The 133,920-nt window shown below is 40.1% G+C and overlaps 1 protein-coding gene across 5 annotated transcripts; it reads left to right on the top strand.

Moving 5' to 3' along the window:
• The first annotated feature begins 28,876 nt into the window (after positions 1–28,876).
• Positions 28,877–131,349, top strand: rgs19 (regulator of G protein signaling 19). 5 transcript variants are annotated; one of them, XM_087994853.1, is made up of 5 exons: positions 28,877–29,030; positions 79,570–79,703; positions 107,981–108,050; positions 115,246–115,480; positions 129,978–131,349. In XM_087994853.1, the coding sequence occupies exons 1-5, from the start codon at positions 28,981–28,983 to the stop codon at positions 130,164–130,166; spliced, it is 678 nt and encodes a 225-aa protein (XP_087850979.1). In that variant the 5' UTR covers positions 28,877–28,980; the 3' UTR covers positions 130,167–131,349. The 5 variants fall into 5 exon arrangements, with proteins under 5 accessions (XP_087850979.1, XP_043566416.1, XP_087850981.1 ...); XM_043710481.2 differs by having other exon boundaries at positions 107,976–108,050; XM_087994855.1 differs by lacking the exon at positions 28,877–29,030 and adding an exon at positions 70,890–71,021.
• The last annotated feature ends 2,571 nt before the right edge of the window (positions 131,350–133,920 follow it).

Here is a 133,920-nt window from a genome sequence, read left to right as displayed (position 1 = left end):
TTAACTTTCAGTTGGTGCTGAGCACCAATGGCTAGAGTGATGGAGTGTTGGTCTATCTGTACATTCAGGAGAAAAGGAGTGTACTGAATCTCCATGGTAGTCACCAATCTGGCCATGGAGGTAGACAAATGCTTGGATGCCAGAGACAGAAGTGGAAACAATGTTGATCCAGTCTTCCAATTTCGAGTCAGCTTGCTCAGTGCCTCCAATAAACCTGCCCACTTCTCCTGTGTCTATGCGTTTGGATGGTTGTTAATTGTCAATACCATGATGTCCTCTCCAATGAAGGCTTAGCAGCTGAGTGGTCTTCAGCAACCCTCTGAGTGCCAGCGACTTAGGGCATTTCTTCCTCAACAGCTATGGAGACATGGCAATGATGCGCTTGTCGGCATGTTCTCCTGACTCTAGCTGAGCTAAAATACCCACCGAGGTGATAGTATGTGAGCTGGTGCAGGGAGGCCTTGCTGATGGAGCTTCTGAGGAAGTTGTAGCTTCTTCCTCAGTCATGGTGGGGCAAATGTCTTGCACACTGCCCTCTTGATGACCGGGATGATGCAGATTCCAATGTTGCCCAGGAGACAAAATGGAGAGCATGAGAAATGAAATAGCATAGACATTCAGGCATATTAAGAGTATATTTATGGTGAGGGTAACAAGAGAGCAGCAGAGTTAACAGGCAATGGTTCTTCCTTGATTACTTGATTGCCAAGACATGGAGACTGTGGCATTCCAATAGAGAGCCAAAACCTTCTTTAGCTAAAGCAAAGATCTTCCCTTCAGAGGGGGCCTGTTGTAGGCCATTTTCTACTGAAATGAGAGGGATTGAATAAGTTTTAAATAGCTGACATTGCTGTTTGTGGTGCAAATGGTGAGGTATCCAAAGTGAGTGGCCAGTGCAGAATAAATGCAGGTTTGCAGTCTAAGGGACAGAGTAGGTGAGAGTGAATGAGAGAAGACTTTGCATGCAATAGTGAGAGTGGTGGAGCATCAACCTGGAGGGGAGGTGAGTAGAGATGCAGAGTTAGAGTGAGTGTGAGGTAGCAGAGAGAAGATTGTGTCACTTAATCTTGAAAAGTGGAGAAAGCCATTGACCTTCTTGTGGCATTGCTGAGCATTCTTCCAGACTGTTGATACCATATCAACCCAAGTAACAACTTGAGAGCACTCTGGCATGGTCTGATTACATGGTCGCCCCCATCAGTCAGGAAGAGAATGAATCTCCTCTGCATCAGTCCATTTACCATGATCTTGAGGTCCCTGTCAGCAAACCCTGACATCTCCCTGTCAAATCTTCAGTAGGAACTGTGCATGGGCAGGGTCTGAACTAACAGCATTTGATCTGGATAAAAACGGAGTTCTGCCTCTGGCAAGAGGGAATATATGAGAAGAGCATGGTGTATAGGCAATGAAGCAAGTTTCAGAAAACATCACGAGAAATCTCATTAGCGCTCATGGAGAGAAGCCCTCCATGAAACCCATCCAAATTGACACTTGACCAATTTCAAGTAAAACTCAGACATCTATCTCAAACGAGTTTCTGTCAATTAATAACAACCACCTAACTATTGTAATCCTAATTTCCAGTACCTGTCCCATAGCCTTGTATACCTTGGCATTGCAAGTCGACATTTAAATACTTTCTAAATGTTATGAAAGTTTCTGCTTCTACTCCCCCTACAGACAGTGAGCTCTATATTCCCACCACCCTCCGAGTGTAAAAAATATTTCCTCACATCCCTTGTAAATCTTATGTCCCTTACCTTAAATCTATGCCCCTTGGTCATTGATATCTCCACCATATATTGTGACATCACAAATTTTAGTCAGCAAGTACTATCAAAGTTCAAACATCCAAGAATGCGAAGACTCTTTCATTTCACTCCTATGTCCAAGGTTTTAAGAGAAACTTAACCCATAAAAGAAATGCAAAAACTCGTATCCTCTCTGGCAAACTGCAGAAAGGAAAGAATTAATAAGAGAGCATGGCAAAGTACATTTTCAAAAGAAATGGCATCACAGATGCCCTTTCTCCAGAAGGATAGTAAAGCCAATGAATTACATTAAAAATAAAGAAGGATTTTACGTCCAATATTATTTTTATAAGGACATGAAAGACCTATTGCTGTGATAAGCTGTTGCTTTTCAAGTGGTGAGAAGGCTCCATATCATATGTTAAATAGTAAATTACCTCTTGGTATACAGGCAAAGTCAGTATTTGAAGATCAAATACTTAAGTAAATCCATTAATCTCTTAATTAGACCTTAGGGTTTCTTTTCTTAGCCAAAGGTAAATAATTAAGCATTACTGCCAGCAGGGATTCCCATTAGAACACTGTAGCAATTTAACAATTAAACATCCACTCTTAGCCATCTTGTTGAAAGCTGAATAGCTGCAAAAACTAAGTTCATCATAGATATATTTTATTTATTTGTATGCAAGAATAAGAGTCCAATTTTTCTTCCTCAAATGGAGAGTTAATGGGTGAGTTTAGGCATCTCCCATTGATGCTCTGAATAAATTTCAAGAAGGTGCATGACAATGAATGGTACTCTCTTTAATATCTATGTCTTTCATAATAAGAATATACATAATGAAAGCAAAATTTCTAATCTTAGCTTTTGGTAAACAGACTCTCCTGACTAAATCCAAGGCAGAATTTTGACCATGACATGCCAATCCTGATAGTTAAATCAGAAGGTGTGCCAGTTACACTCTCTTGTTCATGCCCATTTCTCTCTTGATCTACTTAAAATTTAAAATGCGGGTAAAATCACATGGTGGGGGGAAGCTCTCATTAGTCACAGTCTGCAATGCAGCAAGTATAGTTAAGCTATAAAATAACATCCTATATAAACAGGAAGGTTCTGTATTATCATCGTAATTTTCCAGTTCATAAGATCAATTTCTTGCTTCAATTCCAGCCCATCTAAAAATTTTCCCTCTTCATTATCCCCTACCAGTTCCTTACTATTCTCTCCCGCTCTGGGAATTAAACCCCTACCACCAGAATTAGAATCCTGACTCTTCTCATTTCAGTTACCATCACCCCTCATTCCACCATCTGTTCACCCTTGGCCTACTGTCTTGCCCCAGTCCTACTCAAATCTACTCAAACATGTGGAAAAATTCCATGCCTATCACTTGCTGCTTCCCTGCATAAAACATTTCAGTTCAATGATCTAGTACATAGAACCAATAGAAATTGTAACTCATTTGTCCCAAGTTGTTCAATTTGTTATTTTTGGTCAGGTGAACAGTGGCCCTAATTCTATGGCCATGTCGTTTCCATATCTTTCAGCCATTTTCTTTTGTCTATCAATTTAACCCATTTTTAAAGTCATCATGGTCTCAATTTAGATTACACCAATCCAGTATTTTAATGTTTATCTAAGTCATCATTTTACTGTTATCCTTTCACACATAGATGCAGTAACATATTTGGCTGAACTAAGCATGAAGAACCGATGTTTCACATCCAATTATGGAAGGTGCCAGGCAGCAGGGGTTAGACCACTGAAAGTTTAAACATCTTGGGCAATATTTTTGCATGCCTGCCACATCTTCTAATTTGTATTTCACTTCCAATGGTCAGGATATCAGAAACTGGGGGCCAGAAATTCCATATCCCATGTAAGTTAACTGAAATAAAGTAGAAAATCTCTGCCTTTTGTCACCATCTTGAGGTTGGTCTATTATTTCAGAAGTTAAACATTGTGAAGGAATCTGATTTTGAACATTTTTTTCTGGAAAGGAGAAATTGAAAAGAAAAAGAAGAGAAATTAACAAGCCCAATTTATTTAAAAAGCTGAAACAACAATTGGGAAACAAATTTTCATCAGAGATTTAACCTTGTTGAAAATATATAAAACGATAAAGATAAATTCAAGCTCAGAGATGTTTGATGACACCAATGTTGTAGTAAAGGCAAGCTCAATGTCAAAACTTTTACAGTGGAGGAAGAAGCCATTTGGTCCATTGTGTCAGTGCTTGATTTCAAAATGTGGGTCTCACTCCATACCATTTTTCTGACCTCCCCAGAAGCAGAAGCCAGATCCAGAAGCTGAATATAAGCCAGTACACAGTTACTCCAGCTAATCTGTTACTTGATGATAACATTGCTGGACCTATGCCATTTAGATCGAGTTAAGTAAGTCCTGCAGTTGTTTGATAATCTTGGTGAGGACCATACCCATGTAATTTGTGTTTAGAACATAGAACATAGAAGAATACAGCGCAGTACAGGCCCTTCGGCCCACGATGTTGCGCCGATCCAAGCCCACCTAACCTACACTAGCCCACTATCCTCCATATGCCTATCCAATGCCCGCTTAAATGCCCATAATGAGGGGGAGAGTCCACCACTGCTACTGGCAGGGCATTCCACGAACTCACGACTCGCTGAGTAAAGAACCTACCCCTAACATCTGTCCTATACCTACCCCCACTTAATTTAAAGCTATGCCCCTTTGTAATAGCTGACTCCATACGTGGCAAAAGATTCTCACTGTTGACCCTATCTAAACCCCTAATCATCTTGTATACCTCTATCAAGTCACCCCTAAACCTTCTTTTCTCCAATGAAAACAACCCCAAGTGCCTCAGCCTTTCCTCATACGATCTTTCTACCATACCAGGCAACATCCTGGTAAACCGCCTCTGCACCCGTTCCAGTGCCTCCACATCCTTCCTATAGTATGGCGACCAAAACTGCACACAATACTCCAGATGCAGCCGCACCAGAGTCTTATACAACTGCAACATGACCTCAGTACTCCGGAACTCAATTCCTCTACCAATAAAAGCTAGTACGCCATATGCCTTCTTCACCGCACTATTTACCTGGGTGGCAACTTTCAAAGATCTGTGTACATGGACACCAAGATCCCTCTGCTTATGCTGCTCTGGTTCAGCTGGGAATCAAGTTAGCTTGTTGAAGGAGATGAGCTGAAATTCTTTGTGAGGAAGCCAATGTTTTGAAGAACTTTGTGACCGAAATTGATTATTATATATCATGAGTGAACTGCCAAGCTAATAAATAATATTGGTCATAGTGATATCCACCATCTAAGGTAGGATGAGGACGTGTTTGGCTAGGCCAACATATATTGCTCTGGCGAAGGTGGTAATGAATTTCTGGAATCTTGTCCATGGAGTGTAGATACACTCCATTGTGTGAGGAAGTAAGTGCCAGGGTTCTGATCTAGTGACAGTGAAAGATTGCTAATATAGTTCCAAATCAGCTGCTGTGATTTGGAGGAGACAGAGGTGCTGGTGTTCCCATGGATGTGCTGCTTCTATTCTTCCAGCTGGTAGAGGCTATGGGTTTAAAGGTGTTGATGAAGGAGCCTGAGTTGCTGCTGTGCATCTTATAGATGTATACACTGCTGCCACTGTGCCCGCGTAGTGAAGGTAGTGAATGTTTAAGGTGATGGAAGTAGAGCTAAATGAATGGGCTGCTCTAATTTGTGTTGTGCCTTTGAATGTTGTGGCAGCTATATCCATCTAAGCATGTGAAGAGTATGTTCTTACATTCCTTACTAATGTCTTGTAGATGGCGAACAAGCACTGAGGAGACAGGAGGTTATTGGCTGCTGAATTCTTAGATTCTGTCATGATTTAGTAACCACTATATTTACATGTGATCCAGTTTGATTTAAGTCAGTGATAACCCACAGGTAGTTGATAATAATGAGATATAGGAGTTGAAGTAGGCTACTTGGCAAATTGAGTATGCCCTACGATTTGATCATAACTGATATATTCCTCAATCTCTCTCTCCTGCCTTCTCCCTGTAACCATTGATCCCCTTATCAATCAAGAACCTATCTATCTCTGTCTTAAATACACTCAATGACTTGGCCTGTACAGCTCTCTGCAGCAATGAGTTCCACAGATTAACCAACCTCTGGCTGAAGAAATTCCTCTTCATCTCAGTTCTAAAGGGTCATTCCTTCATTTTTGAGGCTGTGCCCTCAGGTCTCCTACTTGTGGAAAAATCTTCTCCATGTCCACTCTCTCCAGGCCTTTCAGTATTCTGTAAGTTTCAATCAACTCACCCCTTATCCTTCCAAACTCCATAGATTACAGACCCAGACTCCTCACAAATTTCTCATATAACAAGCCCTTCATCCCCAGGATCATACTTATAAACTTCCTCTGGACCCCTTACAATGCCAGCACACTATTCCTCAGATATGGGGTCCAAAACTGCTCACAATATTCCAAATGTGGTTTGGCCGGGGCCATATACTGCCTCAGCAGTACATCCCTGCTTGTATTCTCAGCCTCTTGAAATGTTGGTATTCATTTTATTTACTTTCTTAACTGCCAACTATACTTGCACGTTAACCTTAAGAGAAATCTAAACAAAGAACAAAGAAAATTTGCAGCCCAGGAACAGGCCCTTCGGTCCTTCAAGGCTGAGCCGATCCAAATGTACTGTATAAACCTGTTGATCAATTCCTAAGCATTTGTATCCCTCTGTTCCCCACCTACTCATCCAACTGTCCAGACGCATCTTAAATGAATCTAACGTGCCTGCCTCTACCACCTCTGCTGGCAACGCGTTCCAAATGCCCACCACACTCTGTGTGAAGTACTTGCCGCGTGTATCCCCCTTAAACTTTCCACCTCTCACCTTGAAAGCATGACCTTTGGCTATTGAATCCTTCACCCTGGGAAAAAGCTTATCTCTATCCATCCTGTCTATACACTTCATGATTTTGTAAACCTCAATCAGGTCCCCCCACAATCTCCTTTTTTCTAGTGAAAATAAACCTAACCTACTCAACCTCTCTTCATAGCTAGCACCTTCCATACCAGGCAACATCCTCGTAAACCTTCTCTGCACCCTCTCCAAAGCGTCCACATCCTTTTGGTAATGCGGCGATTAGAACTGTACACAGTATTCTAAATGCGGCCGAACCAATATCTTGTACAATTTTAACATGACTTGCCAGCTCTTATACTCAATACCCCGTCCAATGAAGGCAAGCATACTACATGCCTTCTTGACCACTCTATCCACCTGTGCAGCAATTTTCAGGGTACAATGGACCTGCACTCCCAAATTTCCCAAGGCTCTTCCATTTATTGTATAACTCACTCTAGAATTAGACTTACCTAAATGCAACACCTCACATTTGTCTGGATTGAAAGCCATCTGCCACTTCTCCGCCCAACTCTCCAGTCTATCTATGTCCTCCTGTATTCTCTGACAGTCCCTTATGCTTTCTGCTACTCCACCAATCTGTGTGTCATCTGCAAACTTGCTGATCATACCAATAGCCCTCTTCTAGATCATTTATGTATATTATAAATAACAGTGTCCCCAACACTGACCCCTGTGGAACACCACTGGTCACCTTTCTCCATTTCGAGAAACTCCCTTCAACTACTACTCTCTGTCTCCTGTTGCTCAACCAGTTCTTTATCCACCTAGCTAGAACACTCTGCACACCATGTGACTTCACTTTCTCCATTAGTCTACAATGGGGAACCTTATTAAACGCCTTACTAAAGTTCATGTATATGACATCAACAGCCCATCCTACATCTAACAATTTGGTCACTTCCTCGAAGGACTCTATTAAGTTGGTAAAGCACGATCTCCCCCACACAAAACCATGTCACCTATCACTGATAGGATCTATTTATATTTAGAAAAGAATGAGCTTATCTCTCAGTACCTCTCCAGCAACTTCCCCACAAAGTTATTTTGTGCTTCAGAGTTACAAAGCCTTTCCTCGTTTTAAAAAAAAATTTACACTTGTATTCTTGCAACCAAAGTTGAAAACCTCACATTTTGCCACATAATATTCCATCTTCCACTTCTTTGCACACTCGCCTAGCAGGTTCAAGTCCTTCTGCAGTATCTCTGCTACCTCAATACTACCTATCCTTCCTCTTATCTTTGTGTCATCTGCAAATTTAGCAACAACGCTCTCAGTTCCTTCGTCCAGATTGTTAATGTATAACGTGAATAATCGTGGTCCTTTGGAATTCCAGAGGCTTGGAAGTCACTAGATGCTGTCCTGAAAAGGACTCCTTTATCCTTACTCTCTGCCTTCTGGGCTGTTATCTTATTTAGTAGCTTCTTGTATGACACCTTGTCAAAAAGCCTTCTGGAAATCTAAATAGATCGTGTTCACTGGTTCTCCATGGTCTGACTTGCTTGTTAACCTCTCAAAGAATTTGAACAAATTTGTCAGGCAGGGTCACCCCTTGATGAAGATCTGCCGACTCCGCCCTATTTTACTTTCACTTTTACACTTTTTTATTTTACTTTCAAGTTCTCTAATATCTTAACCTTAATATTGAACCCTAAAATCTTACCAACAATCGAGGTTCGGCTAACCTAAATATAGTTTTCTGTCTTCTGACTCGTTCCCTTCTTAAACAGAGGTGTTACATTGACAATGTTCCAGTCTTCTGAGATACTGCCTGACTCCAGTGATTCCTGAAAGTTCACTACATGCCTGTACAATGTCATCAGCTATCTCCTTCAGTCTATCTGGTCCTGGTGATTTTTCTACCTTTAGACTTCTCAGCTTCCCCAGCACTTTCTCCTTAGTGATGCCCACTACACTCACCTCTGTCCCCTGACTCTCTGGAAGTTCTGGTATGCTAATGGTATCTTCCACTGTGAAGATTGATGCCTATTAAACTGGGTAGAGTTGGTCGAGAACCTCCCTTACCCGTTCATCCAAGGTGGTTAGTATATATTCAGTTCCTTGGCTCCACATTACTACTTCCCCAGTCTCATTTTCCAGTCATCCAACGTCCACTCTTGTCTCTCCCTTACCTTTTAGAGATCTAAAAAAAAACTACTGCAATCTTATATTACTACCTATGCTTCCCAATAATCTTCAGAACATTGTAAGCATTTTCTTTTGCTTTAATGCAGTCTTCCCTGACTTCCCTTGTCACCTCCCTCACCCCACTATTTACTTTACAGCCCTATCCACAACTCTATGCATGTGATTCTCCAGGACTCTGGTCCCAGCATGATTCAAGTGAGCCCATCCACTCGGATCAGCTCCTTCCTTCCCCATTCTCATGCTAATGTTGCATGAATTTGAACGTGTCTCTCCCACACCAGCCTTTTATCTACAAGTTTACCTCTTTAATATTGTTGACCCTGTGCCAATTAGCTGGTGGCTCAGATAGTAATTCAGGGATTGTTAACTTTTTGGTTCTGCTTTTTAATTTAGCTCCTAGCTGCTCACATTCCTTCAGGAGAACCTCTTTCCTCTTCTTACTAAGATTGTTGGTACCTATGTGGACCACGACAACTGGAATTTTTCCCTCCCACTCCAAGCTCCTCTACAGCCCAGATGAATTTTCCTCAACCTGGGCCCAAGTAGGCAACATAGCCTTTAGGACGCTCAATCCTGGCCACAAAGAATAGTGTCTATTCCCCACATTATAGTATCCCTGATTACAACTAGATTTCTCTTTTCTACCCCCTCTTGAATAGCTCCATCTACCACAGTGCTATGGTCAGTTTGCATATCATAATGTGAGCCCCTGCTCTCATACACACAGGAAACAAGAACCTTAAAGCTGTTAGACAAACTCAAGGGTTGAGGCACCTTCAGCCCTACCTCCTATACTCCTCTGCCTCCCTCGCTCATAGTCACACCCTCCTATCCCTCACCACTGACTGAATTCAAGGTAGTTAATCTAAGGCCTCTTGAAACACAGAGTCCAGGTAACTATCCCCCTCCTTGATGTTCCACAGAGCTTGGAGATGAGACTCCAGCTCATCAACTCTGAGCCACAGTTCCTCAAGCAACTAGCACTTGCTACAGATGTGGTCACTATGAACCACAATGGGGTCCACCAGCTCCCACACCATGCAGATACAACACATTGTTTGGCCAAGCATCTCTATTTTAATTACTTAGTTCTTAATTTGATTTTTAAAAATTTCCTACTGGTCTTTTAGTTTATAGCTTGTAAATATTTCCTCAATTTACTTCAATCTGAAAGTAACCTATAATTAATAGTCAAATTAGTAGCTGTCACCAACCAATGAACATACAGCTTCCCAGTGATATCACTCTAAAACCCTGATCCTGGGCTTCAATTTATCCTGTTAAAAGAAACTTGCAAAATATGAGCCAGAGAAAGCAAGCAATAAGCACTTCGTTCCATCTGCACTGAATTCCCACATTGCCTCCAAATTTCTGAACTACATACTCAATCTGGATGTCGTCTCTCCTTCCTGACTGTGTGAAGCTTACTGATCCAATGGGGAATTCAGTGATGGCAATATCCTTGAAAATCAAATAAAGGTACTTAGCTTCTCTCCAGTTTGAATTGGTCATTGCCTGGCACTTAGGTGGCATGAATGTCATTTGCCACTTATCCACTGAAACCTAGATGTTGTCCAGGTCTTTCTGCACATTGATATGGGTTCCTTCAGTATCTAAGGAGTCATGAATGGTGCTAAACATTGTGCAATCATCAGCAAGCATCCAATCTCTAACCTAATGAAGGGAAGGTTACTAATGAAGCAGCTGAAGATGATTCAGCTTAGGATTCCACCCTAAGGAACTCCTGCAATGATATCCTGGGACAGAAATTAATGATCGCCCAGAGCCATGACTACTATCACTTTAAACACGAGCTGTTAATCTTTGAATTCCATTGACCGATTTAATACCTAGGAATTTCATGGTTTGAAATGGTTTTAAAAATTACACTGATTAAAGTGGCATCATCTGACCAAGGTTAGCCAAGATGTGAAGGTGCTGGTGTTGGACCAGGGTGGACAGTGGTAAAAATCACACAACACCAGGTTATACTCAACAGGTTTATTTGAGAGTACAAGCTTTCAGGGCGCTACTCCTTTGTCAGCTAGCTACCTGATGAAGGAACAATGCTCCGAAAGCTTGTACTTCCAAATAAACGTGTTGGATTATCACCGGGTGTTGTGTGATTTTTGTCAAGAGTGTGGTGCTGGAAAAACACAAAAGACGCCCACATTTTCATAACACAAGGTTAGCTAAGTTAACTACATGTCACGAAACCAACGTGAAGTAAAAGCTAAAACCAGCCAGCCCCATGGGAGATGTGAAAAAAACCTCCATTTCCTGGGTTGATTTACATGGTTATGAGTAATTTCACATGTTGGAAACTCCACCCACAATTATGAAACTTGTCATATAACTTCTGTAGACACAAAATATCCAACTAGTTTATAGTTCAAGGAACCTACCTCTCTCTTTGTCTCTCTAAAAAAGAGAAATGCTTGGTGACAACACTATATGTGAAGAAACATCAGGAAATTGAACACTTAAAAGATAACTACAGCATCTATTACTGCTGATGGTCCAAGAAAACAACTAATCAAGTTAAAGACATACAAAGGAGCCTGAGGCCATCCTCACGTTGTACTAGCGAGTGTGTGTGTGTTCTTTTCCCAGGGTTAGCAGGTATAAACTTTCTGTTTCTATATCAAAGATAATATTGTGTTAGTGTTTTGATGGTTTTCCTCCTAATTTTCTGCTATTATGTTACTGGAAGATGCAGGAAACCTCAAAACTATGCATTTCCATAAAATATACACTCATGAAAATTAAGTTAACAAATGGAAGTTCCAATTCAAGTTGGAACTCATTAATCTGACACCTGAACCAAGCAGGTTCACAGCACTCCAGGGCAATATTGATACTTAATGAGCCCATTTAACACACTAATTTGAAGTTAGAAGAGTGCACCTTTGACTGCACTGATTTATCTGAAGTTGAGTAGGATCACTTTGCAGACAAACGTAGAATAGATAAATTGGGCTTTTGTATGCCTAGTGTGCTACCTCTGAAACAGGAGGCCTGGGTTTAAGTCCCATCTACTCCAGAAATGTGTAATAACAACTGAGCAAGATGATTAGAAAGTAACCATAATGGATAAACTGATAAGTAACTAGATAAAATGTGTGGGATTTCATATACTGGTAAATGATGCAGTTTTAGATAATTGAACTTTTAACCCTTATCATCCTGCATCTAAATTCTCTGGATTGGGGTAGTTTGGGAGCATCCATATGGAAGTAAAATGCAAAAAAAATGCAAAGGGTAATTCTGTGGCTGTAGATTTCTCATTAGTTCAGCTTGAATCTCCTAAACATGATTCTAGTCACCAAAATAAAATGTTCCACTAAAATATTAATCTAATATTCAAATTTAGGCTGTCACCAAAATCCTGTTTGATTAGACAAAATTAATTCACTAACAAATCACTAGTGATATGAAGCATCAACAACATTATACATGAATGAAAACATGGAAAGGGTTTCCTGTCTTGCAGAGCACATAAAAACACAGTTGCCATAAATGTCTTGAAGTACTTGAATCAATGAGTACCTGAAAACAGGAAGTTTTGCTTATACTTGGCAAATAAAATAGTTTGAAAATAACCATGCTACTGGTTGTAACTGACAAAATAACAAAAGTTGTACAATTATTGTTTACAATTAAAGTAATGAAACAAAATTACTTGAGTAATTGCTTGAGCTCTATGCTCTGAACACTTTATCCTTAAACTTACGATAACAGCATGCAGTTAGAGATACAGATCTTACTAATCTGTTACTAACTGCAAGATGTTTCCTGTGACTTGTTCAAGAAGGGCTTTGCAATTGCAGCACTTCCAAATCAGAATATTATGCATAATCAATTCACAAATAGGGATAATTAAAACTGCAAATATTCAATACTGTGATTAAGATTTGTTACAACTGGGAGAATCATGCATCTTTTAGCATCTTAAATTTAATCTGATTGCTGATCCATCTATTTGATCTAAATATTTTATGGATCTTATGATGTTATAGCTCAATCTCTTTGCCTGTAACAAGGCTTTATCCTGGGGATGTAAGCCAATATATATAAATTATAAAATTTAAATGTCATCCATTTTACAGCCTGATTCATTGTCAAATTATCTTGTCTCAGTGCAGTCGCATTTTCTGCTTCACTCCTACTCCCACTACTCCAGATATCACTCACAGCAAATTCTCAGCAATTTAATAATTCAGTATTTTGCACATTAGTTTTTTTTTCATAATCAAGAATGTATTTGAACTGAATTGAGTATGGCTTAGAAATTTGACCATACACTGTCAATTTTTTGAATGCTTTGTGGCCTCTTCATCTTATAGTACAGTGAACAGGAATAGGACATATATTATAAGCAGCAACTGTACCACGTTTTTGGTGCAGGTAGACAAGTTAGCATCAGCAATGCCCATCCAAATTATACAAACCACAGAATATCCTTAATTTAGTTCTGCACTTTTTGCAAGATACACCTCCACAGATGCTGCCAGATCTGCTGAGTTTTGCCGGCATTTTCTATTTTTGTCTCTGAAGCAGCTGGGATCTTTTATCTCTGGCGCATAGGAGGTTGAGAGGTGACCTTATAGACATTTATAAAATCGTAATGGGTATAGATAAGTTGAATGGTAGGTTGATTTTCTCTAGAGGGGGGACTTTCAAAACCCGGAGCCTTATTTTTAAGGTGAGAGGAGAAAGATTTAAAAAGAACAAGGGGACAATATTTAATATAGAGAGTGGTTCATGTGTGGAATGAACTTCCATAGGAAGTAATGGATGCAGATACAGTTACAGCATTTAAAAGACATTTGGATAAGTACATGATTGGGAAATATTTGGAGGGACATGGGCCTAGCACAGGCAGGTGAAAATGGTTTTGTTTGGGATTACGGTCAGCATGGACTGGTTGGACCGAGAGGTCTGTTTCCGTACTGTATGATTCTATGACTCCATGTCCCTTCAGAACTATTACCAGATATAACACTATCAGCTACCACAGAAATAGTTGTAGCCTGCCTCCACACTGTAGGGATTCTATGATTCTAAGATGAAAAATCATTCCATCTTGTGCTGCCTTCGTAGCTTAAGAGGAAATGATGGTGTAGTGGTGATGTCACTTGATTAATAATGCAGAGGCGCTTGCTAATGCTTTGGAGATATGGTTTCAAACCTCACAATAGCAGTTGATGAAATTTAGCTGCAACCAGAGATCTGGGATTAAAATGACAACTATCATTAATTGTGATAAGGACCCATCTGGTTCACCAATTGCCTTTAATGAATGAAATCAATCATCCTCATCTGGCCAAAAAAATGACTTCAGGCACAGAGCAATGTGGCTGACTCTTAACAGCCCTCTAAAGTGGCCCAGCAAGTTACTCAGTTCAAGGTTAATTAGGGAGAGGCAACAAATGTTGAGCTTGCCAGTGATACCCACATCTCATGAAAGAATAAAATAAAAATAGGAGCAAACAGCAAAAATGCAAAACTGAACTGGAGGAGCTGACTGAGAAGGATGTACTATGGAGGAGATTATATCCACAGTGCGTACACATGGTATTTCCACTTTTTTAAAGAGGCTACTACTGTGCTATTTTACCTATTGAAGCCTTAGACAGCTTGAAATAATTACACAATTGTACCATTCACCCACCATTTTAGATTCCTGTATCAAATTTCAGGAATTTCCTGTTGGTGGGACATGATCTATAGCTCAAACAAAACCACACAAATTCAAAGCAGAACAGTACAGCAGCCCCCATGTTATCATTACAAAAGTAAAATATTGCAGTTGTTGAAAATTCAATATAAGAATTGAAATTGAACATGCTTAGCTGTAGGCCAGTACTGATGATAAATCACTGACTAAAAGCAATAACTTGGAATTTCTCTCTATGGGTACAATATGACCTGCTGAAGAAGGGCCTGTGCCCGAAACGTCGAATCTCCTGTTCCCTGGATGCTGCCTGACCTGCTGTGCTGTTCCAGCAATAAAGTTTCAACTTTGATCTCCAGCATCTGCAGACCTCACTTTCTCCTGCTGAAGAGAGAAACAGGTAAACTTTTCCAGTCTATAATCTTTCCTCAAATCTTCCCTACCTGCTGAGTATTCCCAACATTTTCTGATTGTTTTTTTAATCTCCTTTTCACTTTTCTCTTTCCTTTTCAATTCTTTGGTTTTCCTTTGGTGAGTTCTAAATTCCTCCCTATCCTCAGGATTACTACTATTTTTGCCAATGTTACAATCCTGTACATAAAACCATATGAAACAGGAACAGAAGTAGGCCAGTAATATAATCAAGCCTGCTCTACCAATCAATGTGATTGTGGCTGATCTGATTTTCCTCAGCACCACTTCCATGCAGATTAGGTGGATGGGCCATGCTAAATTGACCATAATATCCAGGATTGTGCAATCTAATTGGATTATCTATGGAAAATGCATAGCTACAGGGACAGAGTAGGGAGGAATGCTCTTCGGAGGGTCGGTGTGGACTTGATGGGCTGATTAGCCTGCTTCCACACTGTAGGGATTCTATAATTCTAAGATGAAAAATCAATCCATCTTGCCTTTGAATTTAATATTTAATGACTGAGCCTTGACAGACCTCTGATAAAGAATTCCACAGATTGACTATCCTCAGAAAAAGGCAATTTCTCCTCATCTTTGTCTTAAACATATGACTCAGAGATTGTGTCGTCTGGATCTGGATTCCCCCACAAGGGGAAACAACCTTTTAGCATCTACTTTGTCAAAACTCCTAAGAATCTTATATGCTCCAATAACGTCACCTCACATTCTTCTAAACTCCAATGAGTACAGACACAACCTACTCAAGCTTTACTTAAACTTAAACCCAAACCCAAACCCAAACCCGGTGTCACTGAGCAAGGTATTGCTGACCAGGCGCTGTCTGATGTCAATATTAATCACACCTTATATCACTTTACTGTTGATTGAGAGGAGACTGATGCAGTGGTAATTGGCTGGGTGGAATTTGTCCTTTCTTTTGTGTACATGACATTCCTGGGCAATTTTCCAATTGGCTGGGTAGATACCAATATTGTAACTCTACTGGAAGAATTTGGTTAGGGAAGTAGCAACTTCTGGAGCACCAGTTTTCAGTACTTTGCTGGAATGTTGTCAGGGCCCATAACCTTTGCAATATCCAGTGTCTCCAACCATTTCTGGAGCGGATAGAATTGGCTGAAGATTGGTATCCATAATTCTGGGGACCACTGGAGGAGGCTGAGATGGATCATCCACTCGATACTTCTGGCTGAAGATTTTTTTTAGATTACTTACAGTGTGGAAACAGACCCTTTGGCCCAACAAGTCCACACCGACCCACCGAAGCGCAACCCACCATTCCCCTACATTTACCCCTTCACATAACACTACGCGCAATTTAGCACGGCCAATTCACCTAACCTACACATTTTTTTTGGACTGTGGGAGGAAACCGGAGCACCCAGAGGAAACCCACGCAGACACGGTGAGAATGTGCAAACCCCACACAGTCAGTCGCCTGAGGCGGGAATTGAACCCAGGTCTCTGGCGCTGTGAGGCAACAGTGCTAACCACTGTGCCACCATGCCGCCCAGATTACTCTACATTTACCCCTGATTAATGCATCTAATGTACACATCCCTGGACACTATGGGCAATTTAGCATGCCCAATTCACCTAACCTGCATATCTTTGGACTGTGGGAAGAAATCGGAGCACCCAGAGAAAACCCACGCAGACACAGGGAAAGAATATGCAAACTCCACAAAGACAGTTGATTGAGGCTGGAATCGAACCCAGGTCCCTGGCGCTGTGAGACAGCAGTGCTAACCACTGAGCCACCACATCACCATTTGCTTTAGGCTTATCTTTTGCACTGATATGCTGGGCTTGAAGATAGGGATATTTGTGGAGCCTCCTCCTCAAGTGAGTTGTTTAATTTTTCATCACAATTTATACTTGGTAGTGTGGATGAGCAGAGGGATCTTGGTTTCCATGTACACAGATCTTTGAAAGTTGCCACCCAGGTAAATAGTGCGGTGAAGAAGGCATATGGCGTACTGGCTTTTATTGGTAGAGGAATTGAGTTCCGGAGTCCTGAGATCATGTTGCAGTTGTATAAGACTCTGGTGCGGCCACACCTGGAGTATTGTGTGCAGTTTTGGTCGCTACACTATAGGAAGGATGTGGAGGCACTGGAACGGGTGCAGAGGAGGTTTACCAGGATGTTGCCTGGTATGGTAGGAAGATCGTATGAGGAAAGGCTGAGGCACTTGGGGTTGTTTTCATTGGAGAAAAGAAGGTTTGGGGGTGACTTGATAGAGGTGTACAAGATGATTAGGGGTTTAGATAGGGTGGAAAAAGGTGAGTCAGCTATTACAAGGGGGCATAGCTTTAAATTAAGGGGTGGTAGGTATAGGACAGATGTTAGGGGTAGGTTCTTTACTCAGCGAGTTGTGAGTTCATGGAATGCCCTGCCAGTGCAGTGGTGGACTCTCCCTCTTTATGGGCATTTAAGCGGGCATTGGATAGGCATATGGAGGATAGTGGGCTAGTGTAGGTTAGGTGGGCTTGGATCGGCGCAACATCGAGGGCCAAAGGGCCTGTACTGCGCTGTATTCTTCTATGTTCTATGTTCTATGACTGGATGTGGTAGGAGAGCAGAACTTAGATCTGATCAATTATTTATGGGATCTATCTAGCGGTCTATCACTTGCTGCTTATGCTGTTTGGCATAGTAGTCCTGTTTGGCAGCTTCACCAGGTTGACACCTCATTTTCAGATGCCTGATGCTGCTCCTGGCATGCCCTCCTGCACTGAACCTAGGTGGATCCCCTGGCTTGATGGCAATGGTTAAATGGGAGGGATATGCTGGAATATAATTCTGCTGTTATTGATGGCCCACAGCACCTCATGGATGCTCAGTCATTGATGCTAGGTCTGTTCGAAGTACCATTTAACAAAGTGATAATGCCACGTAAAATGATGGAGGTTATTCTCAATGTGAAGGCGGGACTTTATGTCCACAAGGACTGTGATCACTCTTACCAGCACAGTAATTTCCTGCTAGTAGAAGGGTCAATAACCAGGGGACATAATTTAAGGTAAGAGATTGGTAGATCTAAACTATGAGATAGAAAGCTAAGGGGAAAGGTGGGGAACTTCTTTTTTCACTTAGAGTTTATAGGATTCTGTGAAAGGATGACTGAGTCAGAAACTCTCATAACATATAAACAGCCTTTGGATATTCACTTGTGTTGCCATAGCCTCCAGGGCTAGGAACCAAGACCTGGAAAATGGGATTTCTGTAGATCTTTGTTGATAGTTGTAGACATAGTCTGAATGTCCTCCATATGTAACTATCTATAAGTATTATATTGGAAGTTTTCCAATCTTCAATGACTTTTCCAGAATCTAAAGATTCTTGGCAGATTTTTTATCAAATATATCCTCTATCTCTGTAGCTTCTTTCTTTAGTATCCTCAGATGCAAGGCCCAGAGAACAAATTGGATTTAAGCTCCTCTTCATTTCTCTAATGATTCTTCTCTAGGGATAATTATCGCATTTATTTCCTCTCCCCCATTTGCCCCTTGATTATTTATTATATTTGGCATGCTAATCGTAACATCTACTGTGAAGACTAATGCAAAATATCCATTCAAATCCTGTTCTGTTTCTATTTCCTGGTCCTCCATTATTATTTCTCCAATCTAATTCCCTCATGTTCACTCTGGCCTCTGTCTTCTTTTTTATACATTTAAAGAAACTCCTACTCCCCATTTTTATATTACTTGTTACTTTTGCCTTAAAATTTATTTATTTCCTTTTTTGTGTCATCTTTTGCTGATTTGCCGAGTCCTCTGGTTTACTACTGTTCTTTGCCACATTATGTGTTTTATTTTTCAAATTGATGCTATATTTATCTTCTTTTGTTAACAATAGTTGATTTATCTTCTGCTTAGGATCCTTCTTTCTCACTGGTATATATCTTAGTTGTTTCTTTTGCCCTTATAATAGCTTTAACTCTTTTCTTGTCAGTAAAATTTCCTCTAAGCTGTATGGTTTCGATGTTCTGCACACAATGATCAGCATTGGCACTCCAATTGCAGCATTGACTTCCAACTCTGGAAGTTACTGCCATGTACAGATATTGGAGGCCACACAGTTGATAAGAAAATTTGAGGGAACACTGCTTGTAAGCTGTGGTTTATTTCACCACTTTACAGCCAGCTTCCAAAATGGATATTAACTAAGGTGAAAGGAGCTATATGGTACCAGTATTCATCACATATATTCAATTTTCCAAATAGCCAAGGTCCTGTGCTAATGCTAGAAACATTATATGTATAGTATATTCTCATCTTAGAAGGAGCATAGGAATATAGAAACAATTTTGGGGTAGAAGTAAATAATTTGGTACGTCAGACCTGCTCTGCTGTTCAATATGATTTGGTTGATCTTGTTGAGGTCTGATCTCTACTTTGCTGTCTGTCCCCCAAACTCCTGACTCCCTTGTCTACAAAAAATCTATCTAGCTCAGCCTTGAAAAGATTCCAACATCCAGTGTTTTTCAGGAAAGAGAATTCCACAGGTTAACAAATCTTGGCTGGAAATAAATTCTCCTCATTGTCCATCTTAAGAGTAAAACCTGGCTCTAATCCCTCCTCAGGGAGAAGTGTCTTCTTATAATTGACCTTGTTAGTTTCCCTCAGATCTTATATGCTTAGACCTCAATGGCTAACGGCCCAACCTGTTCAACCGTTCAATGTAAAATTAGTCCTGCATTCTAGGAATGGATTTAGTGATAAAAACTGAAAGAACTGTGGATGCTGTAAATCAGAACAAAAAAAGAGATTGCTGGAAAAACTCAGCAGGTCTGGTAGCATCCGTGGAGAGAAATCAGAGTTAATGTTTCAGGTTGAGTGACCCTTCCCCAAATCTGTTCTAAGGAAGGGTCGCTCAACCTGAAATATTAACTCTGATTTCTCTCCACAGATGCTACCAGATCTGCTGAGCTTTTCCAACAATCTCCATATGAGTTGAGTGATCCTTTTTTGAACTGTTTCCAATATATTTATGTTTTCTTAAAGTAAGGAGACCTAACATGTGCACATTACTCTAGATACAGCCTCACCAAAGCCTTTTAGAATTGCAGTAAAATTTCCCTCCTCCTATTTTCTATTTCCTTTGCAATGAATGGCACTATTCTATTTGCCTTCCTCATCACTTGCAGCACCTGCATCCTAAATTTTTGTGATAAATGTAGCAGGACCCCCTACTCCTTCTACACCTTCGAGCTCTGCGATCTCTCTCAATTTAAATAGCATGCTGCTTTTCTATTCTATCTGCTACGTTATACTCCATCTGCCAATTTTTGGCCCATTCATTTAACCTATCTATAATCACTGCCTTATCTTGGCTACTTATTTTCTTAGCAATCTTGATATATTCAGCATTTTTAGTGACCATACATTCTAAGTCATGATACCAATTCACTGCTGCATAAATAATTGATTCATGGTAATGATTTCACATACAGGGGATATTTTCAAATTAGCTTTTTTGAAAATTTTATTTATTGATTTATGGCAGCCTTAAACATAGCCACCATAGAAAATCTTCACACTTTGCTTCCAAGGTTGCTAACACAGTAAGCAGAACAAATAACCTTGGTTTCCTTTACTTTAACCAACATAATGCAGAGTTACAATTAGTGAAACACAATAGGCTAGATTTTGCTGTAAAATTAATGATGAGCCAACAGCACGCACAATTATTTATGCACAAACATGAAAACAATGCATAGAGACCGCACAATTAAATATGAAAGTCTGGAATTTGCTCTCAGATAGCCAATATCCCTGAGCAAACTGAATCAAAATTGTGTAAAATTTATTGTCTTGCTCCCCATTCAACTATATTGTTCCCAACTGACTTTGTAGATATCGACCAAACTCACCAGATAAAGTGAGGGCTTGAAAGTACTCTTTTAACAGTGCAGTAAGCCTTAATTACTGCAATAACCTCTCTGTCACTGAAGGTTAAATTTGCCAGTGTGACATTTCATTTTTAAGCTATTAATTGTTATTGAAGTTTCTTTTTAATTGGAAGTGGTACAGTGGCTTATTGGTTAGCACTGCTGCCCAATAGCACCAGGGACTGGGGTTAGATTCCAGCTTCAGGTGACTGTCTGTGTAGAATTTGCATGTTCTCCATACATCTGCTTGGGTTCCCTCTAGGTGCTCCAATTTCTTCCCACAGGCCAAAGATGTGCAGGTTAGGTGGATTGGCTATGCTGAATTACCCGTAGTGTCCAGGTGGATTAGCCATGGGAAATGCAGGGTTACAGGAAAAGGTTATGGGGAATGGATCTGGCTGGGGTGCTGTATGAAACGTCAGTGTGGGCTAGGTGGGCTGTTTCCACACTGTAGGGATTCTATATGAAGCTAGTAGACTTACTTTCTCTTTGCCTCTTTTATCACTCTCCAGTTCAACTTTCTCTCTTCCTTATTTTGCTTTCTGCAGCTAATTTGATGTTAAATTCCAACTTTTAATTTGTACTTCCTGGTTTTGTTTCTAGATTGCTCATTAATAATTTCTCAATTTGATAGGATATATAGTTCCTCCATCTTGTCCATGTAGGCCCTAGACATCCTCTCCTGAAGTATTGTGTTGTTCGGCTGACACTTTCTGCATTTATAGAATCTAGAAATGACCTAGCCTGTCACCTTGGAGCAATAAAAGTTGAGGGTAGCAAAAATTGCTGACTTTTAGTAAAAACTCGGAACTGAAAGCGTACCATAAATTTTAGGTCAGAAGCAGCAATTACCAACTGTCAGTGAAGCTGGCAACTGATTCTTGTAAGTCAGCTAATTTCCCTCCTTAAAGGCATTGGGGTTCTACCTATAGCACATGGACTGCAATGTCCAAGAAGGCAGCTCACTGCCACCCTCTCAAGGGGAATTGGGGATGGGCAATAAATGCGCATAGAAAGGCCAGTGATGCCAACATATTTCGAATGAATAAAAGGAAAAACCACAAAGCTTCTCAAAGGGAAGTAATGACAGAATTGTGATTAGAAGAGCAGCTGACACAGCATAGACACAGCAGATCTTCCAAGCTGCTTCCCCAATCATATATTCTGTCTCTCCCATGCTCACTGCTCCAGCTCTTGCAATGACAGTTCTCCTCTGACTTCTCTTTGCAGCGACAGATTATATGATGGAAGGGACAACGTGAGTGGGAGAGAAAGGACCTGAGAGTGAAGGAGCTGGAATGGTTATTCTGGCTGGTTCCACTGCTGTCACTTGGGAGACTTTCAGCTTTGTTTTTTGACATTCTCTGATAGCACAAAGAGAAGTGGGAAATGAAAGAACAGGAAGGAGTCTTTGCCAATAACAAGACTGGATCGTTGGCACTCAGGTTTAGCTTATGGTTCTTAATTTACAATATGTAGTGGAATCAGTGAGAAGACTGTTCAGGGCCTCAGTCACTCAGCCTTGTGCCAGGCTGAACTTGATTTGGCCTACTCAGGATCCGGGTGCTATCCAAGTGCATGGAAATAAAAGACGCTGCACTCTCTAACTCGTCTCAATGTGGGTCCCCCGCCAGCCATGACCAAACTGGCTGTGTGGATCCCCTGCACTGTCAAATTAATAGCACAAGCAAATCTGCAGATTAAAATGGAATATGAAGGCAGTCATGAGTCTAACATTACAAGGTATTAGAGACTATATCCTTTCAACTTACACAAAAAGCTTTTTCATCAGGCCTGAGGCCAACATTTATTTTTAACTTTGATTTTTCATGGTAAAATGAGCCATGTCACAGAAACATTTAGTAAGCTCACGAGGTCATTCAATTGTAGATGCTGATCAAAAGCTCCCATCCTTTGTAAATCTTTACAGAAAGTGTAGGTATTGGAGGTATCTTTACTTTAATGCTTACTGTAGTCAACCAGTTTATTCTGCAATCTCTTAGGACTTGTTTTCATTTATGTCTTCTTTTTAAAATCATTCCTTCTGTGTAGTCACTATCAGTTTTGTCTGTTGCCATATCCACTGTCCAAACTCTTCCACACACTCAATTGCTCCCCATTTATCACACACTAACATGCATTATTCTGTTCACACAATTCCATGCAGCTATTTACTCCCCATCCAGACACATACACAGAGACAATATCCAACCTGCACAGACATACAATGCATTTCCCATACACACGATACTCATACCTTCCAACAAACACACAAACCTCACAAAAACAGTAATTAATTATAACCAATATCCATCCTATACTCATTCACAAAAAAACACTCACCCCATACTCTAACACATGCATAACGCTCACCACATATCCAGACGTGCACCCATCATAAAAAAACCATGGGCACGCGCGCAGACACAGAAAAACCCACCTGCAAGACAGATATAATACACACTCTCTACTGATACACCTACTGTATATCCACCCCACACAGCAACACATGCACAGTACCCATCCCACACACAAATTATGCAGCACATACACATAAGCACACACAATAGACATACAACACATGTGCACACAATATGCAAAGTATGCGTATGTGCACAACTTATATGGGTGATCACTCGGGTTGAGTATGATTGTCCTCCATAAGGGCATCTATTTGTGGGTCTTCAGATGGCTGAAGAGGCCAACCCTGAATCCGCAGATTCTATTGCACTGTGGGCATTGGTGGGTGTTAATAGTGGTTGAGGTGGTGGTCGGTGGGCCTTCCTGGTGTTCTGTCTCTCCTTGCGCGGGAGCCAAAGAGCACAACAGAGATCATTTTTGCAACATATACTTCTCGCTGGATGACGTTTCTCCAGTGATTATAGTTTGTTGCCATGTCTTCCTAGTGGTTGATGTTGATGTAGAATTTCTTGAGGTTGGTCTAAATGTTACCTTTGAAATGTTTCTTTCGGCCACCCGGGCCACACTGACCTTCCTTCAGCTGGAAGTACAAGACCTGTTTTGGGAGGTGTGAGTTGGGCATTCAAATGACATGGCTGGTCCCTTGGAGTTGCTGTTTAATTGTGGTGATAGTGATGCTGTCTATGTTGGCCTCCTCCAAGATGCTAGGGTTAGTGAGCTTGTCTTCACAACCACACAATACACCTACACAATACACATGTGCACACAATATACACACAATACATATCCTACCAAACATGCATCTTGTCCTCTAGCCCTCTCAGGGAACTATAGATTGATGAACCTTATGTCAGTATTGGGTAAGTTGTTAAAGGAGATTCTGAGGCATCAGATTTACCTGCATTTGGAAAGGCAAGGACTGATTAGGGATAGTCAGCATGGCTTTGTGTGTGGGAAATCATGTCTCATTCAACTTGATTGAGTGTTTTGAACAGGTGACAAAGAAGATTGATAAAGGCAGAGTGGTAAATGTATATATGGACTTCACCAAAGCACCTGACAAGATTTTGTATGGTGGACTGGTTAGTAAGGTTAGATCACATTGGATCCGGGGGAGCTAGCCAATTGGATACAAAGTTGGCTTGAAGGTAGGAGAAAGAAGGTGGAGGGTTCTTTTTCGGTCTAGGAAGCTGTAGCCAGTGGTGTGTCACAAGAATCGGTGCTGAATCCACTGCTTTTCATTATTTATATAAATGATTTAGATGTGAATTTGGGAAGCATGGTTAATAAGTTAACAGATTACACCAAAATAGGTGTATTGGACAGTGAAGGGTACAATGGGACCTTGATCGGATGGGCTAATTTGACGAGGAATGATAGATGGAGTTTAATTTAGAGAAATGTGAGGTGTTGCATTTTGGTAAGTCTAAACCAGAGCAGGACTTTTACACTTATGGACCCTGGGGAGTGTTGGCAAACAAAGAAACCTAGGGGTGGAGATTCATAGTTCCTTGAAAGTTGGGTCACAGATCAACAGGGTGGTGAAGAAGGCATTTGGCACACTTGCCTTCATTGGTCATAACATTGAGAACAGGAGTTGGGATGTTATATTATGCCTGTACAGAACATTGGTGAGGCTACTTTTGGAACATTACATACAATTTTGGTTGTCCTTCAATAGGAAGAATGTTGTTAAACTTGAGAGGGTACAGAAAAGATTTTCAAGGGTGTCGCTAGGTCTGGAGAGTTTAGTTATGGGGAGAGGCTGAATAGGCTGGGGCTTTTTTCCCTGGAGTGTTGGAAACTGAGTTGTGATCTTAAAGAGGTTTATAAATCATGAGGGGCAAAAAAGGGTGAATAGCCAGGGCTTCTTTTCCTGGGGCAGGGAGTCCAAAACTAGAGGACATAGGTATAAGATGAGAGGGGAAAGATTTAAAAGGGATTTGAGGGGTAATTTTTTCATGCAGATGGTGATGCATGTATAAAACGAGTTGCCAGAGGAATTGGTGAAGGCAGGTATAATTACAATATTTAAAAGGTACCTGGATGGGTAGAAGAATAGGAAGTGTTTAGAGAAACACGGGCCAAATGCTGGCAAATAGAACTGGGTCAGATTGGGATGCCTGTTTGGTGCAGATAAATTGGACCAAAGTGTCTATATCCATCTTGTATGACTCTATGACTGTATGTCTCAAGTTGATTTACAACCAATGAAGTGCTTCTGAAATGGAGTCACTGTTCTAATGTAGGAAACATTGTGCACAACAACTGTTTCATGGATTTTCAGAAGGCTTAGCTAAAGTTGAAGCCCAGGAACTGAAGGCAAGATTATTGACTTGTTTAGGAAATTGACTGCTTGGCAGGAGACAGAGAGTAGGGATAATTGAACAACTAACCTAATTAACAGGATGCAAACTAGTCATGTCCTGCAAGGATCCATATTGTTCTCTTGACTACTCACTATTTATTAACAGTTTAGATGAGGGGATAGAATGTCACATAATCAAGTTTAACAATGACAAAATGATAGGCAGTTAGGTAGAATATAATTATAGAACTTTTTTGTTTAATTATAGACATGTTGATAGATTAAGGGAATGGAAAAATCTGTGGCAAATGAATTTCAATATAAACAAACATGTTGTCATCTACTTTGCACTGAATGTGAATAGGATATTTTCTAAATAAGGAAAAACTAAAACTGTGGAGTTCAAAGACACTTGGGTGTCCAGGTACATAGATCACTGAAACATTAGAAAAAGCTACAGAAATGATCAGTTTTAGTTAACAAAATGATAGTCTTTATATTGAGAAGACTACAAACACGTGAGGTAGAATCGATACAAATATACAAAGTCCTGGTTAGACCACATCTGGAGTACTGTAAGAAGTTTCAGATAATACATTCCCTAAAAAGGATATATTGACCATGGTGGGAGTGCAGTATATGTTTACCGGAATGGTGACTGGCCTCCAAGAATTATGGGAAGAGATTACACAAACCAGGTTGCAAGTTTGAGCATTTAGAAGATTAAGCTCTAAGGTGATTAGATCAAAGCTGTCACAATATTAAGAGAACAAATGAGTTAGGCACAGAAAATCTACCTGTGCAGTGTGGGCAGTCCAGGACTTGAGTGTGGTGTAAAGATTCGAATTAGTGCATTCAGGAGTAAAAGTAGGAAATACTTCTATACAAACGGTGGAAGTATATGGAAATATTCTTCCATTAACTGTCATTAATTCTATATCAGTTTTTAACTTTAATCTGATGTTGATATTTTCTTTTATCCAAAGATATGACAGAATATAATAACATGGATATGGATCAGAGAGTTAGGTCACAGATCAGCTGTGATCTCGTGAATGACAGAACTGGCATAGGGGCTAATCTTGTTTTTATGTTCTAATATCTTCCCCCACGCAGAAAGAGAAAGCTACTATCCATGCTAGCATTACTCCCTCTCCTCCAAACACACACTCTATCACTCTGTACACCAATTTCTCCACACTCATATATACATTCCCCACCCCAAGCCGCATACACTCCCTCAGGACCCACCCGCACCATGTCACCTCCCCTAGCAACACACACCCTCACACTCCCAAATACGTACCACACACACAGATACATATGCCCCGACCCACCCCCTTGCATGCACACTCACTCAACTGGTTAATTCCCGCTGAATTTACTAGCGGTGTCTGGCGCCACCTTTTGAGATCAAAAAAAAAGCGGCGAGTCTAAAAGTAGAAAAGCGATTTCAGACCGTGCGGTCATGATAATTTGCACATTTGTTAAGTGAATTTGGAATTTACTTCAGATCTTTAGTGTCCAATGGTAAGATGTAGGAACGACTCCGATGAATTGAAATATATTAAACGTTATTTGCGAACACGGACAGTAATAAATAAGAATGCTTTCCTGAAATGTACGAACAATACACGTATAAATAGTGTGCAATCTTTCATGGGGGATCCAATTACTATGCGATTTTACACCTTAACTATACGAAGATAATACAAATTAAAATCTAAAGCTCTTGTCGATCTAAACACCAATTCATTAAAATTTAGATTTAGCGTGATGTTTTATGTCTGAACTCCAGCAGGTTTCTGGTGCTGTCAACAGTAGCTGATTGGAAGAAGTCAGATACATGATTGAAGAAGATAAACGCTAGGTAAAATGGGAGTGAGTCATCTTTCTGGAATAGTTCAAGCATGCAGAGTTAATTCAGAGATTACACTTTGTTTGTTCTCGTAACACACGAAAATTCATTGTATTTTGACCGAAGCTGAGTTTTAAAAACTTGAAAGACGATTATTCGTGGATATCGCTGACACTCTGCGCTAAATTGGTGATAATATCAGACTGTTTTACAACGCCTAGTCTTGGAATCATGTTTTCGCACAGAACAACAAGAGTACATCGTCCTGTCCTCCTGTCGATTCGTTCACATAAAATCAGCGCCACTATTATTTAAATTAAACACTTTAATTGAGTGTTGAGAAAGTGTGGCACATATACGTAAGATAACGATATTGAAATTATATTACAGAGGTATAGTTGAGTTTTCCCTGCAAGGATCTATTCCAGTCAGCACACATACGTATTGATACTCTAACGATTGGGTGGATTAGCTCAGCAGGGCGCTGTAAACATATTGTAACTCCAGTCTGAAGTCTAGACTCTGCAGGACATTCTCAGGAAGAGAAAGTCTTAATTCTCCTATTCAATCCATCCCGTCTGGATATTAACATTCACTTCACACACCACGTTCTGACTTGCTGGGAACCCTCTACAATAAACTTGCAGACTGTAAGTGCATCGTTAATTATATCGCTAGCTGACAGGTTTATAAATCGTTGAATGGACTGTTTAGTCCTTTATCGATCCAGTTGTAATAGCTCTGACATTTTTAGAATTGTTAATATTTCTGTTCAAATGAAACGGGACGCCTGAGGTAAATAAATACCGAGGCGCAGAGAAGGGAAATCTATACTTGTCGATTTGTGTATTTTCAAACATGTCAACATGGTATTTAAAACATCGGCTTTACTTCTGGCGAGCTTTTTGATCTTTTAAGTCGTACATACTAAAGTTTTTAGATACTGAAGGCATCGAGGGGAGTGGAGACAGTGGAAATTTGGCGTTGAGATAGTGAATCAGCCACGGTCGTATAGAATGACAAAGCAGGTTCGATAGGCCGAATAGCCTGCTCCTAGTTTCTATGTTTCTTCCGGTGTATCTCTGGATTCCCATAGCAAAGAATCTGGATGAAGCCCTTCTCTGGACTTCATTGGTCAACATCATTTACAAAACCGAACATATTTTGCCTCCAATCGGTTTCGAGATAACGCATCGTCCACCAGGGCCAGAATGTTCCCCTTGTCTGAAATGTGTAGCTCCACAAGATCCTGTTATCTCCTTTCCTTAATCTCTGAAAACACTGGAACGGAGCATTGGGCATGCCTGTCCTGTTTGGGGACTGTGTTCTAATGCACCCAGCACTGAGTGTGGAACGCCAGTTTGCTGCATGCTGTTGACAGGAGGTGTGAGACAAGCAGCTGAAGGAGGGAGACCTGGGGAAAGCTTGTTTGAGCATCAGCTTCTCTCAACTGAGGCTCCTTGACGTAGCAGTGAAACTGCGAGGAAGGCAGCCGGCTAGGACACGCATGCGCAGCCCATCTCCGCCAGCCGCCCTGGGTGTCGATCTGACTTAAAAAAAACGGATGTGCTTGAGAAAACGATACAGTAACACGCCGATTTTTAATGAAAAACTGTAAGTAATACCCTCATTGTTTGATCGCTGACTTTTGTCCTTTTCTTTTAAAAATAATACGTAGCAATCTGCACCCAGCGAGTGGGGCTGTCAATTTGAAGGCTTTAACCTGTGAAATGCATCCAACCCATACCCTACAATCTGACAAGTCTTCCTTTTGTGTAGTGCAGCTCTTTATCCACAGCGTTTCGGGCAAATCCTAAACCAGAGGTGTCTGTCTGCCTGTCTGTATGGCGGTTTTATTAAAAAAAGGAGAGAGAAATCAGAATATCCCCATGGAAACACGAGGGGACTGCTGCATTTATTACCCACTACTGCTTTGTTGATGATTTTAGCTGTCAGTGAAGATTTCTTGTGCACTGTGAAATGCAGAATGATCTCTTCCCGTCGTTGCTGCATTCCCGCTAGCAGTGGCTTTAAAGTCGTGACCCGTTCGCCAATCTTTTTTATCACACACCGGAGGAGGGGGGGGGGGGGGGGGAAATGTTGCTGAATTGGCAACTCGGATCGACTCCGTGCTCTGCCAGCGTGTATGTCTGGACAGGGTGAGGGAGAGAGGGGGGCGCGCAGGGTTGGAAGAAGTTGCCGCACTTCTGATGTGTCGACCTTTCCCCAGTTGGCTGCTGCCTCCTGCCACCTGTAGCTGCTGCAGGATTCCGGGCTCAACCGGCGCCACGCTCCGGCGTTGCTTTGCATTGCCTTGGCAGCTTCAGCGTCCCCGTCTTCACCGGGCTACCCACAACGTCAACTGATACAATCTTACTCAAAATCTCAAGTCAGATGCACCTACTCGCCCTCAAAATTGCTTGTTGCTTTAATGTTCGGATTTTACCTCCCAGACCGTTTCTTCAGCGTATCGCCTCTCTGATACACTATATACCAGTAATTCAACTAATGATGTTCGTATACATACGCTTAAAAAAAGGTGTGGGGGAGTGGGGTGCGGTTGAGGAGATTAAGGGGGAGGGGACGATAGATTTGGGTGATTTTCTTTGAGCAAAGAGTGGGGACACGATCAAAATGATGGTGCTGGGCAGGTGTGGAGATCCAAGCAGCTACATCGAGACAAGAGGGAGGAATATTGCGGGTCTCCATTCAGATTTTGTAAAGTGCCAGACACTTTCACCATCCTACAGACTGTTGTCGCTATAGATGTAAAGTCAGTTGTTTCTTGATGCATAATTCTGTTAACCGTTCAGCTGAGAATATGGAAATAAATGGAGCTTGAAAATCTACTATATTCAATTTTGCTGGTGAACAGGAGACCTGATTTATTTGTGCAATTGTGCTCGGTCTAGGAACAATATATTTTTTAAAGGGCTTTGTCACTGTTGTGTCCTGTGTGTTGTGCCAATATTAGGGATTAAGATAGCTCGAGTCGCTTCTTAAATGAACAGAAACCCTATAATAGTCAGTACCCGTGCGCAGAGGGATGAAACTGCAGGCAACACTTCCCCTCCTTAGGATGTGATGGGTGTGGAGAATTGATAGCCAGAACACAGGTACATTATTTACTCTTATCCCAGATCAGCTAAAGTCCTATGAGCATGAGTACAGTCAAGGGTGGGTAATTAAGAGTGCTATTGTATGCTTTAAATTTGTTTACTGTGGAAAGCCAATGATTGAGTCTGCAATATGTTAAAGATACAAAACATTCTCTCTAAAGTGTCTGTCACATGCATCTAAAGACACATATCAACAAAGCTGATGGGGAACCAACATCACATGATTAGATTGGTCAACTCTCAAAAACGATTTTGCAGCTTGGGGTGGAACATCATTATGATGAAAGAAAATGAAAAGTCTCTTTCCCACTGCACTTGTAATAATAGTTTTCTGAATTGAACATAAACTTGAATGTTTAAGAAGGTTTTTCTTCTTCGTACTTCTGTCCTTTTACCTTTTGTTTAATACTCATATTAAAAGGCATTTAACATTAAACATTTAGCAAATGGTCATGAAAGAATTACCAAGTTAGAAATCTGAAGAGAACTGAATTAAGATAGGAAGTTGAAAGGATTTCATCAATGTAGTGTCTTGAATTATTGACTAAGTCTACTTATAGTAGATATATTTGGGCTCTGAAACTCGTTCGAGCCAGTAGCTTCAGTAAAGTGTATTGAATCAAAAATGACTGTAGAAATCCAAGAATTACTCTTTAAAATTAATAACCATTCTTGGAAAAAAATAAGGAGTCATCTTCAGAAGTACAAGACCAATTAATTTCTTTCAAATCTGAGGTGTTCTCTGACTTGTTAAATGTTGCCAGCACTTTCTATTTTTGCTTTGGATTTACGCTAGTTGCAAATTATACTTTTTATTAACATCCATAAACCAATTTTAAGCAATGTTTTGTAAATCTGATAAACTTCAAAAACCACAAACATAATCACTACTTTAGCAAAATTCATTACTTCTTATTTGTATACAAAATTGCCCATAGTGATACTTTACACAAGCTTAAGTTGAACCATTTAAAGTGGAGAACAGAATCCAGATTTGTGCTTCACATATTTGTATCATGGGAAAATTGCATGTGAATAATGTTATTATCTATGATAATCATTTCTATAGTTTATTGAATGTGCTAATTTTATGGATGTAGGATTGTTCACTGAGCTGGAAGGTTCAGTTTCAGATTTTTTCATCACCATACTCGGTAACATCATCAATGAGCCTCAGGATGAAGCACTGGTGGTATGGTCCACTTTTTATTTATGTGTTTAGGTTCCTTGGGTTGGTGATGTCATTTCCTTAGTGAGCAAACCTAATCCAGAACCTCAAGCTGAGCTACAAATCTTCTTAAAATGTGCTAATTTTATGTTTTAATGCATAATGCATTCATTGCCCAAGTATTCTTCCTGATGAGTTTTGCAATGCATGTACAATGGTCATGAAGTCTATATTGCTAAGTTTAACTAAACAGGACTTGTTCCTCTTGTATCCAATGAATAAAGTATTTCTGAACCCACAGCATTATTAAAATTACCTGATAACACCTGACATTGCACAAATTCAGTCGTTTTTGTGGTATTATTTTATAAAACACAAATGAAAGTATGGCTTCAAATTTTGATACATCACATCCCTTTCAGATTCTAAGACACAGAATTTTTGAAGTGAACACATTTATGGCATAACATATCCTGGCCTATACTTTTCAGACGTAATTTGCAATAAATGTTAGCATCTTTCGTCCAAAGAAGGCTCCAGCAAATATTCAGTGTAACGTGAGAAACTGTTGTTGGTATTTTTTGCACATGAACATTTTATGCGATCACATAATGTTCTGCTGTTGTACAGGGGAATTAATTGGTAGGCACAATCTGGAAGCTTGGTTTTTCCATCACACCCCTATGCCAACAAATCAGCAGACTGACCCTGGTTCAATAAGGCATGCAGAACAGTGAGTCAGAGCATCAACTGATGTTCTTAAAATTGAAGTTCCAAACTGGTGAAGCAACTGCATAGATTATTTGACTTGTTCTTCAGTGGAGGCAGCATTCCGCACATGGAGCGAAGAGATTCCACAAGCAAAGGATTGGATAAAAGCTCCATAGTTCTGCTATATTCAGTCATGAATGGTGATGTAAAACTAAACAATTAATAGGAGAAGACTTCTCCATGATCTTTTGTCTTACTCAACATGTGAATGAAAATGAAAAGGCTGAAGCTTTTGCATACACTTTCGACAATAGATGTTGCATGGATGATCCATCCAGAGATGCCCATCATTACAGAAGCCAACCTTTAACCAATTTTATTAACTTTGTTTGGTATCTAACAATGGCTAAGTGTGGAAGATACAGGAAAGTTTGTGGGCCTGAATAACATCCTAATTACAACACTAGCATCAATGCAACAAAATGAAAGATCGACCACTTCTGTCCACAAAACACAGGATATATCCAATCTGACCAACTATCATCCCATCAACATACATTTTAACACCAGAAAAATAATAGAAGGGGCTATCAAGCCTTGTTGTGGCACAGTTAAAGCCTCACCTGCTCCAGGAATGTACCATAGCATCTCTGAACAGGTGGATTAGAAAATGTAAAGAAGATATCAATGACACTATTAAGTGATATTTGTATTCCCCAACCAGCAACATATGTAAGTTCAATTTGGATTCTGTCAAGACTGCTTAACTCCAGACTTTATAACAACCTTGATTTAACTAGCTAAAAAAAACCTGATTTCTAGAGGTGAGGTGAAAAAACTGCTTTTGAAATCAATGTATCATTTCACTGAGTGTGCCATCAGATATCATGAATGATAGTTGACAGGTGGGAGTAACCTTTGGTTGTCATCAAGACTACCACAATGGAGTAATTATGGTTATCAGAGGCCAATAATGTCAGTTCAGGACATCTCCGTAGGGGTTCCTCAGTGCAGTATGTCCTAGTCCCACCCATCTTCAGGTGCTTTGTCAATGACCTTCTTACAATCATTAGGTCAGAATTGAAGTTTTCAGTAATTGTCACACTGTGTTCAGTGCCATTTGCAATTCGCTCAGATAGCAGAACAGTCCATGCTAACTTATATGAAGGTCTGGATAATAATCAGAGTTGAGTTGATAAATGACAAGTAATATTTGTAATGCACAAGTGCCAGGCAACAAATTATTTCCACAAGAGAGAATCTTATAATCTCTCCTTGACATTCAGCAGCACTACAATTGTCAAATTCCCCAGCATCAACATCCTGGGATGACAATTGAGCAGATACTAAGCTGGATCAGCTACAAGCATGCTGTGGCTGCAAGAACAGATCAGAGACTGGGCATTCTGTGACAAGTTTCTCACCTACGGACTCCCTGTCTATAAGGTACAAGGTGTGAATGGATGGAAAACTTTAATTTCTGTATGATTGCAGCTCCAACAGCAATCAAAACTTCACACTATCATATCTAAGCCACCTGATATATTCCTGACTCAGTTACTACCCTAAATATTCACTCCCTCTATCACTGGCACACTGTGATAGCGGTGTGAACATTCTATGAGATGCATTGCAGGAACTTCTTATCAAAGCTTCTTTGAAAACATCTCCCAGACTATAGTCTATAGTACCTGAAAAGGCTATGACAGCAGGTATACAGGAACACCACTGCCTGCAATTTGTCCCAAATGACACACCATCCTCATTTGGAAATATGTCACCATTCCTTCATCACTGATGAATCTCCCTTCCCAAAAGTATCGTACAAGCACCGTCACTACATAGATACCACAGTTTCTATGGTAGAAAGACAGAATCATGTAATTGGAGATAGAATTTGGTAATCTTTGTGATGGAGAGGATTTGGGTTAATAACTTAGCTCAGGATTAAATAGAGTCCTGAGGTTGTGAACAACCTGATTTAAACTGAAATAGTGGAAGACCAGGAAAATGAATTGATGACCAGAGTATTACTCTTTAAGGTAACAAATGTGGTAATACCCTTACTTCAGAGTCAGAAGGTTTGGTTCAAGGACTTGAGCATGAACATCAAGTCTGCCATGCCAGTGCATTCTGAAAGGGTTCTACACTTTCAAGAGTGCTATTTTCCAGATTAGGTATTACATTAAGACTCCTATTTGCGTGGACGTATAAGATTCCATGGTACTGTTTCAAATAGCAGGGACATAAACCCTAGTGCTCTGTGCAATCTTTATCCCTCAATAAATATAACAAAATAATTGGATGTAGGTAGCTCACTGAGCTGAAACGTTCTTTTTCAGATGTTTCATCACCATACTAGGTAACATCTTCAGTGAGTCTCAGGATGAAGCACTGGTGGTATCGCCTGCTTTCGATTTCTATGTTTCGGTTTCCTTGGGTTTCATCCAGAGGTTCACTGAAGATGTTACCTAGTATGGTGACAAAATGTCTGAAAATGAACCTTCCAGTTCAGTGAGCAAACCTACATTCAAAAAGTCAACCTGAGCTACAAATCTTCTCAAAACTTGCTCGGACGGGTCCTTACCATATTATGAAAGGTGGAGAATAAACCATTTATAATGTTAACCAGCATGGGTACAAGAAGGATAATTTGGCTGGTCAACAGCTTAGTTAGAATAGCGTCAAGGGAGATGAAATGGGCCTCATGGACAAGATAAAACAGAGGATAGCATACCAACAGGGCGAGGACGGGGAAGCTTTTACTTGGTAGATGAGGGGAAGAGGTGAAGCAAGACACTTAATTCGTTGGAAATCTTGGAATAATAAATAAGGAACAGAGTAATTAACTGGACAGGATAGAAGCTGGAATAGATGGGGATTGATAACCTCTCTCTTTAGGTGTAAGCCATAAGGGGGTGTTGGATACCATGGACCTCCCTTTGATCTTTATTGGTCCATAATGATGCTTGGCCACATATCACAATGGTTTGCCATACATTTTACAAAGTGGCTGACCAAGATACTTTCCCACTTTTACCATTTGCCACCAGTTGTATCAGAAAGTTAATAATCAAACTGTTTGGCCACATTAGGAATATAGCTTCAGTGCCCATCACAGTGCTAGTTGAACCCTGAGTATCTGGCTCAGATTCCAGTACGCTGGGATTAAATAATAAACTGAAATAAAACTGTGTCCAGTTATTGAAATGCAGGTTCAACTAACTAACCAAATGCTGACGGATTATTTAAAATTGATAGACTTTAGTAGCAGAGCTGAAAATGTGTTGCTGGAAAAGTGCAGCAGGTCAGGCAGCATCCAGGGAACAGGAGAATTGACGTTTCGGGCATAAGCCCTTCTTCAGGCTTATGCCCGAAACGTCGATTCTCCTGTTCCCTGGATGCTGCCTGACCTGCTGTGCTTTTCCAGCAACACATTTTCAGCTCTGATCTCCAGCGTCTGCAGACCTCACTTTCTCCTCAAAGACTTTAGTAGCAGTCCGGAGTCATCACACTGAAGCTACAAAGTGCTCTGCTTTCAGCTATTACATAAAACTTACATTCAATTCTGATTACTGAAGCACAAAAGAAACTCAAAGCCTTGTACATGGTGAATTAGCAAACTTGAAAGCTTGTTCCAAAACTCTGAAATTAGTTTGAAGGTATTAATATAGAATGAGAAATTCAGAAGTAGGTACTGTGGAACTGTCAGAAGACTTTTAACAAGAATCACTGTTTGGCACCAACTATCAATGATGTCGGAAGGAAGTGGGATAAGGTCCTGAGGCAGATTTCAGGGAGTCAAGAGCCTTATTGAATTCCTTGAGGATGTGACAAAACACATTGATGAAGGTAGAGCAGTGGATGTGGTGTACATGGATCTTAGCGTTTGATAAGATTCCCCATGGTAGGCTCATTCAGAAAGTATGGAGGCATGGGATACAAGGAAATTTGCTGTCTGGATACAGAATTGGCTGGCCCATAAAGACAGAGAGTGGTTGTAGATGCAAAGTATTCAGCCTGGAGCTTGGTGACCAGTGGTGTTCCACAGGGATCTGTTCTGGGACCCCTTTGTGATTTTATAAATGACTTGGATAAGGTTAGTGAGTTGCTGATGACACAAAGTTTGGTTGAGTTGTGGATAGTGTGGAGGGCGGTTGTAGGTTGCAATGGGACATTGTCAGGAAGCAGAACTGGGCTGATAAGTGGCAGATAGATTTCAACCTGGAAAAGTGTGAAGTGATTCATTTTTTAAGGTCGAATTTGAATGCAGATTGCAGGGTTAAAGGCAGGAGTTTTGTCGGTGTGGAGGAACAGAAGGATCTTGGGGTCCACATCCATAGATCCCTCAAAGTTGCCACTCAGGTTGATAAGGTTGTTAAGAAGAAGTATGGTGTGTTGACTTTCACTAGCAAGGGGGTTGGGTTTAAGAGCCATGAGGTTATGCTGCAGCTTTATAAAGTTCTAGTTAGACCACACTTGTAATATTGTGTTCAGTTCTGGTTGCCTCATTATAGGAAGGATGTGAAAGCTTTAATGAGGGTGCAGAGGATATTTACCAGGATGCTGCCTGGACTGGAGGGCATGTCTTATGAAGAAAGGATGACGAAGCTCAGGCTTGTCTCATTGGAGCAAAGAAGGATGAGAGGTGACTTGATAAAGATGTATAAGATATGAGAGGCATAGGTAGAGTGGATTGCCAGAGACTGTTTCCCAGGGTGGAAATGGCTATCACAAGGGGGCATAATTTTAAGGTGACTGGAGGAAAGTTTAGGGGAGATGTCAGAGGTAGGTTCTTTACACAGAGAATGGTGGGTTCTTGGAATGCAAGCAGTGGTAGTAGAATCAGATACATTAGGGACATTTAAGTGACTCTTGGATAGGCACATGGATGATAGTAGGGTATGTTGGTTAGTTTGATCTTAGAGTAAGATAAAAGGTCAGCACAAAATCGAGGGCTGAAGGGCTAGTACTGTGCTGTACTGTTCTATGTTCTATGAAAATAAAAGGCAGTATATCAAAAATGATAATTGAATAATAATGTGCTGGTGAAAATAAGAACAGGAGGATTAATTGATTGAATATGTGGCTATAGAACTTGCATAGAAAGAAGGGCATCATATTTCTGATGAATTAGAACTGGTACTGGGGCAGGTGGGATCTGTACAGCTGAATGTTTCACATCCTAATGGGTCTGGGGCTGATATCCTCACAGAGGGCTTTACTAATGCTGTTGCTGTTGGTGCAGGTGGGGAGCACCTAGTTTATCAGGAGAATAGGGAGTTGAGCAATAACCCAATCTGGAATGAAGTAAAACTGGTAAGAGGAAGTCAAAAAGATGCTAACAAGACTAAAATACAGGAGAAACAAAGGAGAGTATTAAGTATGCTTCAAATGTGGAATTATGTCAAAAAAAAACAAAGTTAAGGGCATGCTACCTGAATGCATGCAGCATTCACAACAAAGTAGATGATATGATCCAGAGACATAGAGACATGTGGACGTGAACTAGTTGCTACCTCAGAAGCATGGCTTCATGGGTCCCTGAAATAGGGACTAAAAATTCAAGTATGTTCAAAGTTTAAGAAGGACAGACAAAAAGGAGTTCAGCTAATAGTGGGTGGGACGGTGGCACAGTGGTTAGCACTGCTGCCTCACAGCGCCAGAGACCCGGGTTCAATTCCCGCCTCAGGCGACTGACTGTGTGGAGTTTGCACATTCTCCCCGTGTCTGCGTGGGTTTCCTCTGGGTGCTCCGGTTTCCTCCCACAGTCCAAAGATGTGCAGGTCAGGTGAATTGGCCATGCTAAATTGCCTGTAGTGTTAGGTAAGGGGCAAATGTAGGGATATGGGTGGGTTGCGCTTCGGCGGGTCGGTGTGGACTTGTTGGGTCGAAGGGCCTGTTTCCACACTGTAATCTAATCTAATCAGATGAGAGAAGCCTGATGCATGGCAATACAGTAATCATGGATGACTCCAATCTACATACAGATTGGGTTAACCAACTGAGTACTAAAGCTGTGGAGAATGAGTTTCTGGAGTGGGTTAGGGATGATTTTCTAGAGCATATATTGAAGAGTCAACTAGACGACCTGCTATTTTAGATCTGGAATGATGCAATGGAACAGGACTATAAACCAATCTTGCTGTAAAAGAACTTTTTAGGGATGAGTGACCACAATATGGTAGAGTTTCACATTATGTTTGAAAGTGAGGTAGTTCAATCTGAAGCAAGGTTGTTAAATTTATATTTAAAAAAATTATGAAGTCACAAATTGGCTGAGGTGGATTGGAAAATACATTAAAAGGCATGAATGAACATAGGCAATGGACAGTCTTTAAAGAGCTGTTATATGACTTACAGCAATTAACCATTCCTTCAAGAAACAAAAATCTAAGCAGGTTAGTCAACTGTGGCTAACAAAAGAAGTTCAACATTGTATAAAATTAAAAGGAAACGTTGCCAGAAATACCTTTAAATCTGGAGGTTTTTAGAATATAGCAATGGAAAACCAAGGGAATAAGAAAAGGGAATAAAGAATGTGAATGCAATCTAGCAAGAAACATAAACATGGACTGTAAAAGCTTTTCGATCATGGCTGATCTGATCTTCTGCCCTTTCCCTGTAATCCCTGATTTCCCTACTGATCAAGAATGGTGACTAGGGAAATAGTAGAGGAGTTAAATGTCTGTTTTCACTGAGGAAGAAACATAAAGCATCCAGTATTAGAGATCCAAGTGGCTTGGGAGAATGCTGAGTTGAAGGTAATTAATATTAGTAAGAAGATTGTGCACAACAAATTAATGGAGTTGAAGGTTGATAAATTCCCAGAACCTGATAGTTTGCATCCCAGTGTGTTAAAGGAGGTAGCTATAGCGATCATTGATGTACTGGTGATTATCTTACAAAATCTACAGATCTGGAATGATTCCTATGGATTGAAAGGTGGTAGTTATCACCTCAATATTTACAAAAACAGTGAGAGAGAAAACCAGGAAATATAATCTGTTAGCCTTACATCGGTAGTAGAGAAAATTCTTACAATCTAGTATAAAGGATGGGATGAATAGACTTGTAGATGGTAATGATCTGATTGTGGCATAGTCAGCATGGTTTTGAGAATCAAAAATCATATTTGAAGAACTTGTTGAAGTTTCCTGAAGGTGTGAAAGCCTTGAGTATATTTAAGACAGAGATAGATAGGTTCTAGATTGTCAAGGGGATCAAAACGGGAGACTGGGGTTGAAAAATTTATCAGCCATGATTTAATGGCAGAGCAAGTTGGATGGGCTGAATTACCTTATTTCTGCTCCTTATGGTCTTATGGTCTTATGCTGCTAACAAAATTGAAAAGTGAGAGCTGGTTGACATTGTAAAAAGCTTTCTGGAAATTTGAGTATGCATAGGCCTCCACTGGAAGTAAATTAGAAATATTAAAGCACATGGAATTGAAGGTAATGTATTGGCATGGATTAAGGATTGGCTAACACACAATAAACAGAGAGTAGAAGTAAATTCTCATTGGTAGATTGTGACTAATCGAGTACCACAAAGATCAATACTTTGGCCTCCACAATTCACAAAATATATCAATGACTTGGACATGGGGGCGAAATATAATAATTCCAGATTTGTAAATAGCACAAATTTAAGTGGGAATTTGTGTAGTGAAGAATATGTAAACTGGCTTCAGGAGGATTAGGATGGCCTCAATGAATGGGCAAGAACATGATGGAATATTATATTGAAAAATGTGAGGTTATGCACTTTGTAGGAGAAACAGTTGTGGAGAGTATTTCTTAAATGGTAAAAGTTAGAAAATGTAAATGTACAAAGGAATCTAGTGTCCTGTTGATAAGTCACTGAAAGCTGACATGTGGGTGAGATAAACTATTAGGAAGGCTAATGAAATTTTAGTCTTTATTGCAAGAGGATTTGAGAATGGGAATAACAAAGTCTTGCGTCAACCGTATTGGATTTTGGTTAGACCACACCTTGAATACTGTGTGTAGTTTTGATCTTTTTATCTCAGGAAAGATATTATTGCCATAGATGGAGTGCAACAATGATTCATCAGATTTGCTCCCTGGATGGCAGGACTATTCTATGAAGAGAGCATGTAGTCTCTAGAGTTTCAAAAAATGAGAGATAGTCTCATTGAAACTTAGAGGGATGGATATAGTGCATGCACATAAGATGTTTTCCCTGTTTCGGAGTCTAGGACCAGAGGGCACAATTTAAAAATAAGTGGGATGCTACGCAGGTCCGAGATGAGGACAATTTTTGTTTTACTCCAAGGCTTGTGGACGTTTGGACTGCTTTACCAAGAGGGCTGTGGAAGCTTAGCCTTGGGCTGCGTAAGATGCAGTGAAGTGTTTGATCAGCCATGCTTATATTGAATGGTGTGGCAGGCTCAGTGGGCTGCATGGCCTGCTTCAGTTCCTATATTTCTATACTGCAGCATAACTTATTGAAAGTGTAAGTTGATCACAATATGGCAAGAGCAATGGGGCACCTGGGACTTCAGTTAGCAGCAGGGCCAACAATCTCAGATTTAAAGGATTTAGAAGGAAAAATGGGGAAAGAGGCTGAGTTGCAGTTAAATCAGATACAAAAGGTCTAATAGGCCAAGAAAGATCAAAATAACAGATACAGAAACAAACAATACAGAAAGAAAAGAATGCATTTAAAAATCTTTAACAATGCACTTTATGAAGGAATGAAATATTAACTGTTTCCTTTCTGGATCAGAGAGATTGATCTGCTTTATATTAACATTGAGATATTTGCATAATTAACCATGATGGGCTAAATGGCCTACTATTCTTCCTATGTTCCTAATTGCACAGCAGACATGCACGATGCAATGTCAGCAGCAGCTTTTAATGGACCAACCCAAATAAAGAACTTGTGGGATTCTGGAGTTTGAAGCAAGAGGAGAAAAAAATGTGAAAGTAGATATGGGATGTTTGAAGGCTGTGCTCTATTTGAAAGATGCCTTTCTTGATATGCTGGTGTGAGGAGTGGGACAGAATTACAAATTCCAGAGCACAGGCTGTCAGTATTGTATGGGATGTTGTAATGGTATCCAATGCCTTCAGTCGTTTCTGGATTTCATGTGAAATGAACTAAATTGCTGTTATCTGTAATGCGGGGCACCTCATGACGAGGTTGAGATGGATCATCCACTTGGCACTCCTGGCTGAAGATTAGTGTAAATGCTTCAATCTTGTCTTTTGCATTGATATTTTGGGCCATTCCATTATTGAGAATGGAGATATATACGGAGCATTGTTAACTTGTAATAATGGAAAATAACTGGATATGGCTGGATTCCACAGCTTAGATCATATCTATGGAATCATTTAGCTCTGTCTAGCACAGATAGCTTTCACTGTCTGGCATGTAATTCTAGGAGATAGTGAGGATTGCAGATGCTGGAGAGTCAGAGTTGATAAATGTGGTGCTGGAAAAAGCAAAGCAGGTCAGGCAGCATCCGAAGAGCAAGACAGTCTACGTTTCAGGCATAACAATTATCGGGCGGCACGGTGGCACAGTGGTTAGCACTGCTGCCTCACAGCGCCAGAGACCCGGGTTCAATTCCCGCCTCAGGCGACTGACTGTGTGGAGTTTGCACGTTCTCCCCATGTCTGCATGGGTTTCCTCCGGGTGCTCCGGTTTCCTCCCACAGTCCAAAGATGTGCAGGTAAGGTGAATTGGCCATGCTAAATTGCCCGTAGTGTTAGGTAAGGGGTAAATGTAGGGGTATGAGTGGGTTGCACTTCGGCGGGGTGGTGTGGACTTGTTGGGCCGAAGGGCCTGTTTCCACACTGTAAGTAATCTAATCTAATCTAATCTAATCAGGACTCCTAAACTTCACCCAGACAGTCACCCAAGGGTGGAATTGAACCCAGGGCATGTAATTGTGTTTTGTAGCCTCATTATATGTTTTATGTATACTTGGAGCTCCAGATGATGTCCTCTCCTACACTTCTAATTACTCTGGGTTGATCTCCTGGTTTGATGATAAAGGTGGAATGAGGGTGGCTGTTCCGGTTAATAGGGGCACAATTTCACAGGAAATCCCAGGAAGCCTTCTAGATGTACTTTGTGACATAACAAAGTGCCATAGAAAACATATCAATGTCCTTTCTTGCTGATGTTTGAAGTTGCATGATAAATAGGACAGAAATCTTGTGTAAAAAAATCTAAAATATTGCCACATGTGGGAAATTTCTTTTGATCAATCCTCTGATTTTTCATGAAATAGTGGAAGAATTTTGAAAAAAAATGTTCAATGTTATGACAGAAATGGAATCTGTTGCCTGCTACACTTTGAAAACTATGTGCAATGTTTCTAAAATCATAGAATCACAGAACATTCATGGCACAGAAAGGTTGTAGTTACTGAAGAAAGCCATACAATTTTCATCTTACATAGCAGTGAATAAAAGCCTCTGGATTTGAATTAGATAAAGATGCTTCTGTTACTCTATACACTTGAACTGACTCATTATAAAGCTACTGATGATTAAATCTGATCACGTATAATCCAAGTAATAGAACTTTGTACATTTTTTAGTTCAGTAAAATGTTTAATTAAATACAAGAATCCTGGACTGAATTGTCATTACTGATAAATTACAATTAAGGATATTTAAAGTTTGCAAATGTTTTTCTAATCTCAGAACAGGAAGTGTTCCCTTCGTGATTCAGGAAGTGGTGAAAATTGAAATCTTCTTAAAACTAGTGTCTTTATCAAAGTAAGAAAGTGAATTTGCCTTAACAAAATTTTGTGAATTATTAATTATGGTACCAGCCAAAGCTATAATGTCTGAGATAACTGTAAAATTGTACAATTAAGTTGTGTGAACTAGTAGCGTAGTGGGATAGTTTACACTGAGCAGTAAATTTAGCCAAAAAGGACACATGTACAATGGGCTATTCATATATACCTTTTTATTGAAAATAGTAAGACTGAGATAAACATAGTTCCCAGTAATTGAAAATGAGTTGAAACAAGATGTTCCATATGAGTTGATTGGAGAAGCTGGGATGCATCGTACTGGAGTAGAGGAGGTTGAAAGGGGATTTGATAGGGGTATTCAAGATCATGAGCTGTACACCTATAGTAGATATAAACTGTTTCTGCTGCATAGCAATCTAGGACCAGGTGCACAGATGTTTGTAAATGATTAGCAAAAGAGCCAAACGATTGGCTAAAAAGCCAAAGACAACCAGAGAAAATGAAGGTGTGGGCATTGCTGACTACCCAGCTTTTATTGCTTATGCTCAGATGCTCTTAAGAAGGTGATAGTGAACTGTCTTCTTAAATCACTGCAGTCCGTGTCCTGTAGATAGACCCACAACTCCCTTACAGAGGGAATTCCAGGATTTTGACCCAGCAACATTGAAGTAGTGGTTGTATATTTCCAAGTCAGGATGGTAAGTGGCTTGAAGAGCAACATGTATCTGTTGTCCTTATCCTTCCAGATGGTAGTGGTCATGGGTTTAGAAGGTCCTGTCGAAGGATCTTTGGTGAATTTTGCAGTGTTCCTTAAAGATAATATACACTGCTGCGATGAGCATTGATTATGTTTTGACTTAGTATTTGTGGATGTCATATCAATCAAACAGGCTGATTTGTCCTGGATGGTGTTAAGCTTCTTGAGTGTGTTGGAGCTGAACCCATCTAGGGAAACGTGGATTATTTCATCACACTTCTGACTTGTACCTTGTAGATGATGAACAAGCTTTGGAGCCTCAGGAGGTGCAGTATGCCTAGCCTCTGACGTGCTCTTGTTATTTATATTGCTAGTCCAGTTTAGTTTCTGGTCAATGGCAACCCCCACTGTGGTATTCAGTAATGGCACTGCCAAGGGGCAGATGATTCGATTTCCACTTGTTAAATGGTCATTTCTTGCCATTTGTGTGGGGCAAATGTTACTTGCCACTTGTCAGTCAAGCCTGAATATTGCTCAGATCTTGCTGGATTTGGACATGGACTGCTTCAGTATTTGAGAAGTCATGAATGGTGCTGAACATAGAACAGTATAGGACAGGTGTGGGCAATTTGGCCCACTATGTGCTGACCTTGATGCCATTATAAACTAATCCCATCTGTCTGTACATGGTCCATTTCCCTCTAAACTCTGAACATTGCACAATAATTGGTGAATGTCCTGACTTCTGATCTTTTGATGGAGGGAAGACCATTGATGAAGCAGCTGAAGATGGTTGGCCTTTGACACTACAATGAGGAAGTCCTGGAGCTGAGATGACTGACCTCCACCAACAACAACCATCTTCCGATGTGCCAGGTATGACTCCAACCAGTGGAGAAAAGCTGTTTGTCGAGCAACTGGGTATGATCTGCAATGCACTGTTTGAAAGAGTGGTGGAGGCAAATTCATTCATAGATTTCAAGAGGAAATTAGAAAAATACTTGAAGGAGAAAAAAATCCAAGTAAAAGACAATGATTTGGACTAGCTGTGATGCTCTTGCAGAAAGCCAGCACAGAATTGATGGATTAAATGGTCTCCTTCTGTACTGTAATCTTGCTGTGATTCTAAGAATTGAAACCTGTACATTTGATTTATGAGATCACTTTTGGAATATTAAGGAAAATCTATGATACAATATTATCATTTAAGTATTTACAGAACCATAGAAATTTATTATGCACAAGGAGGCTATTATATTCATTGCGAATATGCCAACTACTATTGCTAATAGCAATTTTCAGAAAACTATAAAATGCAAGTTTTAATAGAGGTTCCTTTGATATGGTTTTAGAGGTTATGAAAAACCGTCAGAGAATTTTCAATGAGCCCAAGATAGTACAGATTCCATGTGGTCAATCAGAGGAAGAGACTTAATACATCAAATGAGACCTCATATTTCTTATATTTTTGTGAATGCCATTAGTACTGATTAGAAAATATGGGTGTCTTTGAAACAATTTGACTGCTCTGGGGTGATACATGAAGAACCAATCCAGAAGATGTTAACACATCCCATGTGCCAGTGAAGGGAAATGTCATATCTGCATTGGGATATAACTAACTGAGGGGGAAATGGAAAGGCAGAAAGATATACTTTATCTTCATTTTTCTGGCACAAAAACGTTGCATACATAGATTTATGTTTTAATTCCCATTCCATAATCAAAGATTTCACGTTACGAAAAGCACTAGAATATCTGAGACATAGTTATACAGCACAGTAACAGACCCTTTGTTCCAATAAGTCTATGGTGACCATAATCCCAAACTAAACTAGTCCTACCTGCCTGCAAATGGCCCACACCCCTCTAAACCTTTTTTATTCATGTAGTTATTCACATGTCCTTTAAATGTCCAACTGTACCCACATCCATCATTTTCTCTGGAAGATCATTCCGCACATGAACCACTCTCTGTGTAAAAGTTTTGCCACTCATGTCCGTTTCAAAACCTTCTCCTCTAACTTAAGTAATATGCCCCCAGTCTTGAAATCCTCCACTAGGGGAAAAAGGTACCTGCCATTCACCTTATCTATACCCATCATAATTTTAAAAACCCCTAAAATATCACCCTTCAACCTCCTATACTCGAGTGAAGGAAGTCCCAGCAGCCTATCCAGCCTCCACTTCTAGTTCAAAATTGCATTTCCGGCAACATCCTGGTAAATCTTTCTGAACTCTCTCCAGTTTGATAATATACTTCCTATAATATCTTATCAGTGCACCCAGAATTGGACACATTACTCTCGAAGGGGCCTCACCAATGTCCTGTACAACCTCAATGTAACTTCACAACTCCTATACTCAAAGATCTGAGCAATGAACATAAGCTTGCTAACTGCCTTCATAGCCACCCTGTCTAATGTGATGCAAATTTCAAAGAATTATGTACCTGAACCCCAAGGTACAACACTACCCAAGACTGTACTTGTAACTGTATAAGACATGTCCTTTTTTGTTTTACCAAAATGCAATGCCTTGCGTTTATCCAAATTAAACTCCACAATCCGATAACCTAGTTTTTCAAGATCTCTCTGTAACTGCAGATAATCTTCTTCACTGTCCACTATACCATCCATATTGATATCATTTGCAAAATTCCTAACCATGCCTTCTGTATGTTCATCTAAATCATTTATATAAATGACAAACATTGCATTTTCTGAGTGTGTGATCATTTGCCAATTGCATTCTAAAGTCTCTCAAGCCACATAAGAAAAGAAATGAAAAAATGATCTGTTCCCAAGTTTCATAAAATCAACTATGACCTACTGGCTAGACAGGAGACAACAGAGATAATTCCTGTTGGAGAGAGGTAGTTAACATTTCAGGTCAATATGAATTTGATAAATGCACTAAACAGTCAGGAATAATATTTGCATGGTCGTGCTGGAGCAAAGGATATATAATTATTATTTGTTTGAATTCTGTTGACAACAATGTTTTTGGAGGCAGAATAATACAGAAGGTCAAACTAAAATCTATTGTACTGTAGCATCTTGCAATGTTGAATGAATAATCTAAACTATTAATTTTTGTATGCTTGCTTCTAGCATGATTAGTTAAAATGCCTTCATTAACGAGTGAATAAATGAATACAACTTAAAATATACATTTTTGAGAGCAGAAGCTTGCAATTAAATAATGTTCAGATAATTTCTAAACTCAGTAGATGTGTATGTATAATATAGCCACCAAACCCTGATACAGCAATTTTAAATGACAGTGAGTTTACAAATAGTCATTTAGTTTCCTAAAAACGCCCCAATAGCAAAAGGGACATGGAGGAGCAGATTGGGGGAACCTTCTTAATTCAAATAGTTTGGATGAAGCAGTTTTTGTCAAGTGTGTCCAGGAAGGATTCCTGACCCAATACGTATATAGGCTGACTAGAGGGAAGGCCATGTTGGATTTGGTGCTTGGTAACATACCAGGCCAGGTGTCAGATCTCTCGGTGGGAAAGCATTTCAGTGATAGTGATCACAACTCCCTGACTTTACTTTAGTCATGGAGAAGGATAGGAGTAGACGGTATGGGAAAGTATTTAATTGGGGGGGGGGCGAGAATTACAATGCGATTAGGCAGGAACTGGGGTGCCTAAATTGGGTTTAGATATTCTGAAGGAAATGCATGACAGAAATGTGGAGGTTGTGTAAGGAGCACTTGCTGCGAGTGCTGGATAGGTTTGTCCCACTGAGGCAAGGAAGGGATCGTAGTGTGAACCAACCTTGGGTGACAACGGATGTGGAACATCTAGTCTAGAGGAAGATTGAGGAGGCAAGGATCAGACAGGGCCCTAGAGGGTTGCAAGGTAGCCAGGAAGGAACTGAAGAATGAACTTAGGAGAACTAGAAGGGGGCATGATAAAGCTTTAGCGAGTAGGATTAAGGAAAACCCTAAGGAATTCTACACATGTGAGGAACAAGAGGATGACCAGAGTGAGGGTAGGGGCAATCAGGGATAGTGGAGGGAACTTGCGCCTGGAGTTGGAGGATGTTGGGGAGGTTCTTAATGAATACTTTGCTTCAGTAGTCACTACTGAGAAGGACCTTGTTGTTCATGAGGACAGTATGAAACAGGATGATATGCAGGTTGATGTTAAGAAGATGGATGTGCTGAAAATTTTGAAAAACTTAAGGATAGATAAGTCCCTTGGGATGATGAGATATACCCAAAGTTACTACAGGAAGCAAGGGAAGGGATTGCTGGACCTTTGGCAATGATCTTTGTATCCTCACTGTCCAGTGGAGTAGTGCCAAATGATTGGAAGTTGGCACATGTTATTCCCTTGTTCAAGAAAGGGAATAGAATATTCCTGGGAATTACAGACCAGTGGGCAAGTTATTAGAGAGAATTCTGAGAGACAGGATTTATGAGTACTTGGAAAACCATAAATTGATTAGAGATAGTCAACACGGCTTTGTGAGGGGCAGATTGATGCTGCACAAGCCTTATTGAAGTCTTTGAGGATGTGACAAAAGACATTGATGAAGGTAGAGCAGTGGATGTGGTGTAAATGGATTTTAGCAAGGTATTTGATAAGATTCCCCATGGTAGGCTCATTCAGAAAGTACGGAGGCATGGGATACAGAGTTGGCTGGATACAGAGTTGGCTGGCCCATGGAAGACAGAGGGTTGTAGTAAATGGAAAGTATTCAGCCTGGAGCTCAGTGACCATTGGTGTTCTGCAGGGATTTTTTCTTGGACCTCAGCTCTTTGTGACTTTTATAAATGACTTGGATGAGGAAGTGAAAGGTGGGTTAGGAAGCTTGGCGATGACATGAAGTTTGGTGGAGTTGTGGATAGTGTGGAGGGATGTTGTTTGTTGCAACAGAACATTGACAGGATGCAGAACCGGGCTGAAAGTGACAGATAGAGTTCAACCTGGAAAAGTGTGAAATGATTCATTTTGGAAGGTTGAATTTGAATGCAGATTACAGGGTTAAAGGCAGAATTTTTGGCAGTGTGGAGGAACAGAGGGGGATCTTGGGGTCCATGTCCATAGATCCCTCAAAGTTGCCACCCAACTTTGATAGGGTCGTTAAGAAGGCATATAGTATGTTGGCTTTCATTAGCAGGGGGATTGAGTTTAAGAGCCGCGAGGTTATGCTGCAGCTTTATGGAACCCTGTTTAGTCCACACCTGTAATATTATGTTCAGGTCTGGTCAACCCATTATAAGAAGGATGTGGAAGCTTTAGAGAGGTTGCAAAAGAGATTTACCAGGAAGCTGCCTGGACTGGAGGGCATATCTTATGAAGAAAAGTTGATGGAGCTAAGGCCTTTCTCATTGGAGCAAAGAAGGGTAAGAGGCGAAAGAGAAAATGCTGGAAACTCTCAGCAGGTCTGGCAGCATCTGTAAGGAGAGAAAAAAGTTGGCGTTTCGAGTCTAACTGACCCTTTATCAAAGCTTTGACAAAGGGTCAGTTAGACTCGAAACGTCAGCTCTTTTCTCTCCTTACAGATGCTGCCAGACCTGCTGAGATTTTCCAGCATTTTCTCTTTTGGTTTCAGATTCCAGCATCCGCAGTAATTTGCTTTTATTAAGGGTAAGAGGCAACTCAGTAGAGGTGGACAAGATGATGAGAGGCATGGATAGAGTCAGTAGTCATCAGAGATATTTTCTCAGGCAGAAATGGCTATCACAAGGGGGCATAATTTTCAGGTAATTGGAGGAAGGTTTAGGGGAGATGTCTGAGGTCAGTTCTTTATACAAAGTCGTGCCAGCAGTGATAGTAGAGTCAGATACATTAGAAACATTTAAGCGACTCTTAGATAGGCACATGGATGATAATAAAATGAAGGGTATGTAGGTTCGCTTTATCTTAGAGTAGGATAAAAGGTCGGCACAACATCGAGGGCCAAATGACCTGTACTGTGCTGTATTATTTTATGGTCTATGTTGTTGTACAGAGCTTGAGAATATTTGAAAAAATACGCATTTTGTGAAAGCTTTTGTGTTGCTCTCATAAGGACAATTCACAGAAAATACAGTATGAATATTGTTTTTCCTTGATTTTAGTATTTCTTGTGAATTTTGCTTATGAGTGCAAGATGAAAAATTTCCAAAATGTATCTTTTTTTCAGTAATACACAATTATGAATTTATTGATTATTGCTAATTCTGTTCTTGAGTTTACTTGTGCAGAGACTTCCTATTATCCACTTTTTTCAGAAACAATATAAAATGGTGTGCATATTATAGAAAATCCTAAGAAAGCAACTCGTCACAACTCAAAAATTTCTAAACAGATTCATAATGAATTGTTTAAGGTGCAGTCATCATTAGAAAAATGAACAGAAATGACATTTCCAAAGAGCAAATTGCTATAGATAACAATGGGATTAATAATTGGATGAAGTTAAAAATCACACACACTAGGTTATAGTCCAACGGGTTTATTTGAAGGCGCTAGCTTTCGAAGCAGCACTATAACTTGCTGTTGTGTGATTTTTGTCCACCCCAGTCCAACACTGGCTCCTCCAAATCATTAATAATTGGATAACCATAGTTTTAAAACAGTTTTGGTTGATTGTTTGAGACATTACTATTAGTGTAGAACCATAAGAACTTTTCTACTCAAGTTTGAATATACATATTCTCCTGTAATTTCCTCAGGGATCATCTAATCGCCTGATATAGATTTATAAGATAATTCTGCAGAAACTATACAGGTAACCATTGATGTTGATTTCTGTTGATTCTTTGTTGAATTTGCAGTGGTATATCAAGAAATCACTGCAATAGTTCCATCTTAGGACTTATGTAATTCAATTTGAACCACTGATGCAGCAACTGTGGCCATAAGGGACACTACCTTTGTTATGAATATGAGATTTCATAGGTGCTTACATTTTAAACAATATCTTTTATAATGAAATAGAATGCCTGAATAGGTAGATAATATAGGCTTGGATCCATAACATAATATATTGAAAATCAAACAAGAGATTTTGAATCTTGACACACAAGAGGGCCACCTGGCTTTCTAGGCAAAGATGCACCACCATATAAACATGGAGAAGGAGACAGAAATGATAGCTCCTATGAAAACTAGAGGAAGAGACTGTTTTCTGTTAGCAATGATGCAGAATCTTGGGAGGATTGATTCTCATTCGGAGAGATGGGACTTGGGAGAGATGAAAGGAGTTGCTGAATTAGGCTGGACAATGGTTCAAGATATTCAGAAACTGAGTGGAGCAATTTGCAAAGGACACTGGAAGATTCAAATAGGCAGGGGAAGGAGAAAGAAGCTAGCTGAAATGCTAGGAAGTGTTTGAAGTATTATCTTTAAAACTGTTCTTTCTGGAAGCATATGTAAAGTAAGAAGATGTCATAAAGAATATATTACTCATGTTTCTTGTTGAATTTTCATTGATTTAAAGTCATGAACAGAACAAGAAATGAGAGGGCATAGATTTAAAGTGACATGTAGACAGACAACTGGTGGTGGTTTAACCTGAAGGTCACTGTACCTTAGGAAAGGGAGCAGGGGAAATCAGTCAGCATGAGAATTGAACCCATGCTGTTGTTGTCACTGCATTGCAAACTATCCAGCTAACTAAGCTAACTGACCAAGCTGTCTTTATTGTAGGAACCCAGTGAAAGATTATTTCCATTGTGTTCCAGGAATGGTATGCTGTAATTTTGCATCTCAAAGTTTAATGTAACTAGATCCCTGAGACAGGAAGTCAGAAGCACCTGGAAGTGGAGGCAAAATGAGGACGTCTTGACAGGCAGTAAGCAGCACCTAGAGGAGCAGGCTGAAGGAGGATACCCTAACAGACAGTCGGTAACATCTAGAGGAGCAGGCTGAAGAAGGATGCCCAAAACGACAGTCGGTAACACCTAGCAGAGCAGGCTAAAGAAGGATACCCTAACAGACAGTCAGTAACACCTAGAAGAGCAGGCTAAAGGAGTATACTCTAACAGACAGTTGGTAACACCTAGAGGAGCAGGGCAAGCACAGGAGCCAAGACAAACTGTCAGAGACACAATGAGATACACTACTATTTATCTGGCTTGTCCAGTTCAATTTCTATTCAATGCCAACCCCAGGACATTGTTAGATGGGGACTCAATCTCTGTCGGAGATGGTCTGTGCCTGGCAATTCTGTGGTGTGAATGTTGTTTCCTACATGTCAACCCAAATGAAAGCTTCTATAGGTATACAATAAAGAAACGAATAGCAAAGATTAATGTGGACCCATGGCAGACACAGATGTGAGATTCCAGAATGGGAAATTGAGAAATGGCAGACAATCCATGTGTAATGCTGCATGTTTGTTCTGTTTTGGTGTCTATCCAAATTTTTTTCAAAATCATTGACTATTTTTGCTTCCACCACCCTCACAGACTGCAAGTTGTACATCATTGTCACTTGTTGTGTAAAAGGTTCCTCCTCTTGTATCCCTTGCCAAAAATCTTAAAGCTCTGTTGCTTGGTCTTTGCACTGTCAGTTCATGGAAAACGTTTTCCCCTGTCTACCTCATCTGAACATTTCATAATCTTGTACAAGCCTATCAAATTGGCCCTCAATCTCCCTTAGACCAAGGAGAACAACACCAGCCTTTCCAGGTTGATGTTTAACTAAAATCCCCTCCCCTCAATCTGCACATTCTTATGGAACTCCCATCTGTTTTTGACAGGAGCTCCATACAAACATTTAAATTAGGTACACAGATAGGCCTTTTAGGTAATTGAACCTAGTCTGTCAATCAAAAAAATTGTCTGAATAGTTTGTGTTTCAAATTCTACAGTGTCATCTACTCATGATAACCTTTAATTCCTTTGCCTAATAAAATTCTATGTATCTCTATCTTAAAAATATTCACTGACCCCGCCCCCAATGCCTTCCAAGCATTCTCTTGCTGACAGAAAACATTCTCCTAAAAGGGTGACCCCTAATTTTAAAACCCCCTAATTCTAGACTTACCCACAAGAGGAAAGATCGCCTCCACATCCACCAATTTAGGATTGTATACGTGTCAATCAAGGTATCCCCTACTCTTCTAAACTTCAGTGGAAATAAGCCCAAACTGTTCACTGTTTCCTTATAAGACAATGCAATGAAAATTCTACATATCAATCTTGTAAACCTCCTCTGAACCCCCATAAACATATTTACATCCTTCCTTAAAGGAGAATAAAACAGCAACACTATTTGAGATTTATTTTTACTGCCTAGTCCTTGTTGGCATTTTCTGGCCTTCATTTCCCATATTACTATGTTACCCTCTTGCCTGAACTCTTCTACCCCTTGATTTACAACATCCACTCAAGCTTTCATCTACCTTGTTCAGTTTAAGCCCTCTCTAGTTGTATAGTTATGTAACTCGGTAGAATACCATTTCCACAATAAAACAACTCCGGGGTTAGGCTAAATTCAGCACCAGAAGATGCAACATTTTTCCTTACATGGTTTGGGTCCTCAATTATTATTTAAATTATAACATTTAAATGTACTTGGGTCTTTGTAGGAATGGTGCATTGGTTTGCATTTTTAATATAATTTTAATTTAACATTCCTTCCTTTAGATATCCAGTCCACCATTTCTTTGTTCCTTTCTGGATCTGATCATCTATCCTTATCATAAAATGATTGCCACATGTTTCCATGTTTGTAACTTGATTAGTTGGTCTATAAATATATTTTATGAATTCTTTGTTATATGTTGTACTACAATTTAGCCTTTGCTCAGCAAATAAGCTTCTTGAATAAGATAGTTATTTCATTATGTTTTCTGCATATATTTCACCTTACTTATAAATATCATAAAAGATAGATGTAATCTGTCCACACTATTACAGTTTAACAGGCTTTGGAGAGTCCAGTTACATCACAGTTGAAAATCTCAGCAGTTTTTGATTGTAATGTACAGTGAGCAGTAATGAATTGATTATGAAATATCAATACAGTTTTATATGAAGAAACATCAGCTGTCGTATTACGTCTCATTTTTGCTTATGGGATGAGTAGAGATTTCCTCAAACAAAATGATCAAAGTTAAAGGCCATTCTTTTCAGTCCTTGCCACAAACTCTGTTCCTTAGCGATTGGCCCCTCCCACTTCCTGGCAACTATGAGGCTGAACTAGATTGTTCATGACCTTGGTACCATATTTAACTGTGGAATGAGCTTCCAACAACATATCCATATTAGAGAAAAGAAGGTTTAGGGGTGACTTGATTGAGGTGTACAAGATGATTAGGGGGTTAGATAGCGTTGACAGTGTGAACCTTTTCCCGCGTATGGAGTCGGGTATTACAAGGGGGCATAGCTTTAAATTAAGGGGGGGTAGATATAGGACTGAAGTTAGGGGTAGGTTCTTCACTCAGCGAGTCGTAAGTTCATGGAATGCCCTGCCAGTAGCAGTGGTGGACTCTCCCTCTTTATGGGCATTTAAGCGGGCATTGGATAGGTATATGGAGGATAGTGGGTTAGTATAGGTTAGGTGGGCTTGGATCGGCGCAACATCGAGGCCCAAAGGGCCTGTACTGCGCTGTATTCTTCTATGTTCTATGTTCTATGTTCTATCATCACCACGACTACCTATTTCTGGAAATCGTCCCACTGCACTCTTGTTCAGCTAATCTGCTCTTAAAATCTTCATCTATCACTTTCTTACATCCAGATTTGATTATTCCAGCTAACTCCTGGCCAGTCTCCTATATTATTCTCTTTGCAAATTTGAGGTTCTTCAAAACTCTGCTGCATTTATCACAACTCACACTAAATCTTGTTCACTCATCTTTTCTTTGCTGAATGATATACAGTTGTTTGGCAATGCCTCGATTTTAAAAACCTCATCTTGCTTTCAAACCCTCCCCATGGCCTTGCCATTCCCTATCTGTGCTTCTCCCACTCTGACCTTGAGCATCCCTGATTTTAATTGATCCAACATTGGTGGTCCTAAACTTTGAATTTCACTTCCTAAGCCTTGCCCTCTTGCTATGTATCCTCCCCCTTTTAACGATAGTGTTTGAAACCTGCATCTGACCAAGGTTTTGATAATTTGTCCTAATATCCTTTTTTGTGAATTTTGTTTATTAACCCTCCAGTGACGCATCCTAGGACATTGTGCTATGTTAAAGCCACAATATAAATACACGTTATTGTTGATGTTGCTTTTTCCACATTTACAACTGAAGATTTACAGCTAAGAAGGGAGGCTATGCTGTTACATTTGTTTTATTTTTGTTCATTCATGTAGGCATTCTGTGGTCCAAGTTATAAGCAGCCCCAACATATTGCACACAACAAAAACTCCCAAAACATCCAAGCATTTAATCTGAGAGGAGAGGATTATCTCTTTAAATATTGCAGGAAATGGTCTTTTCAGAGTGCGCCCCACTCCCAATTCCCCATGATTTGTGGAATTGCAGTTGTAAGTTGTCTGGTTAATCCTCCACACAGTTTCTTTTACTCTTGTATGTTGCTGGATGTAAGTGAAGTGGTAATTGAGATGAAAATTGCTCCCATTTAGATTTTGGCACTTTGAACATTCTGCACATTCAGTGCTGCTAGCAATCATGTACTATTTTTCACCTGCAAGCAATACTCACAATAAAATGAAAAACAATTTGTTGTAATCTTTAGAATGAGAAATTCAATAAAACAAGTGGCTAACTATATATTAATATCCAACTGAAAGGAAATTAGGAAGTTTTTAAAAACGGTACTGTGTTAGACTTTGGGCTAACATTCCCTGTAATTTGTTTTGCCGCTGAGGCCAATGTGCAGCAATGGCTTCTGGAAATTCATACCCTTCAACAGCACGTTAGTCAATGTGCATGAAGCATCCCAGGGAACAATACAGCCGAATCTTCCATGATATGGCATCACAGTTGGATTGCCACTCCGCTTCTGTTCGCATACTCTGCCCCAGAGCTCCGTGTTTCTGGCCAAAACTTCTGATTTTGGCCTCCCAAACAATATGGAGTGTACCTGTTCAGTAAGCCAAACCATGTCCCCTTTTAATAGCAGTAGCTGCCATATTCTGGGGTTTAAAGGTCCAATGTCTCTTTGCTGATGAGAAATGTGTAAGAATGTAGGTGCAGGAATAGAGGAGCAGGTGTGTCGGTGGGGGTGGGGGGGGGGGGGTGTTAAAGCAGAGGATAGATGGCTATAGGGATAAAGTAGCAGCTACATGGGTAAGGGGGTGAGGTAGCAGGCATGTGGGTAAGGAGGTAAGTAGGTGGGAAGGCAGGTAGGTGAGTCCAGGATTAAGGTGGCAGTATTTAAGGAAGTAGTGTAGCAGTCAAGTACCACAATGGTAGAATGGCAGGGGATGTAGGTGGCAGATGAGTAAAGGGTAGGGAGGGTCAAGTGTCAAAAGTCCAGATATCTAGTCATGGGTGGTGCATGAATATAAAGAGGGGTGTCTTGTATTGGAGAGGCAGTTGGTGTTGCAGGGTTTGCATTGGAAGTCCAGCGATTCAGGTGGGTTTCAGGGGATGAGGGAGAGGGGGAATCAGTGTGAGTGAATGGGGTCACATTTATACCTAGCCAGAATTTACAGCAGGTGTACATACTTCAAACATTTCCTGGATCAGTGTTCAAATAGGTAAGTTGAAATTCTGTGAAGCCTCCATCTCTAACTCCAACTCAGTTTAAACTTCCCTGGCATTACTGCATAGTCAGTGCAGATACCAGAAGGTATATGCCATAGTTTCATAGCTATGTTTTGAGTAATAGAAACCATTTAGTCTACTTTTCTGAACCAAACATCTTCTTCATTACTGTGATTCTAACTATTATCCCTGCATCTCCTTTCTTAAGAGCAGTTCAACCTGAACTTCATAAAGGTTTTGATCAATATTCACTTCTCCTTCAGTATTCCAAAGACAGCGTTCCTCTGGTGATGTCCTGATTCAGTCCTTAACCATCCACAGCATCTCTTCCCCTTCCTGTGGCACCTACCCATGCAATTACAGGAGATACAACATATTCCCTTTTACCTTGTCATTTGTAATGATCGGATATTTTTGGTTTTCTGTATTTTGTTTGTGGACTGAAATGGGACAAGAACTGGCTTAAAACTCAAAGATTGTTGAAGGATTACTGCACTTTTGAAAGTGAAGTAACCTGGCACTCACTGTAAGTGTTATTTACACAGCTGCTTGTTTGAGCAGTACTGGAAGCTTAGTTTGCAGATTAGCTTAAGCTCACAGAACAACAATAAATATGACTTTGGTTATCAATAGGAAGCTGATTGGTCTGTTAACCACTGACCACTTATTTGCCTGGCAATAATAATGCGATTGGTTCCAGATAGCTGGATAGCTTGGGGTGTGCAGTGGATGCCTAAGGGTAGGTAGGCTTGTGGGTGCCTTATCAATTTATCCTCCCCCTCTTTCTTATGAGAATCCAGTTCAGGAAGGGTGGGAAGGTTGCAGGCTTTAATTCAATGTGACATCCTCTCAGCAATGCTGGCTTGGGGCACATTAGGGGCTGGAGCTGTAAATTCCAGCCCAATGATCTTTTGAGAGATTTTGGAAAGCTAGAGATGTCATAGGTTTCAAGCAAGAACAGCAGCAGAGAAGGGGGATGGGTGTCCTTCCAAGCAAGTGGAAAGTCTCCCATGGAGTGGAAATCAGGAGAAATTCAATTACAAAAGGGACACAAGGCAAGAGGAGATGTTAAAGGGACAAGAAACAAAAGATGGACCTTGAACAGAATGTAAATTTGCAAATAAACATTATCATCAAACAGCTGGTTTATGAAATAAAATTGTGAACTCAGTGCTGAGTCCAGAAAATGCAAATCACTGTTTCACGTGGGGCCCTGGGTTGTGAGATGCCTGATTGGGGCCCTGGGTGGTGAGATGCCTGACTGGGTCCTGGGTGGTGAGATGCCTGACTGGGGCTCTGGGTAGTGAGATGCCTGACTAGGGCCCCGGGCAGTGAGATGTCTGACTGGAGTCCTGGGTAGTGACATGCCTGACTGGGGCCATGGTTAGTGAGATGGCTGATTAGGGTCCTGGGTCATGAGATGCCTGACTGGGTCCCTGGGTGGTGAGATGTCTGATTGGGGTCCTGGGTCATGAGATGTCTGACTGGAACCCTGGGTAGTGACATGCCTGACTGGGGCCATGGTTAGTGAGATGGCTGATTGGGGTCCTGGGTCGTGAGATGCCTGATTGGGGCTCTGGTTCGTGAGATGCCTGACTGGGTCCCTGGGTGGTGAGATGCTTGATTGGGGTCCTGGGTAGTGAAATGCCTGATTGAGGCTCTGGGTGGTAATGTGCTGAAAAATGTGTTGCTGGAAAAGCGCAGCAGGTCAGGCAGCAAAGGAGCAGGAAAATCGAAGTTTTGGGCATAAGCTCTTCTTCAGGGCAAGGGCAGCTGGGTGATTGTGGGAAGGCTGTTTCCTCTCACTACATTGGTGAACAGAGGGGCATCATTTGGGAGGGGCAGAGGCCCTGAGTGGTGCAAAAAGAAAAGCTGCTAATGAGAACAATTAGTGGGTGAAAATGGGTTGGCTGTGGTGAAATATTCTATGTGATGGCAAGGCCTGATGTGTGGGGGTATGGACATGGAAGAAGGTGTTCAAGCCCTAAAATTATTGAACTCGATATTGCATCCTGAAAGCTGCAGGATCTGCAAGTCAGTTGGTTTAATACCAGCTTTTCTTGTGGGTGAAGTTGGTAGGGGTGAGCAATAGGCATCCTGTAAATTCTGACCCATTAGACATTTCTTTCACTATAGATGGTGCCAGATCTGCTGAGTATCTCTAATGTTTTCTGGAATTTTGTTTTTAAGAATCCCTGCAATGTGGAAACAGACCATTCAGCCCAACAAGTCTACAATGACCCTTTGAAGAGCATTCCAACCAGAGCCATTCCCCTACCTTTTCCCTGTAATCCTACATGTCCCCATGGCTAACGCACTTAACATAAACATCCCTGGACACTATGGGCAATTTGACTTGGTCAATCCACCAAACCTGTACATCTTTGGACTGTGGGAGGAAACTGGAGCACCCAGTGGAAACCCATGCAGAAACAAGGAGAACAAGCAAACTCCACACAGACAGTTGCCCGAGGATATGATTGAACTCAGGTCCCTGGTTGTGTGAGGCAGCAGTGCTAATTACTGAGCCACTGCGCCACCCTTTAATTTTAATTCAGACATCCAGTATTGCTTTTATTTTCAAAGTCTTGCCTTGACTCTTTTCAATCAGCCTTGCTGTTAATCTATTCTGCATTTCTACAGCCCTTTTACTGGAAAATGTTTCCTCCATTTTCCATTTACTTTCATTAATTCCTTAACTTTAGCAGGTGAGAAAGAAGACAATTCAAAACTCTGGTCATTTTAACTTGATTGCAGTAACATATTATAACGTTTAACAACATTCAGAAAAACTGACACGTTTATCAGATAACTTATCATATCGATGTGTGCACTACAGCAGAACTTTGTGAGAAACACTGAAAGAGGAACTGGGTGCAAACATTGTGGTTTCCTATGCAAAGGTTGGTTAATGAGTTAGCAAAATGCTTCTGATGCAAAACTACTGGTGAATTGTTGCCTTGCTTTGCCATACAAGCATATGGACGAGAGTAATAACATGTATACTATACCTTACCATCAGTATTCATCAGCCTCAGGTCTATCGTCTATAAGGATTGCAATCACATTAATAGTACAGCAAGATCCATTATTATAGTACAGTATGTGAACAATGTTTTGTTCACATTTTCCTTAATATGATCAATTTAGATCAAAACATGGCTTTTCTTAAATTTTAGCAAACGATATTTTAAATATCGTTTCATTTCCTAGTCAAATTAAACTGAAAAGCTGATATGTAAAATGCAGTTACCTCGACTATGTGCTTACACAATCAATCAAGATCACTAATTCAGACTATATCACGTCTCTTTATGTATTTGCAAGGCCAGCTGATGACAGCTTGAGAAAAGACCATAATCAGAGATATCTAGTTTTGGCAGAATAAATCACACGTACTGGTCGAGACGTTCTAGCCAAAGCGGTGATGAAGTTATTAATGGCATTTTCTGTACCGTTCTAATGAAATTTAAGTTTGTGTCTAATTTTCATATGACCAGTGAGCTACCAGTTACACTTTGTTACTGGCAGCTTCCATGTTGGTGATGTGGAAATTTGGTAGCACTGAGACGATTTAAAGGGAGACTACACATTCTAAAGGGGAGATGCAATTTGCCTTTGATTCATGCTTAAAACGTGAATAGGGAAGGTTCTTTTTCCGGAAAATTTCAACTTTAAAATATCAGTGCATTTGGGATTCGGCAACTAATTAAAGGTGCACAAATTGACAGTGTGTCAGAAAACTGGCTACACCCTACTGACGACTTTAACTCCATTATGTTCAGGAGAGGCAGTTGTTCATGTGTATTAGAGAAAAAGACGAGAAGCAGCTCTTTCGACTTGAATGTTGGAATTTACGTCTGAGTCCCTGGGTTTCTTGGGCTTCCGGAACATGCCTGTGAAGGCAATGGGAAAGGACTGTGAGAATTGATGGGGCTGAATAAATGTGACAGACAGAAAAATCCTATTTCTGTTCAGACTTCACGCCTGCTTGTTTGCTGAAGTGAAAGGCTTTTACATACTAGGTTTGCTCTGAGAGATTGCTTTCTGTACCTTGAAGATTACTTTTTGGAAGTCATTTTCAACACCTTGAAGTTTTGCACTTTGAACTACACTTTGACTGTGTGAAGGACTTGTATTTATGTGGTGCTTTTCATAAGCACCAAACATTTCGAAGCCAATGAAGCACTTCTGACGTGTAAACGTTGTTGTAATTCAGGAAACACAGAGAGAAAACGCCCACAAACGGCAAGAAATAACGTCCAGATATTGATTTTAAAGATAGTGTATTAACCAGATGACGGGTGGTAACTTTGCTGCCCTTCATAGTAGTTATGGATTTGGTTTATTTTACATCCACCAGTATAGGTGGATAGGACCTGAACTCAAAGTCCCATCCAAGAGACAGTGCCTTTCAGGATGTAGTGCAATCTTACTGCTGCGGTGAAGGGTCAACCCTGATTTTTTTTTGTGTCTAGCGAGCAAGTTTTAAAGCAAAGTTGTGTCTTGCAATGTTTAAGTCTACTTAAGGCTCTGTGGAATCATTTGCGTAACACTTTTATGCAATACTTTATGCAATATGTTTGATTCTTGCCGGATCCGTCGGAATAGATCTGCTGAAATGAACCACTTCAGTCGTCATTCTGCGTGCTCGGGCTGATTGGTTAGCGAACCCAGATGTCGGATGCTATTGCCTGTTTAAAAACGTACCGGCAAATGCGCTACTCAACTGTCTCGGTTCCTCATCTGCAACACGGATCTCCCACTTCTAGCTGTCAAAATTAAAACCCAGCCCTATTAGTTTTGCAAGGACTCTTTGTTTGTCAATAATGCATATAAGTCTTTAGAGGATGACGTCAAGAAGAAAGAGATCTTACTTCGGCTCTTGAGATAAAGGCTGTTATGGCAAAACCCAGTGCAATAGTGGTTAGAGGTGCATTCATGTCTCGCTCAGAACTTTGGAGAAATGACATTTCCGTGCTGGGGGTGGGGACAGCAGAATCAATTATGTTAGCAGAACTGTTAAGATTTCTACAGATATCTGTTGTTACATTTGCAGTTAGAAAGTACATCTTATGGGATGATTTGTAAAAATTCTTTAACTTAAAGTGAAATAGATATAATAAGATAGTGTGATCATACTAATCTGCACTGGGAAATTGGCCCAAATGATTTGGTTATCATGAGGAAAGCGGCCAATTCCTTTCGAGACTCAAGTGCAAGTGTGCATACCCTCTTGCAAAAGAGGGCATCTGGTTTTCTGGACAAGGCATACAGACACAAAGGCCTAGAGAGGGAGACAGAAACAATTGTTTTGTAAAACGTTTGCTTTTTAGCCTCCAAGGATTGCTTTTTTTAGCCTCCAAACAGAATGCTGATGAAAACGTTATTCGCTTGAAAAGATGGGATTTTTGGATATTTGTGAAAGAGTGGTTCTTGTATGGCTGCCAAAGAAAGTGGTGGAGCCTGGCACAAATACAACAATTAAAAGAAATCAGCATGGATATATGAATAAGAAAGGATTTGGGGGATATGGGCCTAGCGGTATTATCACTGGATTGTTAACCCAGGTAATGTTTTGGAGACCTGGATTCCATGGCAGATGGTGGAATTTGAATTTAACAAAAATCTGGAATTGAGAGTCTCGTGATGACCATGAATCCATTGTCAATTGTTGAACAAACCTGTCTGGTTCCTTAATGTCCTTCAGGAAAGGAAACTGCCATCCTTACATAGTCTGGCCTACATGTTACACCATACCCTCAGCAATGTGATTGACTCTTAACTGCCCTCTAAGCAATTAGGGATGTAATAAACGCTGGCTGAGCTAGTGGTGTCCTCTTCACTCCTGTTTCTGTGCTGTATGACTCTATAAGAAATTGCTGGATATTGTCTTTCAAAGTTGGTTTGAGGCTACTGGAAGATTTGTCTTTGCCTGACAGGGAGAAGAGAGCCTCCTGAATAGCAGATGAGCATTTGGAATGCAGTTTTCCAGGTTGCTCCCACTCATGTGAGTGTGGTTTAATGTATAAAAGAATAATAAATATTTCAGCAGTGTGTTAGTTAGTTAATGGGGATGCATCTTTTCTTTAGTGTATTAGTTGTCTATTAATTAATGTTTCATCTGAATTGATTTTACTTTGTTACAGTAAAAATCATAACACATGAAATCTTGTCACATGATTCAGGCCATTGGCTTCTGGGAAGTGGTTTTGGCAGTATTTAGTCACTACAAAGGTCATTACACTCTTTCACTGTCTGCTTAGCTCTGCACTGCTGTTTTCTAAACACTTCCTACCTTATTTCCAAACATATTGCCCCTATCACAGCAGCATCCAGTCTTTAGAATTCTCTCCCACAGAGAGCAGTGGAGAAGTGGAGGCTGATTTTATGTAGACCCTTGATTTGTAGAATAATCAAAGATTGTGGAAGATAGACAAAGAAGTAGCATTAAGGTCACAATTGATCTTCCAGAATGGTGATGAAGGTTAGCTGGGCTAAATGACCTACAAATATTTCTTTTGATTTTATGTTCTTATGTTAAATTCAGAGACTTAGGTCACCTTTATTTGGTGCAAACTGTGTGGCAGCGTGTTGGTTTTCTTCAGTGTGAGCTGAATTTTAACCTAAAAATATGTGCATTGAGGTTGTGTCCAATCCTAAAGTTGCAAAAATCTGGAACTTGACCCCAAACTGCCCATTTCCACGGTTAACAAAGGTGCAGGGGACAGATAGCCAACCCACTATTAGGGGGCAAGCTAGCAAGTTAAATATTAATGAAGTTGCCAGCCTCTGATTTCACCTGCTTTACAAGTTTTACAACAAGCTGCTAAACTGCTGAACGGAGAGAAGGAAATAATTGAATTTGAAAATAAACAAATTCTGTTAAAACTCTTACTTTTCTAGACTTTGAGACATCTCTCTTTAGCCCTAAAAATCAGTACAGCAACATATTATTATCATTCAGACTCGAAAGAGTCTGTTCTGATTTCCATTTCTAACACTGACATTGTCTTGTTCATTTTTCATTATTTTTACCTGTGTTACCTGATTCAATTTTACCGTTCTAGTGTTTGCCATGAATAAATGCAATGTATATTCCAATTTTGGTGATTCAATTTATAAAATACATGTGCATTACCAAATTTTGGTAAGAAACAAGGAATCCAATTGAATCTCACATTTTAGTGGCAATTATTGTAACCAGCCTTCACAGGTATAGATAATAGACAATAAACAATAGGTGCAGGAGTAGGCCATTCTGCCCTTCGAGCCTGCACCACCATTCATTATGATCATGGCTGATCATCCACAATCAGTATCCTGTTCCTGCCTTATCCCCATAACCCTTGATTCCACTATCCTTAAGAGCTCTATCCAACTCTTTCTTGAAAGTATCCAGAGATTTGGCCTCCACAGCCTTCTAGGGCAGAGCATTCCATACACCCACCACTCTCTGGGTGAAGAAGTTTCTCCTCAACTCTGTTCTAAGTGGCCTACCCCTTATTTTTAAACTATGTCCTCTGGTTCGGGACTCATCCAACAGCGGAAACATGCTTCCTGCCTCCACAGTGTCCAATCCTTTAATAATCTTATACGTCTCAATCAGATCCCCTCTCAGCCTTTTAAACTCAAGCGTATACAAGCCCAGTGGCTTCAATCTTTCAGCATAAGATAGTCCCACCATTCCGGGAATTGACGTCGTGAACCTACGCTGCACTCCCTCAATAGCCAGAATGTCTTTCCTCAAATTTGGAGACCAAAACTGCACACAATATTCCAGGTGCGGTCTCACCAGGGCCCTGTACAGCTGCAGAAGGACCTCTTTGCTTCTATACTCAATTCCTCTTGTTATGAAGACCAGCATGCTATTAGCTTTCTTCACTGCCTGCTGTACCTGCATGCTTGAAGTATTTGAAGACAGATTTCTAATCAGCAAGGGTTACAGGGATAAAGGCAGAAAAGTGATTTATTAAATCAGACAAGACCTCTTTGAATGGCCAAACAGATTCAATAGGTCTAGCTATGCCGCTAAGTCTTATGCTGCTATAGAGTTGCACAAAATGTATATTCAACATGAGAACATTGTAAGAAATGTCTGTGAGAAAATAAGGTTTCGAGATTTATATGACAAACTGGAATCCTATTATCGATTATCGCTGGTTGTTGAAGAACACTGTAAAACACAGTTGTAACAAATATGAACAAATTAAAGAATTATTGTGAGGGCAAAAGCACATGGTTGCAAAGTCAGAACAAAGGTAAAGTCGCCATTGGTTTCAGAACTTTGCAATTTTAGCATTTGACATAACTTTAATGTGCATATTTTTAGGTGTTAAAATTCCATTCACACTAAAGAAAATCAACCCTCATTAGACAGAGATAACTGATGGACAGTCAGAATAACAGCAAATGCAAAACAATATAAAGTAAATATCAGCACAAAGCAGGAAAATGTTTCTGGAAAATCTTGTAAGTAAATTGTTAAGGCTAAGTAATGAGACATTACTGTGCTTGAGAAACAAGTTATGATTCGATTCCCTACAGCGTGGAAACAAGCCCTTTGGCCCAACAAGTCCACATCGACCCACTTCCCTCTGACTAATGCAGCTAACACTATGGGCAATTTAGCATGGCCGATTCACCTGACCTGCACATCTTTGGACTGTGGGAGGAAATTGGAGCATCCGAAGGAAACCCACACAGAGATGGGGAGAATGTGGAAACTCCACACAGACAGTCATCTGAGGCTGGAATTGAACCTAGGACTCTGGTGCTGTGAGGCAGCAGTGCTAACCACTGAGCCACTGCGTTATGAGGCCTCATCCCAGCAGAAACCAGTGAGCAGCAAATCAACCAAAGTGCCATGAGATCTGATCTTTGAAACAGTTGTCAACTTCAACAAAATTCTTATGCGTTGCAATTATTCAGGCTCTATTAGGAACATAGGAATTGAGACTCGGAGTAGGCAATTCAGCCCTTTGATCCTGCTCAAAATAAATGTTCTTAAAAATGTGCTATGAGTTGTTATGCACTCAAGCTTTTTGGAAAGTTAAAACTTAAATTTGTAAATTGAAGGAAAGCAAATGTGTGTTTATCTACCACAAAAATATGAATGAGTTGTAATGATTGAAACTTGGGCAAGTCGTTGTTACTATGCGTGAAAGGCATCATAAGGAGCAGGAAGATTTCTTATGAGGTATTCACCAATCTCTTTACCACAATGGAGTGCTGCATTCATAGTTTAGAGAATGGGTGCAATCTTGTAGCACTTGTTGTAGTTAATTGCACCATTGTATGAGTGTACGATTACTAAAGTTACACTTATGTTAGTTATTACGTAGTAACTTAGGTTTTCAATATTGTATTTATGATGTTATGAGTCATGATAAATGAAATTTTCCTTTTATGTTTGTGTTTACTATAATACTAACCAGCACAAGAAATATTTTCCCTTAGCATCAAAATTGTTTAAAATATAGTGAGGAATTGAATTGAAAGCCAAACGCATGACTAAAATTGTTTAAAAAATAAGATTATGATACATTGCTTTAAGAAACAAGTGGAGTTGTAACAAATTCTATGCAAGAAACAGTGTGGCCAATCACTATGAAATGGAGATCCCTGCTTCAAGTCAAAAATATGAAAAAGAACTTTCAATTATATGAAGTGCTTCAAATCTGTCCAATGTATCAAGGACTTCATAGCTATTTTTCAGTAAAGTTACTGTTGTTACTTAAGGAAACAGGCACCCAACTTGTGCAAGATCCTGCAAACAGCAAACAAATTTAATAACCAGGTTTTTTGGAATGTTAGATGAGAAAAGAATACTGGTCAGGTACTAAAAAAAATACCATTTATTGAACAGTGAAGTGAGATATGTTCACACAGAAAGACAGAAGGGATTAAATCTCACCTTAGAAGTAGCACCTTTGAATGCTCTCTCAATGCTCGATTGGAATTTAAATTCAGATTTATGTGCCCAAGTCAAGGAGCAAGGTCTGCATCCAAATGCTTCTGGCTGAGAGTAATGCACAACCAAAAAAAAAAAGATGATTACATCTATTTGTGTAGAAAATGCAAGCATGTGGGAACATGCTTCAATAAATTAAAAATAATCACATGCTTATGAAAAATAAAAATGTGACAGTGAACCTTTGAGGATGTTTTTGTTTACATCATAATTACTTAATAGAAATAGTGGAAATTAAAGAACTAAAATCAAGAGTCAGTCTTCTTCCCACAAAGGAGAATATTGTAAGAATTTGCTGTGAGTCAAACAAGTCTGTGTTTTATGTTTATTTGGACAAGATTAAAAATTGTGAAGGAGGGTATAGCTCCTGATATTGAAACTATTATATCTGTATCCAGTGCCTGATTTACACATTTATAATATTGCAGGAGCATCAGTCCTTTAAAAGTAGTTTCTGAATTGGTATTTCTGTTCATGACTATTCTGAGAATTGCTGAGAATGGCTCATTCATTCTGTACATTGTGCACAGAGGCTGAGTGGGCATTTGTGGACACAGGGGTCATGGAGGTTACATGCGGGCTTGGGAAGTTGGTGGATGGGAGGGCATTGAGAAGGTGAAAAGAGTTTAGCTAATGAGGCAAAAAACTCAAATTCAAAAATTTACCCACTCAGCAGATTATTTTTTAAAATTTGCTCATGGGCTTCGCTGCTGAGCCAGTATTTACTGGCTGTTTCTAACAGTGTTGAGAAGATGGTAGTGAGTTGCCTCCTTGAACCACTGCAGTCCATGTGGTGCTGAAGGTGGATCGACAGTGTTGTTAGACTGAAGGAATGGGCTGCTCAAGCACTGTTTTCAATCTGGGGAGCTGGGTGTGGGATTGAGTCTGGCCTGCCAACCCTGGAAACTGTCTGAGTCCAGCCTCAAAGATAGCTGAGAGCTGACACAGGCCATTTAGAAGACTTCCATTCTCTATAGTGTAGTCGCTAAATATCCCATCTCCCCAACTATTTTAATACAGCTTGGTCTTTTCCAGCAATTCCGCTGCTAAATTTACATCCCAGTAGGACTATTGAAATGCAAAAGATCCAGATGGAAAACGATCAACATTATCAGTTCAAGAGTACATTATTAAGAATAGGAGGAAAAAGATCATTTGACCTTGTGAGAAATTTGCATATCTTCCTCAACTGTTTTGAACTGTTTAAACTATGTAACGCTGGATGCACACAGCAGCCCAGGGATATCCAGAGGGACCTAGAGTTAATGAGGATATTAAAGTGGGTGCTTAGGTGAAATTGCATGGGTAGGGTTAGATGGACAATAATTATCTGTGCGTCACTGAGTAAAATCCAACTCACCTGGCGCAGTGCGAAACGTGTTACTGAGGTAAAGAAGGGTAGTCTGCCAGTGTGCTCCTAAGCTCAAAACCTTAGATTAATGCCCCTTCTACATAGGTGGTCAGGCTTGCCAGATCTGAGATACTCAGCATTGGGGTAAGGTGAGAACAGCTTCAAGGGAAAGACAAGGACCACCAACAGTGCTCCTTGTGGGCCAAGAAGAACAAGTCCCCTTTCAGCCTCAAACACCAACCACAATATACCAGGAAGTAGATCCAGCCATGTATCAGGTACCAAAAGTCATTGATTCTCTCCATGTCTGTCTCTTGCTGTGAATTTCCAGCATTTTCTATTTTTACAACAGATGTCAAGCATCTGCAGTATTCTGCTTTTCAAAAAGAAAATATATGTTCATGCTGAGCATGTTAAAGCCGTTATTTTAAAATAATACATATGCATCATATATGGTGGACTTTGTGTCTGCGTGTGAGGGCGGGGGTAGTGGTGGCAGGAGGGAGTTGTTATCATATTATATCCAGGATGCTACTGACTGAAAGATTTTCAAGAGGAAAGAACTTAAGATAGAACTCATTAAAAAAGGACGCCTGAAAAAGCAATTTCATTAAAGCCATATTCTTTGCACTGCAGTTGGGGTTTTGGGTTGTAAATGTCTACACTGTGCATGTCCTTTTCTTGTGTATGCAGAACCATATTTTGTGTAGCTTGTTGGTGTAGATGACAGCAACAACAGCTTATATTTACCTAGTGCCTTTAACATATTAAGAACATCTCAAAGTGCTTCACAGCAGCACTATAAGACAAAAAATAGACATTAAGCCACATAAGACGATATTGGAACAAATGGCCAAACACTTGGATAAAGGGATAGGTTTTTAGGAAAGTGATAGAAGAGGAAGGGGAGAAACAAAGGTAGAAAGCTTTGTTCAGGAGATTCCAAGCAATTGAAGTCAAGGCCACCAATTGTGGGACAGTCAGAGGCGTAGTCATACATCACGGAAACAGACCCTATGGTCCAACTCATCCATTCCAACCTAAATTATCCTAAATTAATCTAGATCCATTTCCCAGCATTTGGCCCATACCCTGCTAAACCTTTCCTATTCACATACCCATCCAAATGCTATTAAATGTTGTAATTGTACCAGCCTCGACCAGCCCCTCTGGCAGCTTATTCAATACTCACACTACTCTCTGTGTTAAAAAAATGCCCTTCGGGTCCCTTTTAAAGTCAAACATACATCAATCATAGATGATAGGTGCATTGCACACTTGTGTCCTGAGCAATGTGTGATATTCTTAGCTCAAGAGTATGACATTTCCCGATCCATTCAGTTGCCTTGACTCACACATGAGTCACTAAATTACTTGCAGCACTGTCTCCAGTTTCTTGACGATTGGTATTAATCTGCTCCAATTAATGCACAATGTCTATCTGAAGAACCTCCTGAACCCAAAATATAGAGGATCTTTCCTTTTACACACTTCATTTGCTACAGTACTGACAACCAGCGGTTTATGGTTGGAATAGAGTTCATCCACCAAACCTCCTTTCTAAAGAAATACTTTTAATTAATCTGTTTGCAAATATTATGGTCTACATCTGGGCTGGTGAGTCCTGAATGACCCAGAGGCAGGAACACTACTACCGTAACATAAGAGCCCCCTCTGTAAAAGGTGATGAAAAGTAACTTTCTTGATATATTTTGATAGAAGAAACAATATAGATATTTTGTAATCAGCATGTTCAGAAATGTTGTATCACACTTCTCGAGCAGATGGGACCTCAACCCTAGTCTTCAATATAGTCTGCTAGTTACAGGTTGCCATTCTGAAAATGCCCCCCATCCCAACTCTTGCAAGTTTTCCCTCAAAGGTTATTTTCTGCCTGTTTATAATATTGTTTAGTTTATCATGTTAGCCTGTCAAAATCTTGCATTACCTGCTTGGTTGTGCAGCTACCCAACAGCCCCTTTACACTCGCTGCAGACTTCAATCCTGTAAGTGAAAGGGCAGCATGAAGTTTTTGTGTTATCTGCATTGGAAGTGTGGTTGATTGTACACTGTGATCTTAGCGATTTTCCAGCTTTCGTTTGCAGTCTGAATATTTGGGTAGGGCTTAATTACATCCTCAGACCAGATTGCTTGTAATGTAGATGCTGTTCCATGGATAAACATGGCAGTTAAATTGTAGAGAGAAAGGTCCCAAATGCAACAGATTGCTAAATGAATGGACAGGTTTTTGTGGTAATGGCATTTGAGGAGTTCAGGAAAATCCCCTGTTCCTTTTCAAGACATGTGACTTCTGTTTTACTTTTCCTGTTTCTTGAAAAACAGCACTTCCAAAAGCACAACACTCCCTCAGTACTATTTGTAGTAGAGATGACTTTTGGTGGTTTAACCTGAGGGTCACCACGCCTTAGGAGAGGAGGTAGGTTGAGATAATGGTAACTTCATGGTAACCTTAGCCGGTAATGGAATTGAACCTGCACATGGCATCACATAAGTAGTGTCTTCATGTTGGCAATGGCACTTGAACTCATACTCTTTAATTCTGTGACCTTTGTGAGCAATTGACTTCAGAGTAACAATAATTGAATACTAGATATTATTTGTACAAGAAGATAAACCATTGCTGGATACTGATAGAAACAAAGACCTTGTTGTGAATTCAAGAGAAATGTTCCATACAGCCCTTTGCAGAAAGAAGACATTAAAATTAGTTTTACCAGGAACTATTATGCTGCGGGAAAGTATAAGCAAATAAGTTATTTTGATCCCTTTCCATTGGGCAATATGAGATGCAGGTTGACTGAAATTTTATTTCCATACTTTTGCATGCTCAAGCAACATAAAATCCATGATGTAATGATGCTAATCATATAACTGAAGTAAATACTGGAGATAAAAATCAAATCCATCTTTAATGCAACTCCAGTAACAATTTAGCTATCTAGAGGATAAATTCCAACTTGAAGTTAGGATTCTTCAATCAATTTTTGCACCTGACTTTTAAATTCAGATTATCAAAATCAACATTCAAATCAAATGATGATGAAGTAGAATTTAAAAGCACACAATAATACAAAAATCTACATATGAACCAGAAAACAAATTGCGAGCCTATGGAAACCCACCTCAAAGTTTTAATGATGTGATCATTTTCAGGGACTGCAGTGTGCTGCAATGATCAGAAAGTTGGTGAGTTGGTATTTCCTCTGCTTCAGTGCTTTTCTGAACGAAAGCTAATATTGATACTTGATTTAATACCCTCACTTGAGTAAGATATATTTTGTTTGGCCATGGAAGTTCTGCATGTATCCTTACATTTCAACATTTCTGCAGCAGCAAAGGTATATTTAAATTTTCATGAAGTTGTTTGGAGGGATCTTTTCACAAGCTTACTGTAAACATGCTGAAATGTATCATTAATTTGCATTTTATGTCATACTCTGATGACAGAAATAATATTTACATCAGATTTAAGGACAGTTTCTGTGAATGGTCTGAAATCTATAGCAGATTCTTCTAGAATCACCATTCACTGTAAACATCAATGATTTGCAGATAAGACTACAATGAGCGACGCTCAAATTTGGAGAAAATATTAAAATAGAAAGCATAGTAAATAATTCGGAAGATCAAAGGAAGGTTTGAGGGAATATTCAAAAAATGGTGGAATAGGTAAGCTATGGCATGTGGAGTCCAATGTAAGTAAATGTGAGGTACTTCACGTTAGTAATAAAAGGCAAAGCAATTGTTTTGAAATCATACATATTAAAAGCTGGCTTCTGCAGAAGTGCAAGGCAATTGGGAATTCAGAATTGCAAGAAGCTTCTGAAATGAATAAGAACAGTAAAAATAGCTTCTGCAGGATATTATGCTAAATGATATTGAATGTAAAAGTTAGGGTGTCATGTTGAATCTATTTAAAACGTTACTCAGAATATGATTTGAATGCACAATTTTCAGCTATGTGCTTTAGGAAGTGTATTGAAGCAATTAGATGAGAGAAAACAGATTGTCTGGGGTGAGAAAATGCAAATATAAAGGAAGATTTGAAGAATTGAGGCTCTTTTTATCAGAACAGTGGAGATGTAACAGCTGATTTGATACAGTTGTTTACGCATGTAATAATTGATGATGACCAGATGATATGTAAGAGATTTAGGATCAAGCAGCTTTTTGCATAATAAATTTAGAACATAAAACAGTCCAGCACTGTACAGCCCTTCAGCCAACAATGTTGTTGCGAGCATTTATCTTAATTTAAGATCAACCTAACATACACACCCCTCAATTTACTGCCATCCATGTGCTTTTCCAGCAGTCACTTAAAGTCCTTAATGTCTCTGACTCTACTAGCACCACTGGCAGTGCATTCCATGCACCACCACTCAGCGTAAAGAACCTACCACTCACATCTCCCCTATACCTTTCGCCAAGCACCTTAAAATGATGACCCCTCATAAACTCAGTCCCCCTGTTCATGAAAGCCAAAACACCATATGCCTTTTTAACAACCCTATCAACTTGTGTGGCAGCTTTGAGGGATCTGTTTACATGAACCCCAAGATCTCACCGTTGCTCCATATTGCCAAGAATCCTGTCTTTAACCCTCTACTCAGCATTCAAATTCAAACTTCCAAAATGAATCACTTCTCATTTGTCCAGGTTGACCTCCATCTGCCACTTCTCAGCCCAGCTCTGCATGCTGTCAATGTCTTATTGTAGCCTGCAACAGCCCTCGACACTATCTACAACACCATCGACCTTTGTATCATTGACATAGTTGCTAACCATCCTTCCACTTCTTCATCCAAGTCATTTATAAAAACTACAAAGAGCAGAGGCCCAAGAACAGATCCCTGCATGAAACACTGGTCACCAACCTCCAGGCGAAATACTTTCCATCCATCACCACTTGGTGTCTTCTTTTGGCCAGCCAATTCTGTATCCAGGCCGCCAAATTCCCCTATCTCCCATGCCTCTTAACATTCTGAATGAGCCTACTGTGAGGAACCTTATCAAATGCCTTGCTGAAATCCATATACACCACATCTACTGCTCGACCTTCATCAACTTGTTTCCTCACTTCCTCAAAGAACTCGATAAGACTTGTGAGGCATGACCTGCCCCTCACAAAGCCATGCTTACTGTCTCTAATCAAACTGTGGTTTTCCAAATAGTCATAAATCCTAGCTCTCTGAATCCTTTCCAGTACCTTGCGTTACACAGACATAAGACTGACTGGTCTGTAATTCCCAGGGATTGCTCTATTCCCTTTCTTGAACAGGGGAAGAACATTCGTCTTCTCCAATCAGCTGGTACTTCTCCCGGGGAGAGTGAGGATGCAAAGATCATTGCCAAATGGAGGAGAGATTCCAATTCAGTGTTTATGCCAAAAAGTCAGTTTGTGTGTTAGAATTGCTTTGCTTAAAAGTACATGTTAATTAAGCTAATAAAATAAGTTAAGCTAATTTGAACGGATTTTTTGACAACTTTGGGATAAAATATGTAAATACAGCTTTGCATGCAATTTGGCACTGAGTACAGCTTGAAAGGAGTGTGAGGAGTTTGAGTTGGGGAAGTCAGGTTAGGAGGGCTAGGGGGTACTCCTCTACATTTCTAAACACCTGTCCACCTTGTAGGAATTTGCTCTTACTGTTTCTATTAAGTATCTAGCTTTTAGGCGCAGGAGAAAGAGCTGAATGGTAAGTGAGCTTTTCTACTTCTAACTCTCTAAACTCCAGGTTATAGTAGATGGAGCTAAAGTAAGCTTAAGGTACAGCATGGGAAGCTTGGACACACAGAATGCCCATTGTATGGCATATAGGGATGTGTAGATACTTCATTTGTCCTAGGTGAGCACACCAGCAAGAAGTGTTACAAGCACCAGAAACTTCAGCAAGATTGGGGACAAGAATCAGTGTGAAGAGTTGCAAGGCAAAGGTCTATGTGGATAACATGTTTAGAAAGTTGATTACAGTACAGGATAAGGGCATATAGGCAGATAAGCAATAGGTGACCAATAGGCAGTCCAAGAGTACTAGACAGGTAGTGCTGGAATCCCTGAGACAATTTTGCTTGCTAATCAGTTTTCCGTTCTGGATATAGGCGACAGCAATGGTTCCTCAGAAGGGTGCATCAAATAGCAGCCTAATGGCATCCCAGATGGCTCAGCTGTACAGAAGGCAAGAAAGAGTGGAAGAGCAGTAGTGAGAGACAATTCATTCATTAGGGGCACAACAAGTGTCTCCAGAATGGCACATTGCCTCCTTGATGCTGGGTGAAGGATATCACAAAGTGGCTAGAGGACACTTTTCTGGGCAACAGCGCTCAACCAAAAGCATGGTCCACATTGATACTAACAATATAGGGAGGTAGGAAGAAGCAACTTGGTCCTCGGATCAGAGTTTGGGAAATTGGTAGAAAATTAAAAGCAGTACCTCAAAAGTAGTAATCTTCAGATTATTCCCAGTATCATGTGGAAGTGAGTGCAGAAGTAGGAAATTAAGACAGATGAATGTGTGGTGAGAAAGTTTGGGCTGGAGGGAGGGCTTTGATCCTGGACATTACTGACTTGTGCGGAGCATGGTGATGATGGCACTTGTACAAGTGCCTGAACCGTGTCAATACTGAGTGTTTTGAAGGAATCTTCCTATTACTGTTGAGGAGAGTTTAAACAAAATCTATATTGTGTGGAAACTAGTTGATAATATATGACAGGAATACCAGGGAGCATAAAATATGGGAGGGATAGTTAACACTAGAATAAGGGATAGCAAGTCAATAGGTGAAGATGGAATACGGGAAAAACTAAAACATTCCTAAACCAGTGTTACAATCTGTGTGAATGTATGGAGGATATCAAATCAGATTGTGAATTAGAGGTGCAGACTTTGATGTGGATTTCTGATGAGTGGCTATAATGGAGACCTGGCTCAAAGAAGAACATGAGTAGATATTAAGTATTCCTGAGTACAAGATGCTTGGTAAAGGTAGAAAAGGAAGAAAAGGAGGAGGGCTGGAAGTATTGGCTAAGGAGAGCATTGCAGCGCTGGAGAAAGAGAATGTGAAAGGATTCAAGAAAGAATTGATTTATTAGAGTTAAGGATCAAAGACAGCACAGTTACATTACTTGTTATAGTCAATAGGCCAACACTGGGGGAAGGATGCAGACGAACAAATCTACAAGGAAATTACAGAGATGTACAGAGCAGAAAGGGTGAACATTCCTAGATTGTGTTCTGGAGAATTTTCTACAGCAGCATGTGCCTGTTTCAATGAGAGAAGAACACTACAATAGCTGGCCTTTGGAAATGAGTTTAATCAATTAGATAAATTGTCAGTGAGGGAGCATTTAGAACTCAATTTATCATAAGGTTTAGGATGACTGTACAAAAGAACAATTAAACATCCAAAGTAAGATTAATTAACTGGGGAAGAGCTGACTTCAGTTCGGCAAGGACAGCGATAGGCTGGTAGGAAAAACTGTAGCTGAACAATGGGCTAATTTCCATGAAGAGTTGGTTTAGGTATAGTCAAGATTTATTCCCTTAAAAGGGATAAATGGGTCAAATAAATACTGAGCTCCCTGAATGATCAGTGAGATAGAAATTAAGATAGATAATAAAAGGTGTGCTTATGATAGCTATCAGGTAGAAAATATGTTGTAATTCAGGCAGGTTATAGAAGATTCAGAAAGGAAGTGAAAAAAGTAAATAAGTGAAGCAAAGAGAGATTATGAAATGAGACTGCCAATTAACCTTAAAGAGAATTCTAAAATCTTCTATTGGCAAATAAAGCAAAAGGGTAATAAAAGGTAGAGGAGGGCCAATTATGTAATAAAAAGGAGATTTATGCAAGGAGACAGAGGGCATGGCTGGGGTATTATGTGAAAGTGGATATCTAGGAGGAAATTCAGATACTAAAGTGTTCAAAGTTGATAAAAGAGGAATTATTGGATAAACTATATACATTTAAAGGTTCACAAGGTACCAGAACGAGATGAGATGCATCCCAATATACGGAAAAAGTATATGCAGAAATTAAGAAAGAACTTGGCATATTTTTGCAGTCTAAAGTTGCAAACACTGTGCTAATGTTCAAAAAAGGATGCAAGAATTTGTCCAGCAATTAGATACAAATCAATTTTACTTCGATAAAGGGGAACATTTTTACAAACAATGTTTTTGGGATAGAATTAATAGTCACAAAGACAAATGTAGATTAATTATGAATGGCCAGCATGGATTTCCAAAGAGAAACTTGTGTTTAGCAAAATTGCTTGAGTATTTTTGAAGAGGTGACAGAGAGATTGATGAGGGTAATTGTTGTTGATCTGGTGTACATGGACCTCCAAAAGCAGCAATATAGCGCAACACAACATACTGGTGAGCAAAATTGGAGTTCATGGAATAAATGAGACATTGGGAGCATGGATACACAATTAAATGACAGGAATCAGAAATTAACAAGCATTAACCATTATGGATTTTTTTGGGCTGGAGTAAGTTTTGCAGTGGAGCTCACCAGAGATCAGTATTGAGACCCTATGTTTCCCTGATTAATATTAATGACCTGGGCCTTGGTGCATAGGGTATAATTTCAAAATTTGTGGATGATGCCAATTTATGAGCATTATAAGCTTTGAGGAGGACAGTGTAGAAATCCAAAATGACATTGACAAGTTGGTGATTGTAGTTTGCATAGTAATGTTGTACATGGTCAGGTACGAGGTTGAGTGTCATCAATAGTTCTCTTGCTTTCTTGGCTTTTTAGTTGTTACAAGTGCCGCACTGGCTGATGGGATCATTGATTTTGATACTCAGGTTTAACCAAGAGATCACATCTTCTGCCTTCCTCAGACTTGACTCAATTCTTTGTTAGCTTGCATGGATGCATTTTAGCATCTTTCTGCTCAACATCTTAGGGATGCTGACTTTATTTCATTTGTATAGTGTATCATCTTGGGCTGTCAGTTCATTTATGTCTGCCAAATCTGCTGTTGTTGCCACAGGTATGGCGTTAATGCCTTTAGGCCAGCCTTTCATTGCAATGGCTTGGAGTGTTGTTGGATAGTTTGATTGATTTGAGCAAGGTCATTTCATGGTAGATACTTTAGCTCTGCTCGATTGATGACATACAGAGCACTCTGAGTTGCTGCTTCCGGTTGAATCTGGAAGATTTCACATTTTGTCATCCTGTACTTTCTTTATAAGCAGCACTACTCTTGACAACATTACAGTAACACAATTCTTTGCTTTACTTGTGTGTCATGTTCAAATGGTATCTCTGCATCTGGAGTAACATTATTTGTCGATACTTTGGAGCAGATAGTAGTGGCTTAAGGAACACTGTAAAATGGCTTATGGTCAGACTCATCTGTTACTTTGTCTCTTCCAGGTAGGTATTCATGAAAATGTACACATGCAACGATAATGGTCAGGCACTTTTTCTCAATCTGAGTGAAGTATTATTGTGTTTGTGTTAATGCACTGGATACAAATGGATTTGGTTACTTGTCAAGTCCTGTCTCACTGGTGACCTGTTGCAGGATTACTTAATCATTTACATTATAATATTCTAGCACTAGTGTGCCATCACTAGATGATTGATTTTAAAGAATTCTGTCCCCATGCCCTACTACAGCTACGCATCCTTTACATTGAGGTGGTTTAACAGCTCACACTCTCATGATAGATCAGGCAGGAATTTTGTCAAGTAATTGATGTATCCAACAAATCATGGCAATAGTTTTATATCTCTTGGTCATGGCTATAGCTTCAATCTTTTAAACTTTAAGGCTAGTCATGAGAGCAATTTGAACTTTTCTTGTCAGATGTTGAATTCATTTTACACCCTCATCTTAATCAAGATGATATTCTCCAGGAAAATATCAAGAGCTTCATTTTTGGATCAGCATGTTGAACCACTTGGCACAGGTCTGCGAAGGCCATGATGTTGCAGAACACAACAATGTCTTTCTGATACTTTTTGTTGATTGGCACTGTATTTCTGCAGTCATCATCCCATCAGTCACAAACCATTTATTACCAGACCAAACCAACCTATCTTAATATGTAGACTGATTCCACAGAATCTTTAGCTGATTTTTTTAGTGACCAACTGTGTCTGCTTGTTGCACTTTCTTCTAGTCATAACTTATATACAAAATGATTCAGCACCTTGTAGTGAGAACACTGCTTTCCCCAGACTGGACATGGCTTCCTTTTCATTTGTGTGATGTTCTTCATAATACTTCTATCCTTGCTTTTATCTGTCATTGTTCAACTCCTTAGGCCTGGAATGTCTAGGAGCATAATGCAAAGCTTTGTCTGTTCTGCCATCAATATGCTCTCATTGCTGACTTACAATCTCACTGCTTCTTCACACCTCAATCACTTTCCCAAGTGTAAGTTTCTCCCATCTCAGTAGGCTTGCCCTCATTGTGGGATCTCTTATGTGTAATACTATCCTGTATTTAATTAGATTGTCTTTGAGTTGTGCAAATTCGTAGGATTCTGTGAAATGTGTTAATGCAGCCATATTTTGATCAATGGATTCATTTTTGCCATGGGCCCTAATTTTGAACATGTGCTATTCATCAGTTATATTCACTTGGAGTTCAAAGCATACCTTGAAGGCCAGTCTATCCCTAGAGTGATAAGAGTGTCGCTGTTTGTAGCTGCACTGGCCTATAAGTAGGTCTTTTGTAATTTTGCTATTGTGTAAGGAAAATGTGCCAGTTTTGCTTCATATCACCTTTAATTTTGACCAGCACTGAGAGAGGAAAAGTTGCATCCATTGTGAGTAAACCAGTGTTTCAACTGTGCCCTACTTCCTTGTTCCTTTTTCGTGTCTCTGAGTGACAGCTTTCACATCATTGAGCATTCCTGTGTCTCTCCATAACCGTGCATCTGCACTGCACTTCAACACTGATTCTCAGCTCCATTTCTGGCACCGTATTGTGAGTTTAATCCTTTACGATGTTGCTTGTACTTGGCCTTGAACTGACTGCAAGATGGCAGCCCTCAATTAGTGCCTTATGATAGAGACCACATGATACAGCAAGCCAAGAGACACAGTACTGCATTCCTATTTCAAACAGTGGTCATGCATGGCTCCAATCACTTCAGGTCTGGGGTCTGGCAAGATCTGTCAAAACCCCTCCCACATCACAAAATCAAGTGTGTGAGGGGTAGTTCTTGAGATTCCCCACGGAATTCCATCCCTTTTGGCCTTTGAATGGAATTAGAGGAATTCTCAGCAGTTGAGTGCTAGTTTCTTTTGGAAATACCTGAACGCTACAAATATTTACTAAAGCAATCAGGCATGCAAGCACAATGATTTCAGATTCCTCTAGTATTGTGCTAAAGTAATCATGTGATTGGAGGACCCCAAACTAACTTACACTAACAAAGGGAACTTTTTGTAGCATTTTGTTTTGTATAACCAAAATCGCTGAATTATTACAGACAGCATAAACTAGAGTATGTGCTCTGATTGTATTGCAGTAAGGATGAAAATACCATATGATACCACAGGAAAGTGCTTACTACACCACAGGAAATAGGAAGTTGTCTCAGAAGTTCTTTGTAAAGCTTATTGTTGCAAAAAAAGTGCAATGATTGGAAATTAACTTTTGTTTATACAATATTAGTCTTACCCTGTTCTGCTAAAAAGAGAATTTATAGCATACCTATGTTTAGTACAGTGCTTCCAAACTATATATTTCTTATTTTAGTGAACAAGATCTGAAAAGAGCGAGAAGAAGCAGCAGATGTCGCAGAATGAGAGCTCCACCACAACGCAATCTGCACGCAACCATAGATCAAATACATGCTGTTTCTGTTGGTGCTGTTGCTGCAGCTGCTCCTGGTATGTCATTTAATGTCTTTGGTCTATGTATTATTAGTAATATTTATGAAATAAATTCTAGCATCTGAGAAAATACATAAGGATTGTAAACAATGCTAAACTTTGGTTGTACTTGGTCTACTTTCGAAAGGATAAAATTATGCCAATATAGCAGCTTTCAACTCCTCAGAATATCCCAAAACACTTTGGAGCCAATTAATTACCTTTGAAGTGTAGCCCCTGTTTTGAAGTCTTAACTTTTTTTATGCAACCACATTTTCCCATTTGTAGGGGTGCACAGTGGGAGGTGATGGAGGGATTCTCAGAGTGGTTATTAGTTCATTGAACCACGCAATGAACATTTCTCTAAGACCAACAAGTCCTGACATTGCACTTGAAACCAAAGCTTCTGGCCCAGTGATGAGGATGCTGCCACTGCAAGACCTGTTTTAGTTTTAACTATTAATCTCCTCAAATAATTTTGTACTAATGGTCTTCTTGGACATTGTCCATTGAACTAAAGCACCTCGCTCAGATAAAATTCTTATATGCAAGCTGTATATTATAAATGTACCTGCATAAATAGAATTTGAAAGACACTTCACAGGAAGAGATCATTCAATCCATTGTTTTTATGCCAGAACTATACAGCACTTCAGTTTAAAATTTAACTCAGGAGATCAGTTAGCCTCTGTGAAAGGAACAGTGTTAATGTACGGAATTTAGTTCCTGTGAATGGGCTCTCTTCATAAATTGGAGAATCAATAGAAGTCCCACATCGCTTATGTCCAGGAGACTTGGTATTATTTGTGGACAATTAGCCACTTTACCAGCCAGCTCTGGCCTCCCATGCAGTCTCGGCCCCGTTAGGTAGAATTCCCACCTCTAAAAGTAGCCAGTCAGTCAGATGTTACCAGCTTTCTGTTGCCAGTGGGGTCAGTATCTGCTCTTGGCAAGGTTCTGGGATCTTTACCCAGGATCATTGATGGATCTCTAGGTTAGATAAGTCGAGCAGAATGGGGATCATGGGCTGGAAGTCATTGGTGAGGAAGGGGAAATGGGGTTGGATGTAAAGTCAGCAGAATGGTTATCAGCAGCATCTCCCTTTCTGATGCTAGCTCTTTCTGGGTAGCTTTCAAGAAACATTAGATTAGATTAGATTACTTACAGTGTGGAAACAGGCCCTTCGGCCCAACAAATCCACACCGACCCGCCGAAGCGTAACCCACCCTTTCCCGTACATTTACCCCTTTACCTAACACTACAGGCAATTTAGCATGGCCAATTCACCTGACCTGCACATCTTTGGACTGTGGGAGGAAACCGGAGCACCCGGAGGAAACCCACGCAGACACGGGGAGAATGTGCAAACTCCACACAGTCAGTCGCCTGAGTCGGGAATTGAACCCGGGTCTCTGGCGCTGTGAGGCCTCTGCAAATCCAGTACAGTTTCTGAGCTACCATTCAATCCCAGTGGGTTCAGGGATAATGTGTTAAGTGACTTATTAATAAGCCTAATATACTGCCACCAACTAATAATTTCAGGACAGTCTTCCTTTGTTGGGAATTGATTGTGGAAACTTCTGTCTACTTCTTCTGGCCATTCCACCATCAAACACACTCCGGCAATCCCCATTAGATTTGGCCCAAAGTTTCAGCTCAATGACTCTTTATCAGAATTATGGACATTGTAGTTTTGTTTTGAGGAAGTTAAAGGGGAGAAGGGGAAGGAAAAGTGGAAAGGATGGAGACCAATAATGACTAAATGACAAAATGTTTCATAGTAGTGTGAAGAATCAAGAAATGCCTTCTGGTGAAGTGTAAGCAGCTGGATTATAGCCATCTGAAGGAATAAAGGTGAAGGAATAAAACAATTCACTCCTTTTCCCAAACCTTTCATGAAGTAATTATACTTTGGCATTTGGTTACCTAAATATGTAACTGTGTTTAGACAGACCAGAAGCCAAACATCTCGCCATCTTGGTCTGAAAATAAATATGGGTTGGAAATGGAATTTAACACCAGTGCAGATGTTGAAAAGCTGCTACCACCCACAGATAGTATTTGTTTATCTTTTAGTAGGAAAAATCAGTGTTATATTTTAGGCAAACAGAAAAGCCAATATTGCACAGTATTGGGAAGTTTGTTTATTTAATTTATTTATGTCATATCAATTGAGAGATCAGTATTGGTGAAGATACCAGGATCATTCCCTAATAATCTTGTAAACCAAGTGATGGGATCCTTTGAATCTGCCTAACTAAGGTCAGGTATAGTTCCCATTGTCCCAGAGGACCAGAGGGCTGCTCTCGCATTAAAAACTGGTGGTAAGTTTAATCTGAGGGTTCCCACACTTCAGACTGGGGAGAGGCCAAAAAGGTGGAACCTTCATGGTGATCTCAGTTGGTGCATGATTTGGAGTGCTTTCCAAATAAACCTGTTGGACTATAACCTGGTGTTGTGTGATTTTTAACTCAGCTGGTGCAGGAATTGAACCCACACTGTTGGCATCACTGTGCTTTGCAAACTTTGTTAACTGAACCCTGCCACCTAACTAGGTAGCTGAGGTATTGGTTTATTCATTTCTCATCCAAAAGAAATGCCTTAAAGATACACACTACATAAGTTCTGTACTCCAAGTGTCACCTTAGATAGGGACATGAATACCTAACTTTTTAACTCAAAAGTATGAGTACTAATGACTGGGATAACCTACTGTTTCTGGTGTCCATGACAATGTTCTATTCCAAAATAAAAGTAAATGTTTTTACTATTTTGCATGCTTTTGATTGCAAAAACATCTCTTCCTAGTAAAGTTATTAAGTAATATTAGTTTATATAAAATGTTTGTTGCAAAACATTGCATGTTGCTTTAAATGTAAGATGTACAAAGATGAATGTGATAAAGTTATCTGACAAGTAATAAATGCTTCAAAGTGAAAAATCTAAAGCAACAATTTGTAGAAAACCAAAGTATTCCAAAAGTGGGGACTTGAAAAAAGAAATAGCTAGTTAGCTCGGACTATATTTTCCTTTGACAAATGAAAAAAAATAATATTGGTATTACTTCCTTATGTTTAGTTCTTCTGAATTTTGTGGTGCTTTATATATTCTTTTCAAAATGTCTTAAATAATATTCCAAAGGGTTTGAGAAGAATCAACCCATACTTATTTGGGCAATGCTTTCTGTGCCTCTGTGGGGATTTTGGGACTGCAGTTGCACAGTCAATTCCAAAAAATGATTGTTTTATTGAAGTCTGAAATTAGTTAAATTAAGGAATAGAAAGACGTTAATGTATGAACCACTGAACAAATAACATCAAGAGACATTTTCTGTTTGATAGCATGGGTTTAGTCTCCATTAAGAGGTAAACAGGATAAAAGAGGGTGACCTGAGACACAGAAAGTATTGAAGAATACCAGTCATGGTAAGTACAAGTTCAGGCAGCAGGGTCACTTATTAGAGTGAGCAATTTGGTCATAAAAAAAAGTACTGCCTGTGGTAACACAAACTCGTTGAAGAGGCCATCTAGACCTGCAAGGGAAATAGGCTATTTCTCAGGCACTATTCAAATTATGGAAAGTAACCATTGTTGTCAATCTTTAAGTGATAGAACTGTCTAGCTATCTAAGTTATACATCACAGTGAACCAATTTGCTTGTTTGACTTTTTGATGCTTACTTTTCCACATAACAAAAAAGATAGGAATAGAGATTAGTCTGGGCTTGTTTAAGAATCACAGATTGAACCTGCATTTTTAACAATATGCATCTAATTTTCCATTGGGCCAGACTTTCCATGGAGTGGCCCTTCTATTTTTATGATAAAAGGGAGCTCTGCATTTTTGAGAAGATATTCCGTTCAGGACTCCCTCAGAAATGTGGGGCCATTCTTCCAATCTTAACAGTTCTTTCATAGCATAGAACTGTCAGAGTATCACAGCGGTCAGCTGCCGTATTCTGAAATGTAAAGGGCCTGATAGCCACTTTGACAGCTGCTGTCTAAAGCATAAGTACATACGGTATGTTAGTATTCTGAGGTAATAGGGTGATAGTTGGGTTGGGAGAACAATAGGTCTGGTATGTAAGGTACCAGCTGGAAAGAGTGACACCAATGTGGGACTAGCATGCAGGGATGAATGACAAGTGGATAAGGATAGTGTGCTAGGCGCTAGGTAAGTGCCAGGTAAGTAGGATGCCAATTGGAATGGTGCCAGCTGGAAAGTGGATAGGGTGTCAGGCGTATGCCAGCTGAATAGGTAAATAGGTTGCCAGGTGGGTAGAGGTTAGAGTGTCAGCTGCATATGGTGCCATATGTGGGGGATAGGGTGCCAAGTAGATTGAATGCCAGGGTGCAAATGATGCAACATTTAGGGCATGACGAGCTCAGTTGGAGAAAATAGGTCCAGTGTGGATGGAGGCCGAGGTGGAGCATGGATGTCAAGTATGGGATTGTGAGTTTTGCACTGGAGCTTTGGTTAGGTCTGGAACATGTATTTAATCACCTGACTCTTCCTAAGTTACTATTTGACTTGATTTGAACCCTCTGATCTCTCCAATTTAATTTGTGAGTTCTGATGGTTCCAAGTGAACAGGAATTGCCCAGTGTAATATTCAGTTTCTTGGGAATTACCTACCTACCCCTGGAGTAATGTCTGTCTAGCAGCTGAGAATCATTGTCATAGAGTCAGAGATGTACAGCATGGAAACAGACCCTTCAGTCCAACTCATCCATGCCGACCAGCTATCCCAACCCAACATAGTCGCACCTACTAGCACCCGTCCCATATCCCTCCAAACCCTTCCTATTCATATAACCATCCAGATGCCTTTTAAATGTTGCAATCGTACTAGCCTCCACCACTTCCTCTGGCAGCTCATTCCATCACCCTCTGTGTGAAAAGATTGCCACTTAGGTCTCTTCTATATCTTTCCCCTCTCACCCTAAACCTATGCCCTCTAGCTCTGGACTCCCCCACCCCGGGGAAGAGACTTTGTCTATTTATCCTATCCATATCCCTCAAGATTTTATAAACCTCTATAAGGTCACCCCTCAGCCTCCTATGCTCCAGGGAAAACAGCTCCAGCCTATTCAACATCTCCCTATAGCTCAAATCCTCCAATCCTGGCAACATCCTTTCAAATCTTTTCTGAACCCTTTCAAGTTTCACAACGTCCTTCTGATAGGAAGGAGACCAGATTTGCACACAATATTCCAAAAATGGCCTAACCAATGTCTTGTATAGCCGCAACATGACCTCCTAACCTCTGTACTCAATACTCTGACCAATAAAGGATAGCATACCAAATGCCTTCTTCACTATCCTATCTACCTGAGACTCCACTTTCAAGGAGCTATGAATCTGCACTCTAAGGTCTCTTTATTCAGCAACACTCCCCATGACCTTACCATTAAGCATATAAGTCCTGCTAAGATTTGCTTTCCCAAAATGCAGCACCTCATATTTATCTAAATTAAACTCCATCTGTCACTCCTCAGCCCATTGGCGCATCTGATCAAAATCCTGTTGTAATCTGAGGTAACCTTCTTCGCTGTCCAGTACACCTCCAATTTTGGCGTCATCTGCAAACTTACTAACTATACCTCTTATGCTCACATCCAAATCATTTACATAAATCATGAAAAGTAGTGGACCCAGCACTGATCCTTGTGGCACTCCATTGGTCCCTTGTTTCCAGCAGCATTTCCAGTAATAAATGACTAGAACTACAGAATTAATCATCTGGTGACTCTGATGAATCATGGATCTTACAATTATCTAGTCCTAAGTGTGAATGAAGTTAAAATAAATGTTCACAATCGACTTTGTGAGTGCTGCATCTAAATTGCTGATAAAGCATTTCTGTCAAGTGAAACTCTCAAATTTGGAAAGAAAAAAAATCAAAAACCAATCCAGTGCAAACAGACCTGAAAAATATTTTGGCTTACGTTAACAGGAAGTAAAAGAAAAAAAATCATGAACTCAGGGCATTCCAAATTGCTTAACAGCCAATAAAGTAATTTTAAAATGTAGTCGCTATTGTAATGTAGGGAGTGGCAGTTAATGTATGCAAAATAAACTCCTGTGGATGTTAATGAAACTATAATTTCATGATATGGGTTCAGGAATATATATTGATCATGACATTGGGTCAGTCTGCTTCATTTGAAAATTGCCGTGAGATTGTTTATACCCAGTTTGAGGACAGACTCAGTTTATCATCTCATTCAAAAGATAGTATCCTGTATACTGCAGCTGTCTGTCAGTATGGCACTGAGGTACAGCTAAGATTATGTGCTCAAATCTATGGAATGGGGCTAAACCATGACCTACTGACTGAGACAAATGTACTACCTTTGAGCTACAGCTGACATCTAAAATATTCTAATTATCTTTAGAGAAATATTGCTTTATGTTGTATTGATAGCACAAGGCCAGTTATATCTTGCCACCCATTTAATTATTTTTGTGACACTTAGTGGTATAAATGAAAAGTGCTTATTTTTAGTTTAGTCCTGAATAAATTCCCTATATTAACCATTCACATAATTATATCATGCAGTATATTGTACTTATGCTGTTTTAGTTAAGTTCTATGTTGTTATAAGTTAAGATAATTAGAAATAAAATATAAACTAATTGTGCGGCTATCATTCTTTGAATAGGATTTAGTGGAGTATTCATTTACATGAAGCTTTTGTACAATCTCTACATGCTGAAGCAGAAGTGGTTCAGCAGAAGTCACTGCAGGGGAGAAAATTCATGCCTCTTGAGGAGCATTTTAGGGAAGTGAGTTTTGGTTCTGTTTCAGTTGATGCCTACTTGCAAAGGAAGAAAGTTTTTGAAACACCCATGAAACAGGAAATTTAGTTTCTATGTGGTTTTTATTGCAAATGAAATTTATAACAATTTAAAGAGAAATGAAACCTAAGATTATTTTTAAAATTTTCTTGACTTTTTGTCTTTATTTATTCCAATGAATATCTAATTTCTGATTAGAATTGAAGAAATTATATCTGACTTAGTCTTATCTGTAGTACAAATGTTCATCTAATAGGAATTCACACATTTACAAGACAAATAAGAGTGAGGAAGTTCATCTGTCTCTGAGCCTGTCATTTCAGAAATATCTTAACCATCCCAATTGTTTTTGCCTACATTTCAGGAAGGCCATTTCAAGTGTTAAACACCCTTTGCATATAGGAAAATAGCCTTTCAAATATCCCTTTCTTTATACTGAACTTATCCTCTTTTGTCTCATTGTCATGACAGTCCAGAAGATCTTCAGATCTTTTAGTTTTCTTTAGTCAAAAAGAAGAAATAAAGAACTGCACTTATTTGGTACCCTTCATTAGCTCAGAACCCACTGAAGCATTTTACAGCCATTTCAGTGCTTTCTCCATTTAGTGACTGTTGTAATGTGGGAAACAATAACCAACACCATAGGGACATGTTTCTCCAATCTTTATTTGTGACAGTCTGATAACATATGCTTTATAATATGCAAATATTTGTTGCTCTTTTCTGTATAACCTTCAGCCTTTGAAGATTTTCTTTGTGTGTAGAAAACCAAAGTTTTCATGTTGTATTCTGACTGTAAAATGATGTAGTTTCAACATGACAAATTATTTCAGTGCTACAGGTGCCATTTTGGTTCCAAAATGGAGTCAGCATTGTGTGTGACTGATCAATGAGTGTGACATAATGCATTTGGGTGATCTACTTGTTATTGTTTAATAATTGGCAATGAGTGCAAGCTGAGTGGGATGGGTGTGAGGCTTGCAGCAGTGCTAAGTATGTGAGGGTGAGTTGAGACTTGATGTGAATCCCAATTGATATGGAGTCAGTGGGCTGGTGAATAGGGCACTCCATTAGGCCAGAAGTTCATTTTTAAAAGTATGGCTCTTAAAGACATTTTTACTGACCTTGAAAACTCGTGGGAGGTTGCTAAACTTTTCTTGTGTATTTGAGGATAGACTGCTAGACAATAATGGCTTAAATTAACAAGATTACAAATCAATCATGCATCTCAATCTCTACAGCTCTCACTGCCTTCAAGACTGCCAACTATCTGAGAGCCTGTCTCTCTTCCTGTACCAAGGCCACCAAGGCTGCATCAGAGATTCTCAGAGCAGGCAGCCTACCCTGTTGTGCCACTTACAATATTCAGACATTCATCTCAGTCACCTCCAGTACCTACTGCAGCCAGAATGCACCCTTTTTTAAGAGGTGTTTTTTTTTAATGTAATCAAACTGTTTGGATGTGTTTTGACACACATATGTGGACATTACATCCTGAAGTGGGAATTGAATCCAGACTTTCTGGCCTGGAGGTAGGGACACTACCATTGCACTACAAGAGCCCTTCCTTCATAGGGAAGAAACAGCAGATTGGCACTAGGCAATGACGCTTGGTTGAAGAGCTGATGTGCAATCATGATGAGGCAAATGACCTCCTTCCATGCCATAACAATTCTGTGATTCTTTAAGAGGTAGGATCTGGCTTTCAGTACTACACCAAGCTTTAATCAGCTCCAGACCTTTGTAATCAAACTGTCCAGACATGTTAGGATATACCTCCAGAGCAGGTGGGAGTTGAACCTGGACCTTTTGGCTTAGAAGCTGGGAAACTACAACTGTGCCACAAGATCTTAGGCCTTACATAAATTGCAACCATTGCTATGATGTAGAATCATTCATCAGTAACATTTAGAACTAACTAAGTTGTTTGTCACACTTCTGACGATGAGCAGGTAGCACAAATTTTGCATGCTGCCTACAAAGAACAAATGTGTACAAATTCATCATATACATTGCAATCCTCATTTTGCCTGTTTTCAACCTCATCAAATTCTGCCCCTGTTAAGTACAAAGTAGACTCTCTTTCAAACTGAACACACCTTAGTGAAGTACTTTTTTATTAAAGGGTCTTGTGGCACTGTGGTAGTTTCCCTGCCTTGTGCTGGAATGTCTTTAATTCTCCTACATGGCATGGAGGTGTGTCAAAGCATATCCAAACAAACTGATTTTAAAAATTTCATACACAATGTTATTCATTCATTTTCTAGGCATGTGATACATTACCTGGCTGTACCAAATCACATTGGGAACAGCCGCAGAAATTGATACCCAAAATCTTTTACTTCTTTGTGTTGCTTCTGTCTTGATCTGCTCATTCTGGTAGCAGCTGCAATTTATAAATCTCAGTCCAACTTCACGCAGAATAGATTAGAATATAGAACAGTTCAGCACAGTACAGGCCCTTCAATTAGGATTGAAAAACCAGCAAACTAGGGGGAGCCACTGTACTAATGCCCCCTCACTTTGACATATGCAAATAAGGTTGAAAGGCTATTCCAGCCAACAGTGCAAAGGCTTGAAATAAAGGCTTCAGAATGCAGCAATTGCTGGTGTAATTCCCTGTTAGTGTCTTTCTGCACGTCCTCTTGTGCTAGTATGCTTCCTTCTGCTAGTGTTTGAAACAAATACGAGTTTCTGGTTGAAGATCGTCTCTGTTAATGTTCATAATCAGCTGCATATTTACAGCATGTTCATTTTAAATAGCTGATTTTAAACCTGCCTGCCAAAAGGGAACTGAGAAGTTGGAATCAGTGCCATTCCCCTGGATCAATGTTTGTATCTTCCTGCACTTTCTGAGATTAACTAGCTCATCTGAACAGTAAAGAAAGACACCTTCCAGAGGGGGACTTCCCTTCAAAATGCAGATCCATCTCTGATGATGTGTAATTTTCAAATTGACATCTATGCAGTAAAGCCATTGAAGACTCGCTACTAATCTGAACAGTTTAAAGTGGGGTTTTCAATATGTAAGGATCGAGGTTTTTGACATATTTTTGAAATCTACACTTGATTCTCTATCTTCAGCTCCTCCAGCTGTGCTCTGTTGATGCCAGTACTGCCACTGTGTAAATCTACAGTGACTCTGACTCCACATCACCAACAATTAATGATAATCTCTCATAGTTACTCCTGTTCATGGAAGACATGTATGCATGACCTCTATTCCTTCACTCTTTGTATCTTTTTCATTTCATTGTTTTGCCTTTTGCATCCTTTGTTCCTTTACACAGTTTACCAGGCTTTCCTCTCAGTTCACCATTGCTCCTGCACCTCTTGGCAAAATGATCTTTTCCTCTACACTTTATTCATATCTTTCTCCTGGCAGGATAATAGGTATCCCTTTCATGGTGTGCCAAGTTTCCACATCTGACACCCTTTCTCTCAGATGTCAGCGGTTTATATTTGTATGGAACTGATTCCATTATGCCACTCAGTTAACCTCAGCTTTTGCTGTGTCAATGGCAGATCTAGGACCAGGTTTCATGATATGAAATTGTCTGTCTACTGCTTCCAATGCAGACTGTCACCAATGTTTAGTAACCTCCTCTTTCCAGCCGTTAATTTATTTGACTTGCAGTGTTAGACTACCTGATCCATTATCTGGTTATTCAGATCCATTGCAATATAATTTCATTCATCTGACAACTGTGTCTAATGAGTTGCAAAGTGCATTAAGGTCTTCTCTTTTTCTGTCTCATCTGACAGAATGTGGAGTTCGCCGTAACTCCATGATAGTCTTTCAAAGCTTTTCCTGTCTTTTCACATTCTGTTTTTCTTTCATATTAGGCAACATCTTGTAAGTCTTCCTCACTAAAAATCCACATCGAACAGCAATAAGGCCAGCCACTATGTTTTCCATGCACACAATACCTCATTTTAAAGTAAAATATGACGATCAGCCTACAGTTCATATTCCTTGCACCCCAGTTTCCATTTCATGTTGATTGTACTGGCATTATCCGTCATGTAAAAGGGCTCAATTGTCTGGATTACAGACAGTTCACTTCTAGCAGATCCAGTATGCAATCCTAAATATCTCCGCATTCTTCTTCTTTATTTGTCTTGTGGTCAATGTCATATTCATGCTGAAACAACACACTTAAAGTCACAGATTTAACTTGACAAAAGATTAATGGAGTCTGCTTCTTATTGGACCGTGATTGTTTTACCATGTTCACCTTATTTGGCTGAGGGTACCAACGGCAATCACTTCAATATGTATCAGGTTGCCTCAATATGGACTAACATTCTCCAGTTTACTGGCATCATTTACAGGAGAGATGCCATGTACATTTTGTTTTTAAAACACCGAAAGGCAGCAGTGGGATAGCATCATTCACCTTTAAGGGATTGCTAGCTTCCTCAAAGTTGCAATTAGTGGCATTATTACAAACCTCCACAGAAAATTACTAAACTACGTCAACAGGAAGACCTTCTATTCCCTTATTGCATTAAGTACACAGAGGATCCCATATGCTGGACATTATCACTCTTCAAAATGTTGTCTCCCCTAATTTTTTTAGAGAAGAATTCATATCAGTTGATAGCTTTACTATGCAGAAACTATCTTCAATTTTCATAGATAATGCCCAATCACAGTCACCAAATCCAGAGTGAGGAGTACTTCTGCAAGATTAGTCAGCAAAGGATCATTGAAATTTTAAAGGCAGAGTTCACTGCTTGGATACATCTGAAAGGGCTCTCCAATCCGTGCCTTTCATAATTTCACTTTTTAAGAGCTGCTGGGCTTGCTACTATTGGTAAAGGGGGCCTAGCTCAATTGATGAGAAATCTGTATGGAGAACACCATCGTAATGACTTGCATCACTAGATCCTATTGCAAGAACTGAGTGCTTCCCCAAAAACTGCATTCTCATCCTCCTAATGTCCCCTTCAGTGCCCTGGATTTAGTAAAAGGTTGGCTAGCAGTTGAGCATACCTAATGTAGCTTAGGGGCATTCTTAAAGCTGAAATGTGGAATTTAGGATTGTTTATTTAAGTAGTTGTTGTCCAGGGAGCTGCACGATTCTGAGATGGCCAGACTCTATTGTGAAGAAGTAGTTACACAAGTGTTGCTTTAAGAGGAACAGTGTTCAGAGAATGGTCACAATGGCTTCTGTGAACAGAAAGGAAAGATACCATCAGTGAAGAGTGACTGTGAGACATAAGCATGAGAGGTAAGTGATATGAGGATGAGATGACCACTAGCTATTCAGGTGGAGAGGTAAGGTGCCTACAAGGAGAGGAATGAATGTAGATGCAGAATGTATTGACTGGAGGTGTATGCGGTACAGGAGAGTGTTGGGCAAGTCACTGTGTTAGGTCACTCACCTGTCATGCTATTCTAGAAGCTAGATCCTCTTGATGCATTATCTCCAGGTTGAAGGGATTATACTGCTGCTATAGACTTCCTCAGTCACTTCCATTCATGTTTATTTGTTTGAAAAGGTTGTGTGTGTGTGAGCTCACCTCACTGTACCTTGCCCCGATCCCACATTAGGGCCTCCAACTAAAGTGGATGAAAGACTCAGGAAACAGGTCTGCTCCCAATTCCTGAAGTTAAATAGCCTCAAAAATCAAAGTTTCTTTGAAAGTTTTCTGCACCATGTCATGGTTCCTTTAATTAGAAATCTGTCCTTAGATAGAACAGATGTGTCATCCCATCCACAGTTCCAAATTAACGTCACAAAGATAGATTTTGGTTATTATCACACTTCTTGTAGGAATTTGTTGCTTTAATTTGACTGCTACATTTTGTTCTAAATAACAGTAATTACAGCCAATGAAATATTTTCAAAGTGTAAAGTGCTTTGTGGTACATTTTAAAGTTGTGAAATACATGATATATAATACCATATAATCAAAATAGTGTTATTTTGATTATATAGTAAAACATAGACTATAAATTTAAATCTAATAGAAGAGAAAATTATCCAAATAAATTCAAAAAATACAATGTAGTTTTGCTTCCACATTTCAGCTTGACCTTTTTTTAATAACCAAGAAAGAGAATAGTGCACTTCTCAATATTGATGATGCAAAATGACCACATAGCTGTGTTCTCAGCCAAAGCAAAACATTAAAATCAATTTGCTATTCAAATGAATTGAAGGTGGGTCCATCTCTCAAAGTGTCATATGTTTTGGAATAATTTGGAATGTGAAATAAATGGGCTCTTAATGTTTACTGCCTCAAATTGCTGCTAAAGAACTGACCAGAATTATTATCCTCAAAAAGAAATCATAACTCTCCTTTAAAGAACAACTTCAGTGCTGCTGTGCCCGGTGATAATGTTGAATGTTTGAGGAGAAAGTGAGGTCTGCAGATGCTGGAGATCAGAGCTGAAAATGTGTTGCTAGAAAAGCGCAGCAGGTCAGGCAGCATCCAGGGAACAGGAGAATCGACGTTTCGGGCATAAGCCTGAAGAAGGGCTTATGCCCGAAACGTCGATTCTCCTGTTCCCTGGATGCTGCCTGATAATGTTGAATGGGTCATTGCTAAATTTTATGATACATTTTGTCGAATATCTGGCCCAAACTTGTTCCTGAATAATTATTTCCCGGGAATAATTAATGAAAAGAGCTGCAGTAAAGCACCTCTGAGGTGAATATTGGAGTGAAAGTTGATGTTAGTTTAAATAAAATAATAACATTACCTGTTCTAGTAAAGACCACAGCTGCTCTGAATTGTTTTGCCATTGAAAGCAGCATTTTGTGACTTTTGCCACATTAATCAAACCACTGCACAACACTACAGATATTCTATCAAGAGGGTCGTACAATTTACACCTTTGTCAATGTGATCAAACTAACAAAACAAAAGCCACTCAGTTCGATGGGACTGTCAGAGTTTGAAAACGTATAAGGAACAATTAACAAAGCAGTGTGCTATTCAAAGGCCAATGGGACAATCCTTAATGTCATGAATTGGAGTGGGTTTATACTCTTAACCTCCAGCAAGTGTATGATGACAATTAGGTTTTCATGACATGAATGCCACATACTTAGGAAGTAACCTTTTACTCTTGTCATCTACTATACAGTTCTCATGATGCAGAAGTATTTATCAGGATTTGCAGTTGGTGATGAGGGCTATCTCCCGTGGTCATGGCTGCATATTCTAGTAAGGCATCTGAAAATGGGGTGGATTGAACATGTACAATGAGGCAATTCCACTTTGAGAAATGGAGGTGTAGTGGTAATGTTACTGACCATTGGCTAATGTTCTGGAGATAATGGGCTCAAATCCCACCATGGCAGCTGGTAAAATTTGAATTCAATCATTAAATAGGAATTGGAAAGTAATCTCAGCGATGGTGACTATAAAACGTTCATCAATTGTTATAAAAACCCAACTGGTTTAGGGAAGGAAATTAGGGAAACTTCCCTAATCTGACCTACATGTGACTCCAGACCTACCAACAATGTGGTAGACTCTTAACTGCCCTTTGAAATGGCCTAGAAAATCACTCACTGCAAGGATAATAAGGATGGGCACCAAGTGCTGGTCTCGCCAGGAACACCTTTATTCCATGAAAGAACAAAGAAGAAAATTATGACTTTGGGAAGTGGGATTCTAGCCCAAAGCCAACCCCTTTAGCCCAAGGTCGAACGTGGAATCTGTAACCTACATTAACTCATAGCTGCCACAGGGAGACTGTGAAGATTGTGTTCCTCTGTGGGAGGGGGACACCCACTTTGCCAGCAGCCACACCTGATTGTCCCCAAAGAGACCTTAATTATGCAAATTGACTGTCTGCCTCAAAGGAGGCACTCCAGCTTGCCTCATGCCCGTTGCAAGGGGAGCTTCCCAATGGATGGTGTTGTGTCAGGAAACCAATGTGGATCTTCTTTTTCTGACCTCTGTTACCATAAAAAGCCAGTAAAATCCCCAAACTGTCAAAAGGTCCCAAGTGGGACACAAATGGAATCCCTCCATTTACTTATCATCTCAATTGTTTGCACCGGGAGTATCTTTGAATGAGATTATTCCATCACTGGTTTCTAATTTTAATATATATGTGACAACATGGCATGCATCTGACTGGCACTTTGGCTGACTATAAAGGGTAGTAAGTAGTTTGCAACAATTTTAAGGTCCAACTCACTGGGAAACCAGCAACAAAATTAAGTTTTCAGTATTTCTGAGGTCCAACACTATCCAAAAACAATGTGACCAAATATCTCTTATAAATCTCTTATGATTTTCTGATGTAACTAAATCTACTTAATTTTCAGAGTAAGCTTTAACAATGATAAATGGATAAGCAAAGCTGCTTTGAAAATATTAATTATGCTCATTAAAATGGTGGCTGATTAGCTCAGTTGGCTGAACAGCTGGTCAGTGATGCAAAGTGATGCCAACAGCACGGGTTCAATTCCTGCGCTGGCTGACATCATGAAGGATTCTCCTTCTCAACCTCTTCACCCCCCTCACCTGAGGTATGGTGACCCTCAGGTTAAACCAGTCATCTCTCTACAGAGACAGTAGCCCTAATGCTCCAGTCGGACTATGGTGACTTTACCTTTTTCCCTTTATGCTCATTGAAGGAGGCAAGAAGGAGTTTAATTTGTTCTGAATGTTTTCATACTGTGGTCATCTAGCTAAGTGTTGCCATTTAAATTATAATGGCATTCCTCAAAGATCTTTCTACAATGATTAGTTATTCCTGACTCCAAGATCGGAATGATAAATATTTCAACACAGAAAGAACCCAGTTTGTCCCCCATACCTATAACAATATTACCTTCACATCAGAGCGATTAATTCTAATTCCATTTCATTAATTTTAATATACATTCCCCTCTTGTGATCCATTGTTTTGCTACCCATAGATCTGTGTACTCCTGATGTCAGCCCAGAGCCCACCCTTTCATTGTCTCATTGACTTGTCCAGTCTGAATGTGCATTCTTCATGTTAGATAGGAGAATTACGTGGTGCAGCATCCACACCTTTTTGTTACCCGCAGGAAGTGTGTGCTCTTATCGCTGATGAATAGTGAGGATTTGTGTATTGTTGTTCTAAATGTATTCTTTGATTCACTTCAGTAAACACTTGTGATAATATATTTCATATTTTGATTACTCTGTATGAAATAAAATTATTGTAACTTTCCCTTTAATCTTCTGGTATTGATCCCAATACTATGTCACATTATTGTTGATGTATCAACAAGCAGAAAGAGTAATTCACTGCTTATCCAAAAATTCTTTTTGGATACCAGAACCTTTATCAGATATAACAGAAGTAATAGCAGCTTCAATCATTGTCCAATGTTCCTTACTCCCTTGACCTCTAAACTTTACAGCCATTTGCATTATTGTAAACCATTTCTCTAACAGGTTGACATATGCAAGTATTCATTATCAAAAGTCAAATTTGCAGTGAGGTTTTCTTGAATGATATTAGCACGATGATGTCAATCTTGCAACACTTATTCCTGGCTATATGACTCATAATTGGGGAACTGGTGTCACAAGATCAGTGTCACCATGATCATCACCATTTCTGTTCTATTTGCAAACAAATTGCTTGAAAATGTTTCCATCTGTAACATAAACTGTGAAATATTTTCTATGAAAACACATTGAAATACAATGTGTGACTACCAATAAATTGAATTGTAAATTTTACTCATTTAATTACACAGTTAAGAAAAGATTTAAATTCATGTGAAAGTGGGAATTCCCAAATGCAAATCAAGATTTTAAATGAATGAAGAAATGAGCAGACCTCCATATATCTAGCATTTTTTCTAACTGCAAGAAGTCCCAAATTGCTTAACGGTCAATGAAATGTTTTTGAAGTATAGTCACATGTAATGTCATCAGATAAAGGTGGATTGTGCATAAGAAATACCTCTTAATAATGTAATATTGCCTTTTAAATTCCCTCTCTCACATTAATTTTAAATACACCACTAGTTTACTTGGATATTGCTCATAGTAGTTCTATTGATAAAATAGATTTTTTCACCATCATATTCATATTTGATAAAGTGGATGAAAAGAAATGGGTAATTAGTCTTGCCCACCTAATGTCTGTCTCCAGGAGAAGGCAGAGATTACATTTCTGTTCTGACAATTCTGAAGAAGTGTCACTGGACTGAAAGCTTAAACTCTGCCTTCCCTCCACAGAGGCTGCCAGACCTCTTGAGATTCTTCAGGAATTTCAGTTTTTTCTGCAGATTTTCTCAGTGTTTTTCTGTGCACTTTCCCTCTTGTTGAATAAAACAGAATGCTTTCATGTGTTTGAAAGCTTTCCAGTATGTGATGCTTCCACAATGAACAATGAGAAGATGTTATACTTCTCTGAACATTAGGGAGAGGATAACATTTCCTCAGGTAGGGCTCTCAGGTAGGGTGATGCTAAGATGGAGTAACCTGTATACCTTGAGTCTTATAGTCGCAGCTACAATGACTGTTGTTCAGACAGGTGATGATGTAAAACAGCACTACATTTATGAATATGCTCTTTTGTTTGCAATTCAGTGTCACTTCTGTGCTTTATGTGCTCTCAGAAACATTTTTTCCTCATTTCTCTTCAACCACATCAACTGTAAAGCACAGCTTCTGTCTGGTAGTACTTGACCTGGCATGCAGCTTGGCTCTATAAATGGTGCCAGTAGTAACTATCCTGGGAGGGCCCGGCACTTCTGCGACTGCAGGATGGAGTTGTGGTGCTTAGCTAATGAGGCAAAATGTGGAATATTGCATGAGAGCTCATGGAAAGAAAGCCTGCAAAATTGATATTTTGATCAATCTGTTCAGTCATGTTATGACAAAAATGTTTGGAGGCTCAGACGGGACATGAACTTTGACCTTCTGGCCTATATTTAGGGCCTCCACTACTGCCCCTCAAGAGCCCTCCTATACGTGACACTTAGCCAATTTCTTACAGAATTCATTCCTCCATTGTCATTGATATCTTTATTCAGAAATGCTTTAATCGACCTTAACCATACATTCCAAGAAAAAAGTGACAAAGTTACAACATGATTCTGACTTTTTCAATATTTCATTCATTCTCTTCTCATTTTCTTCTATCTATTTCATGTTGGTTATCTGCTGAGATGCTTTAGAGTAACATTTCGTAAGGGAATTTTGTCTGGGCGTACAGGTCCACAGTTCCCTGAAAGTAGCAACACAAGTGGTTAAAGTGGTCAAGAAGGCATACAGCTTGTGTGTCTTCATCGGTTAGAGCATAGAATAGAAAAATAAACAAGTCATGTTGCAGCTGGATAGAACTTTAGTTAGGCCACATTTGGAATATTGTATACAGTTCTGGTCGCCACACTACCAGAAGGATGTGGAGGCTTTGGAGAAGATCCTGAAATGGTTTGCCAAGATAATACCTGATTGGGATGGTATTAGGTATGAGGAGAGACTGGTCAAACTTGGTTGTTTTCACTTGAACACTGACGGATGAGGGGGCAAAGTTTACAAAATTATGAGAAGTATAGATAAAATGGATAGTACGAATTTATTTTTCAAAGAGTAGAAATGTCAATTACTAGGCCACTTAGATTTAAAGTAAAGGTGGGTAGGCTTAAAGGAGATGTGAGAGACAAATGTTTTAGACAGAGGGTGATAAGCGCCAGTGGAATGCACTGCCAGTGGAGATGGTGGAGGCAGATACAATAGCAACATTTAAGAGGCATCTTCACAGATATGAATAGGCAGGGAACAGAGGGACATGGACTGCCTAGAAGCAACAGGTTTTTAGTTTAAAAAGGTGGTGTGTGTTGGTGCAGTCTTGATGGCCTGTATTGTATTGTTCTTTGAAAAGAGACAGGCTACATGCAGAGCCAAGAAAGATGAACAGACTAGAGCAAAAAGGCATCACTCCCCTTCTAATGTTGAATTGCTGTTGTTTACAATTATTGTCCCCTCTGCATCCCAGCCTGCTCTCTCCAAATCCCACAATTGACTTTCCTAACTTCCTTACCTGGTAGTCTCCATTTAACTGTCTGAAGACTACTCCTCTTAGACTTTCAGACATGGTTGTTTGGTTGAAGTACATGCAGTGTTTTGGCACATGATGTAGGTGCAACATTAATGTAGTACACTGCCATACAGCCAGATGTCCACCCTCTTGAGTGATTACTGCTGACAACCACAGCAAGCTGCCTGGCATTGTGTCTGTGTTAAGCAGCGAAGCAGGAAAGAAGTATCGTGAACTTTTAAGTTTGGAATGACAAAGCCAAAAGGCAAGGTAAGGCAAAAACACTGTGAACATGCAAGGTGTCATAAAGTGAGTGAGTTTTAGAGATCAAATGAGAAGTCTTAAGGTATGCCTGTGTCCAATTCTTGAGATGGGGCTTGTCCCCACATGCAAAGTGTCCTTGCAGCAGCATTGCAATTACAGATACTAGTCTGCTCCAAAGTGCAGCCTTGAAGGCCAAAATTGTGTCATAAGTGGGTCAGAGATGTGCCATGTTTTTGCACTGATGCCAGTACATGTCTAATGCTAACCTTTTGCCAGGAGATCTATAGAATATTGCTGCCCTGGAGTGCTCCCTTAGATGCTGGGGCCTGCTGTCCAAGGTCGAGTCTTGGGGAGCAAGCAGAGAGCTGGAGCAAGCAGAGATCTAGAGCCAATTGGTTCCCACTCTGGCTTCCATGTTGGAAATTGTAAACATTCAATTTCCGTCCAACACGTGGAAGAATCAGAAAATGTCTCAATGAGGTGAGATTATGACCCAATGCCATGCAGATGCACCTAAATAGGCCTCCTGCTGCTCACCAGTGAGATTCTCAGTTCGCTGCATTTTCCCAAGTGACACGCTATTGTCTATATTGATCAGAAAGTGGGAAGATTCTACCCATAGTGTAGGCAAAGCTGCTGGATCTCCTACCAGGAGGCCCAAGGCCAAAACCCCACTCTCTCCCATTTTGTCAAAGATAGGTTTGGTTAGATAACAACTGCATATGACATGTCCCTTCATCCAAGGAATCATCTCACAAAATTTGGTTCCGATTAGTCCAAGAAGTTTGGAGGTATTTGCCAACAAAGATGTTCATATTAAGCTGGTCTGTATTTTTCAACAATTTTTTCCACTTATATCTTTGAATGAACCTTTTGCATCTGCATTTGGTAATGTTGTCTCTTTATCCTCTGCCTTAACTGAAAACAGAATTTAGTAACAGACAGACCTTCAGTCCATTGACTCTGTTCTGGCATTTGACAAGGTCATGGCTGACCTGGTTATATTAACTGTACTTGCCTGCTTGTCCCTATAAGGCTTGATTTCTTTACTGATCAAGAAACTATTTAATTCTACCTTGTATATATTCAGTAAGCCACCGTCCACTGCTTTCTGAGGAAGAGATTTTTGTAGATTAATTACCCTCTGAGAGAAAAAGAAATTTTCCTGAATTCAGTCTTAAAAGAGACAAGTCCTAGAGTTCTAGTTCTCTCCACAGGAGGAAACTTCTCAGTACCAACCTAACCAGGGTGTAATTACATGTCTCACTAAGATCCACCTCTCAATTTTGTATATTCCAGTGGTATAATCTATTCTAGCTTTCTTCATAATATAAGCTCAGAAATGAGTTGAATAAGTTGTCTCTGAACTGCTGTTAACGTATTTATGTCCTTCTTAAATAAGGAAACCAAACTGTACACAAGTATTCAAAAGTGTTGTCACAAAGGCCCTGTACTGCTGCAGTAAAACTTCTTTGCTTTTATATTCCATTTATTTTGCAACAAACAGCAACATTCCATTCACCTTCCTGATCTCTCACTGTATTTGTATACAAGCTTTTTTTGTGACCAGATATATCTCTTTAATTATCTGTCTTATTGACTTTGCCTTCAGTCACCTGTTGATCCAATCCATGCTTAGTACTAAAACTCCCCTCTCCTCACTTTATGCAATTCCTTGAACACCAAATGAATACATTAAAAATTAAAATTCATTCATATTAATTGGCTAAACTGGTTCAAACAGTCCACTTCATCCTGGTTAGAAACTGAGATGCATGCTGTAAACTGTGAGAAGGGAACATTGAAAAACAGTGTCCACAAGGTGGCGTCATGACAATTCTGCTAACTCTAATGGGAATAAAAGTGGAGTCATGCTTTTGGATCATGGAGCCGTTCCTCACTTATTATTAGTTAATTAGTGGGTGGCACGGTGGCACAGTGGTTAGCACTGCTGCCTCACAGCGCCAGAGACCCGGGTTCAATTCCCGCCTCAGGCGACTGACTGTGTGGAGTTTGCACGTTCTCCCCGTGTCTGCGTGGGTTTCCTCCGGGTACTCCGGTTTCCTCCCACAGTCCAAAGACGTGCAGGTCAGGTGAATTGGCCATGCTAAATTGCCCGTAGTGTTAGGTAAGGGGTACATGTAGGGGTATGGGTGGGTTGTGCTTCGGCGGGGCGGTGTGGACTTGTTGGGCCGAAGGGCCTGTTTCCACACTGTAAGTAATCTAATCTAATCTAATCTAATTGTTACACTTCTCACTGATATACAATGTAGAAGTGTAAGCATTTCTTATCATTAAAGTAAGTGGAAATGGAACAAGGGTTGATTGAATTTATGGTTAGCTACAGTGTACTCTACTGCTATTAAAATTGAGCAGTCTACTGTAACAACTTGCATTTTTATGGCATCTGTAGAGTGGTAAAATGGCCCAAAGGTGCATCACAGGAGTTGTATCAAACAAAATGTTGACCACATAGGTGACATTGGATCAGGTGACAAAAATTTGGTCAAAAACATAACTGTTAAAGGATGTCTAAGTGAGATGGAGATGAGAGAGGCAAATATATTAAAGCTGGGAATTCCAGAGCTTGGCAGCTGAAGACACAACCCCAGTGGTGGAGTATTTAAAATCAGAGACACTTGTAAGGCCAGTATTGGAGAAGTGGAGATAGCTTAGAGAATTGTAGGCTGGAGGAGGTTACAGAGATGAGAGAGGTGAGACCATATTTGAAAAGTGGATGAGAAATTTAAATTCAAAACATTGCTCAAGTGTGAGCCAGTTTGGGTCAACAAGCACAAGAATGATGACTGAAGGGGTCTGATGTGAGTTATGACATGGGTGATCTTAGCTGCTGGTAAATTTGCATCACACTGCCACTGCCTTCGTAGCACTCTGTGTTTAACCTCTCTGTGGTTTTCACGAATTTGTTGTTTCTGATAACTCTCTTGAAGGTTTATTGGACAATTTAAACCATATAATTAACAAGTATCCTTTTAAGATGATGAGTCTTGATTGCCAATCCACTTCTCTTGCGTTGAAAGTTAAGAGCTTAATTTACATGTGAAGTCCTATTTCCATCAAGTTTTGAATTACTTATAGAATTTTAAAAACGTAAATTAACTTTTTTTAGCTACCTTTCTGTCTTTTGAGCAGAATCTTATGGAGTCACTGGGAGGTCTAGGGTTCCATCATCCAGCTGGAGTTCTGGCGATGGGATTTGCAATTCCTCTTCCAGGCGAGGTCCACCAAGCCACACATTGGTTCATATTCCCAGGAACTTTTGGGAAAAAAAAATCTAAAATGTGAATGTGAATACATAAGGTATGCTAAGGTTGGCTTGCCACCCACTCCATCAGAATTTGGTCCAAAGTCTTGACTGGTATTTTCGTTCTATTCTTTCATGGGATATGAATTTGTTGTTCATGCCTTGCCCTCAAAAAGGTTGCCTTCTCAGACTGCTGCAGTTCATCCAGTGTAGGTGCATGCATTGTGACTATTCAGGAGCTGATTAGGAGGATTGAATGGCTTCTAGGCTTTTTCATAGGTAATTAAGGAACAGTCATATCTTGTTGGTCTTGTTGCACATAGACCAGTATAAATAAGTATGGAGTTCCTTCCTTAAAGGACGATGACGAACTATAGAATTATAGAATAATTACAGCACAGAAAAGGTCATTCAGCCCTATAAAGAAGCAATTCATCTTGCGCTGCTCCACTTCTTTTTATCTAAGGCCATGCAAACATTTTCTTCTCTTTATTGATCCAATTTCCTTTAGAGAGCCTCAATTGATCCTGGCTCCACCAGACGGGTTTTTGCAACAATTGGATAACTTTATGCCACAATGGGAGGTAATGGCCTCATGGTATTATTGCTAGATTCAGAGACCCACAATATTTTTCATTGCTAAATGTGAGTCCTTGATATGCATATATTGACTGTAGTGTAGGATAACACAGCAACATGTCCGAATAACTCTTTGGCTGTGAAGTGCTTTGTGACACCCAAACTATGTGAAAGACAATTAATAAACGCCAACTTATTTGATCTTGCTTTTTGGCTCTCAAGATTGTCTTTCACTTGAAAACGCTAGATTGGCAGTGTAAGACTAGGATGGCACAGAGATGGCCTTACATTAACTCTGTCATACAGTCAGTTCTGACAGAATGCAATTGTTCCGTTCTTGTGCAGTCTCGCATTATAAGAAAATTGCGCAAAAGCTGCGCCATTTAAACTATTGGGGCTATTATAGCCAATACAGGTGAGGAAAGTATGTGTTCTACAAGTAGTGGGCTAAATTCTTCAACTGCATTAAAGCCAATTCACATTGAAGAAACATGCATTTTAGCAAAACCGACTGTACTCAGTGGTTGAGTGATGCATTGGAACAGGTGAGAAAGGAAAATACTTGAGGAGCAAAACAGTTGTATTGAAAGCTGGAGAACTCTGCTTAATCAATGAAACTGTATTTTAAAATAATATTTACTGGGAATGAAATTTGCAATTTGTAAAAGGGTCAAAGTTTATTTTGAGAAGGCAGGAGAACGTGCTTGAGAAACATATCAGCCATGATTGAATGGCAGAGCAGAGTCGACAGGCCGAATGCCCTAATTTCGCTCCTACAACTTATGGTCTTAAGTTTATAAAGAGTAGAATGTGAGAGCATGTCAGGAATACAATTTGCATTATCAACACCAAAGGCATGGAGGATAGTTTCAGCAGCAGATGAGATGAAGTAATTCGGCGTTGGAAGATATTACAGAATTGAGAATAGGCAGTCTTCATATATGGTTAGAAGCACATCTCAAGGGCAAATATATAAAAGATTGCCAACAGGCTGGTTTGTCTCAGCCACTTAGCAGTGAAGTCCCAGAGTTTGTACAAGGGTCAAAAACAATATTTTTCATTTTCCCAATATTTGGTTGAGGGTAATTTCCTTTCTCTTAATACTGGACATTTTTGACAAGCTCTGATTATTTACAATTAATGGAGGGATCAAGAGAGATGTGCTGAGTAGGGATGGGTGTCATTAGCATTCATGTGGAAACTGAGACTATGTTTTGATATGAAATTGTTGAGGAACAGCATATACATGAGAAATTGAAGGGAGTTAAGGTTTTGATTGCTGAGGGGATCTGATAAAGTTTTAAGGTTCAGTAAGAGGCAGTAAATGGCTACATTGTGCATATTGTTACAATATCATAAGCATAAACAAAAAAACAGATTATATGAAGAAATTTTTTATTTGTTAGGAATTGTTAGGAAAGGATAAGAAAATCATTTGTACTGGAGGCAGGAGCTTGTCTCCAAGGTATGTGAGAATCTCATAAATAAATTCAAATCATGGTCAAATAGCATCGTAATGACACTAAAGCCATCTTCCGATCTTGTTACTTGAACACAATATCCTTCTCCCATTCACCAAACATGGGTAGAACTAATATATTTATCTGCTATCAGGTAAACATCTTGAGCTTCCAGAGATACCTTCCCGTAGAGGTTTGTGAGTTTTAGAATTTAAGGATTGAAAGCATTTACACTTGCTGATCTAGGTGCTGAAGTTTGGTGTTAAATTTCATGTGTGCATAGGTATGTGTCCCTGTTGGAATCCCATTCCTGGAGGGGGAGGACAAGGAGGACTAGGAGGTAAAAATCACACAGATCTCCAGCTGGGGGACAAGCAAATAGAAGTATGCACTCAGAGAAATGTTAACCTTCCATTAGAAAGTATTGGTTCAGAACAGTAAAGTTGCAGTGCCCTAAGGAGAGGTATATAAGGAGGCTTTGATTCTTTCAAACCAGTGACAGATTTGGAACAACATTGGTAAATTACAAGAACACTGGAGCAACAATACAGACCATTTAGCCTCTAATACCTGTCCTGCTATTCAGGAAGATCATGGCTAATTTACTACATAATGCCATATGCCCATATTTTCCCCATATTCCTTAATAACTTTGATTTCAAACAAACAACCGACCCAGCATCTATTTGTGGAAAGTTCCAAACTTTGATCAGGCTCAGCAGCCTTAGTGCAAGTAATCTGACACCAGAGGAGGATTTTGTTTTGAAGATCACACAGGTCCAGAAGTGGTTTCATCCTTTCTACAGCTCTGCTTGACATTGAGCTGCTGTTTAACATACCTAATGCTTGGTAGGAGGGAAGACTCAAGGAAATTCATGTCCTTATTGAAGTAGGTATTTCTCCAGTTTGGAATGTGGAAATGATGCTCATGTCCAGAATCTGCAAGGTCCCACCATGAGCATTCTGAAAGGATGCTGTTTCTAATGCTAGACCTCTGCCGGAGCTGTTGTGATAATATTTTGCGTTATGTTTGAAGAGTTTTGATACCATGCAAATCAACCACCCGACTTGGTAATGGTCTCTGCCCTGTCCTCTTCCAGGCTATGGAAGCTGTCTGGGTAGGAGCAGAGGTGGCAGCACTGGTTAGTCTCTCATGCCATCTATTTTGTTCCTGGCAGTGCCAGTATTGTGCCAGGAGGTTGCCATTGATGCTCCGTCATTGGCTGGACAGTGATGTTACTCTGATACACTGCTTTTCTGTACCTGTGTGCAAGGTGGCTCCATCTGGTGGTGACATGCATAGTAAACTCAGCCGTCATTTCAAGCAAGGCTTGATTTTGAGCTGAATCTCTGAATGCCCGTTTTTGTGTTTGGTGAATTTCCCCAGTGCAGTTCTCACAATATCATTGTCTAAATAAAAGAGGATGCCATTTTCTCTGTTAATACATGGCAAAGGAAAAACAAATGTATGTGCATTGTCTTTGATCTGTCTGTCTTGATTATATAGATTGATTTAGGGCAACACAGTGGCTCAGTGGTTAGCACTACTGCCTCATAGTGCCTGGGAACCAGGTTCAATTCTAGCCTCAGGAACTGTCTGTGTGGCATTTGTACATTCACCTCATGTCTGCGTGGGTTTCCTCTGGGTGCTCCAGTTTCCTCCCATAGTCCAAAATATTGTGCGGATTAGATGAATTGACCATGCTAAAATTGTTCATGGATGTGTAGGTTAAGTGTGCTAGTCAGGGGAAATGTAGAGTAATGGGGAATGGGTCACTCTTCGGAGGGTCACTGTGGACTTGTTGGGCCAAATGGCCTGTTTCTACACTGTATGAATTCTATGAAAAGAGGAAGTTGGACTGAGCCTACTACACTGAAAAGGCCTTTCAACCCAACAGCAGACAGGTATCCTTTAACCCTTGTTCAAGTGGAGAATATAGGTTTAAGGTGAGAGGGGAAAGATTTAAAAAGGATCTGAGGGGTACCTTTTTCACCCACAGGATGCTGCGTGTGTGGAACGAGTTGCCAGATGAAGTGGTAAGGCGGGTACAATTACAGTATTTAAAAGGCATCTGGATGGTTACATGAACAGAAAGTGTTTAGAGCGATATGGGCCAAATGTAGGTGAATGGGACTAGGTCAGATTGTGATGTCTGGTCCATGCAGATGAATTGGACCAAAAGATCTGTTTCCTGTATGAGTCTCTGACTCCCTTTAAACCCATCAGCATACGTTATATTTCTTTCTCCTTCATACACAAGTGGGGCAAGACATAAAAGGCTGAATCTTACTGTTTATAGCTAAGTCCAAGATGCATTTGCTTTTTATCCTGTGAGGCCTAATGAGTTTTCTTACCAAGCTCACCTCATTACCTGCCCCACCCCTATTGCATTGCTCAGGTCCGATTTGCAGTTCATGTTACACCATAATGACTCACCACTCAGTGCATATCTGTCCAAATTTGGCACTCTTACACCCATACCATCTTTGAAAGGGACATATTGGCAGTCTGGTGGTGCCCCCTCACTGGCAAAATCATGGCGCAGTAGTCACAAAGCCATACTGCTCATAGCACATGCATATATAAACTCATTCTCTCACCCTAATTACTGTATACCAACAGGGCACACACTTTATCTGTCCCTAGCTACATCTCGTTTGAACCCTCTCAATCAGTGCTTCCCTTTACCCAGTATCTGTTAGAGATCAACAGCGTGTTATTGTCCAGTAGGGGATCATCACAAACAAGCGATTGGACAAATTCAAACATGGGCTTTTATTTACAGAAAAGGGAAGAATCATGAAGCCAGGAGAGGCAAAACTGTGCCTCCAACATGACAGCTAGTTCGGCAGCATGATCAAAAAAATGTTACAATTCACATTAGTCTAATACACCCAGCTGTCTTCTGTTGAAGCCAGGTGGAAAGGAGATTTTGTCTGGCTTGTAGCCCACATTGCAGGTGAACCTCCTCCCTTATTCTCCTCTCCAGTGCCCTCCTTAAAAGACTGCTCCCATTCCCCTGGTTCCTCAGTATCAGGCACATCACCTTGTTGCCTTGTTGCCTGCAGAACACAGCAGGTCTGGATGATGCAGCACACAATGTCTCAACTATTCTGTTGGTATGGTTAGCATGGGCAGTCAGGTAGAAGTTAGCAGGCTTTTTTACAGTCTACATGAAAACAAAGTAGGGGTAAGGGCGGTATCTCAGTTCCTGCACATGTTCAGGACACCCTGACAAGATTTCACCACCACCCTCATCCCACCCCAGACCAGTGGCCAAATTCCTTCAGTGCCACATTCCCTACAAATGTTTACCTCTAACCATCCTCTCCCCAATGGTATTGCTATACTGATGGATTTCCTTCCACTGAGAAAGTGGAGGTACCGGTCAATCACTTTAGTCTGCTTGCAGCATGTAGTGATTGTGGACTGGGCTTCCACGTAATGTGTCAGCTCCAACCAACTTTCCTTCTGGGTGTTGGGTAAACAATCTACTCCACTGTAACCCTCCCAGTAACTGCAGAGCAATATTGGGAACTATTCCTTCAGTAAAATGAGTAGTGTCTGAATGTTGTATGACTACTTTCTTTGAGGCACAAATTCTAGAATCATTGGCATGTCAATTAAATGCAGTAATGAAAGAAATGTAGGAAAATGTGGAAAATAGGCCAAATAAATCACTTATTTATTTACCTTCACGAACCAGATGTAACTAAGTTCTGTTTTGTCATCAAAGAAATGCATCAAAGTCAATGGGCTGAAGGCCTCTTTACTTTCTGACTCTGTGACACTAAATTCAAATCTGCAAAACAAGCAAACATTTTGTGAGTGCATTGACCTTGCAAGTTCATACCATTGTGTCAATGAACATGCATACATTGAAAAAATGATATACTAACTTTCAGTCTTCTTGTTAGGAAAGATGAAGATGAGCGAAGACGAAGAATATCTCGCGATGTCAAGTTGGAAACCATACCAAATTGCGAGCCAAGGTAAGCTTTTACCTTGGTGGAATTTCAATGTAGTTACTGCTTTTGCAATAGAATTCCATGTTAACAACAGGATCTGAAACTGCAGGAAACTTTTGCTTGAGTCATTAGACATTAGCAGGTACACCATTATTGGTATTAGATCCAGCACGAATGTGTTGTGCTATAACTCACTTGAACATTTGTAGTGCTGCATGAAAAAGGCTCAAAACCAAAGAAGAAATTTGTTCGTGTCACTCATTGCAGTCAACAGGGATTGCCAATTCACTTCATTTATATAATTATTAGTGGAAGTCAATGGGAAACCACTATTGACATAACTGCCCAGTGAAAGATCTCAGGTTGAAGAAGGCAGTGAGGACCTAATGTCAAATGGAATACACAGAAAAGATGCAATTATTCACCATTACTCATGCCTAATTACTCAAGACTACAAATGGCACTGATCACCTGGTACTAATGTAATTTATGGTTTTCACCTCTGAGGAGGAGGTCATCAAAGAATACATTAAAGCAATGGAGTTTCACCACTGCACACTGGCAGAAATGTTTTCAAAGGTTCATAAATATTCTTGCTTCTGGAAATCTAAACTTATGCTGAATATGAATGCAGTCCAGTTTAAGGTCCTATTATTAATGAAGGGTTTTGGGAAACACACACATTTGTCTTTTTCCACTGGAAAACAATTAACATGTTTAGTACTAACAGATAAAGATGTAAATCCTGGGGAATTAGATATGATTGATAGCACCATTCCACAGCACTAATAATGTGGCTTCCCAGAGGAAAGAGCAGCTGGTAGCTGAAGAAATTGGCAAACTGTCCCAGGTCTAACCATTCTTCTTCTGCTGTATTTCACCAGTAGAATGGAGCAGGAAGACCAGAATAGAGATGCTGTGGAATTAGGTAGTGTGAATATGGTAAAGGACAGGCAAGACCGAAAGAATAGACAATTGATTTGGTGCAACAACTCATGAACTTCAGTGTCACAGCAAATGAGAACAAAACAACCATAAATGTCTATCAGAAAATAAAGAACAAGTAGTTTTACTTTAACAAAATAAACATTTCATTCATTTTTTGTAGTAAGACTTCAGTTAGAAATATTCATAATAGTAATTATTGAGTACAAGAGTTGGCAGGTCATGTTACAGTTGTATAGATTTTGGTTTGGCTACATTTGGAATACTGTGTACAGTTCTGGTCACCAATTACCGAAAGGATGTGAATGCTTTGGAGAGGGTGCAATGTGGGTTCACCAGGATGTCGCCTATAGGTATGAAGAGAGATAGAGTAGATTGGGATTATTCTTATTAGAAAGATGGAGATTGGCGGCGGGGCAGGGGTGGGGGGGGGGGCGGGGTTGGTGGTGTGCGAATCTGGTTGAGGTCTACAAAATCATGAGAAGTGTAGACAGGGTGGATAGCAGGAAGTGTCTTCCCAGAGTGGGGGACTCACTTACTAGGGGTCATGGGTTCAAGGTGAGAGGGGAAAATTTTAAGGGAGGTATGCATGGGAAGTTCTTTACACAGAGGGTGGTGGGTGCCTGGAACACGTTGCCAGTGGAGGTGGTAAAGGTGGGCACGATAGCGTTATTTAAGATGTATCTAGACAGATACACGCATGGGCAGAGAGCAAAAGGATACAGACCCTTAGAAAATAGGCGACAGGTTTAGATAGAGGATCTGGATCGGCGCAGGCTTGAAGGGCTGAAGGGCCTGTTCCTGTGATGTATTTTCTTTGTTCTTTGTTCTATATTCTAATAACTATCCTACAATGAATATCTTTATATCACATTTCGTGAACTAAGTGGCAGCAATAGTAACATTGTATTGAGGTAGTCACTTGAAAAGAAATGGTAACTTTTATAAATAATACAAAAGGAATTACTGTAACATTTGAACAAGTTTACATTTAAACTCTCCTTTTAATTAGCAAGAATTTCCAACAGCTTCTTTTAAGAATAAGCAAGGATGGCAAAAACAATGTAAAAGCAGTTCAAACCATTTGCTGAAAATGATGATTGTGCAGTTGGAAGCATGTCTGAGGGACAGCTGAGGGAGAGGCTGAGAAAAAAAATAGCAGTCTCAAAATTGGATTGGCACCCTAATTCTTTGTGAATTTGCACCTTACACTCACAAAGCAGAGTTGTTAATGCTGTTTCCCAGTAGTGGTTGTTCAATTTCTGTGTAATTGTAACCAGTCTGGTAGAAAGCTAGAAGGCTGCCTGTCAGTTGGCAGTGGACCCAAGATTTTGCAAGAGTCCTGAACACTTCTCCTTTGTGCACTCGCTAAACTGTTCTAGTACAGCTATAACACAAGCATTCAGAAAATTGTTGACAAATGTCCTATCCAAAAACAATAGTCCAAATCCGATCTGACCAATTACCATCTCTTCAGTATATTCCCAATTATCAGCATACTAATGGTGGTGTTGTCTGCAGTGTAATCAAAAGGCACTTACTCAGAAACATCCTACCCACTGATGCTCAGTCTGGGTTTCCCCAGGGTGGTCAGTTCCTGACTTTATTTCAGCCTTGGACCAAACATTAAAAAGTGAGCTGTATTCCAGGGGTGAGATTGACTATACTTGAGATCAAGGCAACATTTGACTGAATGTATCATCAAGTAACCCTAACAAACTGAAGTCATTTAGAATTAAGGAAGAACCTTCCACTAGTTGGAGCTATATTTCGCAGAAACTAGGATAGTTATGATTGCTGGAGGACAATCATTACAGCCCCAAAAGATTGCTGCAAGAGTTCCTCAGGTTGAGGTTCTTGAGCTAACCATGTTCCACTGTTTCATTAATGAGTTTGCCTCTAACACAATCAAATTAGGATGCTTGATTTCAATACCATTCACAACTTATCGGATGTTGAAGCAGTCAGTGCTTGCATGTTTTGAAACCTAGTAATAATTCTGATTTGCACAGGTAACATTTCCAGCATGTTGATTCCAGGCAATGAACATCTCCTACAAGAGAGAAAGTAACTCTCATCCCTTGACGTTCAGTAGCAACACCCTTGTAGATTCCTGGGGAATTATATTGGTCAGATACATAACTGGACAAGCCATTCAAATATTGCGACTACAGGAACAGGTCAGAAGCTGGGAATTCTGTGACAAGTAACTAATCTCCCAATTCCCCAAAATCTGACCACCATCTACAAAGCACATATCAGGAGTGAGGTTGAATACTCTTGATTTTCCCATGATGAATACAATGCCTGGAACATTTAATTAAGATCAACATCATTTAAGACAATGTAGCCGACTTGATTTGTGCCCCATCCACTACTTTTAGCATTCACTTCCTCTACCACCAGTGTACAATAGGAGCAGTGTGTATTATCCTTTAACAACATCTTCCAAGCCATCAGCCTCTACCATCTAATATGGTAAGAACACAGGCACAGGAGACATTACCACCTGCAAATTGCCTTTCAGGCCACACACTATCCTGACTTGCTCCATCATATTGCTGGGTCAGAATTCCTCCCTAACAGCACTGTGGGTACACTGCCATCTTTTCAAAGACAAGCAGGGTAATAAATGTTGTTATTTTCCAGAGGCACTAAGCCCAAGAAAGAATTTTAAAGATCCAAAACTGTATTAATATGCACATTATTTCAATTATAAAGAATATCCTGATAGCTGACATCAACATGCAATGGAACAAGACTGTGTTAAGCAGTATCATGATGAACACCATGCTATATCCATGCCATGACAAAATGGATTTTATAATCCATGGTGGTCATTGATGAAGCCCGTGTATAATGTAGACAAGAAGTAAACATACCTACATGTTTTTTTAAAGTTAAAGTTGATATCAAAGCACATTTGAAGAAATTAACCACTAGAAGTTATAGTTGGCTATATAAACTGATGATGCTTTTGCAATCAGGTGGTATTCCTTTAGTTTTCTGTTTGAACACAAGCACACATCTTCTTAAGAATGTAGTTTATGTTTCTCTTAATATATTGGAAAACAGAACATTATAAAACAAAAACAGAACTTGCTTGAGAAACTCAGCAGTTTGGTAACATCTATGGCCAGAAAGCAGAGTTAACATTTCAAGCCCAGTGACACTTCTTCAGAACCGGTAATGGCTAGGAAAGGGTGGTATTTATTGCTGAAGACAAGACACTTAGGGAAGGAACAGGGACAGGCAGAGATGGAGCCCAGAGAGTCAATGAGTTAGAGAGACAAAGTGATAGCTAATAGAACTGCTTTCTCTCCAGATGTAGATAGTAGTGTATATTTTGGCATTACAGTCTCTATGGGCCGAAGGGCCTCTTCTGTAATGTATAATTCTATAATTCAATGAAATTAGTGAACAGCGACCTTTGTGGCCACTGCTAGTTACTTATTCACAAATGTGGCTACCGCCATCCATGACAGTGAACCAGCTCTGGAACCTTAGTACAGGTAAGTCTTGGTCATTTGTAGATGATGCTGCTCACTACTAATCCCATTCAGGGGCTGCTGAATTGATTGCTTAAGGTGAGTGTTCACATCTTCAAAATCTCACTTGAATAACTGGAAGATTGTGATTAAGATAAATGAAAGATCAGTGGACAGCAGTTTCCTGGAGCTATGGCAGGTCAATTGACTAGAGTCATCTCAGAGTTCACAGGAGCTACAAACCTCAACTCAGCCAGTCAACATCATCTATTTTTTCTGGCAGAAGAAAAAAAAGTGTGACAACAAATGTTGGTCCCAATTTGTACTTGTCTCCCAAAAACTGTGAAAATCCTTTGTTATAAACAATTTGTTATAAACTATTTTAATTGGAATGTGTAAGCACTTTAAATGATCATTTTGTACCCGTTGTACTATTTTATATAATAAAATTAGACTGCACATGATTGAAGTTCTACTGTGTCTTGTGACAATGAAACATTGAAATATTGGTGTTATGAAATGCTGCAAAACATCCTACATGATGGTAAAACAAAGTACTGCCAATGAAGAATAAATTCAAGGCTCATGTCTTACAAAAATAATTGATTTGAAACAAAGTTGCTCTGCAATGGTAGAAAAGGATAATTTAAAGTGCTTTCACATTACAATTAAAATAGTTTCACATTGTAAACACAAGCTGAATCAGAGCTGTGTTTAACAATGAAATGAAAGAACCTAAATGCAGTGGAAGAGGATGTCTTCAATATCAGTTCAGGTAGTAAAACCCAGTTCACATTGTAAACTAGATTCAGCTTTCCATGTATTTAATAGCTCCTAAGCAGCTGCTATCTACCAGGTCATTAATAATACATTCCTAGTAATTCATGATTCTATGTAAGAATGTGATATGGTCAAATAAAAGCAATTTATTTCATACACAGTCTCCCTTAGATTGGTGAGACCAAATTCAGACTAGGTGACCACTTTGCAGAACTCCTCCACTCTGTCTATAGGAATGATCCCTACCTCCCAGATGCTGCCATTTCAATAAATCACTTAGTTCTCAAACTAACATGTCTGTCCTGGGCCAGCTGCAATGTTGCAATGAAGCACAATGCAAGCTGTAGGAATCACACCCCATTTACTGCTTCGGCACTTCACAGCCTCACTGACTCAATATTGAATTTTACATTTTCAGAGCTTGATCCCATGATGTCTGTGTTCCATTTTTCTTATACTTTTAATTCCCAGCCTCCTATGGGATTATTCTTTTTGTGTCTTGTTTTCTTTACTTTCAGCCATGAGAATCTAATTTCACCCTAATTTATTTCCATTTTACATCTCTATTTCTCTTTCATCCAGTTAGCAGCATCTTTGTCTTTTGCACTTGGCCTCCACACCATCTATTCCCTGCCTTCGCTTCCACCTTTGCATTAAAAAAAACTCTGAAGTTCTGAAAAGGAGTCATATCACACTTGAAACATTGACTCTGTTTCTGCCTCCACAGTTTCTCCAGCATTTTCTGCGTTTGATATAGTCAAATCTTAGTTTAACTGATATCCATTTGGATCCCATACATTATACAAAGAAATAAATCATATTCAGAGTGATATGTTATTAGGTTATTGTCCTTTTTAGTTTGCTGTTACTTAACAAGTAAACTATGTTATCACTGGAACATCTCTAACCTTTATATTCTTTGCCTATGAGTGAATTGCTATGATTTGTTGGATTAGTATAATCCAACATAATATAGTACTTAATATAATTCTGTGCTAATAATAGATATCATGAAAATTCATAAAATGTATAAATAATTTTATTTTCTAAAATATAACTATTTCTTTTTGGAAAGCATAGCAACACAATGAAAAGTATGAGGTAAGTATTTATGTAGTTACCGAGTGGAGTGATATAACAAGTACACCTGTGATGCTACCTTTTAGAAGAGTTAGAAATATTGTAAGCTTGTTCTTGCAAGTAATGTTTCATAAATGTTCTTGCATGATTGTTGTACCAAGCAGCCAGATGAATTCTCACTCTAAAGAGCAGTGTAATTCTTACAAGATTGACTAAAATTGATCACACAAATGCCAATATTGTTTACAAATTTACAGTAGTCCATGCATCAATGCTAACAGAAAGTTACAACCACATTTCCCATGGAGCACATTTGCCTACACTAAATGTTAAAATTCAAAACAAAAACTCAATGGGAACCTATAGTGCAGATTTTAATAAGAAGTATTAAAAGCATGCAAAAGCATTCTTGATCAATTTTCAGAAATCTCATTTACACTAATATCGGATGAATTGGGGCTATGTTGCACCTAGAGTTACATCTGGCTTTACATCTACATCAGTATGTTGTTCATATAAATGCATCAAATTTGCAAGCCATTTGCATGGTGTGAGGTTAAATAAATAAATTTTAGAGTATTTTGGATGATGGATCTCAAAAATGGTGTAAGCGATCAAGGAAGTTCATGCATAGTAATATTTGATGTTAGAAACAAATATCTGAAGTTAAAAAGACAATGTAACACAACACTTATGCTGAATCGTTCCAAGACATTCAAGGCCAATATATACTTTATAGTTAAATATGTCTTAGATGGCAAAAACATACTAACTTTTAATAAAACTAAACATGCATGTCTCTGCTGTTGTGAGTTAATAAGGTCAGGATGTTAATAAAATCTGTCATCTGTCAGTTAGACTGTTTATAAAGCCAATTGTTGTTGTGCTTGTAATCACATTGTTTTCACTAATTATACTATACACAGTACAAAACCAACAGCAGAAGAAGTGCGTTCATGGGCTCAATCCTTTGACAAGTTAATGAAAACTCCTTCAGGCAGAAATGTCTTCAGAGAATTCTTACGAACTGAATACAGTGAAGAAAATATGCTCTTTTGGCTAGCATGTGAGGATCTCAAAAATGAAGCAAACAAAAGTGCTATAGAGGAGAAAGCACGAATGATATATGAAGACTTTATTTCAATACTTTCTCCCAAAGAGGTAAATTTTACATAGCCTTAAGCTTGATTTTGAGGTGTTATTAGTACCGTGGTTTCAGAAATGCCAGTGATGCATTTTGGATTGAAGTTATGCAGGGCACAGGAACAGGAAAGTAACAACAGTCAACTTACAGAGGATAAATAATAAATAGGGTGCTGCTAATTGTTTTTATCATGTTAACTTAGATATTATGGCTGCTGTTTTTGGAGGTAAATGGCTAATATAATCACATGAGATTCACTGTTTGCTATTCTAGGAAAAGCGTGAAATTATTTAAAACAAAACTGTGCCTTTGTTAAATATTACACAAAGAAGTATCATAGGAATACAGTACTATTTTATCCATTGATATGATGTGAATTGTTTTTAGGTTTATCAATTCTTATTCCCTCTTTAGTTATCATTTGTTTTCTGCTTCATTGCCAGTTTTTGCTCACTTTATAACCTCATAATTTTTTTTCTAAGTTGTGCCTCTTCCATTTGTAGCAGATGTAGGTCTTAGTCTTACCTTAGTCTTACCCTAAGGGTGGCATGGGGGCTCAGTGGTTAGCACTGCTGCCTCACAGCACCAGGGTCCCAGGTTTAATTCCAGCCTTGGGTGACTGTCTGTGTGGAGTTTGCATGTTCTCCCTGTGTCTTTGTGGGTTTCCTCCCACAGTTCAAAGATGTGCAGGTTTTCACAATGGGTGCTGACATTTAGAACTAGGCTATATTTTAATGTGCTAATTTGATGACCTGTTGTTCAAAATCAGATTATTAAGCAGACATCCTTTTGAACTTCAGTTTTTTTAGAGATTGAAAAATTGTTATAGCATAAACACCTATTCTGGTGAACTTCTTAAGAATAGAACTTAAGTTTTGCTTCAACATTTACAGATAACAGCCCCTTCCTTGTCTCTTTGGGTGGGGTCAGTTGATAATATTATGAAGCCTGTTTGATATACTGTGTTCCTAATTTCCCTGTGATTCCCAATGGTAGCAGTAGCAGTGGGTGAAATTATTAACATTTGTTTTCATACAAATTTTATTTGAAGTCATTTACTTCTAGGTGATTTGCCTACCTCCTACCATAACCTTGATGGGAGTCTGGCAGAACATCACACTCATCATCATAAACCCACATGACCTTTCCCAAAAAAAGGAAAACTGGTCCAGATTTTTTATTTTATATTTGGGTTATAAATGATAGAAGCTCCTGTATCCCTTTGCATGACAAATGTCAGCAGGTTGTATCCAAGAATAGGAATTTCTACACTCAACGTTACTATCAAACATCCAATAAGGGTCAAGGAAAGATTGACTGTTTCTTCAAGTATATCCCACACCAATGGTGGCTGAAATATGGCTAAGCTAATTCTTTCCACTTGAGTATTTAACTGCCCGGGAGAGGCAAAACCCCTACTCCTCTCCTCAGAAATACCAGAGTTAACAAGGGGATAGGAGAATGTGGAAAACAGTTCTTTGAACTCCTTATGAGACCACAAGGTGATAAATCCCCCTCCTCTTTACCTTTAGCCTTCCTTCCCTGTCTCCCTTTTTTTCTTCTCTGCCCCCCCCACCCCCCACCTCCCATTATCTCTTTCTTTCCTTCCTATTTTTTGCCTTCTGTCCCTTTTTTTCTCCATTCACTTTAACAGTCCCTTGTCTTGTTTAAAACATCATTCTGTTCCTGTTCTGGATTGAGACATCTTCACTTCTCCTGTGCAAACTCTAACACCTGGACCTATAAATACTACAAAGTTTGAACTTGCAAATTAAATCATTATCATCCTAACTAAATACTACAATGAAAATTAGTGATTTCCACTCCTCCAGTCAGCTAATATTTCTGAGGTGAAAATGTATTGCTGGAAAAGCGCAGCAGGTCAGGCAGCATCCAAGGAACAGGAGAATCGACGTTTCGGGCATAAGCCCTTCTTCAGGAATGAGGAAAGTGTGTCCAGCAGGCTAAGATAAAAGGTAGGGAGGAGGGACTTGGGGGAGGGGCGTTGGAATTGCGATAGGTAGAGGGAGGTCAAGGTGAGGATGATAGGCTGGAGTGGGGTGGGGGCGGAGAGGTCAGGAAGAAGATTGCAGGTTAGGAAGGCGGTGCTGAGTTCGAGGGATTTGACTAAGACAAGGTGGGGGGCGGGGAAATGAGGAAACTGGAGAAATCTGAGTTCATCCCTTGTGGTTGGAGGGTTCCCAGGCAGAAGATGAGGCGCTCTTCCTCCAACCGTCGTGTTGCCATGGTCTGGCGATGGAGGAGTCCAAGGACCTGCATGTGGGAGGGGGAGTTAAAGTATTGGGTTACGGGGTGGTTGGGTTGGTTGGTCCGGGTGTCCCAGAGGTGTTCTCTGAAACGTTCCGCAAGTAGGCGACCTATCTCCCCAATATAGAGGAGGCCACATCGGGCCCCGCCACAAATTCACCTGCACCTCCACACACAGCATCTATTGCATCCGCTGAAGCAGGTCCTTGGACTTCTCCATCGCCAGACCATGGCAACACGACGGTTGGAGGAAGAGCGCCTCATCTTCTGCCTGGGAACCCTCCAACCACAAGGGATGAACTCAGATTTCTCCAGTTTCCTCATTTCCCCGCCCCCCACGTTGTCTCAGTCAAATCCCTCGAACTCAGCACCGCCTTCCTAACCTGCAATCTTCTTCCTGACCTCTCCGCCCCCACCCCACTCCAGCCTATCATCCTCACCTTGACCTCCCTCTACCTATCGCAATTCCAACACCCGTCCCCCAAGTCCCCCCTCCCTACCTTTTATCTTAGCCTGCTGGACACACTTTCCTCATTCCTGAAGAAGGGCTTATGCCCGAAACGTCGATTCTCCTGTTCCTTGGATGCTGCCTGACCTGCTGCGCTTTTCCAGCAATACATTTTCAGCTCTGATCTCCAGCATCTGCAGTCCTCACTTTCTCCTCTAATATTTCTGAGGGCATGAATGTGAGAAATACATTGTATATTTCCTCAATTTGCATTGAATTGTAATACTCCCACTCACAATTGGGTAGATCTGTTATAAGGCCAGCTCTAGAAGTACAGGAATCTCCAAAGGGGTGAGAAATGACAGAACCCTGATGCATGGTTTAACCCAAAACCTGCCCATCTTGCAAAATATGTTACAATGCCTGGTTATTCCCCAGAATTTCAGAGTCTATGTATTGTTTATAGGCTGATGAAAATAGGATGCAAAACAGCAATGTAATCATCAGCATTTACTGTTAATATCATGATTTACATTTGCTACATCACACTGACCATTGTTAAGTTCATAACAAGGAAGTGAATTTCATTAGGGCACAATCACAACTGGGAAAAAATGTCTGGTCAATGTAGTTAAACAGGAGTACTTAATGCCTGGTAGTACACACCTATGTCGATGAATAGAATTGTAAAAAGCATTTAACCTAAACGAAAAGGAAGGATAAAGCAAAAATAGGACTGATATCCCTCCTTAGCCTTCTTGATACCAAAGCCTTTTAAAGTTGTTTTCTTTGTGAGCAGAAAGTTAATAACCAGCGAAATCAGACCTTGTGGACTATGTTCATTGCTATGACTACAGTAAGACCACAATAGCCAAAGTGTTTGCTTGGCCAAACTTAAGTACATTTTCTTGTATCTGAACATTTCAGTTCTTGAAAGTTAATTGCTTCAAAATGTTATCTCTTCACAGCCTGTAAAAAGAGCTGTTTGTAAGGTTCCAGGCTCCTTTTAGATTTTGAAGTTCTATTTATCTCAGTGCCTTTTCATTTTATATTCGGCAGAACTATCTAAATATGGTTCTACTGGACAATGGACCCCTTCAAGGAACCTGGGTCGCTAAAATGCTGACAATGCAGCAACAAACTCAGCTGTCACAAATTATAATTTATATAATTTCTCTCAGATTCTCTCAGTCAGTATTTTAGATGCACCTCCTCAGATACAAGGTATATAGAGGACTGGAGAATTGCAAATATTATTCACTTGCTCAAATAAGGATGCCAGGATAAATTCAGCAAGTCCAGTCCCACACCATTCCTCCCTACAGACCCCAGCAAGGGTTGGATGGCACAGATGGCAGGGGTGGGTGCCAGATAGGGGTATACAGCCAATAATGGTGGACACTTGACTTTGAATTAAAGTTGCAGCAGGATTTCCCCAGGGTCATTTGTAGGAGCACAGCTTTTCTGATCTATAACACTGACCTATACTCGGGGGTACAGCGTACAATTTCAAAATTTGCAGATGCCACAATCTTATAAGTATTGTGAACTTTGAGGAGGACAGCAACAACTTCAAGATGACATTGACAGGCTGATGGAACAAGTTTTCACATAGCAGATGAACTTTAATGTCAAAAAAATTGAAGTGATATATTGTGATCAGCAACATAATATAAAGGACAGACTTACATTGTACGCTCAGGGGTATAAGTACATATGTGATTTAATGTGGCAGAGCAGATTGAGAAAGTGATGAAAAGATATACTGAATCTTGGAATTTATACATAGCGGTTCAGAATATAAAAGCAAGAGAATTAGCATGTGTCTTTATAAAGCACTCATTTAGCTTCTATTGGAGTATCATTCTGGACACCACTTTAAGAAAACTGCTAAGGCTTTAGAGAAGGTGAAGAAGAGATTTATGAAAATGTTTCCAAGGATGAGGGTCTTGTATTGACAGATTGGAGAAGTTGGACTTGTTTTCCTTACAGAAGGAAAGATGGACAGGAGATTGGAAAGAGCTATTCAAAATCCTGAGGGGTTTGCAAAGTGCACTTAGTGGGAATTATTCCCATTGCCAGAACAGTGGAGAGTCAGATAATACCAATTTCAGGAGGTTGTCAAAAGAAGAAATGATGACATGGAAAAAAGCATTTTTATGCAGTGCACAGCTGGGATCTGGAATGCTCTAAAAGGGGAGTGGAGGCCGAAACAATCCTGGCTTTAACAAGGGAATTTGGTAACTACCTGGAGAGAAAGATTTATCATGGCTTTATGGAAAGGGGTTGGGGAGAGAATGGGACTCAGTGAGTTGCTCTTGCTGCTGACATGGACATGATGGTCTAAATAGCTTCATTCTGTAATCATTCAGTAATTTAACCTCTCTATGTTGGTGCTGAATTCAGATTTATAATTTCCGGCAAGATCCATAATCAACCGAATTATGGTGGTGGGGAGATAAATATGCAAAGTAGGCTGATCATGACCTTATTGAAACGTACAACATCCTTCGTGGACTTGACATGGTAAATGCAGAAAAGTTGTTTCCCCTTGTGGGAGAGTCCAAGACCAGTGAGCATAATCTCAGGAAAAGAAGTCGCCCATTGAAGACAGAGATGAGGAGGTTCTTCTTCTCTCAGAGCGTAGTGAAAGCATGAAATTCATTGCTGCAGAGAGCTGTTAAGGCTGGGCAATTGAGTATATGCAGGCCTGAGAGTGACAGATTTTTAATCATTAAGGGAATTGAGGGGGTATAGGGAAAAGGCAGGAAAGTGTAGGTGAAAATTAACAGATCAATCACAATCTCATTGAATGGTGGAGCAGATTTGCAGGGCTGAATGGCCTACTTCTGCTCCTACATCATATGGAATTATGTGAAAGCATCATGTCATTATGGAGCTCAATGATCTTGTTAATATTATCTCTTGATCATATTTAACTGAGTAGCTGTTCAGCATAGGAAGCACCATTTCCAACCGCAAACCTATGAGTCATCAACTACTTATGGAAGTGCTTCCCAAACTTCTTATCCCATTTGAAGTCTTGAAGGCTGCCACAATCTGTCTGTGAGAACAGTGAGATTGGGAGGGGAGGAGGGGTGGTATTTGGAACAGCGAGGCTGATCTTTTCAATAGCACTTCTGGAGCAGGTGTGAGGTCTCAAAAGCCAGTTAGTCTCACCACATCCCAAAAACTGCAAGGATTGAAATGAGCACTGTAATTGTTACCTAGCCAGAGTACCACTGCAGCTATTGCTGCTTTGAAGGTCATGACTCCAAATTCCGGCCTGTTGGTCACGCTGAGGGTCACAACCTGTAGATTGGGAAGTCCATAAGACCATAAGACCATAAGTCATTTGCTCACGTTGAATTTCATCAGCCATTTCCTGGACCACTCTCCCAAACTGTCTAGATCCTTCTGCAGCCTCCCCACTTCCTCAGTACTACCTGCCTGTCCACCTAACTTCATATCATCGGGAAACTTCGCTAGAATGCCCCCAGTCCCTTCATCCAGATCATTAATATATAATATGAACAGCTGCAGCCCAACACTGAACCCTGTGGGACACCGCTTGTCACCGGCTGCCATTCCAAAAAAGAGCCTTTTATCCCAACTCTCTGCCTTCTGTCAGACAGCCAATCCTCAATCCATGCCAGTAGCTCACCTCGAACACCATGGGCCCTCACCTTACTCAGCAGCCTCCCATGTGGCACCTTATCAAAGGCCTTTTGGAAGTCTAGATAGACCACATCCACTGGGTTTCCCTGGTCTAACCTACTTATCACCACTTCAAAGACTTCTAACAGGTTTGTCAGGTATGACCTCCCCTTACTAAATCCATGTTGACTTGTTCTAATCAGACCCTGCTCTTCCAAGAATTTAGAAACCTCATCCTTAACGATGGATTCTAGAATTTTACCAACAACTGAGGTTAGGCTAATTGGCCTATAATTTTCCATCTTTTGTCTTGATCCTTTCTTGAACAAGGGGGTTACAACAGCGATCTTCCAATCATCTGGGACTTTCCCTGACTCCAGTGACTTTTGAAAGATCTCAACCAACGCCTCTGCTATTTCCTCAGCCACCTCCCTCAGAACTCTAGGATGTAGCCCATCGGGGTCAGGAGATTTTTCAATTTTAAGACCTTTTAGCTTTTCTAGCACTTTCTCTTTTGTAATGGCAACCATACTTAACTCAGCCCCCTGACTTCCTTTAATTGTTGGGATATTATTCATGTCTTCCACTGTGAAGACTGACGCAAAGTACTTATTAAGTTCTCCAGCCATTTCCTTATCTCCCATCACTAGCCTTCCAGCATCAGTTTGAAGTGGCTCAATGTCTACGTTTGCCTGTCGTTTGTTTCTTATGAATTGAAAGAAACTTTTACTATCATTTCTAATACTACTGGCTAGCGTCCCTTCATATTTGATCCTCTCCTTCCTTATTTCTCTCTTTGTTATCCTCTTTTGTTTTTGTAGCCTTCCCAATCTTCTGATTTCCCAGTGCTCTTGGCCACTTTATAGGATCTGTCTTTTTCTTTGATACATTTCCGGACTTCCTTTGTCAGCCTTGGCTTAAAGTCCTTAAAGGCTAGCTTCTGATTTATTTTAACTGGATACTAAAATTGTCCAGGTATTTGTTACGTCATTGTGCTAGACTGGCAGGAAGTTCTACATCCCGCTGAGGCATGAAGCCATTCAACAATGCAACAAACTGTCTCATGTAATAACGGTAATGAAGACAGAGCACAAAGATTTCATTTGTCTGCATTATTTTGATTCATTTTGGTGTTGACAGCAAGTGGAAACGAAGCAATCTTTTTATGGTTTTCTAAGAAAAACATGAGCAGAATATGCCGGTCACTTCCTTTAACTTTGAATTCTCTCATTGCAAAAAGAAAGGAAATGCAAAATCAGTGTCAAAGAACAGTTACAGGTGGAGAAACACCAGTCTTGAATATGTTAAGTTGCATGAAGAAAAGTTCAGCCTCTCAGATGAGTTGGCCATATTAAGATCTTCAATACTTGACCCAGCTTCATTGACTCCATCATATTACCTGATCCAGCCCAAAAGAGACCTTCTCAGGAGAAGTCAGTATGAGTCAGTGAATTTTCACTGACGAGAATGAGGACTGATAAGATTAACATGTAATCATGTACAATTGCCCTTCTTGATCTGCTATCATCATGTGACTTCTACCATGAGGCAGATACACTGCAGGTAACTATCTTGCTGACAATTCAGTGAAGAGTTTTTTCTGACCAGACTGCTGTCTGTTGTGCTCAGAACATGGTGTCAGAGGTTGAGCTGAGATTGTATGTGCATAGTTATCGACGGAACAACACAGGAATGTTCAGATTGGTGAAAGCTGCTTTAAGCAACTGAAATAAATTAAAACACAATAAAGAAATAGCACACAGCTGAGGCATAAGTCAGAGAAAATGGCTGCAGCTTTTCCTTGCTCATCTGTGGTCGAACTGAAAGGTGACATGTAGCAAAATTAGTAGCTTTTCCATGCATAACGGTGAAATAGCAACAGATTTGTTCAAAAAGCCAGAGAAGTTACATATTGCTACATTCTTATTACTATTGAAAAGAGACTGTTTCAAAGTGTACTCCACTTGGAATCTCTCTGAAGAACTGTGAAAATACACTTTTAAAAGTCTTAAGGTACAATCTGAACCCTAGGTAATTTAAGAACAATACATGATCAGTTTTAGGGGCCAATGTGAAAAAGAATTCATTAATCAATGTGTGACCTTACTAATGCAAGTTGTGAAATCCTATGAATTTGCACATTGAAAAGATGATTTAATTAAAGACATAATTGTATTAGGCACAAGAGATCCTGCATTGAAAGCACATCCACTGAGGCAGCTCACTTCCAGGAAAGCAGTTGAAACATTCAGGAATAGGCTGTAAATCAGCTGTGAAAACATATTCATAGCAAAACAGTTAGGCCTTATATTATGCTTATGGCCCAGATGGTAGACCAATCTTGGACAAAGGACAGAGTGCAAATATAATGGAAGACATCACAAAATCAAAGAAAGCATGTCAAGTGTGGGGAAAACAATGTTCTCACTGCACAAAGCTGAATCATTTTGCACATAAGTGTGTGGCTACAATGAAGCACAACAAGCAGGTACAGATGGCTACTGGATAGATATCAGCTACAGATTCTAACAAATCACTCTACTATACAAAAGGCTGGCTCAGTTAGATTTGTCACTGTTGGAATGATGACTGCAGAAGGAAGCGATCAGGTCAACATGAAGTCAGGGGAGGGAGGGTGCTTTCAGGGTTTTCTGGCACATATTTAAAACCGAGTTATACAGCAGCTCAAGCACTGTCAGCCACATGTATCCCTTTACAGTGTCCATAGTGGGAGGGAAATGAAAAAGAAAAGCCTCTGAGAACACATAGGTGGCACAGTTAAGACTTCATTACAAATACAATCTTCATTTAAGTCTTCATTTCCCAACACCCTGAGCCCTGGCCCAACAGGATAGCCATGCCAATCATCATGCTGTACTTTGTGCCAATCCATGACCTGTCTCCTGCTGTAACTCATGTCCTCCAATGTACTTTCCTCTCTCTCATCTTATATATTGCCTGCATCACATTTATTGTTCCCTGTGCATCCCAGTCTTCTACTTCCATTACCCACTATTAACTTTCTGAGCTTCCCCAGTGCAACTGTAGCCCCTGACAGGCACCCCCCCCCCCCCCCCCGACTTTCAGTGAATAGACCAGAGGACTAGCCATAACTCAATTTCCAGACTGCAGTGATAAGGAACCCTTGATCCTGACCATCTCGAGCAGCTGGCTGACTGTGTCTAACCCCCTGAACTGAGATCAGACAATGCCTTTGACTGACTGTGGTAGGACCTCCTGTTGACAGTCCACTTGATTTGACTCAGGACTACTCTATTTAGACTTAGAAGCATGGCCACTTTGTTGAAACACATGTAGTGTTTTAGCCGTATAAGTTGTTGATGCATGCAGTAGGTATGTTGTCGTTGTGCATGGTGCTGTACTGCAAGTAGGCATGAAGTAAGTGAGTGGTAGACAGCAAAGGACCTCGAGGTAGACCTTGCTCCAATGCGAGTGTTGGATGCCTGTTCCTGGATGAAGAATACTGTCAGCAGCATTACAATGCAGAAGCAATCATCCCAGCACTCACAAACAGACCTGCATCAAGACATTATTTCAACGAGCTACATCACACTGCAGCACCCAAGAATTACGAACAGCAGAACAATAATATCTATACAACATTTTCAAGAAAAATGGGTACCCAATAAACGCAATCTGCCGATTCCTCAGAAACAAACCCAAACAAGCCATAACAATGCACACAAAAACTATAGCCACATTACCTTACATCAAAGACATCAGAAATGACTTCCAGACTAGTCAGACCCTTTAGCATCATGGTAGCCCACAAACCTGCCAATACACTTAAACAGTGACTAATTAACCTAAAGGATCCATTAGATACTACCAGCAAAACTAACGTCATTTACAAAATACCGTGCAAGAACTGTAAAAAGCACTGCATTGTACAAATTAGCAGGAAACTTGCCACCAGGATACATGAACACCAACTGGCCACCAAAAGACATGACCTACTATCACTAGTTTCCATACATACAGATAAAGAAGGACACCACTTTGACTGGGGCAACACACATCCTAGGACAGGTGAAATAAAGACATGCACAAGAATTCTTAGTGGCATGGCATTCTAACCAGAACTCCATCATTAAATACATTGCCTTAGATCCTATATACCTTCCCTTGAAAAAATAAAGAGCCGGAAGTGATGTCACCCACCTTAAGATACAAAAACCTATAAATAGAGAGGCAAGACATATCACCAGCATTTCAACGGAGACTCTCATCTGAAAACAAACCTTCCAGCTCAGTGAGCTAACTGACAGGCTTCTCATCAACCTGAGCTACAATTCTTCTAAAAAGTTGCTAACAATGCAAAGTGTCAGTGTACTGCAAAATGCACTATTGAAGTGGTGAACTTTATTCTAAATCACTTGTAGATGTGGTATGATAATGTGGTAAGGCAGGCGCATGACCAATGTTGATCTCAGTGGATAGAGTAAGACTGCCCTTGGAGTGCACACTGAGATATTGAGAGACTGCTGGCGAAAATAGAGTCCTGGAGGAGCAAGCAGCAAGTTAGAGCTACAAGATACCTGCTCTGACTTTCATGCTGGGCAGTATTGCCATCTAGTGTCTTTCCTGTGAATAGGACAACAGGAAATTGCTTATAGAGGAGGCATGGTTAGGTACTTAATGAGACATGTATGAATGCAAATAGGCTGTTGCTGCTCACTAGCAAGATCCTCAACTTGCCAATCTAATCTTGGGTGTAAAATTGAACATTTTTCTTTCTCAACATGAAGAATTTCAACTTTCTGAACTCACCATATTTTTTTGAACTTATTTTTGCCACCGCAGTTCACGGACAGGGAAAATTCAGTCCAAATAGTATAACAGACCAGAATCTTGCTCAAAACAAGTAAATTGCCCAATAAGATCAACTACTCATGTGATACACATGTAGTGATGAAAACATGGCCTGAAAGCATCAAGGAGAATCTGTTGGTTTAAGAGCAGAGTGGGCCTACAGAAATAAATTCACAGCCCAAGGTGGTAAATTTACAAAGGAAATAGTCATTATCCTTAAGGAGTTGCCAGGAGAGGTGGGAAAGTTCAAGTTAGCAAACAATTGAGTAATGAATGAGGAAGGCAAGAGATGTGCTGTACTTGGCAAAAGTGAGGACTGCAGATGCTGGAAACCAGAGTTTAGATCAGAGTGGTGCTGGAAAAGCACAGCAGGTCAGGCAGCATCCGAGGAGCAGGAAAATCGACGTTTTGGGCAAAAGACCTTCAATAGAAGCAGGGAACCTCAAGGGTGAAGAGATAAATGGGGGGGGGGTGGGGCTGGGGAGAAGGAGAACGCCTCATCTTCCGCCTCGGAACACTTCAACCCCAGGGCATCAATGTGGACTTCATCTGTTTCCTCATTTCCCCTCCCCCCACCTTAGCCCAGTTCCAACCTTCCAGCTCAGCACTGTTCTCATGACCTGCCAATCTTCCTTCCCACCAATGCGCTCCACCCTCCCCTCTGACTTATCACCTCCATCCCCATCCCAATTCACCTATTGTACCCTTTGCTACCTTCTCCCCAGCCCACCCCCCCCCCCCACCCCCCATTTATCTCTCCACCCTGGAGGCTCCCTGCTTCTATTCCTGATGAAGGGCTTTTGCCCGAAATGTCGACTTTCCTGCTCCATGTGCTCTACTGGCCAAACATGAGTAAAAATCAAGGGCCACATGAACTTGTACAGTGCCAAGCTGTATAAGCTAAATAGCCACTGATGGCTCTTTCTGCCAATCCATAACCTGCCTCCTGCTGCAACTCATGTCCATGGTCTGTCCGGGATTATTGGGAGGTGACCTACCACTGAGATTATCAAATACCTGAGAGCACTTTCAGGCATTACAGTATTCCTGACAGTGGCTTTCAGTTCAGGAGTGAAGAATTGAAACTCTTCATAAAAAAATTAGCAAGTTCAACAGCAGACATCATCTCTGCATTATCCCAAATCAAGTGAAAAGGCTGAGCAGTGAAAATTGCCAAAGAAATTGTAGAGAAATGGAGGAAATTCTGCACAGAAGTATACAAGGCAATCCTTGTGTGGAGCTACTAACCGCTGAAGGCATGAAAGCAGTCCAGTACAAAGACCAATGTCACACCATACCCAAACTACTCTGCCAAAAGTAAAACACGAGTGAAGTCAGAAGTAGGAGCAAAGGTGAGTGATAAATTTGAGGTGAAGCCGCAGAAATCAAATTAATTTTGACAAGGTCACTAAACAGCAGGGTCATCAAAAATGACTAGATAGTTGAACCTATTCAGGAATGCAGTTAAGTGGGGCAATTAAGCTACTGAAAACGTGTTGCTGGAAAAGCGCAGCAGGTCAGGCAGCATCCAAGGAGCAGAAGAATCGATGTTTCGGGCATGAGCCCTTCTTCAGGAATGAGGAAAGTGTGCACATCAGGCTAAGATAAAAGGTAGGGAGGAGGGACTTGGGGGAGGGGTGTTGAAAATGCGATAGGTGGAAGGAGGTTAAGGTGAGGGTGATAGGCCAGAGTGGGGGTGGGGGCGGAGAGGTCAGGAAGAAGATTGCAGGTTAGGAAGGTGGTGCTGAGTTCGAGGGTTGGGACTGAGACAAGGTGGGAGGAAGTCTTTGAAGAAGGAGGCCATCTGGGTTGTTTGGTATTGGAACTGATCCTCCTGGGAGCAGATGCGGCGGAGACGAAGGAATTGGGAATATGAGATGGTGTTTTTACAGGGGGCAGGGTGGGAGGATGTGTAGTCTAGGTAGCTGTGGGAGTCGATCGGTTTATAGTAAATGTCCGTGTTGATTCGGTCACCCGAGATAGAAATGGAGAGATCTAGGAAGGGGAGGGAGGAGTCTGAGACGGTCCAGGTAAATTTGAGGTCGGGGTGGAAGGTGTTGGTAAAGTGGATGAACTGTTCAACCTCCTCGTGGTAGCACGAGGCAGCGCTGATACAGTCATTGATGTAGCGGAGGAAAAGGTGGGGTTGGTGCCAGTGTAGCTGCGGAAGATGGACTGTTCCACATATCCTAGGCATAGCTGGGGCCCATGCGGGTGCCCATGGCTACTCCTTTGGTTTGGAGGAAGTGGGAGGATTGGAAAGAGAAGTTGTTCACAGTGAGGACCAGTTCAGTCAGTTGAAGGAGGGTGTCAGTGGAAGGGTGCTGGTTGGTACGGCGGGAAAGGAAGAAGCGGAGGGCTTTGAGGCCTTCGTGATGGGGGATGAAGGTTTACAGGGACTGGATGTCCATGGTGAAGAAAGGGCGTTGAGGATCGGGGAAGCGAAAATCATGGAGGAGGTGGAAGGCATGGGTGGTGTCCCGAACGTAGGTGGGGAATTCTTGGACTAAGGGGGACAGTACCGTGTCGAGGTATGCAGAGATGAGTTCGGTGGGGCAGGAGCAGGCTGAGACAATGGGTCGGCTGGGGCAGTCAGGTTTGTGGATTTTGGGCAGGAGGTAGAAACGGGCGGTGTGGGGTTGTGGGACTATGAGGTTGGAGGCGGTGGATGGGAGATCCCCTGAGGTGATGAGGTTATGGATGGTCTGGGAAATGATGGTTTGGTGGTGGGAGGTGGGGTCATGGTCAAGGGGGCAGTATGAGGAGGTGTCCGCGAGCTGGCATTTAGCCTCAGCGGTGTAAAGGTTGGTGTGCCAAACTACCACCACGCCTCTGTCTGCTGGTTTGATAGTGAGGTTGGAGTTGGAGGGGAGGGAGCGGAGGGCTGCACGTTGCGTGGGTGAGAGGTTGGAGTGGGTAAGAGGGGTGGACAGGTTGAGGTGGTTAATGTTGCGGTGGCAGTTACTGTTAAGTTCTGTAATTTATAATAAACCTGTTCACTCTCAGAATATGCCCTTTGCAATATAAGACAGTGTTTATAGTATTGAACTAGTAATGGAAGAAGATGCATGGAAAATTGATTTTATTCAGAAATTGGTCTCCTCAATTAGTCTTGCAGAAGCTATCATAAGAAATCGATTCACAGAGGATGAATTTGGGGAAAAGGGTGAACATTTCATTAAACTACTGCTGCTAATATAGATACTAATGATATTGCATTGAGAAAAAACTAATTGTTTGTTAGAAATTATTAGAAATTGTGTATATCATGTTAATTTATACAGAAATATTCTTTTTTTAAAATTTAGGTTAGCCTTGATTCACGGGTCCGTGATGTTATCAACAAAAAAATGGCTGAACCATCAACTCAAACATTTGACGATGCACAGCTTCAGATTTATACCTTAATGCACAGAGACTCCTATCCAAGGTTCCTGAACTCTTCTATATACAAGTCATTGTTTCAGAGATCATCCAGCACATCTTCAGAATCCTAGATATTTAATTGTACATTACAGAAAAAAAATCAATTTTTGTATACGGTCAAATTGTCTACTGAAGGTACAGGGTCATCACCAAGAGAAAAAAGTTAAACTCAGGTTTATTTTACTACTGATTTCCTGTTGCCTAATAACATGCAAAAAGCACTAAAGGACTGGATATTAACAGCTTCAGATTAACCTGTGTGAAACTCTAGTGATGGCTTAAATAAAAATATTGGATTTAGTCTGTATGTTTTTGCAACATTAGTCAAAAATCCTAGTGCAGAGGGACAGGTTTTTGTAAACCTTACATAAGTCAGAGTATCAAGCACATGAAAATAAGATCTGAAAACACACTGCTCCATTCCAGTAATTTCAGACCACATTTGTTTGAGCTATTTTACATTGAAAAGAAACTCTTTCTGATAGAGGCATGATCATCTTTATATTAGAGCAAAACCATTCGTGTTGCTTCATTGAAGGCACAAATAGAATGTTTAAAAATGTAACAAGTGCAGTACTGTATTTTAATAACACCAATGTTGCTGCTATGGTTCCACCAGTTGTTAGTTGTCATAAATTGTCCTGTCCCAAATTCATAAATCAAGAGCAGTGAAATGATACATTATTTTCCATTTCATTTTATGTCTCAAAACTTTGAAATTAAACTTTTGAATTCAGCAGTATGGACAAAATAACACCAAACCTTCAACAGTCTAGGCCAGTGTAATAAATTATCTGAATGTTGTAGGAAATGCTTTCATGAGATGATAGCCAGGTAAGTGTGAATTTGTATTAAAAGGGAACTAAGGTGTCCTTGTGAGTTACATTGCCAATCTGACTCCAGAACAATATGTAAAAAAAAGTAACTTACACCCCTTCGTTTTTCTTAATGATTGACAATTTAATATGTTGCACAACCTAATTGAATTGCATTAGTAACTTGTACGAGGAAACTACTGATAGCTGTCTGTTACAGCCGATGATGTTTTATATTTGTGACATTTTCTTCTTAGCACAGGTAACCAGTAATAAAGGGCTTTAAATATATAAAGGCTTACCGACAAGATGAAAAATAACTCAAATATATAGAAACAAAAAATGTCCTCACTATAATTTTTGAAATTAATTGAAAATGTTTTACAAGCACAGTTACGATAATTTGTTAAAATTTAAATAAATAATATTGCTGATCTGATTAAGTTTCTTGGCTTTTACTTGAATTTCCAAGTTTGTAATGGGAAACCTGTTATACAGTCATAGAGTCCTACAGCACGGAGACAGACCATCCACCCCAAACTGTCCATCCTTGCTCACCCAATTTCCATGCACTTGGCCCATATCCTTCTGATCCTTTCTTATATATATATATGTCCAAATGCTTCTTAAATGTTGTTAATGTACCCACTTCAATCACTTCCGCTATAGACAGGCTGGAGGAACACAGCAATCCAGGCAGCCTCAGGAGCTGGAGAAGTTGATATTTCAGGTGTAACCCTTCTTCAGGGCTGGGTGGGTATAGGAGGAGCTACAGATAAAGGGAGGGGGGGTGTGTGGGCAGGGGCAGGGTGGTGAAGTGGAATCGGTGAAGTCAGGTAGAGGATATGACCTGGTTGGTCAATGGGAGGGATGAATCCAGTTGGTGGCAGGGAGGAGTGGAAGGGAGGGGGAGGGATTGGGAAGGGAGTCGGGGGATGGGAAGGGAGGTTATTTGAAATTGGAGAACTCAATGTTGAGTCCTCCAGGCTGTTGGCTGCCGAGGTGGAAGATGAGATGTTGCTCCTCCAATTTGCAGTGTGCTTCATTGCGTGCTGACCAGGCGGAAACCACTTTGGCTGGCAGTTCATTCGATATACGTACCACCCTTTGTGTAAAAAGGTTGCCCCTCAGGTTATTTCCCCTCTAACTTTTAACTGATGCCCTCTAGTCCTGGATTCCCCAACCCTGGCAAAAGGACTCTGCATTCACCCTAAGCCTCTAATGATGTTATACACCTCTGTAAGATCACCCTCAGTCTCCTACTCTCTAAGGAAAAACGTTCTAGCTTGTCCAACCTGACCATTGCATCCAGGCACTATCCTTGTAAATTTCTTCTGCACTCTTTCCAGTTTAATAACATCCTTCCTATAACAAGATGATCAAACTGAACACAATACTCCAAGTGCAGCCTCACCAATGTCCTGTATAACTGCAACATAACTTCCCAACTTCTGTATTCAGTGCCCTGACTGGTGAAGGCCAGTGTGCCAAGAGCTTTCTTCACTGGACTATCAGTGACTCCACTTTCAGAGAACCGTGAACCTGAACTCCATAAGGACTGTTCCACTACACTCCTTAATGACCTACCATGAAACTCCTACCTTGATTTGACTTTCCAAAATGCAAGAATTCACACTTATCAATAATAAACTCCATTTGTCATTTCTCAGCCCACTTCCCCAGCTGATCAAGGTCCTGCTGCAATTTCTGGTAACCTTTCTCACTATCCACGATACCGCCTATTGGCATATCATCAGCAAACTTACTAATCATGCTTTGTACATTCTCATCTAAATATGGATAACAAACAGTAAAGGGCCCAGCACCAACTCCTAAGGCACTCCACTAGTCATAGGTCTCCAGTTCGGCAAGCATCCTTCCACTACTACCCTCTGCTTTCTACCATCAAGATAATTTTATATACAAATTGCCAGCTTGCTCTGGATTCCATGCAATCTAACCTTTCAGAGCAGCCTACCATGTGGAATCTAATCAAAGGCCTTAATGAAATCCATATAGACTATGTCTACCGCCCTGCCCTCGTCAACCTTGCTGGTCACTTCATGAAAAAACTCTAACAAATTTATGAGGCACAATATCCCACTCACAAAGCTATGCTGACTACCTCTAATCAAACCCTGTCTTTCCAAATGCATGTATATGTTATTCCCCAGAATTTTCTCAAGTAACTTACCCATCACAGATGTTAAGCTTAGTTCCTGTTATTAAAATAACTTTGATTTATGTCAAGAAACTCTCTCAAAACATTACTTTGTCCATTGCAACTATAACAAAATTGGAAAAAGTAGATTACTTTTAAAATTCCACACACCCACATGGGGCTATTGTTAAGCAGATTTGACATTATGTCAAGATAATTATTTTTCTTTCATACATGCTTATTGTTCATCACTTTAGCTACAGTTCTCTTACGTGCAAAAGATGCCTGAGAACTTCATGAATAAATATAAATTAGGATCCATGTTATTAGGACCCTGATGCAATTTCAACATGAAAAAACATAAGTCCCATCTAATACAAATCAGCTGAATAAAATGTAGCAGTATTGATATTGTAAGGGGCATTGCAAATTGCTTTTAAAGGGTTACATACACAAGTACTTCAAATGACTCCATGAAGGCTGGTATCCCATCACCATGTCACCCTTGAAGTACACATGCACAGTATATGACACCAAACCAGCTAGCTCAGAGCTAGCTCCTGGAACATAGAACATAGAACAATACAGCACAGAACAGGCGCTTCGGTCCACGATGTTGTGCCGAACATTTGTCCAAGCTGAACAAAACTCTTGACACTCCTATTCATATCTGTCAGCCAGGACTTACTGATTTGATCAGGTTAACAGACCCAATCAGGAATCTCATATTCTAAGAGATCCACTTGGCTGACCTCATTCCAATCAATGCAGTACATAGGTTGTAGGTTGTCTATTTCCTGTTGTGTCTTTGAGTTTCTATATGTTTGCCTTTGGGGCCATGCAGGAAAC

The sequence above is a fragment of the Chiloscyllium plagiosum genome, unplaced genomic scaffold, assembly GCF_037043375.1.
Source record: "Chiloscyllium plagiosum isolate Xiang-an unplaced genomic scaffold, Cpla_swu_hap1 HiC_scaffold_15, whole genome shotgun sequence".
Taxonomy (NCBI): domain Eukaryota; kingdom Metazoa; phylum Chordata; class Chondrichthyes; order Orectolobiformes; family Hemiscylliidae; genus Chiloscyllium; species Chiloscyllium plagiosum.
Note: the sequence above shows the minus strand (reverse complement) of the source record. Positions and strands in the feature narration are given on the sequence as shown.

Excerpts from the sequence above, each read along its gene's own strand:
- rgs19 (XM_087994853.1), top strand. The coding sequence starts at position 28,981 with ATGTGCTTGAGAAAACGATACAGTAACACGCCGATTTTTAATGAAAAA. Across the intron at positions 29,031-79,569 it reads CCGATTTTTAATGAAAAACT|TGAACAAGATCTGAAAAGAG; the intron begins GTAAGTAATACC and ends TTCTTATTTTAG. Across the intron at positions 79,704-107,980 it reads TGTTGCTGCAGCTGCTCCTG|ATGAAGATGAGCGAAGACGA; the intron begins GTATGTCATTTA and ends TTGTTAGGAAAG.